This window comes from Chenopodium album, chromosome 2, assembly GCF_948465745.1.
Source record: "Chenopodium album chromosome 2, dcCheAlbu1.1, whole genome shotgun sequence".
Taxonomy (NCBI): Eukaryota; Viridiplantae; Streptophyta; class Magnoliopsida; order Caryophyllales; family Amaranthaceae; genus Chenopodium; species Chenopodium album.
In genome coordinates, this window is record NC_137835.1 from 7602352 (window position 1) to 7741707 (window position 139356).

The 139356-nt window shown below is 35.2% G+C and overlaps 9 protein-coding genes and 1 pseudogene across 21 annotated transcripts; 5 read left to right on the plus strand and 5 right to left on the minus strand.

Moving 5' to 3' along the window:
* Positions 1-10983: 10983 nt before the first annotated feature.
* LOC145581717 (uncharacterized) lies at positions 10984-17145 on the plus strand. Of its 2 annotated transcripts, none has more exons than XM_081638748.1 (14): positions 10984-11328; positions 11406-11466; positions 11546-11597; positions 11712-11762; positions 12043-12137; positions 12266-12337; positions 12417-12556; positions 12893-12986; positions 13160-13221; positions 14451-14555; positions 15093-15168; positions 15645-15757; positions 16533-16592; positions 16694-17145. In XM_081638748.1, exons 1-14 carry the CDS (start codon positions 11069-11071, stop codon positions 16797-16799), a joined length of 1347 nt encoding a protein of 448 aa, XP_081494874.1. In that variant the 5' UTR covers positions 10984-11068; the 3' UTR covers positions 16800-17145. The 2 variants fall into 2 exon arrangements, with proteins under 2 accessions (XP_081494874.1, XP_081494882.1); XM_081638756.1 differs by having other exon boundaries at positions 11546-11591.
* A 4542-nt stretch (positions 17146-21687) lies between these two features.
* On the plus strand, positions 21688-23080 carry LOC145581733 (uncharacterized). Its single transcript, XM_081638767.1, has 2 exons — positions 21688-22449; positions 22679-23080. The coding sequence occupies exons 1-2, from the start codon at positions 21794-21796 to the stop codon at positions 22701-22703; spliced, it is 681 nt and encodes a 226-aa protein (XP_081494893.1). The 5' UTR covers positions 21688-21793; the 3' UTR covers positions 22704-23080.
* A 754-nt stretch (positions 23081-23834) lies between these two features.
* Positions 23835-25786, plus strand: LOC145581743 (uncharacterized). Its single transcript, XM_081638777.1, has 3 exons — positions 23835-24420; positions 25240-25321; positions 25484-25786. Exons 1-3 carry the CDS (start codon positions 24283-24285, stop codon positions 25576-25578), a joined length of 315 nt encoding a protein of 104 aa, XP_081494903.1. The 5' UTR covers positions 23835-24282; the 3' UTR covers positions 25579-25786.
* Positions 25787-33620: 7834 nt separating this feature from the next.
* LOC145581754 (uncharacterized) lies at positions 33621-38268 on the plus strand. Of its 2 annotated transcripts, none has more exons than XM_081638786.1 (6): positions 33621-33779; positions 34835-34903; positions 35096-35193; positions 36231-36330; positions 37281-37463; positions 37808-38268. In XM_081638786.1, the coding sequence occupies exons 2-6, from the start codon at positions 34847-34849 to the stop codon at positions 37928-37930; spliced, it is 561 nt and encodes a 186-aa protein (XP_081494912.1). In that variant the 5' UTR covers positions 33621-33779; positions 34835-34846; the 3' UTR covers positions 37931-38268. The 2 variants fall into 2 exon arrangements, with proteins under 2 accessions (XP_081494912.1, XP_081494916.1); XM_081638790.1 differs by having other exon boundaries at positions 33627-33779; positions 34832-34903.
* Positions 38269-42147: 3879 nt separating this feature from the next.
* Positions 42148-43060, minus strand: LOC145581771 (small heat shock protein, chloroplastic). Of its 2 annotated transcripts, none has more exons than XM_081638809.1 (2): positions 42825-43060; positions 42148-42717 (listed from the first exon to the last, which is right to left on the minus strand). In XM_081638809.1, the coding sequence occupies exons 1-2, from the start codon at positions 43018-43020 to the stop codon at positions 42314-42316; spliced, it is 600 nt and encodes a 199-aa protein (XP_081494935.1). In that variant the 5' UTR covers positions 43021-43060; the 3' UTR covers positions 42148-42313. The 2 variants fall into 2 exon arrangements, with proteins under 2 accessions (XP_081494935.1, XP_081494926.1); XM_081638800.1 differs by having other exon boundaries at positions 42148-42726; positions 42825-43059.
* Positions 43061-44385: 1325 nt separating this feature from the next.
* Positions 44386-48955, minus strand: LOC145581786 (vesicle-associated protein 1-1-like). 2 transcript variants are annotated; one of them, XR_014099683.1, is made up of 9 exons: positions 48701-48955; positions 48554-48624; positions 48388-48469; positions 48174-48289; positions 47916-48080; positions 47786-47827; positions 45688-45765; positions 44541-44769; positions 44386-44459 (listed from the first exon to the last, which is right to left on the minus strand). XR_014099683.1 is itself a non-coding variant. In XM_081638819.1 (8 exons), the coding sequence occupies exons 1-8, from the start codon at positions 48750-48752 to the stop codon at positions 44659-44661; spliced, it is 717 nt and encodes a 238-aa protein (XP_081494945.1). In that variant the 5' UTR covers positions 48753-48955; the 3' UTR covers positions 44386-44658. The 2 variants fall into 2 exon arrangements, 1 of the variants encoding a protein (XP_081494945.1); XM_081638819.1 differs by having other exon boundaries at positions 44386-44769.
* A 3857-nt stretch (positions 48956-52812) lies between these two features.
* Positions 52813-54732, minus strand: LOC145581798 (putative aspartyl protease At4g16563 pseudogene; annotated as a pseudogene).
* A 921-nt stretch (positions 54733-55653) lies between these two features.
* Positions 55654-66793, minus strand: LOC145581809 (bifunctional adenosine 5'-phosphosulfate phosphorylase/adenylylsulfatase HINT4-like). 8 transcript variants are annotated; one of them, XR_014099687.1, is made up of 8 exons: positions 66633-66793; positions 66519-66565; positions 66159-66235; positions 66019-66085; positions 65842-65919; positions 65621-65723; positions 61563-61617; positions 55654-55794 (listed from the first exon to the last, which is right to left on the minus strand). XR_014099687.1 is itself a non-coding variant. In XM_081638872.1 (7 exons), the coding sequence occupies exons 1-6, from the start codon at positions 66699-66701 to the stop codon at positions 65621-65623; spliced, it is 441 nt and encodes a 146-aa protein (XP_081494998.1). In that variant the 5' UTR covers positions 66702-66793; the 3' UTR covers positions 55654-55794. The 8 variants fall into 8 exon arrangements, 5 of the variants coding, with proteins under 5 accessions (XP_081494998.1, XP_081494979.1, XP_081494993.1 ...); XR_014099689.1 differs by having other exon boundaries at positions 55654-55811; XR_014099693.1 differs by having other exon boundaries at positions 61563-61644.
* A 2023-nt stretch (positions 66794-68816) lies between these two features.
* Positions 68817-82861, plus strand: LOC145581851 (protein arginine N-methyltransferase 1.6-like). Of its 2 annotated transcripts, XM_081638882.1 has the most exons (14): positions 68817-69172; positions 69378-69612; positions 72913-73038; positions 75064-75228; positions 75315-75433; positions 75508-75593; positions 75826-76094; positions 76568-76804; positions 76911-76984; positions 77691-77784; positions 77856-78005; positions 78112-78186; positions 82264-82360; positions 82476-82861. In XM_081638882.1, the coding sequence occupies exons 1-14, from the start codon at positions 68949-68951 to the stop codon at positions 82631-82633; spliced, it is 2109 nt and encodes a 702-aa protein (XP_081495008.1). In that variant the 5' UTR covers positions 68817-68948; the 3' UTR covers positions 82634-82861. The 2 variants fall into 2 exon arrangements, with proteins under 2 accessions (XP_081495008.1, XP_081495014.1); XM_081638888.1 differs by lacking the exon at positions 68817-69172 and having other exon boundaries at positions 69397-69616.
* Positions 82862-84662: 1801 nt separating this feature from the next.
* Positions 84663-104086, minus strand: LOC145581865 (chaperone protein dnaJ 13-like). Its single transcript, XM_081638900.1, has 13 exons — positions 103786-104086; positions 101231-101514; positions 100884-101081; positions 100625-100739; positions 99998-100084; positions 99773-99861; positions 99290-99374; positions 93729-93782; positions 93258-93338; positions 86550-86627; positions 85704-85943; positions 85149-85256; positions 84663-85067 (listed from the first exon to the last, which is right to left on the minus strand). Exons 1-13 carry the CDS (start codon positions 103927-103929, stop codon positions 85011-85013), a joined length of 1620 nt encoding a protein of 539 aa, XP_081495026.1. The 5' UTR covers positions 103930-104086; the 3' UTR covers positions 84663-85010.
* Between the last annotated feature and the right edge of the window lie 35270 nt (positions 104087-139356).

Sequence of the window (139356 nt, forward strand, 5' to 3'; positions counted from 1 at the left end):
GGACAAAGCACATTGAGATTGATTGTCACTTTGTTCGTGATGCTATTACTGAGGGGTGGATATCTCCATCTCATGTTTCGACGTCTTCACAGCTTGCAGATATTTTTACAAAGGCACTTGGGAAAGCACAATTTGACTATCTTCTTTCCAAGTTGGGCACTTTCGATCCAAGCGCTCCAACTTGAGGGGGGTATTGAGATATATCATATATTATATTTTAGGAAGATATTTATTTCCTAATATTATCTTGTGTATTCCTTAATATTCTAGGAGATCTTATGATTCTAGGTTAAGGAAAGTTTGTAATGCTTATATATTTGGGGCTATGGTTAATGAGAACGCAAGCAATTCTATTCTAATTATTTTCTATTTCTCTATAATTTGTCAGATGGTAATTTAAAAAAAAAAAAACACTACTTCTATATGGACTCTAATCAACAAAACTTGGCAAACATAGCAATACAAAAGCGACAAGTTTCAATATTGTTTCACTCCTATAAAATCTATTAGGGTTTCACAAGAAAAATGACAATGCTTACTCCATTTTCCCCTAACTATGTCTTTTTCAAATGATCACGTTAATTTTATAACTTCTATAGGAGTTTTCCAACACTATGATGAAATTGTATATGCATATTATGACTCTTAGCAGCTTAAAAAATTACTTAATGATTACTCTTTTAAAATAATAGTGAAGGGTTTGAGAAAAATAATTAATTTAAGCATGTTTGTGTGAAATAAATAATAAAAAAAATTCTCCAATCACAAAAAGGGATTCGGAGTAATATTTAGATTAATACGGAGTAGATTATACTGTTGTCCCTCGATGGAGTAGATTATACTGTTGTCCCTCTCCACTACTTTTATTAGAGATGATTAAGTTGACAGTAGGAAGGAAACATACAAAGGTTTATATAATTTTTTTATACACTAAACCATGTTTTTTTTTTTTTTTTTTTTTTTTTTTTTTTTGTGGGAAGGGAATAGCCGGGACGTAGTGAAGAGATTAGTAGTTAGAAAAAAAAAAAAGTGTATAGACTCGTAGTTAAGTCAACAGGTGCAACGCTAAATAATCCCAACTCCATGTGATGAATCTGATCAAGTTGGTTTAAGGGTTTGTTCTCTTCAACTTAATTTCATTTCAGTTCATTTTAGCTCAACTCAGTTTTTAATTTCGTTCTCTCAAAAACATTTTACTTCAGTTCAATTCACTTTACTTCAGCTCATTTCAGTTCATCTCAGTAAACGAGAACAGACCCTAAGTCCCAGTGACGGAGTAAGTTAAGTCGCGGTTGTGTAATGTGAAAAGTGACTCTAGGGCATGTACTTTTTTCGTTTTAAGTGTAATGGGTATATACTATTGTGGGGAATAGATTTCAAGCTTTAATCCCACTAGCTTGAACCCCACTGTGATCATACATTAAAGTACGGTGGCGTCCAAAAGGGAAGAAGATAGAGCAAAAGAGTCGCCAACAAGTTTTAGGAACTTGTAAACCGTTCATAGGATGAAGGTTACACCCCTTAACGATCCAAGAGATCGTCAACTCCATAAGGTCTAGAACCAAATAAGGGTTCGGGGATGAAGGTACAAATCCAACCTAAAAGAGATTGAACATGCCCTAATAATAGGCCTCTACTTTATTCTGATCGTATTCATGTGCGCTTTCTGATTAATATGCAATCAATAGGATTAACCCTAAACCTGTTTATCTATGTTGGTTGATTATAATGCACAAACAAATCTATTATTGGCGATCACTTGAATTACAATCAAATTAACCCTAACAAGATTATTAAATATCTTATTAAGCGTGATTACAAGTACGAATTCCCTTTAAACATGCAATAAAGGTGTGATCAAGCAATAACAATAAATAATGTATCAAGCAACATAATAATAATCAATATCATGAATAATAATTATAATAATCATAATAATAATATCATCATCATAAATAAAATAATCATCATCAAAATAATAATAATATTCATAATTATCATAAATCAAAACAATTATAATCATAATCATGTTCATGTTAATATTAAAGCATAATAATAATAGCAAGATCCTAGGCACGATACTAACAAGATTAATAACAAACCCTAGCATGTCACTAAGCAATAAAAATCAAATCTTTAACCCTAACATGATACTAACATGAATAAATATTAGAAAGAACATAGGAAGCATCGTAACAATCATATTTAATATTAAAATTACCCTAGACATGATACTAGGAATATCATAATAACAATATAAACATGATGTCTACATCATAAAAATCAATTAAAACCATTAAAGTACTTACTTTGATGCCTCGTATCTCTTTCTAATAACAAAATACACACGTTAGTAACTTCAAGGAAAATAATAAACAAACAATTAAATTAAATAATTGAAATAGAGATTTGGGACCAAACCCTCAGAAATTAAACCTTTCACGTCTAGGGCAAAAGCAACTTCGAATATGGCTAGGTGTTTCTAGATCTTGCGAATGCGGAATTTGTATGAAAAAAACAAGGTTTAGAAAAAGAAAGAAAGATGAAATAATCAAGAAAACTTGATGAAAATTGATGAATGATTAAGAGAGAATTAGAGAATTAATGATTGCCAATGAAAACTGATTGTAGGTGAATTCGTGAGAATTGGTTGTTGGTGAATGAAAACGGAGTTTTTAATACGTTATTTATAGAGAAAATCAGCCAAAAAGATAAAATAAACAAAACAGAGTCCGACGCATAAAAAACAGAGCTGGCGCAAACCCTGGCTAACTGGCGCCAGGCACCAACACTAGCGCCAGGCCTGGTTCCAGGCGCCAATGTCTGGAGTCAGGCACCAAGCCTGTTTTTAACGCGTTTTAGAAAATCAGATAAGTTTGCCGGACTGGAGGATAAAATCATATAATTTCCTCGAAATCACCGGGTTTGGTTTTGGGGAGACACAAATGGGTGTCTACAACTATATAGACATGTACTTTGAAAAAAAAACAACTCTGTACTACTTTCAAAATTTACAAGGGCCAATGAAATAATAATAATCTGTATTACTAGTGATAGTAACGAGAGAAATAATACGACCGTATACGGAGTATTCCGTATAAAGTGCAACCATTAATCTGAAACAGATGGCGTTGTAGAGACTGAGAACATATCATATGAAATTATGAATATATGACTATCATACATTGATACATACACTAAAGTCTAAACCAACTGTTGTAAAAATACCTGTTGATTTCATGAACAATATTAGCAAGTCCCTAGAACAAATTCGATCACCATACTCGAATAAAAAACATGTTCTCCTTCGTTTGTGCCGTGTTTTGGTACCCACTGCCTTAGAAGCGAAATAAATCACTACCGGAGTACCGGTACAGGTTTCCCAGTGACGCACGCCCCCCAAGTTTTACACAACGACCTTTGCAATTCGTGTACCCGAATCAAAGGTTGGAATTGCTCAAGAACTGTTCAGATTTTAAAAGGGTAGGTTTGTGTTTATGTGTTTAGGGTTCAATATTGTATTACTCCCTCCGTTTCATATTACTCGCAACAATTTCCTAAAATGGTCGTTTCACATTACTCGCAACAAAGTGATTTCTTTCCTTTTTTAGTAAGTTTTTTGTATGATTTTACAAAATTACCCTTACTTATTTTCTTAAACACACTAATTAAAAAAACTGATTTTATATTATTAACTTAAACTCTAACATTAATTAACTTAAGAATTTCCACCTAAATCAATCCTCTTCTCTCTCATCAATTATCCCAGCCACCTTCATCATTCAACCACCCTCATCATTCTTTATCTTCTTCAGTTCTTCCTCATCCCCATTATTTTTCTCTCTCTTCCTTCATCATCAAATTTTTTCATCTTCTTCCTTTTTCCCATTAATTTTCTCTCTCCTCCTCTAACCTCATTCTCAAGGTTTTCAAGATCTTAGGGTTTTGTGGGTTCGCGGGATCGGTGGGTGCGCTAGCTTGGTGGTCTCGCGGGATAGTTGGGTTCGCTGGGTAGTGGTGGTGGTGGTCGTGAATAGTTTCGTTGGGTTGATGGGTTCAGGGGTTCCTGGTTTTGTGGGTTCAAGGGTTTGTGGTTTTCTGGGTTCGATTGTGGGTTTGATTGGGATTGTGGCTTGGGTTCGATTGCTGGTTATGGGTTTTGATTATTGAGGGTTCGTGGGTTTTGTTTTGGTTTTGGGGTTTTGATTGTGCTAGGTACGGTGGGATGCTGTAGGGTACGATGGTTTTAGGGTGGTATGGTGGGATGCTTCTGGGTACGATGGGGTGCTCCGGCTAGGTAATGTTGGGTTTGTGGGTGGTGTTGGGTGCGTCGGTGGTGATGGGTTCGTTGGTGGTGGTGGTGGTGGGTGGTTTAGGTGATGCTAGGTGGTGGTGGTGGTGGTGGCGGGTGGTTTCGGTGATGCTGGGTGGTGCTTGTGGTTGGTTTCGGTGATGTTGGGTGGTGGTGGTGGTGTGGTAGGTGTCGCTGCTGCTTAGTGGTGTCGGTGGTGGTGGGTTATTTGATTTAATTAAGATTGAATTTGTTTTTCCTTTTGTCTTTCGGGTTGGATTAGTAGTTAAGCATATATCCTTATGTTTCAGTAATCATACTTTCAATCTTTTGCCTAGGAGTCCGCAACATTGTCCTTTGTTGCGAGTAATCCGACGGAGGGAGTATTAATTTTAGAAAGAAGAAGACAATACTCGTATTTATATGTATCCCAAGAATAGGAGACAAATAAACAATCCCACTCGAGCAAATTAGGTGGGCCCAGTCGGCCAACGGCCCACCCGGCTGGCCGCGAGTATTCCTTGGAAAATCCCCCTCGAGTGCAGATCATCAGGCTTTGCAATTATCTGATTGCATTACCATTTTCAACACCAAATACTTTTCTCTAAACATTTCCTTCTTCTACTGTAATACCGGTTGAGACTTGAGACTTCAAATAAATGATACTACGTATCTTATTCAAGTGGGCTGAAATTTAGTTTATATCAATTGTAATGCACCTTTTCAACTCGCCAGCAATAAGGAGTACGTAATATTGTGTTGTATCTGGGTGTAGAACTGATTCTGGCTGGTATGAATAGTGTCTGGTAAAGAGCAGGAAGATAGATCACTTGAGTAGTTTGGTGTAAGAGTAGGAAGATGAACTACTGCCAGTACGTATAGGTGTATAGTCACTTGTGAAGAAAACATATACGAGTACTTGAGAATGTGAAGCTATAGACCAAAAATAACTACAGAGTACAATGTAACGCATACTTATAGAATTCATAATGTAAAAACAATAAATACTGTATTGATATTATTGATCAAGGATTCTGCAAGACTGCAACATTACAATCTTTGAATGTTCTCATACATGTGCCACAAAGCCACAAAAATAAATATGGAGTAACAGCTCAACAATGATCAAAAAAGTACTTATTCTTTAAAACGAAAGCTTTAAATAGGAGCAAGAATTATGTGGTAACTGTTTCAAGCAGCAGCAGTTCCGGCTGGCCTTTACATGTCCCTGTTTCGGAATGACATTGATAATCAGAGGTCCGGCATCTCGTTTCACTTAGATAATTCACTCTTTACATGTCCCTCAGACTCAAATTAGTGATGTAATTTAATGTGGTGACAAGACAACTACATTCAGAAGGGGAGGTGTTGTGATCAACTCTAGCAGGGTCTACTATCAAGTTTTGAATCAATGATAGCACACTTATTATGCTAGTAGACCCTGCTAGAGTTGATCACAACAATTTTTTTAAAAAAAGGCAACACATCTTGGCTAGTTATCAAACCGATTTTGGACAAGAGTTGGTCTTTTCTGTATAACAGAAGACATTGTTTGCTATGCCACTACCCAATATCTATTTGCTGTAAAGCTCATGGCATCAGTATTACAGTCAGATATATGCAAAAATACTAGGGTACACACAGTGGTCAGTACTCAGTAAGTCAGTAGTATCATGCATCTCCTAACAGACATGAGCACAAGGCCATACCCAAGACATCAACAAATAAACACTCTCCGGCAGTCCAGCAACACACAAAACATTGTCGATTAATGTAACAATGTCAATTCTTTCAAGGACACACCGAAACAATATAAAGTAGAATGGGACATAAGTTCCCAGCTAACAGCGAAACAAGGTTTAAATTTACACAGTACTAAAACCAACACTGACCATTTTCCCTTCAAATCTCTCCAAATTTGAAGGCATGGTGTTTACCGGAAGGGAAAATCCCCTTCCTCCCTTCAACCCCTTGTCCAAACAAGGTCTCCCTTTCGGCCTTTCCCAATTTTCCCTCTACTTCCATGTCCTCTCATCCAAACCAAGTGTGAGGCATTTTGGCACGTACTTCACCCTAGGGCCTCCTGCCTTGACAGGGTAATAAACAATGCATGTAACCTCAGCTTGGAAGGAAGCTATGTATTATGTTTTAGGTAAGCATTGGCGAAGGAGAATGGTAGGCCTGATCCTCTGGAATTAGGATCAGGTCATAGCGCTGGACCGGTAATCTGTAATAAGCACTTTCAGGGAGTTCATTCCAACATCCACCAATACAGTACCCTTGGACTTGAGTCAAATTCAGGTATACAGCTCCCTTCCCACCAATCCACCAACAGCAGTCTATGTGACAGTTGCACTCCACTTTAGTGCTATGCATATCTGATTCATGTACATGTCCTCTCAATTCTAAGTGTATAAAGTAACAATCGAAAGAGGTGTAAGTGTGTAACAGTTAATCTTCCAATCATAAGATTCAGTCTGATTTAATTTTGCTAGCTTTCCATGTATAAAGCTACATCCTCTTTGGATTACCTATATGAGTCGATAGTCCCAACTTTCAGGCCATCGGAAGTGCTTGTAAAATTTAAAACACAGCACATTCGACAGCCATTAGTCCATTAATATTGTAAATGGGGCTATACCCTATAATACATGTAGCATAGGTATACATTGGACTTCGAAGTTTCAATATTCTACTACCTCCGTTACATATTATTTGCAACGATTAGACATTTTTCCTATAATACTTAACCTATAATACTTTATGTCAAATCGTTGCAAATAATATGTAGTATAAATCTATAATCCCTTGAAACCCATCAATTAACCAGTACTGATGGACACAACTATATCCAATTAGAGTGTTGGCAAACTTAATCAATCAGAAATGTGAAGCGATTACACGATTAAGATTTAAAAATGCGCTACATTGAACACATAAAACCAAAACTAATAAATCAAAAGCTGGTAAAAGTTAATCAAAGGGGAAAACCCATAAATGATGTCCAAGTAGTTTACAGTGAAATAATTAAAAAAAAAAAAAGGAAAAAGAGAAGAAAAATTACAGGTAAATTAGTGATCGTCCTCTTCCCCGCGCTTCTTGGGTTTGCGATAAGTTTGCTCAAGGTGGTTGAACATAGCCATACCAGTATCAGCAAGCTTCCTCATGTTGGGGACGTTGTAATTTTGAGCCACATAAACGCCGAATACTGTTCCCACTATGAATGAAAAGCTTGATCTTATGATACCAGCCATCTATATCTAATTTAGGGTTTACAAAATCAGAGGGATTTCAATTTCCGAACCAAAATTAGATTTGAGAAAGATGTGAAATTGGGATGGGGTTTAAGTAATACTCGTAGAAGCAATGACCTCTCACCCAAGCAAGAGGAATTTATTTAGTTTTCCCTCTTCCTGCTGCCGGTGAATGGTGAATGGTGATGATATAACCCCTCCTCCAAGACTCCTTCACGCGCCCCCGCCCCTTCTTACTTGTTTCTTTTTCACTTCTGAAATTGTCAACCCCAACACTAACCTTGACTTTGTAAGTAAATTGTCACTTAAGGTCTTGTTTGGTTTAACTTAGGCCTTGTTTAGTTTACCTTATTTTTCAGATCAGATCAGATCAGAAAAAATAAGTTCAGATCAGATCATATTAGGAAAAATAAGTTCAGATCAGAAAAAATAAGATCAGATAAGTTCAAATTAAATACAAATTATTATTATTATTATTATTATTATTATTATTATTATTCAAACAATAAACGATAATAATTAAATTTTCATTATAAGCTCCAAATCATAAACGTTTACAAATATAATTTCCATCATAAGAAGTTCCAAATTTCCTTCGCTATAATAAGTTATACTTCGTTCATTAGGCCTTACGATTCTCGTTAAACAAATCATAATCTGCTCTTGGTTCGATTTCTATACCACTATCAATGGGTATATCCAACTCATGTAATCGAATAAAATTGTGAAGTGTGAATGCAGCAACCATAATCGCCAATTGATGTTTAGTGTCCATATTTGGCATCATTGTGAGTATTTTCCATTGAGATTTGAATTGTCCAAAACATCTCAAATCATTCCAATGATTTGTTACTAGTTTGATATTGAATTGCTTTCCACATTTTACGATCAAAGTACTCACTATTCTATCCCAATTAAGCTTTAAATATCCAAATTCTTTCATCTCCAAGCATATGTCCAACAATATCTCCGTACATTCTTCAGACCATGCTACCCAACCAGCCATTACACTATGATAAAGAACACTTTGGAATCAATATTTCATGCATAAATTATAGACATTAATGTTGAATTGGCACCAGGATTATAATCAAAAGGATTCTTTTGAAATAAATGAACTGAAGATAAAATATTAATTGTGCTTTACATTTTCATCGATATTACTTGCATTAGGTCAAATGTAAAATTCATGAAATCAAATAAATGTATATTTTCCTACATTATCTAAAAAACAATGGACAAATGATAAAATTAATGACATAGAGTGTTGAAGTATTTACCTATGACGGAGATAAAAGACAAACAACCTATTGAACAAAATTGATTTAGAGTGTGAAAATTATGACACTAAGATGTTGTTTTATATAGGAAAATAGAGGTGTTACCCATAGTTGTTCGGAATATTGAAATATGAAATGATAATTTTCAATTCAATTTAGTCAACCATTTTACATTACCAAAAAATTTGTAAAATTCCCTATAAAGCTATGACAAATTTAATCTGCAATTTAGGTTTTTTAGGATCCCATTTTAATACTTTCTTATAAACAAATTCATTTATGATGTTGGATATTGTAAATAATAAAATTATCAAATATTACAAGTATATTACCTTATACTATCTGATAATATTAATACTTTTAGGTTTCTTTTAAAATATTTGTAAGGGATCTAAAATATTTTATAATAATAATAATAATTTTCCTAATAATAATAATAATAATAATAATAATAATAATAATAATAATAATTTTCCTAATAATAATAATAATAATAATAATAATAATAATAATAATAATAATAATAATAATAATAATAATAATAATAAAAAAAAAAAAAACATTAATATGTTTTAAAAAAAAACATTAATATTGATTAAAATAAAAGTAGAATATTGAAATAATTAAAATAAGTTCAGATCAGATCAGATCAGAAAAGATAAGTTCAGATCAGGTAAGATAAGATAAGATAAGATCAGATCAGATCAGACCAGACCAGACCAGATCAGCTAAAATCAGGTGAACTAAACAGGGCCTTATTTTTACAAGTGAACCCAACATTTCAGCTTATCTATTATCAAAACTTTATCCATTGATTTCTACGCCGCTTTAAGATTTCACTTTTGTTATTTAAAAAGTAATAGAAAAATTATTTATCGTGAGAGGGGATATATTTACAGATTTATCTTTAAGAACAACTTGATTTTTCCCTTATTTTAGAAAAAATAAAGTTCAAATTAGATCATTATTTTATGTGTAGTTCTGTTAACGCTAAATATCTTTAATTTCGTAATGAAACAAATTATGAAAATTACATATTAATAAAATACATGTTAAATTTGACAACTAGATCTGATCTAATCAGTTTAGAATCTTTAGATAGCTCCCCTTTTTTAGTTGACATGTTTTATTTTAAGATAATTTTAAATTGTACTACCTTCATTTTTAGCTGACATGTTTTGACTTTACTATTGTTTACATACTCCTCCTTGATCGTGTTTGCTCCTCTACCACCTTTAGCTTACTTTTCCAACTCAAACCTTATGCGTAGCCATTGAGATTAGTTATACGAATGTATGGATCGGTTTTGGAGAAGAAAATCCAAGTTTTTCTCTGATATAAATCTGTAAATATATCTCCTCCTCTATCCCTTTATTAGAGTAACTCTAATGGTTGTAGCTTGGGACTTGCTTGCAATTTTTAAAAGCTTTAAGCTACAAACTTGACTATTGGAGCTAAAAATTATAATTAGCTTGGCAAGCTAATTTGCTTGACAAAAAAGTTTTTAGTATAAAGATAATTTATCTTTATTCTCATAGTATAAAGATAAGATAAATGTACTTCTAATTTAGGGACGGAGAAAGTAATGTAATATTTAAAGTGCGTGACACAATAATAAATAAATGTAGTTGTGAGAGGTAATAACTGGTTTTGGAACCGGTTAAATATGGTGATTTTGGTTAAAGTCATTTTGATCACTATGGCCCTGTTTGGTAATTGGCGAAAGCTGATTGATAAAAGCTAATTGCATTAGGTGGTTTGACTAGCTGGTTGTAAAAATATGTTTGTCTAAAGTTCTTTGGTAAAATTAGTTGATTTGATATACATAGTAGTTGTTTTGTTAGTTGAACATAATGACAATTTTAAACATTGACATTTTTTTTTAGGGCATTGACATTGTAAATTAGAGTAACTTTGTAGGATAAGATTGTGATTTTGAAACCATATCTCAATCAGCAAAAATGAAAAAGCTCTATTTTTTAGCTTTTTACGGCAAATCAGCTCTTTAAATAAGCTCTTTTACCAAACAAACAAATTACGTTGTGGATGATTTTTGTAATCAAACCTTTAACTTGATCAAATAAGCTCATTTTTGGTCAAAACTCTAATTACCAAACATGGCGGATGAAATCGGTGTATTGTTTGACCTCATTTTCTTTCCTAAGGTTGTTGGAAATTGCCAATTGGAGATGAGGGCATGAGAGTAAAAGAAGGGTAGAGATAGAAGAAGAGTGAAGAGAAAGATGTCGAATCGGTCGAATTTGTACAAGAACCCTTCCTTTGCTTACAAAAAAGCTTACAGCCTCTCCTCCATTCTTCAGAATCTTCATGCTTACAATGCCATCACCGGTGCCGGTAATGCTACGCCGTGTAACGACTCGCCGGCACCTGCTGTCAATCCTAAACGACGTCGTCAGCAATCCACCAATCCCCGCCAATCCCAAATTGAAGTCGACGATATTGACGGCCCTATGTCTCACCAGGATTACATCCACTTACGAAGGTCTACTTTGATTTCAATGAATACGGTGTTGTTCTATGTTTCATCCTCGAATTCAATTTCAATTAATTATTTGACAGGCAAGAAGCTGCTTCTTCTTCTTCTCAGGGGTACCAGGAATTAACCCCAGATGATATTCTGGTAATTCATTCTTCTTCTTCTCAGTGATTAACCCCAGAAATTAATTGTATTTTGATGTTACTTTAATGTACAATTACAGGGTTCATCTGCTTCTGCTTCTGCTTTACAATTGGTGGATTACGCAAGTGACAGTCAGTCTTCTATTTTGTTAATATAAAGATTAGAAGCTATGATTGCTTTATTTATTTTTTTTTTTTTTCTGTTATTCATAACTTGTAATTAATCTATTTTCTCTTTTGCATCAGCTGATGATTGTCCTTCAATATCAAAACAACTATCAGGACACCCAAATTTAGGTGTTTTTTCCTTCACTTTTGCCCCAGAAGCTCCTTTTCTTTTTTACGCATCGAAATAGAGAAGTGAGGAACAACAAGGAAAATGTGGCACACCTTCTTTACAAAACGAGTATAGTTTTCCTACTCTAAAAAGTAACTATCCACCTAAAACAAACGGAGCCTAAGAGTTTAGACTTTAGAGGCATGATTAGAATGCCTTTTCGCTGTTCTGGTATCCTTGTGATGAGGTTTTCTTAACTGCATTTTCTCACCTACTAACATATTCCTAATCGAATTTTAGATCATACAAAAAGTAGAAGTGAGCAGCGATTTCCTCTACCTGGTGAACCTATCTGTGTTATCTGTGGTAGATATGGGGAGTACATTTGTGATGAGGTATGATGTAGTTTGTAGAATTTTGACCACGACTTCATGTTTTTTCTGCATCCTGAATCTTATTTACACCTTTTTCATGGCTTTCCTGCTACTCGTTGGCTTATTTGGGGTGTATTGTTTTTTGGCAGACCGATGATGACATTTGTAGCATGGATTGCAAGGCTGTGCTGTTAAAGCAAAAGCATGATGGCCCTCCTGAGGTAGCAGCCCATCTATTCTTTGAGTTAGGCTCTGACAAATTTGAAGAAATCGTTCTTAACAGAAATCTGATTTATGCAGGGTGTTGTTAACAGTGAAGTGATTTTGTCTACATATGAACCCCAAGGATCATTATTACGAACTGAATTACAAGAAGATACTTGGGACTTTGATCGCAATAGATGGTCTACAAAGAGATCTTGCTTATCGACTTATGAATGGTAAAGTTCTTCAATTATGTAGAATATGTAACTTTTTCACAAAGTCTTTTAGCATGGCCTGTTTAGTGTCAAAAATGGTTTTTTAAAAAAAAGAACCTTTCATTAGAGTACCAATTAATTTTATGCCTTGATAAAGTGACAAGCAATGATGCCGGTAATGGAAAAATCTGATACTAGTCTCCTTGTGAAACTATGACTTTCTTGCTTCGTGCCTTTGAATTTGCTATCATGACTCATGATGCTTCCTCTAGGTCATGAAACTTGTGATCTTGTAGATCATCATGTCTTCTGTTTCCGCTTCTTACATAGAATGTCACTCTCTACTTTTTTTTGTAGCTGGAAGTGTAATAAACCTGGTCATCTTGCTGAAGATTGTTTAGTATCCAAACCTTGCCTCCAACCTTTAAATTTGACTCGAATCTGCAGTCAGGTGCTCTTTATGCTGCCACTCTTTCTTTGTTCCCCCCCCCCCTCTCTCTCTCTCTCTTCCCTTCTTTGGCTTTGTTCAATCTTTGTTTGATAGCATGTGTCTCAGGACTTTTATGCATGTTACATCATTTTACCATTTTATGTGCCTTAAACTCCTCTGCCTACAATATGTAGGGTGCAGTTAAGCCGAAGAGACCTGTGTTCATATCCGCAAAACTTCGTGAATTGTACAGAAGGTTTGTGTTTGCTGTTATAAAAGAATTTTTCTGTGTTATCTCTATAGGGAATTCAACTTGCTTTTTTTTTTTTTTTTTTTTTTTTTTTTTTTTTTTTTGCTTCTATGTTGCTGATATTGTGGTTCATTGTGATTTAATCTAATGTTGATCAAACAATTAGTCAATTAGTGTTTTAGTGAAGCCTGTGAAGGTGCGAGATGACTAATGCCCTTCTTTTTCATGCTTTTTTTCCCCTTTATTTTTTTTGGGATGTTGGGGAGGGGGGGGGGGGGGGATGTTAACATCTAAAACGAAATATATCTGTTTCACCTCCCCTTGTCTTAATCGCATGGGAGGTTTTGATTTTTGACCCTGTTAAATCATAAATGAAAAATTCTTTGCCACCTCTTAACTTCATAAGAGATTATTCTTTGCAAAATAGATGCAACATTTGTCTTTTCATGGTCTTCAATGAACTAGTTTGACCATAAATATCTTTAATAAAATTATGATCAAATTATTATAATTGTTCATCGAAAGAGAAATGGTGCAACTATTTAGTAAAGCAAGTAATAGGTAGTAAACTTTAGTTGTTGGCACATTTATGGTGTATCTAGTGGTTTTATTATAGGTTTGGTGGGCAGCATTGGGATCACTTTGGGCCTTTAGAAAGACGATTTCACTACCTTCCAATCTGCCAATTTTCCATGCCATGTGTGGCGCTCTCACGATTTGATATGTTGCCGCTTGCCAGTCTTCTGAATGTCGCAGTAATTGGTGGAAGCTCTCTATAAAATTTGGGTCTCACAAAGTTACAATCTATTATTTGCTCAAATTCTTGATCGATGGTAAAGATATGCAGTTTTGTAGCTTTGCAAATCTGATAATAGTAAAGGGGAATGGAGGAGAAAGGGAGGAGAGAGATAATTTATAAAATAACAAGAGATATAATTGAAAATAGAAATTGGAATTCTGAGATTTAGGAGTTCGGTGCTGTGGAGCATTGTAATTTAATTACATACCCTATCATTATGTTTATTTGTAGATACCTGATTGATAAAAGGTGGTAGTCTATAACACGACATGTGAGGAGTGCCCAGTCTCCTCCAGCTCTTCATTACTATTACGCTTACGAGAATCTAGAATTAGAGGAGGGTATATAATTGTTTTTTTTTTCTTGTTTATATATACATTTTCTTTTTTCCAATCGTTCCCTTCTACATTAGCTTACTGTCAATATCATGTTTCAGATGCCACCAGATAAACAAGACCTTGGTGAATGCTAAGTGCAATGCATGCTGCAATTCTATCTCCTTGGCGACATGCCTTGATTGCAGTACCATAATTTGTGACAGGTATTCTGGAGCAATGGTTATTTTCATTGAGCTCAGTATTAATGATATTTAAATGATTATGTGAAAATTTTATGTGATATGGTAATATGGTACTATTCCCAAAATTTCTGACCTGCCTGAACCAACTCATCGACTAATGCCTCTTTTGGGTCTGATTCTTGCTGGTCACATCTTCAAGCGATTCCCAAATTTAGAGTGCAATTATTTTTTGTACGCTGTAATTTTTTAGCCTGCCTGTTCTCTATCCCTGTGTTTTATGATATTTTGTGAGTGGTGGATACATCCCTAAGCTAGCAGGGTGCTCATACACCTACTTAACCGTTTATGAATCAGTCTCAAGTTTGAGTCTTCAGGAGCCTATATATGCTCAATAAGCCCCCATTATCATTTAACTTTTCTTTGACATGTTTAAAAAAAAATTTATATATGGTGCATCACTTGTTTATTGTCCTAGATCCTTTAATTCAGGCATTATTCTTGTATAGGAATATAGGATCTCTTACTTGCTCTGTCCTCTGACATTAAGGACTTTTGCAGTGCAGGTCATCTCTCTGGGCATATATCAGCTCATCCTGCACATCAACATATATACTCTCATAAACTTGAGCGCTTGGTATGTATTTTGCTTAGAGGATAAAATCTGCTGCTTGTTTTTTACCGCTAATGTGTAGCACTTGTCATTGTGCTGGTTGTTCGGCTTTCACACTTGTGACAGCAGAATAAAAAATTAGTTTTTTGTAGACTATGTTTATCCCAGACTATGCCGAATTCTGTCATGCATTACTTTTACACGTCTTCTGGCTTCTGCTGGTTGTAGTTTGTCTATTAAGTGAGAGTTACTGTTTCTGCCTCAGTTTATTCATCTTAGTACATGGAGAATTTGTGTACAAAATAGTCTTTATGCTTGTTGCTTGCATTCAACTTTAGGGGAATGACTGGATCCAACTCGCATGGGAGAATAATGTTAAAACATAGTTTTACATGTCCATTCCCAAGTTGTTACAATGCCACTTGCAAGTGACTATTTATATAGAGTATGTGGTTAAGTTCTGCTTTATTGAGATAAGTCAAGCTTTTACTTCCATATAGGTCAAATGCTCCAAGTCAACTTGTGAAGTGATTGATGTCAGGGATCTTTTAGCTTGCCACTACTGTTTTGACAAGGCATTCAACAAGTTCTATGATATGTATACTGCAACATGGTATGTTCTATTTTCCTTACATTGTTCCTCTGAATTTTAATTCCGATTTGACTGTTACTTTGACACCCTCATTTACCTCAAAAATTGAGTGTCGTATCGAATACACGACACTCTACTTGGGCACTTCATTTTTAACTAAAAACTAGATTTTTTTTCAACAAAATGGCCGAGTCCGATACTTGGACACTTGTATCTAAGTAGACACTTAATCCTTGACTGAGTAACATAGCCGGCAATTTCAGTTTATCTTGAAGTTTTGAGCATTTTTTATCATATAACATGATTGAAAAGGGCATGAGTCCTGTGTCCAGCAGCTAGTCTGCTATCTAAATGCTTAGTCAGTCTCCTTGCCAAAAGTCTGGCATCCAAAAATTTGCATGAATCCAAATTACCTAGAGTAAAAATTGAAAAACTTAGGATGGATGTGCTGGATTGATGAAAGAGTTAAAATTTCACTCATCCATATCTAGAAGAATTTCAAGCACTGCCTATGCATGTCACAGCTTTATGGTTAACAGCTAAGAGACTTAGGGCCTGTTCTCATTGACTGAACTCAGTTGAACTGAGTTGAGCTGAGCTGAGCTGAACTGAACTGAACTGAAATGAATATTTTATAAGAGAAAGAAATTAGGAGCTGAACTGAACTGAGCTGAGCTGAACTGAACTGAATTTCAACGTAAGAGAACAGGCCCTTAGTTGAACATCGCATTGAACTTTTTGAGATTGGTTTATCTGTTGGCCCAACATGTAGTGATTAGCTCCTTGTCAAATATAGGAAAGGAGGTGGGCTAGCAATGGTCTGGGGATCCATTTGCTGCGAGGATCATTTTGAATGGTTAGTATTCTGTGCTTTCTGTGTAGCTGCATTCAAATTCTGTCATTTGAATGGATCTCTTCATGAAATATATCCAACTAACTCCTGATTTATCGATTCAGGCATAGGATGAATTGCTTGAATGCAGATGCAGAAGGTGGAGCATACATCTTCCGGCGAGGTGCTGGAAGAGGAAAGAATGAGCAAATTAGCAACTTCATATTTTAGTAGGGTCAATCTCCACCAACATTGAGTCGTGCAGTCACTTTGCAAGGTACAGTGGTTGGTGCACTAACTAAGTTCATGGAGCCTGAGATACCAGGGACAAGATCGATGTCTAGAAGGGAATATTCAGGTTTCCATTTATGAATCATAGAATTGCTACATAATTTCAACTCTAATCATATACTGGGCATTGGTCCAGAGTTTTCCTTTCAAAATCTTTTTGTGGTCTCCAGAGTCGAGACACCCCTGGGTGATCATGGAATATTGGAAAAAGATCTGGTCGACTTCCTGAAATCTGCTTGTTTGCCACTGAGTTGTGCAAATGTATTATGCAGTGTATCAGAAATTATTGGACTGTAGCAGATAATGTTTGTTGTAAATATATTTTACCTCTGTTTCCTCTTATAGCTCTTAATTTGACATCCATGTTTTTGGATCGTCATCTGTGAACATTGTACTCCTACTCCATATATCCTGTGTTCTTGGTTTTATTAATAATATTATTATGTCTGTTTGCATTTATAAAGCAATTTATTGAAATCCAATGTTTTAGAATAGAAACAAAAATTAGTTCTGGCCTCATTAACCGGAGAATTCCTTGAAAAGGGGAAATATAAAAAGTAAAGGTCTATTTAAAGAAGTATGATTGTATATAAATGCAAGGAATTATGTAAAATTAGATTACATATATTGTTGAATGTGATGCAATTATGGCATTAAATTAGTTAATAGTCAATGAATAAGATAAGCTTGGATTGGTCGATATCTAATTAAATAACACAGTCGTTGAACAACAGAAGGTACCAAATGTCCAACAACTGCGAAAGTAATACAGGAAATTTGGAAAACAATGACACAAATAAGTAGAGCCAAAAACTGCAGTGAGTACAAGGTTTATGAATCCAACCCTTTACAGTCAGAACGTCGTCTTCATGGGGTTGTTTCGTGCATGTTAGCTAGTCTACCTTACCTTAATTACCCACTTTTTTTGTAGGTTTATATTAATCCTTTACGCCAAAGATATCCATCAATTACAACTTTTATTTGTTATTCCAATCATCCTTTATATCTCCACAAAATTGGCCTCACCGAAAATTTCTTTAAAAACGTGGGAAAGAAGAAAGGAAAGTCCCAACAATCATGAAATAGATAGGATTATACGAAATATAATCCTTCTAGGAATAGGAGTTTAACCAACAAACTCGTTATTATTCCTCGTACTATATTTGTCATTCGTATCACGGTATCAGATTACTTAGCTTTAGGATCTCAAGTATGGAAACAAAGCAATTATACCTGAAGATAGCTGATGTTGATATGGAAAACCAAGGGAGTAACAATGAGCCTTTGCTTCTATCACCGCCTCGCCATAGGAAAGGAATTCGTATAGGGGTGGTTATTTTCTGTTTGTTGGCTGTTGCATTTTTGATCACCTATTGTTGTCCTCTCTTCCAAATTTACAAAGCTCATCATCACTCGCTTGATTACTCTCAAGCTGATTCTTTCTATGCCTCTAACGACCCTCCATATCCATATTATGATGATGATTATAATTATGACAGCAACAGCGGCAGCAGCAGTAGCAACAACAACAACAACAGCATCGAAAAACAGCAACAGCAGCAGCAGCAACAACAACAACAACAACACATATATGTCGAGGCTCCTACCGCTTCACCAACAGGTCAACAAAAACACATATATTATGCTAGGAACGACGTGAGCCACACCAACAGACGTCTAAGAATAAGGAGACTATGATGATGCAAAATCAAGCTTAAGATTCATGAGATTATTATAACTCGATTTAGAGAAGACTTAGCTTCATGTCATTACGGATTAAAACTTTGGGATAACTCCCTTCTTACTCCATTCATATTGTTTTATAAGTATGTCATTGAAGTGGATGGTATCAGTTATATTGTTATGATCGTAAAATAATAATGCGCAGTATAATGTGATTCCATCCTTTGTTTTTTTGAGGTATTTGACAACAAAGCTAATCCAGGCCACTAGTATAACAGTTCCAATGTCACATGTAATTTACTCGAATAATAAATAATATAAAAAAAAAGTTATCAATTAACGTACTCAAGAAAACTACATTGTTTAAAAAAAAAAAGAAAAAAAAAAAAAAGAAAAAAGAAAACTACATTATATTTCACCAAAAAAAAAGAAAAAAAAGAAAACTACATTATAAAAAATAAGAGTTTGAATAGTGCTTAAATACTTGTGATTTGTGAATAAGAATCCCTTTTATATTGTGTAAAATTGTTCTTTAAGGAGAAATCGTTTTAATCCTTTAGAGTAACTCAATCTAGTACTTCATCCGCTTCTTAGTTTAAGATTTATATTGAGATGAGTGAACTTTATAAAATAAAACTTGTCACATGACTTAAGCTTAATAGCTTATAATTAGGACATGATTATTACAAACAGAAGAGATTTAAAACCAAGTAACTCCAGTAATTAGAACAAGGTTTATGTTGATATTCGAACAAGTATGCAAGAGGTGAAGAAAAGGTGGGATAGGGAGGTGAATAGGCGTGCCTTCTATAAAGGTCGGGATGGACTAGCTAACGTGATCGGATGGGTAATTAACTAATTACTCATTATTACCTTTAAGAGTTTTTTTTTTTTTATTATTATTATTATTTTTTTTTTTTTACAATGAGTACTTCATAAATAAAGGACAAATTACAACCTAGGAGATCTAAAATAAACAACTAAAAACAACCAAACCCATTTAGCTAAACCATTGGAGGGAAAACGAAGTGAATGATTACACCCTTGTACATCATTCCAAATACCTCGGAGCTCGGATAACCAAAAGGTTTTGACCAAAACCTTTTCATGGACCACAAGTTGCCAAACGAACCAACACCTTGGAGAAGGACAGATAATGCAAGCGAACACTAAAGAAGGGAACCGAAACTTGCTATAAGACCTATGCAAAATCCCGGTGGAAGTAGTGTAGAGACAATACACCCGAAAGTCGAAAGCACCCTGTTGCCGAAAAAAAGACCCATGACACGACTCCACTCCTAGGGATTGAAGAGCATAACCACCTCCTAAGAGTCCGGGAGCCAAACCTCGAGAGCCGAATTTTTCCACGACTCTACCAAGTGAAACCTTATACCAAAATGCGGTTTCTTTCTTGCAATTCTACCTTTAAGAGTTAAAGGGAGATGTATGTGTTTGGTGCACCTCTTCAACAAATTCTATTAACTGAACAAGTATTAAAAATAACTCCATAAAGGTCACGATGAATTGCAAATTAGCTCGTTCATGTTCCTTATTTGTTAAATGATCAAGATTTGAACCATTTGTGAATATTGACTAATAACTTAGCTTATGAACATGAATTTAAATTCATATAAGCTGATATATATAACTCAAATAATAATTCTAACTTTCATCAATTTTGGTAGAATAATCCTAATTTTGAATTATACTGGAATAATCCGAAATTTGTGGGGCTTCTTTTATCTTCAATCCCTAACCGGTCAACAAAAGTCAATGACCTATTATAACAGGTCACTTGACACGTGTTAAGTCCTAATTGGTCTAAATTTTAAAAAACAAAATCTGAAAACACCCGGCCAATTTCCCTTTCCCCCACCCAGCCACCATAACCTCCACCACCAAAGTCTAGCCCGCCACCCCTCTAATCCACCCTGACCTCCACCACCACAGCGGCTCAACCCGCCGCATCTCCCCAGGCCCCACCCCCTGAGTCGCTGTTTCCCCCCTCCCCAAAACCCCACGCAACCAGCGAAATCACCGAAACCCCACACAACCACCGTAACCCCAAAATCGCATCCCCAAAACCCCTAAATCGCAGCCACCAGTCAAAAACCCACTAACGAAAACGAAGGTTTCAGGGGTGGGTTAGGTGTCTTTGGGAGTAAAGGAGAGGTTTCAAGGGAGTGTGCGAGCGGCGGCGCACAGGTGGCTGGGTTTAGTGGCAGGGGCAATTGAGAGGAGAGAGAAAATGAAAAGGGGTTTTGTGCGTGGCTGAGGCAAATGGTCGGCGGGAGGAGGGGGGGTAATAGTGGGCGGCAACGTTCAGACGAGGGGAGGGGGAAACCGGCGGAGTTGGGGCATTGAGGGGTTGCCGGAGTTGGGAGTTTGATCGCTGGGTGTTTTTTATTTTTTTTATTTTGTTTGTTTTTAATTTTTATAACCAATTAACATGTAACATGTGTCACTTTAAAAAAGAAAAAGAGGAACCCTTAAAGTTCGAATTATTCTAGAATAACCTTAAAGTTCGAATTATTCTAGAATAATCTAAATTTGGGATTATTCTAGCAAAGTTCATCAAAGTTGGGATTATTATTTCTAATTTTTCTTATTTTAAATTATATTATGCAGAGTTTTTAATGTCAAAAAACACAAAATTGGGTTTTAAGAAACTATGAAAAACATCTAAATATACATGTATTGAAGTGTTTTGTGAAAGGAATTTTCCCTCATAAACTCTACTTTTTTTTTTCTCACTAAAAAAAAATAAATCTGCTTTATTATTATTAAAAAATTTATTTATATTTTTCTCTAGAAACTTCTATTATTTAAAACAGCGTGTTATTAGTGTGATTAGATATACCGTGTGGGCGGCTGACACACATCAAAATATGACCGGATAACCCTTGATCGAACAAGAAACCCCTAATCAAGTAATCCTGATTAAGTAACCCTAATCGATCAAGTGATCCATGACTAATTGAATAGCCTTTGATTTGGGAATTACTTAGTACTCTGTACTTTTATAAACCGGTGATTAAGAGAGTGAGAAATAGCTCAAGTGGTTAACGCTTTCCTCAAAGTCTTAGATCAATTCTCAGAAAACCCGGTGATTCACGAATTCGGAGTAGATTATTTTGTTGTTAAAAAAGCGATGTTGAGTACTGGCGATTGATAACTGAAGAAAATTCCCGTAGTTGAATTCCAAGTGAAACCCTAAGTTCCCGCGAACGATCTTGCGCGGATCTTGAGGTATGGGTGGTCATGGAGGTCTGAACATCCTTCCACAGAAGAAGTGGAATGTCTACAACTTCGACAACCGCGAGAAAGTTCGTAAAGACGAGGAAGCCGCCGCCAAAGATGAACAGCTCAAGCGCGACCAATCTCGTAAGCGCGACTCCGAATTCCGCCTTCTGCAGCTCCGCCGTGCTCGTGGCGTTGATCCTCATCCCGAAGCTGCTGAACCGTTGAAATCAGAATCAAAATCGGAACCACCAATTTGTGCAGATGAACCGAAATCGGAATCGGATTCAAAGCATATAAACTTGTTCGACGGAATAAAGATATTCGATCCAATTGAGGTTGTAAAGAAGGTGAAGAGAGAAGACGAAGAAGGTAGTAAGAGGAAGAAGATGAAGAAGGAGGAGGTGAGGGTGGTGGGGCCTGAGGATGAGGTGTATAGGCTTGGTTATGGTGTTGCTGGGAAAGGGGTGAAGGCTCCTTGGTATACGCTGAAGCCTGATAAGGAGGTGGAGGAAAAAAGGAAAGAGACAAATGATAAGATGATGAAGAAGACCAAGAAGACAGTGGAGGAGCTTAGGGAAGAACGACTCAATAGAGAGAAGGCTGAGAAGGAGAGGGAGCGAGCTTTGCTTTTGAACAAAACACCCAGTAATCATCACTATCCAAGGTATATTTCTTGTTTATTTTACGATTGCTATGTTTGGATTATCTTGTTGGTAGGCTCTTGCAACTACTCTTCTAGAGACTGTATTATGTTTGTCTATTCGACTTTTATGTTTATGGATTTTACTCCAATTGAACCAATTCAGAACATAATTCTAGGTTGCTTTCACCATGTGTTTGTGAATATCAACTCGTTTGTTGTTTCAATTGGTTTTTTTTACATCATCTTACAGGGACCGATTTATGAGGCAACGGTGATATATGTCCTGTGTTTCTTCCTCTCTATGGCTTTCTTTCAAGTGCTTGCTTCAGAGACCGGATATGGAGTCATTTTTCTCTAATGGATATTGTGGGGGATTCCAAATATGTTGTTTCCAGCCCCTGTGTATTTGGTTTCCTGCCAGAGAATTCATCTGGTTCTCTTCTTACTTCGTGCGTAAGCTCACTCTGCTTCACCTGACACCAAACTGCTGATCAGATTAGATAATTGCTTCAACTGCTGAGATCTCCCTTGCTCATCTCATATAAATCGAATGCTTAAACTTGTTCGCAATGTTTTGTTTGGTGATGTATATACTTACAAGTTGTAAAGACAATAGTGCATATTGTAACCGTCTCTTATTTGATTTTTTTTTTTCCTCCTTCCCCTTATGTGGTAGTATAGGTGTTATATGGCTGCCTTATGGGTAGCTCATGGCATATACTGCGGCGATCATTCATTTTATTATTGAATCTGATTGTGATTTGGTGCCTGAAAATTTGTTCATTTATTCCTTGTTTCATTGGGCTCCCTTTCCTCTCACTTCTGGTGTTTCTTATTCACATAGATTCAGAAATGGGTGTCATCCAGTCTTCCCACTTCCCCCTCTCACCCCCTTTTTTGTATTCTGTCCAAACAGATTGCTATATAAAATCCTTTTCTGATGAGGTATACATTTCAACCCTTCTGTTTTTAGAAGACTGTACAGATTAGAACTTAGGAAGTGTTGCTTGCCAAACTCTGCTTGCACTGCAGTGAAACTAATGGTGGCTGTTTGTGCAGTTGATTGTCATGGTCTCAACTTTCCAATTTGTAATTTTGTTATTTGGTTCGGTACTCTGCCTAATGTCTTGTGCTCTCCTAAGTTTTACAAATTGTACTGTTCTCTGCCTTACTTCAAAGTTTAGGAATTGTGTATTGAGTATTGAGTTAGGTCTTATAGGAGCTGTAACCCCTTTTTGTTTCATTTACTGCATTAGTGCATTGTTTTGACCTTAATTTCTAACTTTAAAATTTTCAAAGTACTGGGTCTGATTAATGGTACTCTGAAATCTCTTTGCTTAACAAGCCATGCCAAAAGTCAAAGGAAGGGGTAGAGGTGGGTCTAGCAACAGTGTTTGTCTTGGTCAAACTTTGGTATGTTAATTTATCTGTTGTCTAATAATTGTCATAAACATTAACAATGAAGTTCAATGCTCTAGCTCTTAACATATTTTGGAATTGTTTTATATGATGCTTTTGCGTCTCCATCGAATTCTTATAGTAAAATAATGCTTTTATAGAATTTTTTATGGATTAAAATGAACATGGAGGCCATAGCCGCCCAGGAGTTTTGACATTTTCTTACCTCTCCTATTTCTACCTTATCTAATAACCATCTTGGTGGAATGCATGAAGAAGAAAGCCTGGAATTACACTGGCTAGTGGGATTTTTATATACGAGTATTCAAGTGCTGAAAGATGACAACCCCAAACCTTTTCTACTTTGACATCGTCCCCTGTCCCACCCTTATATAGTATGCTTGGTCCCGACACTTGATTAGTGTTGTAACTCATGCTGTTAGATTGGTTTATAGAATGAAGAAGAGTAGTGCCAATCATTTCATTATCCAGAAAGCTGGAAAGGGTGACAAGAAAAGAGTGCACAACGCCGCTGAAATGGGAGCAGGGAAGAACCTACCTCTAGTTACTGCTGAAGATCTGTCAATCCCTTCTGTAAGTAATCTCATATACCTCTTCCCTGGTTGTTTTATATTTTTTACTGCATTATACTCAAGGTATATTATTGTCTTTGAATGGCAAGAATTTTCAGTGATTGGATCTTTCCATCCTTGAATATGAACAATCTTGGTTGGCATACATAAGTGTTTGTGCGACATTTGAAATGGGTTCATTTTCCTTTGAAGCAGAATGGCAAATGCCATGAATATTTTCCCTTTCTTGCTCTTTTTTCTTCTGAACAAATTATAAGACCTCGTAGCTATTTAAATTTATCATTAATTTTGCTTAATATATTCTTAATGGTTGGTTTGATCATGAAAAACAATTTCTATCACATATGCGTTGATTGGTGTCTTATTAGTTAAAAAAGTTGTCATCTTCTGGTAGTAATTTGCAGCTACTAATTTGCATGAGTACCTTCTTTATTATGTGGAGGGTGGCTTGTTGATATCCATTTTAGCTGTTGTTTCTAATAATGCAGTAAGAGTTATTGTTCATGGTCAGAAACTCAGAATATGCTGATCTAAATATCAAATCCATTAAACAAATCTAGTGAAGTATTCTAATAAATTGACTTGCTCTCATTTTGTACTTGGTCAGAATATGACACACCAGAAAGATACAAAAATATAAACAAAAACTAAAACAATCTCTAGATACCATTGTAGATTAACCAAACATAAGCATAATTATTCCACCTTTTTTTTTTCTCCCTTTTGTGGTGAAAGGAATTATTGTAGATGGTCATACACTGTACATGTAACGCTATATTAGTCGGTGTTTTTTCACTATTATCTCCCCATTTCTATGCAGCATCAGGTCATAGTAATGAGTGCAAACATGGGATGCAGCTCCTGCCGTGACAAAGTGTTGAGAGTTTTGTCAAAAATGACAGGTAATTTAAATCTCTGAAACATTGGAAACTTAATAAAGAAAACCTGATAAAACCTTTTTCCATCCTGTATCAGTTGGGAAACTAATTGATTCTAACGTAGTGAATGATGTTGGACTGCTTTTTATTATTATGAAGTAATCAACTTTTACCTTGAACTGACAGGGTTTAAAGAATACACAGTGGATGTACGCAAGAAGCAGGTGATTATCAAAGGCGATGTAAAATTTTTGTGGAGGGCGAATAAAGAGGTTACTTGACTGGAGTACTTAACTTTGTATCGATTCTTTGATGGCAATGCGCTATCTATAACAGCAGTTTTTGGTGTAATTTACTTTTCATTTTGTGGTTAGATGAGCTAAGCTAACTACGTATGTATGGTGATAGCAGTCCGCGAATTTACAGATATCCTGTCTTCTTTGCTTGTAAATTATTGAAGCTAATTGGCCTGATAGCCTTGATTTGCAACTGGGTTGCGTGTTGTAATGTTTCAATGTTCTATCAACGTATATATGGAAGGAGTTCAAAGTTGTCTAGAATAGATGCCTCCAACATGAACATTAGACTTGTTATTTTATTGAGCTCAAGAGCTAAAGACAAGGATTTAGAAATAAAAGCTGGTGGGAGGTTCAATCAAAGGAATGTCCAATTCTGAAAGTATTTAAATTTAATACTAAAGTTCTGGTTTATTTTAATTTTGACAAAAATCAACCAATATGTTAATCCTCTATGGTCAACTACTAGGGCGACGGACATACCTTATGAACTAAGCTCATTTGGTATATTGGTGGCCACATAGCAATCCCAAAATTGTAGAGAATCTTTGAGCTGCACAAAAATATTTGTCAATGACCTCTGATGATGTGTGAATGAATGTAAACTTGAATGCATGCTGCTAAATCCTATTATGAGCCCCTAATTTAGTGTTTTCGCTACATGGTTAAACCTTATCCAGTTATCCTCTCCATAAATGTCATAAATTCTCACGTGCTCTAATTTGGTAATTTTGATTTATGATTGCAGTGTATAAATTATGTTATTTTCTTCTTACTTCCTATTTATTTATTAAAATTGTTATATACTACTCTGTTTCTTATTATGTGTAACAAAATGGTATTATTTGTGAGACATAAAGTATTCTTTTGTTGCACATAATAAGAAACTTCAACTTTACAGGAAGTCGGAGGCTAAATATGACTCCGACATCCGACTCCGATCCGACTTCAATATCATCCTCCTGACTCCGATCCGACCCGACTTCGAGGTATTTTTTCGGTTATTTAATTTTACTTTGAGAAATTGGGCTATTTGGGCCTTGTAACCCACACCCATTGCCACCATGACCCACACCCAAACCCACAATCCATCGGAGTCGGACATTTGTCGGAGTCGGATTTTTTGTAGGATCCGACTCCGACCCTCTTCTTACTCGGAGTCGCACTTAGATTACTTTTTTCTTGGACTCGGAGCAAATTTTATTTCATTTGATCAGGGTGGAGTAGGGTTGGATCCAGACTGAATTGCCATCAAGCCGTAATAGGTTCAAACACTTCATGGGTTCTAAGACTTCTAACCTGGTCATTTAATTTGTGATTGTATCGTATTCGTATATATATTATGTTATCTTCATCTTTTTTCACAATTTTCTTAGAAGAATCAAACACATTAAGCAAGAAAGATTAAGCTATACCAAATTAGAAACTTTAACGACCATTTCATAGACATTATTTTTTATAACAGTTGCTTTTAGCAGACTTCGAATACTATTTCTTAAATGGATCTGGTTCACACTAATTTATTGTGGACCACCAACATTAGAGACAATATAATTGTTTTATTAATAAAAAAAAAAGGTTATTATTTAAAATAAAGGTTACTATATTAAAAATAAAGGTTAGTGTGACATTAAAAGTTACAAGAGGTTAATTTTTTTAATAAAATTTTTTATATAATGGTCAATATGAATAATAAAGACCACTATGTTAAAATTTGGTCATTATTCAATATAATGTCGTACTTTAAGTTTATAATAACATTAAAGGTCACACAAGTTTTTTAAAAAGGTTAATATTATTGTGGACCAGGTCAATACTAAATATTTTTAATAATACTCTGTACTTGTACCTTACTTGCTTTTTTTTTTTTTTTTTTTTTTTTTGATGATACGGTACCTTTTTTTTTTGACAAAACCGCAGCATAGCATATTATTAAAACATCAAAGTTTCAGAATCATTACATAAAACCCCCTGAATTTCAGGAGGGTACTCTTCAAGCCAAACACGAAAATTACTGAAATTAAAACTTAACTTTGCTAATCTATGTGCGACTGTGTTACCCGATCTTCTAACAAAAGAAAAATCACAACTTTGGCAGCTACGAGCAAGCAATAGGATATCCCGCACCAAGTGACCAAAAGCACGGGGAGAAATATAGCCCTTCTTCATATGGTGGAAAAGCTTCAAGTTATCAGTTTCGAGGATAAACTTCCTGAAGCCCCCATCCATAGCTATTTTAAGGCTAGATCTCATAGCAAACGCTTCCCCAATACCGACACTAAAATTCCCAGCTTCTGTCGAAACATATGCCACAACAACATCCCCTGTTTCATCCCGCAAAATCCCACCAATTCCCACCACACTACCCTGGAAGGCTGCGTCTGTATTCAGCTTGTACAGACCAGCAGCAGGAGCCTTCCAGCGAGAACTAAGTTGCTGCATATGCGTCACATTAGGCTTTGTATTTGCTTTTGCAAACTCTCCCACCAAGCTCACTGATTTGTGAAGTAAATCAGCCTCCCTCTTCTCTTTTTTGTCAAACACCCAAGCATTGCGTTTTATCCACACTCCCCATGCCAAACACCAGAATAAATCCCACCAGGCACTCTCCTTGACTTTCCCATACATCAGGTTGCACCAATCACGAAAACTGTCAGTCTAAAAAATGCTCGTATCCAAACGCAAAGCAGAATGTCTCCAAATGAAGGAAACAGAAAGGCAGAAGAGGAGCATATGGGCAGTAGTTTCCACACCCTCCTCACACATAGGACATATATCATCTACATCCAATCCCCTAACCTTCAATCGACTCATAACTGGCAGCCCCTCTCTAACACTTCTCCACGCAAATAATTTGATTTTTGGTGGAATACAAGCATGCCAAATGCTCTTCCAGTTAAACTCAACATGCCCATATGACGAGGTTGCCCTATCCCTTATCTCTTCTTCAACAAGGAGATTAAATTATAGGCACTCTTTACACTGTACAAACCATCTGTCGAGTAATGCCAAGACCAGACATCAGAATCATCAAAAAGAGGTACAAGGATGCAACAAATATCATCGATTTCCCGCTGTGAGAACAATTCAGAAAGCTTAGGCAAATTCCAGCTCTGATTATCCAAGAGATCCTTCACGAATATCGGCTCAGAGTAACCATCCCTCCTTGGTGTCAGAATACGAAAATTTGGAAGTTTTGGCACCCACGGGTCTTCTCAAATACGGATACTATTTCCCTTACCAACAGTCAAAATAACACCTTTCTCAATCACCTTTCTAGCACCAAGGATCGATCTCCAAGTAAAACTCATATTCGGGACAACTTTAGCTTTAAAAAAAGTTGAGGTCGGAAAGTATTTTCCTTTAAGCACCCGGGACATAAGCGAATCCTTATTACTCAATATTCTCCACGCTTGTTTTGCTAACATAGCCATATTAAAGATCCTCATATTTCTAAAACCCAATCCACCCTGATTTTTTGCACGAAGCATCTTATCCCATTCAACCCAACTCATTTTCCGCTCATCACCTTTTTGCCCCCAAAAGAAACTCCTACACAATTTTTCTATCTCGTTTAGGATGCCAACGGGAATAGAAAAACATTGCATAGCATAAGTGGGAATAGCTTGCGCCACAGATTTGATAAGAATTTCCCGACCCGCTTGAGAAAGATAACTCCCTTTCCAACCTTTGAGTTTTTTCCAGACCCTATCCTGAATACTCTAAAAAAATTTCTTTTTAGAACTTCCAATGTAAGTCGGAAGGCCTAAATATTTGTCATGTCCTTCAACAGCCTTAAATTCTAACTTCATCTAAAGCATATTTTTCTTCTCAAGATCAATGTTTCGGCTAAAAGACACCGATCTTATTTTTCCATATTCAGTTTCTGGACCGATGCTACCTCATAGGTTGACATAATATCAAGCACTTTGTCAGTTTCCTCCTCATTAGCTCGAACAATCAGCAGACTATCATCAGCAAAAAACATATGAGAAATTGGCTAAACATGCCTTCCAATCTTTACTCCATGAATAAGATTTTTCCAATCTGCATCCCGAAGTAAAGCAGATAACCCTTCAGCACACATAATAAACAGGAAAGGAGATAGAGGGTCACCCTGTCTCAACCCCCTACTTGGTTTGAAAACCCGAGACGGTTGGCCATTCACGAGAACATCAAAAGAGGCAGATGAAACACATTTCATAATGTTCTTCACATAAGACTCCGGAAAGCCAAATTTCATCATCATTCGTTCTAGAAAAACCCATTCTACTCTGTCATAGGCTTTGCTCATATACAACTTCAAACCCATATAACTTTTCTTTCCAGTTTTATTTTACCGCAAAAAATGACAAAAAATGAAAGCACTCATAAGCTACCAAAATGTTGTCAGTGATAAGTCTACCAGGAACAAAACCACTCTGAGACTCACTTATAATACATGGTAGGATTTTTTTAAGTCTGTTTGCTAAAACCCCTGACACAATTTTATACAATACATTGCACAGACTAATAGGTCTATAATCAACAGGAGACTCACATTCTTTTTTTTTTTCGGAATTAAAACAATATGCGTCTAATTAATAGACTCTATATCACTACCATTATTCAAAATATTCAGAGTACTTTCAACTACATCATGACCAACAATATTCCAGAATTTTTGGAAAAAGATAGCAAACATACCATCCGGGCCAGGGGCCTTAGTGGGATGCATCTGGAAGAGGGCCTCACGAACCTCTTCTCAAACAAAAGGGACAGAGAGCTCTGCAAACTGTGCTTATGAGATTACAGAATCCACTCTATCAATCACCGGATTTGTGTCACATTGCCCCCTTGATGAAAATAACTCATCAAAATGACGCACAAACACTTCTGAGATCTGCTCTTCTTCTTGAAATAAGTTTTCGGCCGCATCCTTCACTTCTCTGGTATGATTTCTGGATTTTCTTTGGCTAGCTTTTGTGTGAAAAAATGTAGTATTTTTGTCACCATTTTTAAGCCGATCCTGTCTACTACGTTGCTTCCAATATGCCTCCTCCCTCCTCTCCAACTCATCCATTCTGTCATCCATAGCCCGTATTTGGGCTATTGTCTCCTCCGTCTGATTTTCTCCTATAAGACTCTCCATCGCAGATCTGCACTCCTTTATTTCTTTCATAAAATCACCAAATTTATTCCTACTCCAAGCACTCAAATTTATCGAGGTATGAGCAATTTTTGAACATATGTCACCACCACATTCCCACGCATTTTTCACAATATCACCACAATTTTCATCCCGAAGCCACATTTCTTCAAATCTGTATTTTTTAATTTTTTTCTTTTTTATTTTTCCCACACCCTCATTAATGCAAAGAAGAATGGGCAAATGGTCTGACTGGGCAAATGGTCTGACTTTCTTTTCGATAAATGCATCACAAACGATCCAGTATAGATGTCCTTCCATGCCTTATTTGCAAGGAACCGATCGAGACATTCCTGCACATTTCGAGCACCACCTTGGTTGTTGGTCCATGTTTATCCATGACCCACGAAGCCCAAGTCAGCTAGTTCACAAGACTCCACAGCATCTCTAAAAATGTCGGCCTCAACCATACGAAAGTCATTGCCTCCTTGTTTCTCACTAGACATTAACATCAAATTGAAGTCACCGCCACAAACCCATGGGATGCTCGGGTTACTCTTGAGATTCTCAAGCAATATACGAGTCATGTGCTTTTTTTCGGCTTCCGGGTACCCATAAAAACCAGTGAATCTCCATCCTTGCTTGCGAGATAATTTGACCCACGAGTCAATGTGGTTTAAAGAGTACGACTTAATCTCTACCTCCAAAGAGTCCTTCCATACAGAGCTAAACCACCACTTCGTTTCCTACCCTCCCCTTCACAACTTACAGCAAGAATATTATTAAAAAGGAATTTATTTTTTACTCTTTCCATTTCATGAATTTTTAGCCTTGTCTCTGACAAAAACATGATTTGGGGTTTTTCAAGAATAGCCACATTTTTCACCACATTTATCGCCGAAGTACTCCCTAAACCTCTACAATTCCATGAGAGAATGTAATTCATTGGCCACCGAGAGCCCATGGAGTGGGGCCCGCCACATTTTGATTAGTGCTTACTACCTTCTGCTTCTTAATCATAGTCTCATCTTTAGCACCTTCACCTTCCATCTCAACATCCTCATCCAACTCTTCACGCACCCCCTTTTTGCCACCACTCACCAATTTTTCTTCCCCAACCCCCTTATTGGCATTCCTTAAGATATTAACCTTTCTAAGCCCTCTTCCTTTTTCTCCTGCCTTAGTATCACTCTCTTTTTTTCCACTCATTATCCTGCTGTCTTTTTCTTTTACTCCCAATTCACCTACTATCAAGTCTAGCCTTGCATTAAAATCAGAGGTCTCCCTAGTGTCCATCCCCACCACCCCCTCTTGCCTTATAAATTCATCTAATCCATGCCCCTCTTTCCCCTCCTTACTCCCTCTTACACTCTCCCCACTCTTGCCCACACTAACACCTTTTTTTAGCTCCCCTTCACCTCCTGAGCGAACATTTGATGTAACCACCTCATCATCTTCACACATCGCTGTACCAATGGTTCTCAGAACAAGCTTTTTGCCACTACTATCTAACACCGCAAGGAGTTCAGCCTCCTTATTTTTCATCGACACCTTCCTGTCTTTATCATCATGTGAGGACGGGGTGGAGAAAGCAAGTTTCCTTGCAGCCCTAACCGGACCCAACTTCACAACGCCCGGATCATTGTAAGTGGGAACCTTCTTCGAAGTTGCTGATAGTTTAAAACGCTCAACCCAAGTCTTCTCAATTTCACGTCCAGCTATGTCAATTTTGAGTCGCTTTTTCGGAGACGCCCTCAACCACGGCACATACTGATATACCATTTTCTCCGCATCCCCTTTCGATTGCTCCTTAAACTGACACACTCTCTGTGTGTGTTCAAGTCTGCCACAGTAAAAACAAAAATCTGCAAGCCTCTCATACTTAATATCCACCCATCGAGGCTTATCTTTCCCCGTAGCAGAAACAGACCTCTCCTCAAAGGCTTGTTGATATCCACAAGCACTTTAATACGAACACTATCCCCCACCCTAGGGGATCAGTCTCATCTGCCTCTATAAAAGCCTCCCAAGAATTCCCCAACATCATACATTACTTCCAGTGATCGTTTATTTAGAGGCACGTCAAGCAATCGAACCCACATAGAGGTATGTTTGAACACAATTTCAGACGGTTGTTCATCACCAATTACCTCTTACAAAAGGAGTAATTTCTCATCAAAAAACCAAGGTCTGCCTTCTAGAACACGATCTTTATCTTCCGCGCACAAGAATTGAAAAACAAATAAATTTGTTTCAACGACCCTAATTGCAAATTTCTCTTTTAATCTCCAAACATTCACCAAGGTTCTTTTCATTGCTTCAAGGTTGTAAGGTTTAACCGTCCAAAGTTTTCCCACCAAAGTGAGATCAATTTTGGCTTTAGTATCATCACTAACAATTTCTACATAATCGCCCCCTAACACCACTCCTTCTTCATTCGTTAATCGCAATTATTCCCAATCCTTCACCAGATTGTCCCCCATAGTTCTAACCGCAATCAGAATCCAGAGAAATTGATATTTGAAAGACTGAAAATTGTTCAAAATTGTTAAATTATCGAAAGAGCAACGCACAGGAACCCTAACTTGGGACTAACTCACCCTAGAGAGGGACTTAGGTATATTTTAGCACTTCGTATGTTTTTTGATATCTAAAATTTCAATATTTATTTTTACTTTCTTATTTTTTACATGTAATATTTCACTTATTACTCGTAACTGTGGGTATTAGCATACAAAATGCAGTTAAAGCTAATCAAATCCTAATTACAGTCTCTTTCAAAAAAAAAAGAAAAAAAAAAAAAAAAAAAAAAAAAAAAATCCTAATTACAGTCATTGCTTTAAATCGGGAATTTCTTTCCTCTCATAAGTCATAATTCTACTTCTTCCCTTGCCAAACGAATACATCTCCTATCTTTCAAGACTCAGCCTTGACAATCAATCTGCTCATGCTTTTTATGATCGCATATTCTCCATAAACCACTACTTCAATCTTGATTCGCTCATTTTCTCTCCGATTTTGTTCTTCATTAGCTCCCAGCTTTAACTGCATTATCCAGGTATTTCCAATTACTTTTTTTTTTTTTTTTTTTTTTTTTTTTCTCTATCTATCTAATCCATGAGTTATACTACTATTTCGTGTTTGTTTCCGATGATTCGATCAAATGTGAATTATTGTCAAAAACTAAGTTTGAATTTGTTTCGATTTGATATCACATTTCAAATTAGGTGATTCGTTGGTAAAATCGCTGAAATTAGGGTTTAAAAATCATCAATTTAAATTAGTTTCATTAAAATTTCGAGATTTAGACTGCAATCATTGACTTTCCATTATTTTCTAATAACTGTGCCCATAAACTGTTCGACAAAATGTCCAGCAGAATTTTAATGTGTTCGCAGAAATTACTAGTTTTGTAGAATCAGTTAGAATCGAGGATGTGTATCTGATTGGGAGCGAAACTTAAGTTTTATAGTTAGTGTTCATTTGAGGATCAGGGTACTTTAAATGTGACTATGTGTTGACAGATTACTCCATGTTTGAGAAAAAAAAAAAAGTGTCACAGATTACCAAATTCATTTTAAATGTGTTTATCAACAAACCCATACACAATCGACGGGCTTCTACACTATAGACACCTCACTGCTACCTTCAGGGCACTTTAATCAGCTTCATGCCTTCATTTGACGGAAGGTTAATCGTTGCACTATTCAATTACTAGTAGTCTAGTACTACTACTTTGGGATTAATACTAATTATCTGGAAAACAATGCCTACTGTTTTTTTATGGTATAATACAATCAAAATATAGCTAAAATTTCAAAATACTATGCATGGTGTTATGTACGGTGTAAAAGTTTCATGTTGCCCGTAAATAGAAATTTAGGCTCTACTGGCTTAATCTCTGATGTGGCTCGTTGAACAAGTCTAGCGGACTTAAAGTATATTATAGAATGGGGCCTTATTTTTAAAAGCCCATTTGAATTGCACTCTTCAATTCTTACTTGTTTGGTCGACCCTTGATTGATTGAATTCTTACTTGTATGCTATCCTAGCAAAATCACCCTGTATTCTCTTTCTTTTTCTTTCTTTCTCTAAAATCTCTCATTAAAGCAGTGAGATCAGAAGATGCCGGCAGTTGCTCCACGATCTGGGGAGGCCATCTTTGCCAGTGCTGAGCGTGTTGTGAGTTGTTATTATTTTTCTTATAATTGCACTCCCATATTATTGTTCTTGGAACAATTTGATTGAAAATTACAATTGATTGTAATTAGGATTTAGGAACATATTTTAATTATTAATCAAGAGCATAAATTGATTGAAAATAAGATTGATTGATTGATTGATTGCATGAATTGGCTTGGATTGGTGCAATAGAATGCAGAGTTGTTTACATTAACATATGGAGCAATAGTTCGTCAACTAATTACAGATCTGGAAGAAGTTGATGAAGTTAACAAGCAGCTTGATCAAATGTAACCTCTCTCCAAATTCATTCTTAATTTTTTCATTTTCTTTGACTTCTTTATTGTGGGCCTTGTGGCATGCTTGTCAATCAATTATTTGCTCTTCTGTGGATTGGTAGATTGCTGGGTGCTGATGTGGTGGTGAACCACTGTTTAAACCTTTTTTTTTTCCTGATTATTATCTTGCTCTTCTTGTCTTGATTTATTACATTTAGACCTCTTAAAATATGAAGTATTAAGCTAGTCAATATTGCTGATGAATGTTTCTGGCATGAACATTTAAAAGTCAAATGGGTTGTTACTTGTTAGTGTCGTACAAGCAAGTGTCCAGTTTTTAGACCTGTCTACTTCATTAAAAATTTGTATCTTTTTCATCCTAAACAAGTTTTAAGTATTTTCCATGGGTGTTTGAAGTGAAATGAAGAGTCTGATAATATTTGTGAAGTATTGTGCATCTCTTAGTACCCCCTTTTTAGCTGAATTTTGGTTTAATTACCAGTTCATGCAAGGCCTGCATTAAGTAGTACTAAAAGTCCAAAACTTTGTCAAAGCTTTTGGATTCATAGCGATGATTCTTTTGGCAATTATATGTAAAGCCAACATCACTTCTCGCCTAGACTGTAAAAGGTTTTAATTACTGGTAAGATATTCTGCAGTCGTAATGTTATGTGCTAGACATTATGTGATAGGTAAGGATTTTTTTTGACACTTCACTTATTATAACTGAACGTCATAACAACTTGGTGATAGATACTAGACGATTAATTAGGTCTTTTTTTTTTTTTTTAACATGCCGATATCAAGTCTTGCTTTTTCATGTAATTGTAGGAACATTTGTGCATTTTCAAGCGTCCAAACTTAACAGAAGTTCTATTTTAAAAATTCCTTGTAGCTAATAAACTTGCTGTAACTCAAAATTAATAATGGGCTGTGTCTTCCATTTTTCTTGCTTTGGTGTTACATTGCCGAAACACATGTTGTTGCACATTAGTTATCTGTTGTTTCTCAACCTGTAATTGTTTATTTGATGTTCAACTTTCTTGTAGGGGTTATAATATTGGTGTGCGATTGATTGATGAGTTCCTAGCAAAATCCAATGTCTCTAGATGTGTGGACTTCAAGGAAACTGCTGAAGTCATTGCAAAGGTTATATTTCGTGCTGTATTTCTTATTATTGTCTATATGCAAATTTGAAGTGCATTCTTTTCAGTTACCTATCTTAGTTATCTATTGATTACAGCAGTTGATCTGTCTCAGTTAGATGCACTTTAGTTCCAGTATTCCTCAACTGAATCAGCTACTATTCCTTAACTCTTGACATATGACATTGAGTAAAATTTCCCCTCAATTGGTATTTCTTTGAAGTATGACTCTGATTGTAATTTTACATCAATACTTGTAGCAGGTCAAATGAATAAAGCTACAGTTGTATGCATCAGTAATTTTAAGCTTATAAACTAGTAAACCACAAATGTGTGACATGTTTTTGTACAACTAAGGTAATTAAAAACAATTAATTCTATGTTGTTTCTTTTTAGCTAAATTGTAAATTTAGGTCAGTCTCAGTGAACTCCTGTTCTGAATTTTTCCTTCTTGTAACTGTACAAATAATACAGTTGTTCGATTGTTTTTAATTAGACATGAATAATATCTCGCTTTGTATAAGTTATTTGTAAGAGGGAGTGAGAGATTAAAAGAGAATAAAAAACCTACAAGTATATGATTATGTTTAGCCTCCTTAAAGACGGATTAATGTTATTATAATGATGTTTATTATAAAAGAAGCTTCCAAAGTTTTGAAGTTGGATTCTGTTTGTGACTTGAGTAATTGTCATGCTATGATAAGCCCTGTTTAATGTGATGAATGTTTAAAAGCTAGTCTTGTCTAATAGCATATTAGCTGATGGCTTTGTAAGATAGTGTTTTCTATGTTGTTGATTATCATGTGCTGGGAACAAAAATATTGTTATTGAACAGCATGCAGGCACACCATATATTTCTATAATTTTAGAAAGAAAACATCCTTTATTTTGTTTATTGTGGTTTATAGGTGCTTTTTGAAGACTTTCTAACAGAAATGTATGGCTTGCTAACAGGTTGGCTTCAAAATGTTTCTGGGGGTGAGTGCAACAGTCACTAATTGGGATGCAGAGGGAACAACTTGCAGCCTTGTCTTGGAGGACAACCCTTTGGTAGATTTTGTTGAGCTTCCTGACACGTGCCAAGGCCTTCACTATTGCAATGTTTTAAATGGTGTGGTCAGAGGAGCGCTGGAGATGGTGAGTACTTGTTATCTAATGCTAGTTTTATTTTCTTGTCATATTAGTGTAGTACTTGTTTTCATATTGAAGCAGAGTGTGCTACTGAAGTCTAATTTTCAGATTGGCATTATAAGCTGATAGGAGCTATTATTATTATTATCTTGTGGAGCCTGCCTGTGAGTTTGCTGTCATGTTACGGTTAAATTTGTCACCTATGTTTCCAATCGTATATGCAACTTTCATCCTTTGGAAAGGAATGAATGAAAGTTAACCTTTCTACAAAGTCATCGTTGCAATATTTATCTTTTGGGCTACATTCCTACATATAATCAGTACATCTTCCCCTTCGCCTGTATATATAGGTATCAATGAAGACAGAAGTTACATGGATTCGTGATATGCTTCGTGGGGATGATGCGTATGAACTGCAAGTCAAACTTCTCAAGCAGATTCCAGAAGAATACCCATACAAGGATGATGAGTGATGTCTAACTTCTCGAAGTTGTTATGTATATTGTCCCCCAAGGTTTGGATGCCTACTTTTTCTGCACTATCCATTTAGTTCTGGGATACTCAACTGAAGTAGGTTTCCTTTTTTTTCTTTTCTTTTTTTTTTCGTTCTGCACTCAAATGCCTGTGGGGTACATGCTGTAGTTAAATACGCCTATGTGGTAGTAATGCTTTATGTAATGGGATGCTCAAGAACTGTATTGTTGGTGCTGCCTTTTACACATTTGCATTCATCCAACATGTTGCGGGATTATATTGCAAAAATAACCTGTTTTTAGCCCTAGAAAGTACTCAAAGTAGCGTTTTTTTTTTCTTCTCTTGCTCTTTATTTTGCCCAAGGATCTTATAACGTAATTTCCCTGCCCAAGTATATGTTATATGTGAGATAAAATAAGTGGAGTAAGAATGTTTATATATACCAAGTATATTTTTTAAGAAAATTGACCAGTTTGACTGTATGAGTGCAACAATTAGTGTTTTTGTGTGTGTGTGTGTGTGTGTGTGTGAGAGAGAGAGAGAGAGAGAGAGAGAGAGACTGTGAGACTGTGAGTTTGGGAAACAAGTGCAACAATTATGTCAATATAACTCTTAAAATCTGTTTTTCATAAAAATTAAGGCTTATACAAACTTTAGGGTAATTTCTCTATTAATAAGCTTTTTTCATCTTAAATTTGCCTAATTTGTTTGAAACTTATTAACATGGAGCTTTACATTTTGGAAATTTCTTGAACAACATAATTTATTTGAGCTTTTTTTTTTTGTTTCTCTCTCTCTCTGCTTGAGTTTTATAGCTCAAGGTAGTAGAGAAGTAGCCACACTACTGCTGTGCACTAGAGAGTAAGCACAGGTAGAAGCATGCACTCTGTTTTTAAGAGGCCAGCAGAGAGATATCAGATTGAAAAACCAGGGCATCGTTAATACTATTGACAGCCAAGAATCAGATGTTTCCAAATTTGTGCAAATTTTGTTTCATTTCTAAAGCAGGTCCAAAAAGCTTAAAAAAGATTTTCTATAAATGGTTTTACTGATTGGTATTTAGTACTCCGTAATTTCAAAGTGGGCAGTAATCTTTCATTTTTAAATTTTAATACTGACAGCAGATTTTATTGTTTCACTTAAGGGTACCCTATAACACTATTCGTAATTCGGTGCACTGCATAAGGTAAGCAAGCGTACCTAGGCTACAAGCCTACAATTCCCAACATTGACAAAAATTTGGTGAAAGTAATTTAAAATACTCAAAAGTCTCTTATTCTACTACGTACAAATAATCCCAAAATCCCAAATTACCACTAGTCATGAAATTTATCATATCGTTTACTGGTTAATTAATTCATTATTCATTAATCTTGTTTAGAAGTATTGAAATAAATATTTTGAACAACAAATTAATCAACATACAAAGTAGTCAACATCATACGATAACCATCTACTTGCCTATTAAACTTTACTAAATAATCTGAGTTTACAATATTACTCTTATCTAAAATCATAGAACTTCATATGATGATAGAGGCATTATACCCTGGATAAACCACTACTCTGAGCTTGCTTGATATGAAACTCAAACAAGCACATAAAGCACATTAGTACTAGCTAATTCATGTCATAATAATAGATAATCAACCTACGACTAAGACCATAATGCAAGGTTAGGTAAGTATTTATTTTAATCTAGCAACCACAAGGGCAACCAATACTCGCTGCTACTTCCTACACTGGGTGGAACGTCGCGGCAGCTTATCCATGACCACCTCGATGTTACGATACACTACTGGTTTGGGAGCTTCACCGGGCTTAGAAGGAGGTTCATATAAATGAATATTGGAAGGAGGATCCACAGAAGCGCTCTTGGAAGCTATAAACCTAATGACACCATCTCTGATATCGTGCTGAACAATATGGTACTGGCAGCATTCACATTTAGGAATTAAGGAACCAATGTAGCCACGACAACCCTCGTCGAACATGGAGTCTTTTTGAGCAGCATCAACGGCGAAGGTGATGCTTCTGTCCGCGTTCTCAGTAATGCAGAACAATTGGTAGTTCACCATTGGAACATCCAATCGGACATAAATCAGATGCTGATTGTTACCAACACTAACAATTTTGTGCTCATACACCCCTTTCACCCCGCTTAGCAGATGCCAGTTGATGTGCTCGGGCCTACCTCCCCTCAATTTTATCCCTAATAATAACAATAATAATTATAAGTCAATGAATATTAGAAATTACTAATTAATAATATGAGGGAAGAAGTTAATAACCAGAAGGTTCTTCAGGGGCGTGTTCAATGTAGGTAATGAAGCGCTCCCCTAAGAGCTCAATGAATTCAACTGCATAAATTTCAAAAAGATTACAACTTTATTATAATGCAATGCAATTGCAATATTGCATGAAGAAATGAAAAAAAGACAAAAAAGAAATTACCAGTATCATCATCATATTGTTGGGGTTGGAGAGGAAGACAAGAGTTAGTAGGAGGAGGAGAGAGAAAATGAAGGGAGCCATCAGAAGCAGGGAAGAACAAATGGAGTGTGCCATTCTTAAGCTGAGATTGGACGCTAACAAGAGTTGGGTCTCTGTCAAGTATAACATAACCACCATAAACCCTGTCCGATGTGTCAAAGTGGGGCCACACCATCGGTGCTTTTCCGGTGAAGGTAACAGTGCGGCTGTCGGAGTACTTGCATATCTTAACGCCGCCGCTTTCGGGGACACCGGGCATGTCCACCCTAACGTACAACCCACGGCAACTCCGACCGTTGGTCCAGGTGCCGTTGACCTGTTTAGCCTCGTAAGCTCCCTTGGGACCGTGCTTCTGGTAGGGATGAAGCTTCACCTCTTCCTCTGCAAAACAAAACCATCACAATTTCGTTATTTATTTATTTTAAAATTTAAACAAGAAAATAACAAATTTAGAATGGGAATGGAGTAGCAACGAACCAGAAGAGAGAGAGGAGGAGGAAGAAGAAGAAGAAGACGGAGCAGCTGCCATTAATGATTAATTGATATTTGAGAAAAGGGTTGGCGTGGAAGAGTGGAGAATGAAGTGAGGGTAGAGTGAGTGTTTGTGTGTTGCGTGAATGTGTAATGACAAGTAAATAAATGATGAGTTCATCTCTCCTCTCATCTGAGGGAATATAATTTAAATCGGTAAAAACAGGGCAGGGGTAGTGCCAGCTGCCACCTGCACACTGCTAGTATTAGGGGTATAAATGTCATACTATTCCCTATTCATTTTCTGCTACGACTACGTTTTCATTACTCCCACTCCTATACTAGTCTAGTATACGACTCCTATGTAATGAAGTTCAACAAACAATATACGGAGTACAAGCAAACTTGATACTGTAGTTCCAATCACCTAAATCATCAAATGGTTTCCCTACGTCTTGTGAGGCCATACAAATCATTTACACATCTTTATTTTCTAGACCTGAAATATAAATTGTCTAAAGGTTATAATCTACATTTTTAGACCAATCAAAAAATTTCTTCTAGAAAAGTGAATATGTAGTGTATCTTTAATAAGGTCATAAAAACAAAGTTTGAACCATTAAGTTTATATGAGTAACAAATTTCACAACGAATTTGATTTTATTGAAATATGATTGTTTAGTAATATTGTTGCATTATTAATAGTAAACAATTGTAAGAAATGATAATAATTACCTATTTTATATTCTAAAATGTCGTTATAAAATGACAACAAAAACCTAAATGCTTAACTTTGTTAAGTTTTACGATCTCTATAATCTAAATTTTAAAACGATCTCTATAATCTAAATTTAACGGTTATAATTCCCTAGAAACAAAACTACCCCCAACAAATCTCCATAATCTCTTAAATAGAAAAGGTCAAAATTTGTTCCACACTTTTTAGACCATATTTAACATATCCCTCAAGGTCATGACACTATAATGGAACTACCAATAGGTTATAAAGTTCCAACAATAAGTTTTGGTTTAGTTATATGGCTATCTTGAAATTATATTACATTTAGAATTCTACAAGAAATAACATTCTTAGTTCTAATATTACGGAAAGAACATCAATGCATAACTTTATCAATTCCTTAAATATTGGGTGATTATACTTTGTCAAGAAAAAATTTACCATATATCCATAGTAAAATAACTTGAAAAAAAAAAAAAAAAAAAAAAAAAAAAAACCTCATACTTGGAAAACAAAATAAAAAGGATGATTATACATTAACAGTAAAAGTTTGATGGCAACATATTAACATGGATTATTGAATTTATTTGGAACAAACTAGAGGAGGATTGCATAAAGTACCAAAAATCAACCCTTAACAAGACTAATCGATATTAGCGAAATAACACTAGCCAACACATTAATCAACCATAACATTGAAAACATCCTTCTTCTCTTCTTCCTTGAGCTTAGGAACAATAACTTTGAGCACACCATTCTTCATCTCAGCCTTGATACCATCAATCTTGTAGAGGTTTGGAGTCAACTCAATCCTGCTCGAGTACCTCCGACGCTGCTCTTCTTCCTCCGTCTCTTTCTCGGCCTCGCCTTTGATGATGAGAGTGTTATCTTCCACAGAAACCTTGACATCTTCTTTGGCCAAACCAGGCATATCAACCTTCAATTGAAGAGCTTCTTCGTCTTCCCGAACATCCCAACCTCTTCTCACAGCTCCTCCACTTCCAATGCCTCTGAATGGATTCTCCATCAACTGATCCATCAGGTTCATCAGCTGCCCCACACTCCTCGTTGGCGCGAATGGATCTAAAACATCTGTAATTGTAATGTACCACATTCCAATTGATTCTTATTTTTCATTTTCATTTTGATTTTAAAACAAAATCAGAGAGAATAATAATTAAGAAATATACCTGAGAAAAAGGAAGCAGGAAAGTCACGACGGCGTGAGACAGGAGCGCGGTCAGAGCGATCTTCAAGGTCGTGATCGTGATCAACCCTGGCCATCTGAGCATTTGTATTGAAGGACCGACTCACGGAAAGTGGTCGGAGAATACTGCCGGAAACAAAGTTTTTTCCGGCGAGTCGTCGGAGAGCCAAAGATGCCATGAGTAAATTAGAATGGTAGTCGTAAATGATAGAGAGAGGATGATTTGTGAATTGTGAGTAGTACCGTATTACGCAACTTTTGATTTGGAGAGCGACTGTGGAGTGTTGTCTATATAGCCAAAAGAAGGCGGTGGATTAGAACAACCAAGAATTGTATCGAAGCTTCTACACACTTGCCAAGTCCTTCTATGTGTTTCTGGGAGACTTGAAGTAGTCTGGAGAAGCTTCTACACAACCTTTTTATTTTTTTTAACGACGGTCTTTCGGTTTCTTTTTCCCCAAGCTTATATGCAAAAATATCTTCCCCTCCTTTTTTTTTTCAAACAAAAAAATAAAAAATAAATAAATAAAAGTTGAAAGTTAAGGTTTAGAAGATAGTGTTTTCAATTGACGTACGAGTAATGCTATATAAAGCCTTTAAGCATTTAATATACTTTTTTTTTTAGTATTAAGTTGGGAATTTATCGACAATTTACGAGTAAATCGGTGTAATAAATGGTTATTAATTGTCAATTCTTTTCATTTTTAGCTTCTTATATGCAGCTCTTAGGGTTGCATATATTTTTTTCTTTTTTAAAACATTAAAATGGCAATATTAGAAACAATTAGTGTGTGCTTATGGCAAATCTGGAAATTTTAGCATCAAAATAAGTATTATTTTATTTTAAACTCACATTATAATATTTAAGAAAATTAAACAAACAAACCCGTGATGCTCTTTTCAACAGCTTGGATAACTTACAACACGACTAAAAATCACCCTTGATGAATTTAAGAATTAGTGGGAAATTTACCATATGAATTTGAAGTCAATCCTTTAACCCTCTACTCTCAAACGTTGACATATATAGCTAGCTGGCTTGTAGATTGTACTACAGTAGACTAATAGTTACCAAAACAAGGTAAATCACCGGTTGATACTAATGATTGATCACTCCCCTAAACTTTGGTGCACAAAGCCTTGCTTGTTAGTTGAGACTAGTATCGATATCATTGGTCATAAGACAGTACAGATGCATAAGCAGGAGATCATAGCTCAAACTAACAATAGCTGACTTCAGTAAATTCCTCTTGTACGAGTATATCCCATTCTTTGCAAAAATTCATACATTATTCTTTGTTTTGATTTGGTCTAAAGCCATAGCTTGAAATCATGTATTTTGCAGATTAAAATTATGAAAAACAATATAAAAGAAACGAATGTAACCCTAATTATAATAAAGGAAAAATAGCTAAATCTTGACTTCATGAAGATTAAATGAATAACGAGGGGTAAACGTTCCTCTAGATACAGCACGTAACAGGTAACTCTTTTCATACGTACACAAATATGACTGACTAAGCTGTTATGGTGAACCAAAAGGCTAAAAAAGGAATAGTACAGAGTTGTTAAATTAGCAAAGAATGATGTTGCAACAAAAACATCAATGGTCTCAAACCTGGGAACAAAAAAAATCTCAATAAGTTTATCAATACTAGTGAATCAGTTAACTACAAACACATGAACACGCCTAAACAACCTTTTTCCCTTTCTGCATAGATAGCTAGCACCATCACCTGTATCCGTTTCTCTAATTACTGGTGTAAATAATACAGTAACAGTAACGGGATAAAAGGTAACAGGCATTCCTAGCTTCCTCATGCCTTCTTCATGATATAACCCAAAATAACTCCAATCAAACCGATTAATATCACAAGCATAAATGAAACTCCACCTTGGCTTTTGCTAGCTTCTCGCCTCAAAAGCTCCTGCATATTGTTGTATTAGCATAGGAATTTGTATAAGCAGCACATAAGGAAATACTACAAAGTAGTGAAGTACTACATATATAATAGTATTAAAAAATGAAAGGCACCAAGATTTTCCTAAAACTACATCAAAACCAATCAAGAGAGATTAGAGTTACAACTCCAGCAAGTCATCTCTCTTTACTTTTTTCGTTTTATGGTAGGTGAGAAAAATACTGAACATGAGAGTTGAAGTCTAGCAAGCATATGGACAAGAGAACTCTTTAAGACATGCCAAATTCAATATTCTTTTTCAGCCTAGTACAGATCATTGACATTTGGACCTTGCCAGTAGCTATTATATGTAATGAGAGGGTGATTGTCATGTGTCACTAATTTAGCTCACCATCATCCATCCTCTCAGCTCTGAGCCTCTGGTGTTGGTGGGCTCTACCCCCTTGTGAATATGAAAACCAAATATTCTGATTCAACAAATTAATGCAGGCATGGATGCATGATGGGCAGGAACACTGATTCAACCACATCACTACGACACTACATACACTAAATGTAGAGATGCATCAATTATCTATTACAGAATTAAAATTAAAAAATGCTCACAGAATATCACCCATTTTTTCCATAAAAAACATAAATTTCAGAACCATAAAAGCCTCTCAAAAGTTGCCAAATTAAAATTGATGAAGCAATATGTCCACTAAACCAAATAAATTCAGCTAGATGTCTTAAAGCTTTAAAGGCATGGTTTTAACTTTTTATAAGAAGTGTCAGAATTTTTGGTAAGAGATTTCAGCTAGATCACACAGAATGTCTCATTCTCATGCAGAAAAATTGACATGTACAAAGGTTTCGAAATCTGCTTGGCCAACTTTATAAAAGAAAGTTGTAAACAAACTAGACAACCAGTAAAGCTCTCACCAATTCCTGTCGGAGTTTGTTATTATGATGAATTGCGGAATTTTTCTCCTCGGTCAGCTTTGCAATAAGAGCTTTTGCCTGAAATAGTGTTCAAATTTTGAAGAGAATTCAGAATGCATACATTATTATGAAGCTGACAGAATTCAGATAAAACAGGCCAGGAGAAAAGAAACCAGCAATCTAATAACTTCATTTGCACTCATTTACATACACAGCTGGACAACTAACATTACAAAGAATAAAGGGTGGCTATACAGCAAACTATAAAGCGTGTCCTAAGAGAAGGAGAAAAGGTTTACATCGAAACCCCCATAGATCTAATTTCTAATATGTAGCCTTGTGAGTATTATGTCATAAAAATTAAGAACTATTTGGTTGGAAAAATTCATAAAAAAAGGGAAACTGAAACATCTCCCCTGTTTGGCTGTTTACCTATTTCCCTTCAGAAGTGATTAATTTAACATTTTTCAGCTTTCGAAAATCCACAACACCTACTTGCAACCACAACCACACATACTTCCACCATTACGACAAACACAACCTCCCCCAACCTACATATGACACCCTTTAGGTGCTATAGCATATTCACAGCCAACATCAACTTCAACAAAACCCATCATCAAAGATACAATCACAAAGCACAACAACAGCCTAAACAGTAAACATGAATAAACCACCATGGCCATCACCTGCACTTCACCAAATCATCCTTACTGTAGAACATGCTTCCAATACCCACCAAGAGAGATTCAATATTCCACTAACTTCCTTTTGTCTAATGGTGGGATGGAATTGAGAGTCAAGTTCCGGATTTGGAAATTTTAGCCAATTTCAAACACCAAAGAATCAAGTTTAACCCATAATCTTCAAGGCGTTAGTGAAAATTTGGAGATAGTGGTTGAAGGTGCCAAACATAAGGATGAATAAGATAGTAGAAGGGCTGGGTAAAGCGATGAAAGACGTTGAGTAACTTGAGAGTGTTAAGAGAAGATAGATTGTGGCAGAAACCTTTGAGGGTTTAAATACCCGTTATCTAGTACTGAGTAGCAAACATTATTTAAGAGATTTTAATTTCATTCCCTGGTTAAACCGAACACAAAAACTGATTTCCGTTTCTTGCTTCCTTCTCTCGTTACCCTATCCACAAACACCCAAGACATTACTATTTGTTGAAGTGGATTTCTTCCCCAAGCTATTCATGCTAATACCCTATTGAAGCCACAGTCAGATCACCATTCAAATGAATACCCTAAGTCCCTAACCCCATAATTAAATATTTTTGTGGTTGCAACAATGCATTGGCAAACATGAAGTGCGATGTAGGAAGTATCATTTGACAAACCTAAGTGAGAATTGAGTGGGTGAGGAAAAAAGGAGGGTTGCTTAGCAAAGACACAAAGACACAAATTCAATTTAGGGCATGGTTGGATTAAGGGAGATTTATTACTAAGTTAATAAAAGTCAAACTAAGGCAAAATGAAAGTGAATATAGGGAAGGAGAAGATAGTGATGGTGTGATTTTAAGGAAAATTATGTAGTGATGTGTGGCATGAGATGAAGAAAAGGAACTAATACCCTCATTTATGGGGTAATAGTTATACTAGGAGGAGGGTGGGTAACTATTACCCTCATTATGGGGATAATAATTCCTCCACTCTCTCTTTTTCTCTTGGCACAACTATCTTATTTCATTTGTAAGCACCTTGTCTCCTACAATAATACCTCTAATTTCTTATGTTTTTTCAAGTTTGACTTTTATTACCCCCTTAACATATTACCCCCAATCCAAGCATGCATGCCCTTAGAGTGATGCTTCCTAGAAGCAAACTAGTTCAACCTTACAAAAGAGTTGAAAATATCTCAACAATTTTAATATAATGCCTCAAATTATGAAGCAAAGATGCAAAATTATCCAGCATCTAGTCACAAACGCAATAAAGCCAGGCAGCGTGTTTATGTATATGTATATGTACACAGACAGAGTGATAGAGATTGATAAGATTACGATCCTAAAGTATATTATTTCAGTTCACAAAACAATGTCAGGTTGATGAAATAAATCAGTTGACAAAGCCAGGTAAAACGAAAATTATATTACCTCTGTAGGTTTGTCATGAGATTCACCAAATGTCCTTGATGCCTGGAATTTGAGGTAAGAGACCCGTTATCAATAGCAACAAGTGAAGAAACAACGAGAACAAAAAGAGAAAAAGCATGAAATTACTTACAACAGCAGACTCGGAATTACTAAAATGAGCATTGTCAGAAACAGAACCCCTAGGGGAATTGCCTTCCTCAGAGCCTTCAGGAACCGGCGAAGGCGGTTGGCGTGGGGGAACGTAAAGCACTCTCAATTTGCACTCCTCGACAACATGTCCAGCCTCCTTGCTAAACTGAAGGACGAAGAGCACACGAATAAGTAACCCGCCACGAATGCCACATAACATGAATGGAAATGATATCTTATTAATCGAAAATATAGTTACCATTTCTGGAGTGATATCTTTAACAGTTGTGCCATGATTAGCTATAACACTCTGAAGGAGAAATTTGTCCTTGCATTGCATATCAGAAGGGGGCTCCTTCAGTGCTTGCATAGTAACTGTATATATTAACATAAACCCAATTAATTTAATTAATAGAAAAATTGAACAACCCTCAATAATCAATCAAATCAAATAAAAAATGCTGTTTAATTACCTACAACTTGACATGTTGATCGGGGCAAAACTACGCCGGTGTTAGGACGAACGCAATACTTCTTGGGATTGGTGGTTTTAACCTAATTAAATAAACATTATACATAATTGATGAAATGCGAGAATTGAAGAAGAAGAAGAAGAAGAAGAAATGAGAAAAGAAAAACCTTGAAGGCGACATAGCTATCGGTCTTGTTGGTTAAATTAAGAGAAGAGCAGATCTGCTTCTTGAGCTCAACTGCATAATAAGAAATAGATCAGAAGAAGAAACAAATGACAGATCTGTAAAATTAAGAAGGAAGAATGAATTGTACGTTCAAACTTGAGTTCCAAAGGATCGATATTCAGAAGTTCGCCCGTGCTCATCTTCAATCACAACCAGATCCGATGATCAAACCCACGCCACAGAATTACACCTCGTTTCGTAATCGCTAATCTGCAAAGGTGAGACGGAGAATTCGAGATTCTGGGGAATAAAGGAAGCCCTTTTTCTTTTCTTTTATTTATTTATTAAGTTTAGGTGGGAAGACAGTTTGATTTTGGGAAGGAAGGAATGAAATATCAAGGACAAAGGATGGATCGATTTCGATTTCGATTTCGATTTCAGATTTTAATTACTCACACAATTGTACAACGTGCTACACATCTCTCCCTTTCCCACACTTTTTAATCCTACTCCATCCCTATATTTATTTGATGTTATACTTTGACTGATACATAGTTTTTAGATTAATTAATTGATTTTAGCACGTAAAAACAAAAAAAAATGTTATGTAGATTAATATTTTTTTAAAAAAAGTAAGGTAATTGGGAGGGAAAGAAATATTATTCACTATTTTTCGAACATAGTCTACTTACACTTTAAAACTTACTCATAACATTAAACCACGTACCCCAAATTCACAAAAAAGTAGCAGGGTTTTTTCGAGCCAGATTCGAGATTTGAACTAAACTTGCGTTTTTTTACTTGCCCAACCTACTCTATTTTCTGGTCACATCGGACCGGACCATGGTTGATCACCTCTAGTAATACTACAAGGCTTGAGGCAAAACCTTCTAAATTTAAAAGCATTATAAGTGTAAAAAAAGTTGTCACTAAAATAATTGGTTTGTAGCGGCCAAGTGCCGCAATGACAATCCAACCTACTACGAGAGGAAAATACACAATTGGTCATTGCACTTGATTGAAAACAAAACTATCATATGCTAGATTATGACTTAAGGCTTCTAAATCAAAATTCATGCCAAAAGCAAACGCATGCGCCTAGTGCCCGGTTGTCGTCCTATAGCAACCCCCTTAATGGCATCTCGAGATCGCATGAGATTCATAAGAAACACCTCAGCATCTATCTTTTTGAAGTTTGAAATATACCATAAATCTTCAAAATGGAAGGTTGTAAAACACGAATTCAGGTTAATTTTAAAAGTTATTTATCAAACTTGGAGATAAATGTGAATTTCTTTTATGGAAAATCAAGAAATTAATTTTGTAGAAAGTTCAGCGGAGATAAAAATTTTAAAGTGTACAAAAAGATTGTTGATCTAGAACTATAAAAAGGTGTAGAAGAACAAGTCTGTAATCTGAGGCCTCGTTTTTGTAGATGTAGGAAATAATTTCCTTTGAGAGTTTTTAATGCAAGGAAATTCAATTCCTAGGAAGGATTTACAATCATGTGTTTGATTGTCATATGGGAAATTATAAATAATAGAAATTGTGAATGACCAAGGCTGGAAAGCCCTAATGTATACCCAGAGTCATTTACTCATTCAATCAACAAATAAGTAAAAATATTATTTGCTTATTTGTTGATTAAATAAGCAAATGACCCCGGTACACCCGGGTGCATATAACAAATTCTACCAAGGGTGGAATGGGTGAATAACTTTCCTTATTTTGTAATTCCCACAAATTGTAAGTTCCTCCATTTATACTTTAAATAACTTTTGTGTGTGGCTGGCTAATGAATCACATTTATATAGGATTTATAGGCACATTTATGCTAAGTTTATAGTAGCTTTTAGGTCGTAAATACATAAGTTGTTTATTTTGTACTCTATTACACTCCGTTCAATGAAGTTGTTCAATGAAGGATATATATTTGTGAAATATTATTTTGAGATTTATATGCATAAGGAATGAATATAACATCCACAAGGGTTGCTATGCATCTTTCGGAAATGAATTTGAGCTAGAAACGAAGTAAAACGATGTTTTACAAAGTGGCAAAACTGACCTTTGCTCACTCTTTTAATCATAACTTGAGTTATACAAATTGGATTGAAGTGATTCAAGTAACGTTGGAAACTAGACTTGAAGAGCTTTCCAACAGTAGGTCACACGCCTATATACAACGTATAAATCAGAAGTTACAAGCCTGTGAAGTTGACACAATGCCCAGTAGCCCCGAGCGAAAGCTCGCATAGGCCTCGAGCAATAGCAGCCCCGAGCGAGAGCTCACTCGACCAGGGAGCTATAGCTCCAGTTTACCCACGAAAGCAGCAAGCAAGGGGCATCGTAGCACGTCTTTTGCTTGGCCCTCGATTCCATCGAGCATCTTCGTGCCACGTCATCTTCTATCGTCCAATCGTTTAACAACTTGTGTAATTTATATTTTACTTTTCTTTAATTATTTTTAGATTAGTTTTAGGATAATATAAATATCTCAAGGGATTATTATTTTTCCCTCATGCTTTTTCATACTTTTTATTTTACGTTCGTTTTCTTAGCCCTAGTTTTCTCATGGGCAACTCCATGGATTCTCCGTGGATTGTTCTTGAGTTTACTATTTTTATTCATTGAGGTAATTTTATTTCTTTTTTTTAATTATGCTTTCTTTATTAGATTTAGCTTTAATTATTTATTTCATATTTGAGTAGTTAAATTTCCAGGGTTTGGGAATCCATGTTTATACACTGAATCTTGATTGATGTTTTTAATATTTTGATTATTAATTTCTCTAATTGATAGAGTTTTATTGTTAATCTTGCAACCTGGTCAATTGTTTGATTAATTCATGTTAATAAGAGTTTGAATCGAAAGATCTTACTTTTAGAGGCTTCCCTACAATTAGCAATTCTGATTATGTTAGCGACCGTACTGCATATGTTGAATTGAGAGCGTTAAGACCCGCCCGTAGGCTTAGCAATTGCTCTAGATAATTGATTGATTGAATTTTTATTGATATTTGATAGATTTAGAGCTATAAACATGGTGAACCATAACCCTAGGTCTTTTTATTAATTATTTTATCCCTCTTTTAATTTAGACTACTTTTCTATCCAAATTTCGTGACTTGTTTAGTTTCTCCAATTTCTTAGAGGTTAGATTGAATACCATCTCTCTGTGGATTCGACCCTGCTTACCCTGCTACATTGTTAGTTGGATTTGTTAGGAATTTATTTTTGACAGTTGTACGACAACCTATCACTGGCCACACCATGTGGCCAGCTAACACACAAGTAATCTCTAACCGACTGAGTAATCCTTGACAGAGTAACTCTTGATCAACCTAGTAACCTTGACCGACTCAGTAACTCCTGACCGACCTAGCAAAATCATCCTTTTAATCAATCTGAAATCCACAAAAAAATAAATAAAAATAAAAAAGTATCATCATATTATCAATCAGTGTGAATCAAGTGTCAAAAACAATTCCCATCAAACTTATCCTTCGGATCAATCTGAAATAAAATTTATCATGGAAATTCATACGCGAGCAATTGAAAGTCGCCGAGAAAAATCATATTGACTTACTAGAAGGCTGAAGAAAGTTAGGCGTGAATAGGCGGTGCGGTGTGCTAGTTGATAGTCGTCGAGCAGCGTCAAAAAAATTATGACAGCCACATATGAAAGTTTGTGCTATGCTTTTTAATGTCAACCAAATAATACAACCAAAAGGTAATTCATAGAAAATTTGAGTGTCCAACACTTCCTACGTCTCACGTTATAGAATATAGACTATGTTTTCCTATTTTGAAGACTCAAAATATTGTTCCTATTTATTTTAGGGCAAAAGCTAATGAGCGTCTCCGGGGCGTTAGATAAAAGAATTAAAGTGTAAATATTAGAGTAAAATTAACATTAATTACACCGAACGACGCGTGATTTTGTCATAAATTCCTAACTTAATATCATTTCAACCAATATAATTTATCCTTATCTAGCGCCCTGGGACGCTCGTTAGCAAGATCCTTATTTTAGATAGTACAAGTATGTAAAAACCATTTATACCCTCAATTTTTTTTAACTTTATTAATTGAACTTCCTAAATTATCCTTTAATTTTCCATTTGCCTTTACTTTTTTTTTTTCTCCACTTTTTCTCTCTAACTTTTGTCTATAAATATACTTTTCACTTTTTTTAAAAATGTACTTTATCCACTTTCTCCTGTAAATAGCTTAAAAAAACACAAAAAAACCTATAAACTGAGACCAAGGAAGTAACACCTGAAGAATTAAAACTACTTGTAGAAGATAATTACAAAAGTACAATACTTGATTTACAAGGAAAAGAGAAAATCTATACAAACACGTCTTTCCTGTTGATGATGCTATTATTACCCATTGGAAATTGGAACCACTTACCTATCTGCACAAACGAAAATGACTGAGTAGTGAGTAATTACTGCAAAGTGCAAACTCATTAAATCCATCATCATTCATCTCAAGCAAAACGCCTAAACCTTGAGCCTAAGCTTCACGTGCGGCCAATAGTTTATTGGCGTTGACACATCTACAAAAAGTCAACCCCCCCAGGCACACGTTAGTGCTGGTTCAAATTATTCCACATAGTTGCACACTCCCTGCGGGCAAACCCCACCCGGCGCTCCGCCAAGTCGTAAACCACCTCAAAACCTTGCTGTTGATAGTTTCCGAGCGTAGCGCCGGGCCCACTCTCCTCCTCCTCCTCCTCTTCTCCAGCATCCATCATCATCAAGCATCCCACCTTTTTACCCTTGTTATTCTTCTTGTCATCTCCACCATCCATAAATTCATGAAAATAATTTCTCTTGGGGAGCACCACACTCGAATTCCTCCCGAAATGCAACGTCAACGACGGAATCACTACCCCTAATCTCCCTTTCCCACCATGCATATAAAAGCAGGGCTTCAATCCTGTCATGGATTCTGTTTGCATTGCCCGCTTTAACACCTTTCCTGCTCGCCGTTCCAATTCTGCTGCCACCGCCTTGTACAGCTTGCTTGGCAGCATGGTGTACGTCGTCCCACTATCCACCACAACTCCCCCGTTTCCCTGTCTGTCTACTCTCCTCAAAGTCTCTGGTGCTTCAATCCTTCGATTTCCAACAGATATTGCCTCCAACCCAACGGAGTAGAAGTAAGGATGTTTGGGGTTTTCCAACATGGGAGTGTAGACATATTCAGAAACTCGATCAATTTCAGTCTCCTTGTATTTTCCGAGAATGAGGGGACTTGGGTGTCTGAGTTTGGTGGAGTCAAAGGAGTGAGAAACCAAACAATAAGAAAATTGGTTACCCAAGTCAGGCGATAAGTTAGCTAATTGGGCTGGAAGAGACAGAGAGCCTCTACCAAAACCAGCAACTCCGATGGGTTCACCTAGAGTAGAGTGAGCACAACCAAAGGTAAAATTCTTTAAATTCAAGGGCTTATTATTTGAGGTGGAAGGCATAAGTAGATTCTCACTGTGTAACTCAGCAATCAAGCTACCATCTCCATAAGCGTAGTAGAAAGAGGGGCAACTGTACTTCGAACAGTCGGATATTTCGATTTCATCAAGAGGACACTTTGAGATGGCACACAGGTTAGAGGAGGAGAGGGAAGAGTGAGCGGAAGAACAAGCAGGAGACTTGCAGGAGAGGAGAGAGGATTTGGAAACGTTGAGAGGGGAAAGGGAGCCAGGGGGGTACTTGCCTTCACAGAGGATGCATTCAAAGGGAGAACAAGGGAACCAAACCATATCACTTCCAGTGTCCATATAAACAGAGAGGGTTTGGGATTTGAGGGTGAAGGTAAGCGTGTAATCGCTTCCGGGAGTGAGTGGAAGAGATACTTGTTGGTGGTGGTTTCTGTTTTTGTTTGTATGGCGACGGTGTCGAGCAGCTGAGATGGTGGCGGTAGACTTCAGGAGGTGGTGGGCAGATGAGAATTGGGTTTTGGAGAGTGAGTGGGTTAAAGGAAGTAATTGTTGGGATGTTACTGAGACCGTTGAAAGAGATAGAAAGAGAGCAAAGCATGCAAGGAGGAGTTTAGAGGAAGCCATAGACATATAAATGGTGACTCTGTTTTCTTGAGAAAATGAAGAAAGAAAGAAAGAAAGAAGAAGATAGGAGTTTTGAATTTGAGTAAGCGGAGATATAAAGAAAGCAGAGGATGAGGTAAGGTAAGGGGGAAGTTTCTGGTAAAATTGAAGGGTTACAGCTATACACTTTAGTACTAGTCCACACCACTCGACTAGGTAGATATTTCGGGTATCAAGAGAAGGCAAAACTTTAGAACTATGAATTGTGTGAATTGTCTAAAATGTTACAAAGGAAATGTTCCGTATATGCTGATACTAGACAGGAGCCAAAAGATATTAGACAAGAGCAGTGGGGTATTAATGTATTTAGTCTTGTTGCTATTTTAACTTTGATGCTGTTGGTTTTGATTTATTAAGAAGGTGGTAATTGTGTTCAAGATAAGGATGGTTTTAGTTATCTCCATCTAATACGAAGTCGGCTAATACTAATATAAAAAGTCGGCTATTGTAATAGGAAGTGCAGTACTTGTTATTTATCATTTACCTGATATTGATTAGACCTATTATAGTACTTTGTATGTTACACTTACTGTATTATAGAATCGGGACAAATTTTGTTAATCAATTCGTCTCAAAATAAAATAGAAGTTTAATTTTGAGGGAATATATTTAATTTAGCTTTTTTTTTTATAAATTAAAATTAACAACTAAAATGGTGCGGAATGAGCGGCAAGTATAATTGGTAGAGCGAATCTTATAATCTTTCTTCCTTTGCGGTTAAGGATGAAAGGGGGTTAATTGACCGTTTTGCTTTGAAGAAGGGCAAAAACCCAAAAGGATAATTATATAGTCCATATAGTACAAAATGTAAGTTGCTTAAACAAAAACATTGACCAAAGAATGGTTTGGTTTGAGTCAGCGGTACCGCCAGGTTTGAACATAGAAAGTTACGAGTACAAGTTAAGGCTTAAGAGGCGTCAATATCAAGTAAAAGTAGTAGTACAGGAGTAGTAATAGTAGGGCAGAAAACGTTAATATGAAAATTGAAAAAAAACAAATGATGGAATTCATTAATTAATCATAAGTATGGTAGTCTTAACTCTTAGAACTTGGTGTTCCTTTAATAATAAGTTGCCAAGTTGGCGCTTATCATCACTGAGTCTGAAAGACAGCTAGCTACCTAGAGACCTACAAAAACACAGGAACTAGATGATATAAATTAATGACGAAATCAATCTTAATGTGACAATCATAATAATAATAATACTAATAATAACGTTCTTTCTCTCTTCTACTGTCTCCGTCAACTAATGGGAAGGGAATAGTATTCTGTGTTCAAAAGAAAACTTTAATTTTTATGGAGTAGATGAATGCCAGCTTACATACAGCATACCAGTTATGGTTCAATCTATTTCAGCTTCAGGATTTCCCACCAAAAAATCCTTTATGAGTAATTCTCATCCAATAGTAACAAAAAGTTTGTCCTAAGTTTGCATGACAGGTGTCCTAAATAAGGCCAAACCTTGATGGTTGCACCTCAACAAATTCCAAATTTAAAATCAGTTAGGCCTCTTATTAGTAAATTACTAAAACTAATAATCATAAAATTTTTAGTTAGATACATAATCAATAGAGAGGTTGTTATATACACCCGGATGTATCATACATTCATAAGTATCTCTTCTCATTTTGATGAATGTTTTTTATTTTATCATAAAATAAAGAGCGAAACTAACCTTAGGTGAGTTGGGTGTACGGTACACCCAGGTGTATATAACAAATTCTATTATCTACCACTAATACTGCCTCTGTAACAGATTATGTGCAACGATTTGACATTAAGCAGAGAGGGAAAATGTCTAGTCGTTGCACATAACCTTAACGGAGGTAGTAATAATAATAATAAGTGTGGGAGAAAAGGGGGAAGAAAAAACAAAAGACAGCTTTGCATATTGCATATTGCATGTTGCATGGCTCCAAAATCTAAATAAGTAAATACTCAGTAGTTAGGCCACACACAAAGAAAAGGGCGCACGGGCATGTCAGGGTGCAACACATAAGCCGACGTCGAAATTCTTAGTTACAGTCCAAATTACTATAGTCGATGGTCCCATTTTGGTGCTAGCTTTTTTTTATATATATTTTTTTTTTGAAAAATACAAAGATACAATTACAACAGTTGAACTTGCTTTTGGCATGCTATGCATTTTAAATTAAATTTTTAAAAAAAGGAGAAAAAGACAGGTTAGAATGAAGGATGAGGGCCGACGAATATAAAATATACTCGTATTCCGTATAAAATAGAAGGTGTTGTTGGCCTCTGTTGGCACTTCCACGACCACCTACCCACCCAAACAAAAATTTTTTAAAAAAAAAACAAAAAAAAAAAGTCCTACTCCTCCTAACTCAATTATTTGAACCCTTTCTTCTCAATCACCAATCACCTATGATTATTCAAGCCTAACTTGCTTATTTTCTCCGGGCCTCTACAAATATGCTTGGTATTAAATACTCGTGACAAAAAAGGCATCAATGCTGAAATAAATAGCCTAGGTATTGATTTGTTATCATCATCAGGTTAAGGTCTTAGACTCATCATTCGTCTACAACTTACAGTACAAATGGCTTTACGAGGACCAGACCCTACACCCTCTACAATTAACAATAATTTACCTGCAACCATAGTTATCTCTCTCTACTTATTCATTGAACTACTTGTCGCAACCAATCATCACCACTATATTCATATAAATAATCTATTTAATGAACATAATAACAGTAATTCATCTTTGTCCACAATCGTAGTCTGTTCATCCTCCATATTTCAATTTTCAAGGAACTGCCTGTAACTACAACCTTATTACTTGCTACCCAGATATAGCAGCAGATTACAACTTCATACTGCATAACTACCATACCACACTAGTACATCACACACCTATTCAACCACCACCCAACTTTCCCTATTGCCATTTGCCAATTCCACATCTAACGTACAGAACGACAACACTCCGACAGCTAACCTACGAAACTACTTGTTTAGTAGATCAATCAATTATAAAATAATGGTGGTCATAAGTGCAAATACTACTTGTAGCTATTTGCTCTACGGGTCATCCGACTGTATTATGAAAATTGTGACAAAAACTATTACTGCTGTGAACATTACAAGAAAAATCCAGCTGTATTTGATGTTTGACAATTATGCAGCCAGTTTCAATAATTCCACTGAAAGGGAGTGGTTCCAGAATTTTGACGGCCGTAGATAGTACGGTGGGGAATACTCTAAAGCTGCCAAAATCACTATAAATACACATCACCACATATTGACTTTCTATGTCTAAAATTAGTAAAATCAAAAGGCCTTCTCTACTCATCCTGTCACACTAATATTAATTCTATTAAATAATTAGCCTAACTATATACATTCAGCATCTTATCCCTTACACAATCATCTAAGTTCTAAATCCAACCACCTAAATCTGGATGTATTAAAAAATGCTTATGCAAAAAGAGACGCATACTAAAGCAGTAATGCTTCAAGGGCCAAAACAGGGGATGCCTGTGGATTATTCAACAAACACTTTTAAGGCAGGGTAATGATGATTAAAGGGTTCTTATATACAAACTTTAAGACTGAGAGCAACAGGGGTTCTTAGTCTATACATGGGATAGGTGATTGCCTAATAAATGTATAGTGAACAGCTAATTTCACAATAAGAACATCATTTCTATAGAAATCAGCTGTAAATGTGATACGCCAATTATTATGTTGCATCCCATGTCAAAACATGAATTAAAATTTAGATGGATATGGATAAGAATAAGGTAATCTACAAAATATAGTAGAAAAATGCATAAAACCATTTTCTATCCAAGTCAATACTTCTCATCAGGGAGATCAGTCTGTCACTTCCAAAGAGTTTGAAAGGTAAGCAAAACACTACTCATACATCTTTTGTCTTTTTTCCTTTTAATTTTCTTCAAGATAAAAAATGGTATATCTATATAAGCACAAACATTAAACTTGCAATTATCTTAAGTGGGCCACAACCAGTTCTTTAAAGAACAATTTAAGAGATAAGAAGAGGCAAAGAGCCCATCAAAAAAGAATGGGCAAAGAGAGGGTACTACATGTATCGGATTAATGGCCCAGCAAAAAAACAAAAAGAGATGGACCAATGCTCATAAGCTGACTTGACAGTGGATATCATCCAACAAAAATTAAGGAAGCTTAAATGTTACTTGGTGATTTTTTTTTCTCACCCTAGCTTATGATACTGCAGACATAGGTGCAGTATAATGTAAAATGAAATTTATGCAGAATAAAGCGTAAAGATCATACAGCAGTTTTAGATGAACATGTACACTCAGGGTTAAAAAGAAGTAAAGTAAATACCTAATCTTTAAGTAAGTTATTGAAAAGAAGTCAATAGCCATGAGATAAATTGTAGGTTCAAGTCTAACTTCCATTAATTATGGGAATTTTGCTTTGTTAAAAGGAGAAACCTTGGAAATTCCAACCGTTCCTGAAATTTTGGATAACCAGATAATTATTTTGACTCAAACCCGATATTACTAAAAGTTAAAAGGTCAAAATTGAAATAAGCTAAAAAGAAAAAAGGCGGGTAAAACCAGAAACTTTCTATATAATTCTTGTTTATTAAAGGTGAGTCTGCATTTAAGACCACATTAACGGATAAAAGATGATTATTCATGTTAATATTATTACACTAAATTACAAAACCCTTGTTTCAATTAGTTTATCTAGATAAAAGGTGCCAGTACATTAGAGATTATGAAAACCCTGAAGACCCTGATCAAGAAGAGTCCACTACAAAGCTAGTGCATTACTCAATGTCACATTTTTCTACCTCGATTGATTGGCTCAAACATGGCATGAATTAGGTTAGGCTAAGCCAAATATTCAAATTAGATACCTACCCAAATTTAGTCATGTCAGACTGATTTGATCACCTGTAGAGCCTTACAAAGTATTTAGTGAATTTGAAAAAAAAAAAAAAAACAAATAAAATCAATATTCTGCCTACTTTTGCTTAAAAAACTTGAGTATCCATACGAGGACTACCACAAAGTCTTTAAAGTTATTGAATATTTAATCTAAACCCCATTCACCAATCTCTTAATATATTTATATCTATTACTCGTATTAATTTACTACTGCAGCGAGCAAGTGGTGCCTCTATAAACACTGAAAAAGACTTGTCTCACATTTGAGCATGAAAAAGCAAAGGAAGTATCTCATTGGAAATCCCAACCTTGGATACTGAGAATGTTATTATTAAATTAGTCATTCCTGTTACACAGTGATAAGTACCCTGACAACAGCCACCAGATTCAAACTTACTACAGTCACAATTCCTAGAATATTTGGCATTTTAATATCCTCCCTAACTGATAGTCACATCAAGAGGGGATCAATGTTCAAATTCACCAAGACACTATCAGATAAACACAAATATTCAAAAAAAGCGGGTTTACACTATTTTATTGTATGGCAAGAAAGAAGAGGAAGATTGTCCTTCCCTAAATTATTTCACGTGAATTTTTTTTTATCCAAAATTACTTCTCTCTCCTAATTCTCTTTCATCCTCTTTCCTCTATTTGTCCAAGATAGATTACTTTTCTCTCTCCTCATTCTCTTTCATTCTAATTCCTCATTCTCTTTCATTCTAATTCCTTTGTCTCCCTGGTATTTTTCTATCTCCTTGACATTGCTCAAAGCTTTCTCTCTCTTCAATTTGCTTTTATTTCTTCGGCGATTCAAGCTTTCGCTCTTCCATTTGCGATCTACCTTTGTTATCCAAGTTTGTTATCTTAATTTTTTGTGTTTTTCTTTATATTCTGTGGTTTTACTTGTAGAAATTTTAAATCAATTGATTATATCGTTTTTTCAGTAATTTTTGATTCGTGAACACTGCAATGAAGAAGACTAATCTAATTTCTGATGAAGAACACTGCAATGAAGAACACTGCAACTGACAGCAATAATTTCTGATGCATGTACATTTTCTCTTTTCGTATTATTATTTTTTAATTATGTGATGTCAATCTTTATTATTTTAATTTGTTCGAGTGATTGTACAGTTTTTTCATGACTACTGTTAATTTTGTGTTTATTTTTGTTGATTTTGATACTCTATTTTGCATATGTAGCTTAATTACTTATGTGAAAAAGGGTCACTTTTGTAAATAAAAAAAAGGTAACTTTTGTGAATAAAAAGGGTTACTTTTGTAAGAAAAAAGGGTCACTTTTCGCAAAATGTTCGATGTACAATAAATTTATTGTAAATCAAGGGCATGCAAAAGTTATTATCAGATAAATGGGGCCTCTAACCACGTATTTCATATGTGTTAGTAGATGTAGAGTAATGGACATATGCATATATCAGTATCGGTAACTGGATCCAACATTACATCCTGCTTGCTTATAGAACGCATGGCTCAGGTAGCAAACAAAAATCCAATATGTGTTTGCATCCTAAGGGCATTTGGTTAAGAATAATGAAAGGGATTTTCAAAGATCTGTAAAAGATTTTTTCTGCTATCAACTCTAATACTGATTATGGCTATTAACTATTATTAAAAATAAAACCCAATACTCCATAGTAGTGGATTACAAAATTATCATCCCCTAAACCAATGCAACCAGAAAACAAGAACAAAGCCAGAGATGAACCAACCAGCCAATTAACAGGTCAACAGAATTCCCATTAATATAGCATATGTGCAATCAACAAAAGTTTTCCGGAAATCTGTACATCATTGTAATACTGACAATTTTGGATAATATAGACATATTAGGCACACAAAGATACACTTTTTACACAGCAGCAACTGACAGCAAGAGATTAACACAAAAGGTTGCACAAGACAGAGCACCATATAGTACGTACACACACATCTGGAAGTGACAACAAAAAAATCTTTAGTACCTTGGATAAGTTAAATCTTTATTCTTCTTGAAACAATAAAAGCTACTATCGAATCCTGCAAAAGAAAATGCACTATCGAATCCTGCAAAAGAAAATGCACATTATCTTACACATTTGGTAAAGCAATTTGTATTAATACGAGACCAAACGGAGTGAGAAGGAAACTACAAATACCTCTGACCAACATTTCAACCACCCCTCTACAAAATAGAATACAGTGCTGAGCATCAGAGCATTAATCCCAGTGAAAGGCTGACCATATCTAAATAACTTGTATCCCAGATAAAAAAAAAAGTTATAGGGATAGGGCAAGTAGCCCTATGCCCCTATTAGAGGCATAAAATATTATCCTAAGCCATACATAGTAACAAGACAAAATGAACAGTCGCAAATTTAGCTGCTAAACCATATTTTTCCCCTTATGTTCTAAATTTTTTTTCTAGTGATGTTCTAAACTATGTTACATGGATCCGCGAACGGGTGTCGGACACGGACACATGTCCAAGTGTCCGATCCGGCAAGTTCCAAATTTTTAGGACACGGAGACTCTATTCGATATTTGGCCACACATACAGGGACACGTCAATAAACACTTAAATTTTTATAAATAAATTATAGATTACAAAAGCTTTAAATTTTTCATTACGTCCACCCCTATTTTTTTTTTTTTTAATTATTTCCTAGGTAATTTCTCCTAATGAATTGGCAGTCTTCTTCTCTCCATCTTCTCTATATTAATGATGGTCTTCGAACAAGATGTGTTTTTTCTTTCATGTTTCTCCTCTTTTTTCCTCTCCACTCTTAATGGAGTGTCCGAGTGCACAGTGAAGGGTCGAACACATGTCCCGAGTCCGTGTCCGTACCGTATCGACACAGACATTTCGCGATTTTAGCCATGTCCGATTAACATAGGTCCTAATTTTTTTATATAAACCCAATTCCTTTGAACCTCCCCAACCAATTATTCTAAAAAGCCACACCGAATTAGCCCATAACAAGGCCAAACAAGTTACTTGTCCCACAACAAATCCGAAGCCAAAGAAACGCATCAAAAGGCTAGAGAGTTTCAATCCAACCATACACCAAAAAAAATTACCCAGAAAGTATTGCCGATAATACTTCCTCCATTCCCCAAATATTGGGGCATGAGGATGGGACACAAATTTTAAGAAGAGAAGAGATAGAGAGAAATAAAGATGGGAACCATATGATGAGGAGAGAAATAGAGGAATAAAGATAGGGACCCGTGATGAGCAAAGAGAAAGAGAGAAAACATCTACAAATAAGGAAGTGTTGCAATATTTTTGAACCTTCCTAAAATGATAATTGTTGCAATATTTGTGAAACTTCCTAAAATGGTAATTGTTGCAATATTTGTAGAACTTTCTAAAATTGGTAATTATTGCAATATTTGTAGAATGGAGGAAGTAAGAATCTTCTCCTAAAGTGAAAACCTGCAATCTCTCATGCAAACCAAACAACCTCTGCCAAAGGTAACTTTCCACTTCAAAGTGTACTTATCATAGGAACAGAACCCACATTCAGCAGAACAAAGCAAGCAGATATCTGGTGATATAACCTAACCCGGTCGTCGCCTTTAAAAGACACCCTTGCTTTCTAAATGAAGCATGCTACTGGAAAAGCTAGAAACCAAAGGGGTTTATATATATATATATATATATATATATATATATTTGAGAAATTATTTGCAAGAGTGCCTGTTGATAGTGCACCTAAATAGAAATTCAATTCCTCTAGTAGAGAAGTGACTCTGCTAACTCCCTATCATGTTGTAATCTCCAAAACCGTATAATCTCAAGCACTATCACCATAAAAAATTAAAGAGTAAAGACCAGCAACATGCAGGTTATTGAGAGTAGACATTTGGTATAATAGAAAGAATCAGGCACGAAAAGGTTGCTATCATCTCCAAACATCTTTCCAAAGACAAATATGACACCTTCCCATACTTTGAACCTCACTGAATAGGAGAATAAAAAAAGACTAATGAAACAAACCTTCAAGGACAACCAAGTTTCACTCTAAGAGCCCCTTGTGCAACCAACCCAATATAGTGCATATATATGCTTCTAAAAACTAGATGCCAAAGGGACTGAGAATCAGAAGGAAAACGCCACAACCATTTCCACAAGTGCAACATATTTTGACATCACTTTCCAAAGCCAAGACCTCCTGCGGTGAACACAACAAATCCCAACTCATATGACAATCTTTCCTTATATTGGTTACCCCACACTGCAAAAATACTCCTCATCATTCTCTCCATTCACTTGCAACAGAAATCAGAATTTGATCAGGGAGAGATAATAGAGATGGATACTAGAAAAGCATGATTGAGCCAAACTTATCCCCCCCCCCCCCCCCCAACCAAAAAAAAAGGAGACTATCTTCCACCCATCAAGCCGGCTAAATATCCTCAAAATAACTGTTTCCCAAAACATTTTCAAATGTGGGTAATCTCCAAAAGGCAAACCCAAGTTCATTCTCGACTTGGCATCCAATAGTTGCATACTGCCCGAGTACAATATACTTGAGCCTATTATATTACATCTACAGAAATTTAAGCCTGAAATCACCTCATATATCTATATCACAGTAAGAATTCTAATTAGACCGCCATAAAAAAAATAAAAAAAGTGTAGTCCACACATTGCAAATAGGAAACATGCACCTCTTCTCTCCCAACTTTTGACCTTTGATTTTTCCCCATCTATATCACAGTAAGAATTCTAATTAGACCGCCATAAAAAAAATAAAAAAAGTGTAGTCCACACATTGCAAATAGGAAACATGCACCTCTTCTCTCCCAACTTTTGACCTTTGATTTTTCCCCAACCACAACCTTATTTGACATGCTCCCTAGATTGAGTGACTAGCATTCCTTGAAGCTCTTATCAAGAGGTTTGGGGCTCTAAAATACATTAGCCATTCAAAAATTACCAAATCCCCACCAAAACAGACACAGATTGATCTTCATTTTCATCCATAATTGAAAGTGCAAAAACATGCGATTTAGCAAGACTCCCATATACTTATAAGGCCTGCCTTGCAAAGATCAACCAAAGATGAAAGGCTAGTCCTGCAAAGAGGTAGGGAACCATTGATACATGATATATCATATTGAGTCAAAAATGAAGTGTTTTTCCACTGTGAGGCATGTATCGAGGGATTCATACATTCAAGTATTTAACCTATAAATGCCTAAACCAATCTAAAGGAAGACCATAAAATCACTGGGCACTGGCTACTCCTTTCGATGCAAAGGCAGATCATCTTGATTTTTCTAGATCACAATAGCTGAAAATTTTCTCTGGCAACAAGTCCGAAACAAAATTATCTTAGGTTAACATCACTGTCAAGTGCCGTATCTAAAAAATGACACTAATGACCAACAAATACATTATTGCTTTTAACAGAATACAAGTGTTAAGTTCACTCATTGAGTCAGAGTGTCAGACATACAAAAACAAAACTTAATAATAATGCTTGATCACCCTTAATCAAGTGCTCTCAAGGAAAACTGTCCCTTTTTTGCAGGCACAAAGGACTGACTGAGAGGTTTAGAGTGACAGAGCACTATACCATATTTAATCACCACAGCACTGCAGTAGTGACAGAACCAAGCCAATTAACTAAGTTGTTTTACTTTTTTAATGTATTAATAGTAGACCAACTTCACGAAAAATTCCAAAAAACGCGAATTAAAGCTATGGCTTAGATAATCTTCTGTCTAATTGCATTTTCAATGTACCACAGCTTAACATTCCCCATATAAACATGGAGATCTAACCTACACGAGCAAAAATTAGTTAGATGTTTGCAAAACCACATGATGCTACAATCTGCTCAGTTGAATAGCTTAAAAAGTTTCATATCATATTCCCTCAAAAGTCTAAAGAATCCATAAAGCACACGATGTGGACCATGTGCTGCATAATTCATTGAAGTTCAGCAGCTACATACTACACTTTATAAATTAAAATTACCCCGAGGTCTCTAGATTATAATGCAGTGAGGATTGAAAGGTACACGTATACCTATATTTGGGAAAACTGTGAGGGCTTAAGTTTCTCCAAGAGGGTCTCTGCTTGAATGAATCCACCAAGTGGCCCCAATGACGAGTATTTAATAAATTTCCAGCTGCAAAAAAATAAAATAAATAAAAAAACGATACATTACCAATTTACAGTGGAAAGGAACGACAGAAACCAGACACACAACTATAAAAAGTTATAGAAAAATAGAAAGGAAATTCTACCATGGTATAAAAGGAAGCGCCAGGCAATGAAGGTGCAGATGGTCAACACTATTAAACGGGGGTTGGTGAAAGCCAAATCTGCCACATGAAGCAAGGCCCAATATAACAATACTAGTGAGGGGCATGAAAAAAGAAGAGATGCAGCAAAAAGCCAGAGTAGCAGATGGGAAGCAATACCTATGCTCATTAGACTGAGCGGCATCTTGTTGTAACAGAGATTTACCAACATTAAGCATGTGACTCACTGGAGATAACAAGATCCTATATTAAAATTGTGATTGAATTCAAAAATGGGAACTGAAGATCAGTGGCATTACCCAAAGTATAGTGTTGTTGTCCTTTTTGAAGGTTTTTTACTGTTGGGATGTGCTCAATAGGGATGACCAAGTAATGTCTGCGAAATTTTGGTAACAAAACAGTATCATATGAAATGTACATTGTATAACAGATACCAAAACCCTAGCAAACTCTAATTTCAAAAGATAATCCTGCAAAATTTTGGTAACAAACATTATCATATGAAAATATGAAATGTACATTGTATAACAGATGCCAAAACCCTAGCAAACTGTAATCTCAAAAGATAATCTTGCAAACAGTGTAATGTGTTGTAAAATAGTAAAATTCAAATGCAAGTGGCTAATTAGATAGAACGAAAGGAATAATCAAAGACGCACCGGAAGGCGGAGGGGTTGATGTCCTGAAAAGCGACGACAAGTTCATCCTGCAAAATCAAATCCAAATTAAAAGAATCGGCGAATTTTGAAAATAAATAGGGGATAGGAGAAAACCTGGTAAAGCAGGCGTGTAGTGGTAGGAATCCGAGCAATTTGGCAAAAGATGCACGCCGATGCCGACATCCCTCGCCGACGTTGACCTCTTTTCGCACTTCTCTCGCCGCGCTCAACGCTTCATCATTTCAACCAGTTATTAGATTATGCAATTACACCATTGAGAGTTGAGACTCAGTGCTTGTCTCCTTGGCGGTGAGCCGGGTGACAAATGACACCCAACTACCTAACCTTTTTTTTTCTTTTTTTTGAAACAATTACCGAGTATAGAATAAAAAAAATAAAAACAAAAGAAAATTACTCCCTCCATTTTTATTTTTATTTTATTTTTTTTCTGCATCACTTTCTTTTCTAGGTGTTTTGTTTTTTTAAATGTGTCACTTCTATATTTGGTAACTATATACGGATTATTATATTTTATCATTTCTCTCTCTTATTTTAAACCCTACTCAACTTATTTTATCATTTCTCTCTCCTTCCATGGCACTCACTAAAATAATAAAAATATCTATCCTCTCTCACATACTTTCTCTTTCATGGTCCTCATCTTACTTTTACTACGTAGTATAATAATTTATTCACCCATTCACAATATTATATTACTCTTCCAAAACTTTGTGCAAACCAAAGTGATGCAAATAAAAAAACGGAGGGAGTACTTTGTTTCCAAAGGATTTTTAAAATGTATGTGTACTCTCAAAAAGATTTGAATAAACCATTTATTCAAGTTGCTGCAATTGATAACCATGTTCTAATCTTATGGATCATTTGGTTGGAGTTTTTGAAATGGACTAAAATGGATTTAAAGTCCATTTCATCCATTTTGTTGTTTGGTTAGGCAAATTTAGTTATGGAATCCCATACCAAGTGGTTCTAATTACACTCCATTCCCCTATAATCTCATACCCACCTTGCCCCCTAAGATTCACCATCCATTCCTTTGATGAATTGTAAAACACAATCTAAAATATTATTAAAACCCAAGGTATTAACATGTTAAGGACATGTGTCATAATAAAATTTATGACATAGCGCCACATAGATGATAACATGACAAAACATCAATATTTGGATTAGATTTGAACTATTGCATCCTTTGAAATTCCCAACTTTTCATTACCACTATTTTACAATTAATATCACTTTATTACTTAATTAACATTCATATATGAATTGTAACTTTTCATTAAGGGTTCTAAAAGTTTATAAACATTATATACAATTCCCTCTAAATTGTAAGACAAAAACTACTACATCTCTCTTTCTATCCCCAACTAACTTTATCATTTTTATTTTAATATTTTAACTTAAGGCATTGGTTCCAAAATACGAAGTATAATTTAAACTCATGGTAATTTTTTCATTTTGTATTTAAACATAACTCAGGGCATCGCCTGGGCCCCAAACCAATTCCAAATAATAAACCAAACAAGTTTAGACTAATGTGGGGTTTAGAATCCATACCTCCCTAGTATAAGAGTTCATACCAATCCATTCAACATAACAAACCAAACCACCCCTTAGTCATAGCATTAAGTCATTAAGGGTGATGAGGAAAATTGATAAGTGGAAGTTATGTACATCTGTGGAGAAAGAAACAGAAGTGTAGATTGACTAGCTTAGCCAATCAAGGAGTATTTCAAAACAACAAAATGGATTCAATTCTCGACCTTATTCTTAAGTTGTATTTTAACACAATAATAAGATTGGTGTGACTTTCCGACAGATTGTCCCACCATAGTTTATTTATTTATGCTTTTCTTGCATGGGGCCTAGCCCCATGTAAGAGCATAAATAAGGGTAAGGATGCTAAATTCCTTTTCCATTTTCTTTCTACTTTCCTCTACTTGACACATCACACTCTCTTCCCTCCACATCACCTCTCACTATCTCCCTTCTTTTAGTCATCTTATTTCTTAAATATTTCCAACATCAATGAGTATCCTTTTCCATTTTCTCTCTCCTATTTACATATAAGCAAATTTATAAAAAAAAAAAAACCCTTTTAAAAGCACCATTTTACGAGAAAACCTATTCTTTTAATTACCCTCTAATTAACTTAATTAAACTCTAAATTCTTCTAATTAACCTCTAACCCAAAAGGCTGGCATGGGCAATTTGCACTTGCCCGGGACACACACTCTCCCGCAGTCCCGCCATGGCAAAAGCCTTAACAGTTAACACTCAAAGTCTCAGACTCTCAGATGATACATACAAGTAAATTTTTTTTTCTTTTAACAAAGAAACCCTAACCGTAGCCCTTAGGAGGTGTAGTGCAATTTTTGGCCCGAAACACAAATTGGAGTGAGTCTCGGCATGAGTTCCGGGTCAACTCAGCGAATGTTTCAGCTGAAATTGGACGCTCTCACCGGCAAATCGGAGTGGGTGGTTGTGGAAGGAGACGATGAAGATGATGGCTCCTCAGTGGATTTGGCTACAACCTCGTATCTCGATATGCTTAACGACACCACGAGAAACAAAGCTTATCGTCAAGCCATTGACAACACTGTCACTCGACCTTGTAATGTCCTCGATATTGGGTAATCAATCTTAACTGTCACTCTCTTCTCTTCCAATTGCTTTACAATTCACATGTTCTGGTGGAAATTAATTTTGCATTTCTGTTTGGCAGTTATATGCTTTTACAGATATTGTACTTGTAATAGTTTTTGTACTGTATTGGGAAAGGGAGTTGAAACTTTCTGTCTCTATCTTATGTTGTTTTGAATGTGGTGGTATGTCCAGTGCTGGTACTGGACTGCTATCGATGATGGCTGCACGCGCAATGGGTTCAGCTGACTCCACTGTGGCTAGTGATGACAAAGGGAGGGTTGTTGCATGTGAGTCTTACCTTCCAATGGCGAAGTTGATGAGGAAAGTTGTGCATTCCAATGGTATGTCCAGCAAAATACATGTCATCAACAATCGCTCTGATGAACTCAAAGTTGGAGTTGATATCAGTACCCGAGCTGATATACTTGTGGGTATATTAAACCTAATCTCTTTCTAATTCTATACTTGTATTTCCTGTTGTCGAAAGATAATGGTATAAGCTTTAAGCTATGAGATGAAAGCATTGTTTTCTTGGCATGCGCCTTAGTGTCTCGGCACATTATTACTTCCTCCGTTTTCTTTTACTTGCAACACTTTCCTAAAAAGGAAATGTCACAATACTCGCAACACACTATAAAAGGAAAGTTACTTTAGGGAAAAACTATACTATTTTCCTTATTTAAAGCACATGCCCACTAAATTACACTCATAACAACCACTCATCCTATTTTAGGGGGCGTTTGGTTCAAACAATGGTATAGGTTTGGAATGAGGAATGAAACCTGGGTGGTATGGGGTTGGAACTTGATACTTGATTTCATGTGTTTGGTTTTTATCTAGGAATGATAGTTTTCCTTTTAATTTTAAACTAAAGGTATGAGTATGAGCCATACCCACCTCCCCCCTTGGGTTTCAAAAACCCATAATTTGGGGGTTTGAGGTATGGGTTTGAAAAATGAAATTTCTAGAAACAAACACAAGGTATGGGTTTTGGTCATTCCAAACCCATAACTTATACCTAATATGCTTGAACCAAACACCCCTTAAAGTTTATTATATCATGTAAACCCCACCTTTCTTAATTACCACGCTAAAGGGTGTAACACCCCCGATTTACTAGCTAATAATAAACAATAAATAAAGGAAAAATAGACAACCTTTAAATAAAATTGCGGAAGCATACACCTAAATCGGAGGTATCACCGCCACACTCGACAACCTGTCAAGTGTTAAGGCTTACACAATCCCAATAATTACAACCCGATAATCTAAGTGAGCTATTTATACAACTTTATAAATTAAACTTGTTAACACTTGAGCTCCTTTAGCTACGATCATCTCTTGATCAACCTGTTACAATCTTGACTGTTCTCCATTAAGGACAAATTCCAAAATAGATCGTCGCAGGGCCACCATAGGAAAAAAAACATGGCCGCAAACACAAGTAGCAAAACAAAACAACACACACGTCAGCAAAAGCTGAGTAATCACCACATATCAAAATACAAAGAATAGTATAATAATTAATATTATTAGCTCACTTAAACAATGTAGTTTAGAACTACATTACACATTGTACTCTTGGAAAAAAAACCTTTATCAACTCAACCTCGAATAATTATACAAACCTTTGCTCAATTAACTCATTTGTCCCATAAATGTGCCATGCTCGTTGTTCTATACCTAGCCTTGGATATGGGTAATTCGAATAAAATCAACAAGTATAAAAACTTGAATACTCCCAGGAAAACACCTTGAACCAGACCACATACGAGCCAATTCCCACTGTAGGGGACCATAAAAAAAAACAAATAATAAAGATTGTACCTCATTCTTAACTCATGATCATTATCTCATTACCAACAAGCCAAGGACTAAGGTCTATAACGCCGAGCCTCAAACCAAGAACAAAACAATAATTCTCAACCATTTGATCTCATACATCGATCAAATAACCATTCACATGGTAATAAATAATATCTGGCACAGGTTCCCAATTCATATATGACGACATATTCTGCTCATCAAATATCTCAACTCTTATAGAACTAATACTAGTACCCAAAATTAATCAAATCTCCACCCAAAAACAATACTCTGCATTAATAACCCTAAACCTCGATAAAACAATACTTCCTATAGAAACAACATTAAAAACCCCTAGAAATAACACAATCAATCAATGCGACAATCAAATCATATAATACCACACACTAATCATATACATATAAATCATGATCATATATAATTCACAAATTATTAAATTTAGACATAATAATACGGAGTACAATTAATGCTAACAATTTATAATCAAACAAATCAAAAATTTAATTAAGGTAGTGTGATTACATAAAATAAATAATACAATCAAATTATAAACAAACGATCTAATTAAGGGTTGATAGTGTGATTACCTTTCGACGAATTAAAATCGCATTGAACAAACCGAGCTACATACATTGTGTAAATTGCAGCCTTCATTATACAAATATATTGTGGAGCTTTAATTTCCTATTAGACCCACAATATAATCATCAATCTAAAGCATCGGCAAAAGGAAAACGGCTGCAGCCACTTTTTTTTTTTTTGATAAAATATCTTTTAAGAGTTAGAATATTTTTAGGGTTTAAAATACTTTATATACGTTTTGAATTGTACAGAGCTATTTAAACAAGATAGGGTTTTAAAACTTTACGAACTCTAAATAAAATTATTAGATTAGAAAAGTTATATCAATCAATCAATCAAAGCCTTAACTCCGCCAGTGGGTTTCCCGCTGCCAGTCCCAAGCCTGGATAAAGGAGGAGGGTTACGGTAGGCCAGTGACAGCCAGTATAAAACTTCGTCACATCCCATGACATGAGCCAAACAGAAAAGTTATATAATAAATAAAAATAAACCTTTTTTTTTTTTTATAAAATATATTATATAAAATCATAAAATATTCGGGTATTACAATCTACCCTCCTTAAAACAAGTTTCGTCCTCGAAACTTAAAATATAAAAATTTAGGGTATTACAATCTACCCTCTTTAAAAACAAGTTTCGACCTCGAAACTTAAAGTAGAAAAATTACTTACTTGTAAATTTAAGAGAGAGTAAAAACTAAACCAAAATTTTCTTTATTAATATATAGATAGAGTATTGAAATATTAGAGTGTTACAAAGGGTGTGTTGCATCTAAAAGAAAACGGAGGAAGTATATAGTAACAGTACTTTTGAGACCTCTATAGTCTATACTCTATAGTCAGCTAGCTTAGGCATCTAATAGAAATTAGGCTCTTATACTTTTCCTACCTTTTTCTTACACTGCACTCTGACTGTATGCCATGTACTGCACCATGTTTCAGACTTCTTTCATAGGGGCTCTGTTTTTACAGCCTTCTGCAGGCTAGGTTATTTCTGGAAAACATGTAGTTCCATTCCATTTTGTATTGAATCCTTTTAACTGTCTAAGGAGTCTTTGCCACACTTCCTTACTCAAGTACAGTCAAATAAAATATTTTCTATTCCTGCAATGTCACATCCTCATAAAACACATCTTACAACTCACCTGAACTTCACTAACCTATCCTTTCAATCTAAAATACGCAACCTCAAATTTCTTGAAAGATCTTGTGATTGCTGTCATTCTTCTCCTGCTTTCTTGAAATAAAATCTTTGCAACTAGACTGCATAACAAATGAAATTTATTATCTCTAACTGTTTGTGGAACACCAAATTGTAGGTTAGTGAGATCCTAGATTCAGAATTATTGGGAGAAGGATTAATACCTACTTTGCAAAATGCGCATGATGAGCTACTGGTGGAGAATCCTGATACTGTCCCATACCGAGCAGTTACTTATGGCCAGGTAAGATATTTAAAAAAACCTTCTTCTTGCTTGTCCAAGCCTGTTAAATCTGATTCCCTTTGACATTCCCCTAATTTTGTGTCTAATATGGTACGGAGTAGTTTATACTAGAAGCTTGTTATTTTATTGTTTGTGACTTTGCAGACTTTGAAAATTTAGGTCTGAGATTTTCTCCAGAGTAAAAAAAAAAAAAGTCACATGGTTTGAGATACCAAGTCAACTAATAATCAACTTGCCAAATGATTAGTACTTAAACACCGTGGAGGTACAAAGGGATATTAGCTGGTGACGACCCTAAAAAACTCGGAAATTTATGTAAGATGGAGTAGGGCATTATTGACAATGGATCAGGATTGCCAGAATTTGCTTGTTGGCGATTTGAGATATATCCTCTGAACTGAATAGAAGTGCGTCAAGCTAGATAAGATTATAAGAATTTAGCTCAATTATTAAAATTTATGCCCCAATCAACATTCCTAAGAGAGCTTTTTAGCAACTTAAAGGTAAACACTTAATTTGAAAATTATACGGGCTATGTTTTCCTTAACAATTATAGTACTGAAGGCTATGTTGCTTGGACTTGGGCACCCATGTCCGACACGGGTACGTGTCCAAGCGTACGACTCGGCTATTTTGTGAAAAAATTCCATGATTTTGAACTAAAAGTGAAGTGTCAGGGTGTCATACTTATGTCCGAGTGTCGAGGGTTTGTCAGGGTATGTGAGGTGAAATGAAGAGTCCGAGTAACATAGACTGAAGCTGTAATTTCCTTTCCATGATAATACCCATCCTATTCCATTATTAGCATTAGCGACTGACTTGTTAGGAGCAAAGGTTAATTTTGTGCTTCACAGTTCAATGCTCTCTTTAAAACTTATTTACGCTTTGATATGTAGGGTAAAGGCTTGCATCCCATGACTTTGAGGTCAGGGATCAAGTCTCATTAGGCACTCTTTGGGGATGGGATTCCTTTCATCCTCAAGGTTCTATATGCTATGATGAGTGGGTTATCTCTTGAGGTAAAAGGCCACACCAAGGCCCATCCTTATGTCTGATCCAAAAAAATAAAAAAAAATGGTGTGGTTTTATCTTACTAATTTACCGTTCCCTTTATCCAAAATTAGCTACCAATTACTATTAACCGCAAATCATTTTGGGATAAAGGCTTTGTTGTTGTTGTTGTTGCCCACTTACTTTTGCCCTTTTTTCTTCATTACCATGTTATTTCCTTATATGTACTCCCTGTGTAATTTATTTTATTATATTTTATTTTATTTTTTGTAATGCAACACTTTGACCCATGCACAATTATAAGTGGTTGAGTTGAATTTGTTAAAAATTGTTATGCGGGGTTTGTTGGGGAATTAAAGATAATTAAAAAGAGGTATTGGCCTATTGGGTGAATAGTTCATTCAAATGTAAGCTTGTGAGAGGATATAAATAATAAATAAGTATGAGTGGGTGAAAGTGGGGATCATTAGAGGAATAATAAAAAAGTATGAGTGGGTAGAAGTGTTGCATATAAAAAAATGGCCATATAGTCCCGAAACAAGCAAAATAACAAAATCTCTTTTGTCATGATTGAATCAAAATCAACTTCAAAGTAAACAACATTATTTCATTGTTATTATCAGATTTTAAGCTCAAATTTAGGCTTAAGAAATACAATCCCTAAACTTTGTTTTCATGGGTTTTGTGATCTCCTTAAAGAGGAGAGAGTTGGTTGCATAATATCAGCTCTTAATGCGTAATAGACTTATTGGTCTTGAGATACATCATATACTTGGAACTTTTTCATGGTTTCTTGCAATACCCCTCATATTATATATAGCTACCCCTTTTTATACTAACAGTAGCCCTTATTATTGAATTTTATATTGTGTTTTTAGTTTTCACTGTATGACTTGTTTTTCAGAGGACCCCTCCCGTAAAATATATATATGGGAACTCTTTATAACCTTTCAAACCATTTTAGGTCATAGCTTATTTATATTGTTGTCTAACAAAGTGCGCCTTTGTCCTCAGCTAGTTGAAAGCAGTTTTCTATGGAGGCTGCATGATCTCTATAGCAATGAGATTTGTGCATCGGATGGCATTCGTCTTGTTCCAACTGAACGCAGTTCCATTTTGAGTATCAAACCACAGCAGTACCCCATGCACTGTGACCCATTGCAAGAAGAATTAAAGCTGGTATAACTTTTTTTTTTTCAATTCTGCCTGAAATATCTCTCATAGTCTCATACCTGAAATAAGTATTTGTTATAACATCCGTCCAGCTTTCAGAACCCTTCAAAATTTTTGAGTTTGACTTTTGGAAACGGCCAAGCAGTCATGGGGAGGCTGAGATACTTGTAGAGGCAGCTACTGGTGGAAGTGTGAATGCTGTTCTCTCCTGGTAAATCATCTCAGAAGCTGAATCAATTGTCTTATATTTTTGCTCACACATAATAGGATCTTATACTTCTTTAGGTGGGTACTTCAGCTTGATAAAGAAGGAACAGTCTTTTACTCTACTGCACCAAAGTGGATCAAACTTTTACAGACAGAATTTCCAGGTACTTTAATCATCATTGACTATGCTAGTATATTGGTGAGAAAGGTTTTCATGCACATGTTTGAGATTTTCGAATGTCTTGCTTCTGCAATTTTCACAACTGTCACTAATATATGACCTTACATGCTTCCTGTTTTTATACCAATACTAAGATTATAATCCTGCTTCCAGTTGCTATTTGTAAAAGCTCCATTTATTTTTTTACATGCTGACTAAATTTGTCAATATGCCAGGTATTGAGAATTGGTGTGACCATTGGAAACAATGTGTTTGGTTTGTCCCAGGAAAAGGCTTATCTGTATCCAAGGGTGAAAATATTCAGTTGCTTGCTGTCCACTCAGATATAAGTATTTCCTATAGCCTCCGGGCTGAAAGCCAAAGAACTAAGAAAGAGCATGTTATTCGCAAAGATGATTTCCAGCTTACTTTGTCACCTGAAAAAATTGCAACTTACTCTGATGATAAATGGAGGCATTATGTGTCACTAGCTTTACAAAATGCTGTAAGGGCTTGATTGCATTATTCGTCTCCTCAATGTTCTATGGGTTCATCATTTGTTGTAAAACTCTTCATTGCTAATGCCATTTTTCTGTATAAACCATATGATGAAGTATCACAATGGTGTGAATAACTTATTCATTTCCATTTGTAGGATGGACTTTAGACTATGTATTGACTTGATAAAATTGGTAAAGTATATAGATTTGGTCTTTACTATGGTTGTATACTTGTATGATCATTGTGTGGTTAAAGGGGAAAAACTGTCAGTGTATCTACACCATGTTGTATTCATGTGATTTGTCTTTGCTGGAGTTACTTTTTGGTACGAAACAACAACTATCACTGCTGGAGTTACTGAGATGTTTTGGTTGTATATTAATGGCGTATGTCCATTTTTTTGAGTTCCCCCCCCCCCCCCCCCAACCCCCTCCTTCCTTGTTTCCTGAACTAATATAAATTTTCCCCCATTTGCAGTTGCGTAGAAAAGATTCCCCGTTGTGTTTTGTTCTGGATGATAGTATTTTCTTAGCCACAGCCATTGCTCATCTTTGCAAAACTTCCCGCGTAATGTTGTTGTTTCCTGGGTTGCGAGAGAGAGGTTTGCAGTATCTGCGAGCTACTGCTGAAACAAATCAGTTTTCTGCTGACCGTCTGAAGCTTCTTGACCACCGATTAGAGTACATCTCAATATATGAAACAGATGGGAAGAAGGTAGCCATGGCAAAGTTTTTCATCGTACAACAATGGTTTTTCTCGAATTCAAGCCATAGCTGACTGAAACTGTCAGTTAATGTTGCTTATTTTCCTTTCTGTGTAGATTGACCTGTTGGTTGGAGAGCCATTCTACTATGGATCTGAGACATGGCTTCCATGGAAAAATCTGCGATTTTGGTGACTATATTACTACCTTGTCTGATTTTTATAAACTGCTTGTAGCTATTTGATAGGATATGGATAATGATTTTCTACCACCCTGGTTTTTCTGTTCAATTACTTTCTTTGTAGTTCTAAAATTTATAATCTTCAAGAAAGATCAAACTACTTTTTGTAGTTCAAGTCTGCAATTTCTTTGAATATACCAAAACATGGAGAAAGAAAGAGAAATAGTATGCATCACAGGATTTGGACCCAAGCTAAGGGGAGTGAAGAGGGAAAATATATCCGAAGGTTCCACTTTCCTCCTCTGTTATATGCTTAGCTTTGACTGAGCATGTGTTTATGACAGAGTTACTCTTAACACCTCAAATAAGAGAATGTTATCAATGTATCAGTGCTTGATTTCCTAATATGATATTCCATTTTAATTGTTCTTACTTTGATACTTCCTCCGTCACTAAATTTGCAACACATCCTTTTATACAATTATATAGAAACTGCATCTAAGTGAAGTTCAAATCTTGTTGCTGGTGTACAATTCCATATACTTTCTATCCCTATCTATTGTGAGCTTCTATTAGTATAGGGTCTAAGGGTCGGTACAATACTAGACTTTCAGCCTTTCTTATTTATGAAATACATGCTAGTCACCTTCATCTCATGATTCTTATTTAAATATTGACTTTTTCCTGCATTGATTATATTTGTGATATGAATTTAGGAAAGAAAGGACAAGGCTTGAAGGAATATTGTCCAAAGATGCTATTGTCATTCCCTGCAAAGGAATTTTACGTGTTTGTGCCATGTCTCTCCCGGTAAGAGCCCTGATATATGCTGATTGCTGGTGTGTTGGGGCGGAAATGTGACCTTATGATCTGCTTGTTAGGATCTCTGGAAAAGTCGTTGCAGTCTTACATATATTGAAGGATTTAATCATTCTGTTGCCAATACCATCCTGGGGGCATGTGGCAACTTGCCATCTCCTCAGGAGGGTCCTATACTGCCGTTCTTTGTCTGGCAAAGTGGGGAATCTAAGGTATAGATACCACTTCCTCAACGGCTCAATCCCCTTCCCCCCTCAAACCTTTCATTTTGTATTAATATCTTTTTTTTTTTTTTTTTTTTACTTATGTTATCTGCAGGAACTGAGTGAGAGGTTGACACTGATGGAATTTGACTTCTCAAAACCTATGAGTTCTTGCTCTGGTAAAGCGAAGGTACACACTCTATGCATCTTCTGCTCAGATAATGACCCATTGTTAAGTTTCTAGCTTCTAATACTATATAATTTGAATTGCTTGTATGTAAAATTCATGGTTGTTGAGTAACATTACTGGTAAAAGATATTTCTGACATTTTGTATACCTTTTAAATTGTGTCAATTGTTCTTGTGCATGGGTGTTACACATGAGTAGACCTGGTTATTGGTCGGTTGCGGGTCAGGGTCAAAGAGGGTCACATTTTATAGGGTCAATATAGGGTCGGGACAATGCGGGCCGCGGGTCGATAATGGGCGGGCCTACAAAATATCAATTAAAATAAATATTGGACAAAGCCATTATTAAATACATATGAATACAAATTAATTTATATAATTATTTTTACATTATGTATTTTCTTTATCAACTAAATTGGAAAAACATGTTGGCCCTATATTGACCCTACCCAATAAGGACCCTGTCCATTAAAAGCCCTATAAGTTTGGCCCTGACACTATTATCATTGGGCTACCCTGTCCAATAACCACCTCTACACATGAGTACATGTTTTACTCATTGAGAAAAAATATTTTAAGAATTAGGAATTGCATAGGTAATTTGGACATGGGCATCTGGACATGACACATACCAATGCAATGTTCTTAGACTCCAATATGCCTTTGTGCACAAACAAACATATAGAGAAGGAGTGAGGCAGTGAAAAGGATGGAATTGTGGTGAGAGAAAACAAATGTTATTAGTTTGAATAATTGATGATCAATGTGTATTTTGAGATAACTGGAGTTACTCAAACTTTCTCAATCATTGGTATTTGGGAACCTCATTCACGAATTGATAATCCTCCCCTTTCGATATCCATTTTGTTTTCTCAAGTCCAATATTTAAGAGCGCATTCCGCAATTGACATCTATTTTTATATATACTATACTGTAAGACAAGCAAATCAACGTGAGGATGACAAATGTCACTCTCTCATTCGCTTGTCTTATATATATGGGCATATATTTTGAACTAAATGTGCAGAAATCTTAAAAAATAAAAAACCAATGCCTTAAAAATAAATTTCTCTTCCATTTTCAAGATTTTATCTACCTCTTCTCAAGCCATTGTTAATGCTATCCTCCAAGCTCCAAAAAATGGTGGCCAATCTACCGTAACTCACATGTACTTTCTCTCTCCAACACTTTCTTATTTGCCGTAACAACTGCTCGATGCCCACTATAACCGTCAATCTCACTCCAATTCGGTCTCCTCTTCTTCATAATCCTTCCCTCCATGGTCACCAGAATCATAATATTATTGCAGCAAAGGTTGTTGAGATAAATTTTTCGGCATCAAATTTGAATTAAATATTATTTTTGAGTTCTTATTTAATAAGACCCCTTGCTCTAGGAGTATTAAGGTCGCTTCTGGACTTCTAGGAAGGGGTTGTAGTTAAGAGACACCTAGCCGTTCCACTAACAACGATGATGTAGGGTCGTAATAGGAGATTGGTGGTACTTTTGTTGCTAATGAATCTACAGGAGGTTGATTATTGAAATTGTGAAAAATGAATTTGCATAATTTTTAAATTAAATATGCATAATATTTGTACTAAATGTGCATTACTTTTGTTGAATAATGAATTTAACACTAGGTTGATTTTTCAAAGAGTGAAAAATTAATGTGCATAATTTTTGAATTAAATGTGCATAATATTTGTACTAAATGTGCATTTTGCAATGGTGAAATGTGAATTGTAGGATTCATTTGAGGTTTGAGTGTTTAAGATTTCTTCTTATGCTTCTCATTATAAGATCCTTCTCATTGGATCACAAACCTATATATATATATATATATATATATATATATATATATATATCACAACCCTATTTAACTGTAATGATTTTTGTTTAGTTTAGCCGGGATCTCTAATAAGATCTTCATGATTTTCTACTACATGTATAAAAAAAATATACTATTTATATTGTAAATCTTGCATATTAATTTTTATAGTATAACCATACTTAGATACTACAAATAACTCATAAATTCCTTACAATATTTACTCTAATAATTTACAAATGACATCAAGTTTAAGTATAAATAATTTGAATAAATAGAGTAAAGTAACATAAGGCAACTATATACCCCATACATAAAAAGCCTAATATTGCTATTTTGCTAAAAATTAAACAAAATCACGTGTAAAATTTTGCTTGAGACCTAAATTATTAACATAATTAATAAAATAATTTGGAGAATCATTACCAAAATAATCAATAATATATCTTACTCCTATTTACCCAAGTTCTACCCTTTTCAACTTATCTTACGCCTCTTACCCCTCACTATATACACCATTTTTACACACTCTTTCTTATTTATCCACCTTTTTATACACGCACCCACCTATTAACCAAATCTCTTTTACGTTATTCATATTTTTCTTACATTCACTTTGTTTTTTTTTTTTTTTTTATTAACATCTCCTAGAAACAAGAATCTACACTATATGAGTTGAACTTTTTTTAAAAAAAATTCTAGGAACAAATGGAGTAATATATATTATTAAAGTATTATTTCCTCTATTTTTAAAATTATTTTTTTGATTCACAACTAAAATTTCCACAAAATGTCAAAGTATTTCCACTCAAAAATTTATACTTACTGTGATAAACTAAATGTTGCTGCTATTTGCTCTTAAACCTGTAGAATCATTTTAATTCTTGAATAATAATAGGCAAAGTTTACATCACAAACACATGGGAATGAATTGCATATGTATCATGTCAGTTGTGGCATATACCTGTGTGCGTGGTACCATGTTCAAGCTTATGAATCTTCTTTCATCAATTTAAATGCCCATGATTTTTTTTTTTGACAACTACTAAACAAACAAAAGGAAGAAACAATGGATCAAAACTAAAACCCAGTCTAATGCCTTGTCGAGCCCTGTCATGTGCGGCTGCCACCATAACTCTATCGACCTTGCGGATAAAACAAACCTTGAACTGTGTCCTTCTGTCCTGATTTCCTGGAGAGTCAGGTGAGGTGAGCAGGTGAGTGACCAAATTAAAGGAGTCAGTATAAATTTCCACATAGCAAAGATGCATTGATAACACCCAAGTCAAACATCGAAAATAGGCCAGAGACTTTGTGTGTATAGCCGAGTAGCTGACCCAGTTGAGGTGTAACATTAATACAACATTCAATGATAGTCACGCACAAGTCAGTGTAATTAATGTTACATTTTCATTTGTTTTTTCCATTTTTAGCTTTTTATATGTAGCCCTAAGGGCTATATATAAAATTTTCCATTAAACTAATGTATGTTTAATTTAATAATTAGTACTACCTCCGTTTTTTTAGTTGACATGTTTTGACTTTAGCACTATTCACACGCTTCCCTTTGACCGTGTTTTGTGATTTATACGTAATGAAAAATATAGTCTTGTGGGGTCTTGTTAGATTCGTCACGGTATATATTTTCAAAATATCAACTTTTTATAATTTTTGCTTATCGGTAATTAAAGATATTAATGATTAAATTTGTGCATTGACAAACGTGACTAAAAAAACGTGTCAACTGAAAAGAAACGGAGGAAGTATAAGCTTTAAGTCTAGATGGCCAGAGCTTGAAAAAGTGAAAACTATCTTGTTTATTAGAGAAGAAATGTGAGGATTAAGACAATTCTAAAATGCAAGGATAGTTTGAGAATTTTGTTAAACCTCAGTGTAGCCATTTCCCTATCTATTTTTTTTTAGGTAGAAAAACTTCTCATATATTTGTAGAGGTCTTCCTATTGCGATGTACAATTTAGCTTGCCTGAACGATACATATGTTTCCTATACGTCATAGCCTGAGCTTTGGGGTGGTTCTCATCAGAAAGTAGCAGATCAGATGGCTAAATGGAATTCTTTACTTCCTTCTCAAATCTCAACCTACAATGCCATTCCTTTTTTTTTTTTTTTTTTTTTTTTTTTTTTTTTTTTCTCTCTCTGGAAGCATTTTTAGAACATAAGAAATTTGCTTTATGACAGCACTCTTATGCATGAAAGTTGACTTCATATGAACATTCTTCTATACTACAGGTTAAGTTTACCGGGACTGGTATATGCCATGGCTTTGTTCTTTGGATTGATTGGGTATTAAGTGCAGAAAACGATACTGTTGTATCAACTGGCCCAGGTATTAAGCAATAGTAGATAAACTTCCTTGTGAAATTTTACATCCTTTTATACATCATTACATTTATGTTATTAAAGCAATAGGACATATTGACTGATTTGCTTGTAAACCCCAGATCATAGACAATGGAAGCAAGGGGTAAAGCTGTTAAAAACCCCTGTGGCTGTCATTAGTCAGGATCATATGTCTTCTGATGCTTTTCATTCAGTGGAAATGGAGGCAAATTTTGATTCGGCGAATGGTGATCTCATGATTCAATATGTCTTTGTATAATGAGAAGAATTGTTAGCATAAAAGTATATGCATTTGATCTGTCTTTTCTTGCAAAAATCTTACACTCGGGTAAGATGGATGCTTTCTATTTTCTTGCGTTATGTAGTCGTCGCAGCCCTCAGTAGAAATGTATGTGCGCTTTCAGTGGTCTTTCCCTGCAAATTTGCCAACAGCAGTCTTTCTTGGTTGACTTTTATAATTACTATTTTTATATGAGCAAGAAGCCAAGTGAAGAATCTAACAAGGGACTGAGGGAGTGAAAATTTTAAGTTCACGCCTCTAAAGGTTGGAAAAAACTTGTGTGGACTTGTTCACAATAATTTTATTGCAGACTTGAGGTCCACACGTGCTTTTCGGCGTTATATTGAACATAATAACCTTAATTTCAACATAGTTACTTTTATTAAAACCTGTGTGGACTTCAGGTGTACAATAATGTGCCAACTAACGTTATATGGAATATAATGACTCTAATTTTGATATTAATACAGTGACCTTTATCATTCCAGCACATTTCTGATGCGGCTGGCTGCACGGTGCGGCAAGGTGCCACATCAGTAACCCCTCAAGTAACCCCTCTAGTAATCCCACTTAAGTAACCCCTCTAGTAACTCATCTGGCAACCCCACTTAAGTAACCCTTTAACTCATCTGGTAACCCCTTAAGTAACTCCACTTAAGTAACCCTTTAAGTAACCCTCGACCTAGTAACCCTTGACCTGATCTAGTAACCCCTAACCCACCACTAACGGAAAACTACCACCCACCCAGAACACCACCATCATCATCTAACTCCCAAAAAATTGATATTATATTAAACTTAATAATCCAGTTTTATCTATTTCCAGGTTTCTATCTGTTCTTTAATTTGACAAATTATGGTGGACGACAAAACTTCTAAAAGCGCATCATCACGACATCATGTTCACAAATGTTCCTCAAATATTCACAAAAATTAAGCCTCTAAAATCGAAAAGTAAGAAGAAGAATACAGTAACATCTTATTGCAGTACTAGATGCCTTCCTTTTGAGCTTGAATATAACATTCTCGAAAGGCTTCCGGCTAAATCTCTTCTCCGTTTCCGGCGACGGAGTAACCAAACCACCACTACCCTCCCAGCGAAGCCACCACTTCCGAGGAACGAACCACCGAACCACGAAGACGACTATTGACGACGGTTGCGAACTTTGTGTTCTATGAGAAAATGAGATGAAGGTTCTAGCTTGAAGAAGAAAAAAAGAGGAGAGAGAATGAGGAGAGAGAAAACAATTTTTAAAAATAAAATAAAATTGTGGCTGGCCGCACGGTGTGACTAGCCACATATGGAACTTTGTGCTATCATTTATATTTACTTTTATATTATAAAAATTCATTATAAAATATAATAATCTCTTATGAACTTTGTTATATCCCAATGCCTATTATTTTAACGTAATAACCTTTATGTATTTTTGGGTTAATTATTTTCTTATGTCATAACTCATAGGTTTTTTTTTTTTTTTTTTTTTTTTTTTTTTTTTTTTTTTTTTAATCATGTTCTTTGGCGTTATGCTAGCTATTTTGCCGATGTACTAAACAATAAAAATTCAAATTTGCAATATACGTATGAGAGGGAAGAAAATTATGGAAACATTAATTTCATTTATGAGATACGAGTTACTTTTTTTGTAAATCTCTTGAATCCTCTCCTCTAAGGGCTAGGGTTTTACTATGTTTATGGAACATACAATATCGGCTTAATCCATATTATGGTACTATAACGGTTGGTAACAGAGAGGAGATGAAAGTCTTTGTGACTTGTTCCATCTAAAGCTTTATGAGACTCTAAAAACAAAAATTGTAATATTAAATCGCAGATTAGAGAATATGATAATTATTACATAATTCACGAATCTCTAAAGATAATATCTTATATTTATGATGTATAGTGAGCATTATACATATGCAACTACTACCATAATTCCCCCCACCCCCAACACACACAAGTAATTTACGCCGTTAAGTTCCTGGAAAAAAAAAAGGCACCATATAACAAAAGAAGACGCCTTGTTAATTTGTTATACAATAATCAGTCTGATTAGTTTGCACTCTCAGTTCTGAGAAAGAATCAATTAAAACAAAAATGTTCCAGCCATTTAATGCCCTCAAACAAAAATGATACATATGGCATAATTATTGCATTATTGACTAGATAATCACAATACGAATATATAACTATAAATATTGTACTGTACTACTGTGTCTTTATTTTTACGTTTGTGATAATTGAACATAAGACTACAGTATGACCTTTGTGATGCTTTACGGGCCTCAAACTATAGATGCTTCATAGGTGATTTAAGGGAGGTGATGATGCTCTTGTTACTGAAGAAAAAGTCTAGAGCTTGTGAGCTTCCTGGGGTATCCGCAGCTCCTCACAGTCTTCAACCACCACCTATTTGTAATCACGTGAACAAATTAAAACTTACTCCTATTAACAAAGCTTACAATTATCTAACGAAACAAATAAAATTACCTGGTAGTTTTGACCGTTGCATGTGTACCTGACCAGCAGTTTCTTATGTTCTCCTGGACATGGGTCACAAAACCCCATTATGCCTGATTTCTTCACACCTTCATGAAGCTGTGCCGAAAGGAAAATTAACCAAGTACTTCGATAGCAATATTCACACACAAGTACAAAACCACAATGCATGTCATTGGGTTAAGGCAAGAAAATTATAATAAGACATTGAAGACAAGGCAGGCAATGCTTGGCCTCGATTACAATTAACCTGGCAGGCATTCAAATCTATCCCACCTAAACATTTCTCATATCATAGTTGAAACTTAGAAACCTGAACATAGTCAAAACAGATATTTTGAACTGCCATTACAATTTACAAATAATTTGAGTGCCCAAACATCTGTTTTGTGTTTGTTGCTTTCCCTTATCATTATAATTGACAAATCAATCTTTGCAGCTCAAAAAATTAAAGGAAAAAATAGATGGAAAAGCCAAGGAATATCAAGATTCAAATTGAAATACAAGAAATTGCATGCTTTCATAAGAAACTAACAGGGATCATACCTGTAGTTGCCCCAAATCATTAACCAAGAAATTCAGAGGTATAGTAACATCAATAACTTGTGAAGACAATTCATCACTTGATTTTTCCACATCATCCAGCTTTTTCAGAGCTTTTGCACTTCCATAAACTGCTTTTGTGATGATCAATCCACCAATTTCAATTTGTTTATTCATCTTTCTATTGGCCACATTTTCTAACAGCTGCTGAGCCTTTGCTGCTGCTACTCTAGCTTCACGAACCTAGATCAAAGTGTTGGGGATAAAGTGATTGCCAGACATATGTCATAATCTCATAGATGGCAGAGATTTCAAGTCCCAACTCCAAACACATAAACACTTCCCTGTTCAAAACGTTAAAAAAGAAATTTGGAAAGGGAAAAGAAATGGCAGAAAAACATGATCATATTCCCCGAGCAAACATTAGTCACTTAATGTATGTACGGAATTAGAGGGGAAGAAGTTGTACATACTTCAGATTGATCAGGAAAAAAAAAAATTAAAGTGGACTGTTTCAGAGAATATTCCTAAGATTTATTTTCTAATCCAACAAGGTTTTAAATTAATGGGACACTTCTCTACATTAATTTTAATAAGTAAAATACGGAATTTTAAGAAGTAAAATACGGAGTACAATATTATCATAGGAGAGACTATAAAAAATCCAGTAACTACATCAACAGTTTTCTATAACAGGCTAGTAAATCATCAGTGTCTACTTGTAGCTACAACGGCAACCCTTTGGCCTATTGAAATGTCAATGTCAGCCTCCATTTTTTTTATAGTAAGCATGAATTGTATGCATTCATAAGTAACACAGTTCAAGTAGCATATATAATTATGTTATACCTGCCCTGAGGTTTTCTCCATGATTTCTACTGCCTTGTGCTTCTCTCGTTCAAGGTAATAAGGTTTGGCAACAAATTTCTGCAAAACAAAGTATAAATAATAACATGTCGCTTAGCATCACTAGTCTTCTTCTGCAAGACAGGCGTAAAAGTACTGCTGGCTGTCTGCCTAATTGATCAAAAGTTTTTCCCTCTTTTAGGTAGAGCCATAAAGAATGGTGATGCAAATATAAATTAACCTCAAGCCACCTTACAAGTAAATAAGTTACCACTAAGCTAGTTGTCATTCACTATATAAATTTCCATTATAAATTAATGTAATAAGGTGACACCCCAAAATTAATGTAATAAGGTGACACCCCCCAAAAAAAGACCATAATCCCATACAATTCTTGAGGAGTCCAAAACCTATGTACCATTTCCCTGCATCAAAATGTGTGAAAAGTACTTCCATAGTCCACAACAGGTCGTGAGTTACTCCCTCCGTCCCCAATTAGATTTCTCATTTGGGTTGGGCACGAATATTGAGGGGAGACATTGTAGTGAGGTTATGGTAATGCAAATATGTTGTTTAGAAGTAAATAAAAAAAAAAAAAAAGATTGAATAAATTAAAGGGTTAAAGATGTGATGTTTAAAAGTTTGAAATGATTATTAACAAGGAAAATTTGTCAGAACAACCTTTGGCAGTAGAACCCTAAACAATTTTTATTGTAAGATGCAACCTTACTCCATTTTTCCACAAAGCCTTTTTTGACATTGACTCTCACATGACCGCCATGTGCCTCCATTTTCTTCAATTTGCACTCCTCCTTTTCCCATCTCCATTTTCTTCTTCTTTCCCATCTCCATCTTCTTCTTTCCCATCTCCATCTTCTTCTTCTTCTTCTTCTTCTTCTTCTTCTTCTTCTTCTTCTTCATTGCACTCCAAATCTTCATCTTTAGTTCATCATTGTTAATACATTGGCAGTAGCCATTCCTCAAATTAGTTGCTCTCTCCTCCTTGCACCATCTTTACAATAATATAGAATCATATAATTCATCACGGTTGTCAAGCAATTAGGGACATGTAGGTGGGTTTCTCAGGTAAGTTTGTTGCATGATAGAAATCCATCATGTGCTTGTTATAATCATCTTCCCACCATTGGTAATATCTCTCTTGAAAGTTAAGGTTTGGGAGGGATGATACCTTGAGATTGAGGGCCCTTCTCAATTATGGGGTAAATTTAATGTGAGAAAATGAAGCCTTACATGTTACAAAAGCTAATGTCAAAAGTGAATTGTAAAAATATTGGCATTCAAAGCAACAATTTTGGGGTTTGTGTGAATTTTTTGTGGTTAAAGGGTTGTAATTAGGGCAAAATAGAGTTGGATTGAAAAGAAAAGAACGTTGAAAAGGGACTGTAGAGAGTAGATACATCCTTTAATGGCTAAAGCTTTCGGCATTCAAAGCAATAAATTTGGGGTTTGTGTGAATTTCTTGTGGTTAAAGGGTTGTAATTGGGGTAAAATAGAGTTGGATTGAAAAGAAAAGAAAAGAACGTTGAAAAGGGATTGTAGAGAGTAGATACATCCTTTAATGGCTAAAGCTTTGGGCATTCAAAGCAACAATTTTGGGGTTTGTGTGAGTTTTTTTGTGGTTAAATGGTTGGAGAAACTTGAAACGGTCACCACTAATTGGAAAACTCATGAAACGCAGTTCGAGATAGCCGGTACTCCGGAACTTTTAAAGGGTGATCCAACTTTAGAGAAAACCCAAAATTCTCTAAAAGCCATGATCCATGCTATATGCAAGCAAGGGAGTGGGGTTTTGATTGAAGTCAACCAAATGGAGATGGGAAGTATCGAGAAGGAGAAAGGGGACACACCGGATTTAGTGAGAAGGGTCTTGAAGGAGTATGGGACGATTTTTGAGATGCCGTAAGGTTTGCCATCGGTGAGGGGGCATGAACAAGCCATCACATTAAAGGGAGGGAGTGACCCAGTTAGTGTGAGGCCATACCGGTACCCCCAAGTCCAAAAAGACGAGATCGAGAAGCTCATAAGGGAGATGCTAGAAGCCGGAATAAAAAGATCTTCCACTTGTCCTTTTTCAAGCCCGGTGCTACTAGTCAAGAAGAAAGATGGGTCATGGCGTTTTTGCATCGACTATAGGGCTCCAAACAAAGCAACAGTACCGGATAAATATCCCATACCGGTGATTGATGAGCTCCTTGATGAGTTACATGGAGCAAGGGTGTTTTCGAAACTCGATTTAAAATTGGGGTACCATCAAATTAGCGTGCGACCGGAAGATGTCCATATAACGGTTTCATACACATGAAGGACATTACGAGTTTCTAGTAATGCCCTTCGGGTTAACAAATGCACCGTCTACTTCTCAATCTCTCATGAATGAGATCTTTAGGTTCTTTCTACGCAAGTTCATTTTGGTCTTCTTTGATGATATACTAGTATATAGCAAAGATGAAATGGAGCATGCAAGTCACTTTGAAGCAAGTAATGGAGACACTGACTACTCACAAGTTGTATGACAAGAAATGTGAGTTTGGAAGAAAACAAGTAGCATATTTGGGTCACATAATTTCAAGCCAAGGTGTTGCAACGGATGATGAAAAGATTAAAGCCATAGTGGATTAGGCCAACCAATGAATTTAAGGAAGTTATACTGAAGTTAGGCCAACCCATAGAGGCTAACAGGCTATTATAGAAAATTTGTGGCCCAATATGCACAAATAGCTAGCCTACTTACTTCACACTTAAAGAAAGATGCTTATGGGTGGACGGAAGAGGCTAATCTTGCACTTCAGAAATTAAAGGTGGCAATGACGACGGCTCCCGTGCTAGTTATACTGAATTTTCACAAAGAATTCGTGGTGGAGACTGACATCTGGGTTTGGGTTAGGAGCCATACTTATGCAAGAGGGTCGCCCCATGGCATACTTTAGCAACTTGTTGGGAAGTCGAGCTTAAGCAAAATCCATTTACAAGAAAGAGTTGATGGCTACTATATATGTTTAGCCATCGAGAAAAGAAAGCATTATTTACCGAGGTGACAATTCATCATAAGAACCTACCAACAAAGCTTACGATACATCACTCAACAACGTGAGGTGGAAAGTGAACACCAACGATGGATGAGGAAATTGGTCGGGTTTGATTTTGAGGTGCAATACCGACCCGATGCTTCCAATCGGGTTACGAATGCTCTGTCTCGGAAGGGTGGTGAGGTGGCACAACTTGGGTCCATGGTCCACACTAAGTAATTAACCCGCATGAATTAGAAGAAGAACTAGAGAAAGATATGTGGATCAAGAGTATGAAGGCTGCTATAGAGCCCAATTCAAATGTGCCCAATGAGTTTTCAATTGAGGGAAATAAGCTTTATTCAAAGGGAGGATTGTTTATCTAAGCAGTCCAAGATCAGATCATTCATTCTGCTACATCAATACCACGATACACCGGTGGGCGGCCAAAAAGGGAGGTCAAAACTTACCTCTGAGCGGCGGCCGATTTGTATTGGCCGGGAATGAGGAAGGCGATTGGAGAGTATGTTCGCCATTGTGAAGTGTGTCAGCAGAGTAAGGTGGCACAACGCCACCCCCTTGGGTTGCTCCACTACCGGTGCGGTGCTGACGGTGGGTGGGAAGACATCTCCATGGATTTTGTGGAGGATCTTCCTCTATCCAAGGGAATTGACACCGTTCTCGTGGTTGTGGACTGTTTCTCCAAAACGGCCACTTCTTAGGGCTTAAACACCCCTTTAACGCTCTCAAGGTGGCTGATCTTTTTGTTAAGGAAATCGTGAGGCTTCATGGTTTTCCCTCGAGTATCGTTTCGGATTGCGGTCGAGTGTTCATGAGTCACTTTTGGAAAGAGCGTTTTCGATTACAGGGAACCCAACTAAAGCGCAACACAACTTATCAATCGCAATCTGACTGTCAAACAAAAATCGTCTAACAAAGGAATGGAAAAGTATCTGAGGTTTTTTGTAGGAAGTCAACCAACCAAAGGGGCGGGCTTAGTGGTTAAGTTGGCAGACTAAAACACCTCCCCACATTCGGCAACCAAGGTGTCACCGGTCAAGGTAGTACGGGAGAGATCTGCCAATCTGTGGCGGGTTAGTAATGGGAAAACCCCGATTGATTCGTTGGAAGAATGGCTCCAAGAGAGGAATTTTATGCTGGATGAGATAAGGCTATATTTGAGATCAACACATAATGAAGAAGTATGCGGATCTGAAAAGAGTAGATGAGCAATTCAAGGTAGGGGACAAGGTATTCTTAAAGTTGTAACCATACCGACAACGTTCCCTCAATAAGGCGGTCGTACGAGAAGCTGGCCACACGTTACTACGGGCCCTTCAAAGTGGTTCAGAGAATTGGAAAGGTGGCGTATAAATTGTTGTTGCCACTATCCTGAAAGACATACCCAGTCTTTCATGTTTCACAATTTAAGAGGGCTCCAGGTGACATTCCTGTCAATCCGAAAATTCCAAAATAATTATCACTAGAATTGGAGCTTGTGGCTGAACCCGAAGAGCTGCTAGATGCTAAACGCAAGGGAAGTCAAGGATCACCATGCTTGGAGGTGCTGATTAAATGGAGAGGCCTCCAAGAATTCGAAGCAACTTGGGAAGAGTTCGAAGCGATTGATCAACAATTTCCATCCTTCCACCTCGAGGACAAGGTGAAACTTAAAGGGGGGAGAGATGTGATGGACTGTTTTCGAGGCTCGAGTCAGGAGGGTCAAACACCGATGTTTGTGTATTCGAGGCGCGGGAAGAAGGGAAACAGGGAACAACAACATGAGCAAGGTCAAAGTAGTCAAGGGCTCAAGGCTAGGGTCAACAACAATTCAATTAGGAGGGAAGCATTAGTAAGCAACAAGACAAAATCAATTAAAGAACAATTAGAGATAAGTGTATGCTTCGGTGGAGATACATGTCAAATAAGTGGTTTTGTTGACTCAGATTATGCTGGAGATTTAGATAGAAGACGATCTACTGGTTATGTGTTTAAAATACATGGTGCTCCATTTAGTTGGCGATCAACGTTACGAGCTACAGTGGCTCTATCTACGATAGAAGCTATGGCAGAAGAAGTTAAGGAAGCATTGTGGTTATAGGGCTTTCTAGAAGATTTGGGGTTGAAGTAGGATAGTGTGAATCTATACTGTGACAGTGAACTTAGCCAACTAGGTTCATCATGCTCGTACCAAACATATATATGTAAGGTATCATTTTGTACGGAATGTTATAGAGAAAGGAAATATTTCTCTTGTGAAAGTGCATACAATTGAGAACACTGCAGACATGTTAACAAAAGACAAAAGTTGTGTCAGGAAGCAAGTTTCAATATTGTTTGAAGTTGCTTAACATTGTCCCATGTTAGGGTACATGGAGAAATAAATGGAACTACGATTGGTTTGATCCCGATCAAGGGTAAGTAGGCAGTTATTGTAAAAATGCTGCAACCGGATACAGATAACTAAAATTCGTTCGTCTAAAATTTGAATGTTTTCTAATTTTGAACGAGGTGGAGTACTGTGAGAAATTTAAGGAAAGAATAGGATGAGAGCATTATAAGGAGGATAATAGGGATGTTTACCTTTGTTTAGTTATTGCTAATTACAGGAAACAATATCCGTGATTGTTAGAGAAACAATGTAAACCATTGTATAATTAGCTTTGTATTCATTATAAATGTGTAGTATCATAATGCAGAAATTAATTCAATCATTTTACTTCACGTCAAAAGTTTATTATTTATCTTTGTGAAGTATCGGTTTCATATTATCTAGTAGAGGCTACATTTCCGCTGCTAGTCTATCCACAATGTTAATGGGAAAAAAATGTTATTTCAAAACGTTCCTTAGGCCCTTAGGGGAGTGATGATCAATGAATGAGATCATACCCTATTTATTTTTGCTTTAATATTATTTGTGTTGCATTGTTAGGACATTATGAGTATTGTGTCGCTACTCATTGTAAAGCACCCAAAACTAAAAGTCCTGTTTGTGCCCCAATCGACCCTTACCTTCGCTCTTGTCACCAATTGACAAGAGTGTCACTTCTAAAATAAAGTGTTTTCCTGTGTTGCTAAGTGCACACAAGCCCATTTCCATACAAGGCTTGCACCCTTGCAACAGATAGGTAAGAGTGCACCAAACAATCCAGTGCTATCCTTTCCCACATTTACCGACCCTTCAAATGATATCAAGATAGAATATGTATGGTTGAGAAAAGTGATGAATCTATCAATAGCCATGTCTTTAAAGGGCCCTTATAACCCCCATACATTTTGCAGCCCCCCCCCCCCCCCCTCCCCCTCTTACACACACACACAACAATGGATCTCTGAAACTATGTCTGGGTCAAGAAATAAAAACCATAATGGGACAAAAATTAGTGTAACAGCCAAAGTCAACTCTGCATATACATTTGAGCTGTTTTCTGACATTAATAGGGTAAATAAGAAGCAGATGGTGCTTATCATAGGCAAGACTTTGCACAAAATGCAGTGAACAATGAAGTCTGAACAGAAGACCAAAGCTTTTAATATTTTTGTCGTACCTCACCATCAACCCCTCCCAGCATGGATTGTTGTTTGCTTTATCTCAGACTTTCAGAGCAATATTTATAAAACTTACTATACTAATTCAAATATGGATATCTCACAAATTTATCCCAAAAAAGGACGTCTAACTTACCTTAAGTACGAAATAAAGGGATGTCGGAATAGCAAATGCCCCTGCTGCAAAAAAAGGATTTATATACCTGGAAAGCAAAACCTGCAAGCAAAATTCATCCCATAACAGAGATCCATAAGCTAAAATGAAAAGTAGAAACTGAAGATGGAAAAAAAAAAAAAAAATTAATGAAAGAAAAATATGCCGAGTATGAAACTTGCATATTCTGACAGAAAATATAGAACCACTTCTACTGGTTTCTTAACATACACATAATTTATGAAAGAAAATTAATGATAAAATTGCTTAATCCTTGTAATCATGTGCACCACAAGAACAAGGAGGTATTGAACCTCTAGACTTTGTTCAAGGGGGCACGAATAAGTAAAATGCAATACATTCTACATTGGATTATGTGTGATGCAACAAAAAAATAACATCCATGCAAACAAGGAATCTAAAAATATAAATTAAGTTGAGAACTGCACTAACAGGAACTATTAACTTTTGACCACCGCGATGCAACTCAAACTTCCAAACGACACCCTACGAATAAGAAAAGAAAAGATCATCAATAGCAAAAATTGATGCATTTTAATGAGAAGCTAGTGATTATAATATATATATTAATGATAAATAAAAACTTCCTCTGTTTCTTTTTATTTGCATCACTTTCCTAAAACGAAAGTTTTAAATTAGTTGTATCACTTTTCTTTTTCGTTAATAAACTCTCTCTATCTCTCTCCTATCACATGGGTCTATTTTTTATTTTCCCTATTATCTCTATCTCTCTCATGTCCAAAAATTGCCTAGGAATCTGCAATTTGCAAAGTGATGCAACTAAAAAAACGGAGGAAGTAACAATAATGATAACAATAATCCAATGTATCAATTTAACAATAATATAATTATAACAATGCAAAAAAAAGGCACCAAGGCAGAGACTGTTTGATAGATAAACAGGGAAGGCAATGTATAAAAAAGCTCTAAGGCGCTCTGACGCAAGAGGGGTTCTGTTGTGCTAAGGTGGACCTCCTCTATTTGAACTATTAAAGTTAAATTAACTGAATAGGTGCGCCTCGTGCCCTCGCATGCGCCTAACCACCAATGCCTCGCCAAACCAAGTTAAGAGCTTAGCCCTTAGCGCCTTGTGCCTTACCTTAGGCGTGCCTTTTCAAACACTGGGGGAAGGTGTAAATGACCATTTTGTCCAATCAATCAACTAGGATAGCAGGAATCGAGTGTTGTCAATCGCAAACAACAAGATGCACAATAGTGCGGTTTTGTGTTTGGTTTTACTCCCTAAACCCATGATAAATAGTTATAACCTAACGTCTTATATAGGTTTAGATGAAATGATTAATTCCCTAAATAATAAAACCAAGATAACAAAACTAATTATTCTATCTTACTCGTTTAACAAAAATCACAATAATATCTAAAATATCATAACCTATGTTACTCGGACACGGCAATTTTGCCGTCATACCCCGGTCAATACGACCCGACACGGATCCGGGTATGAAATCCGTTCCGGACACATGCTTTTGCTCTCGGGGTACGGCCGTTAATTCAAACTATACATTTTATGCTTTGCGAGTTCATGGCTTCAAGCTCTTTGGAGCTTCAAAAATGGGGAAGAAGAGGACTCAAGAATATAGAGGAAAGAGAAAAAGGAGAGAAATAAAAAAATAAATAGCCGGAGAGAGAAATATAGACTGACAACTTGATAAGTACTACTTTTTTATTAAGAATGACCGACACAAGTACTAACCCACACTCTTTTTTCTCTTTTTACAAAATATTACTCCTCCGTCCCCGATTGAACGACCCATTTGGGTTGAATTCGCGGGTATTAAGAAACTTAATTTGCAAGTACAAATGTATGGGAAAACACAAGTTATCAATAATTTGCAAGTACAAATGTATGGGAAAACACAAGAAAAATTAATGGTGGCAGGAGAGAGAAAAAAAGTTTAGAAATTTAGAGAGGAGATGGCAAAAAGATCAGAAAAATACAAGGGCAAAATAGGGAGAAAGAGCTATATGACAAAAATATTTGAGGATATATTAGTAATTTATGATTCTAATAGATGTTCAAATGGGTCATTCTTTTTGGGACTAAAATAAGGCCAAATAGAAAGTTCTTTTGAGGACGGAGGGAGTACTTTAATCTATGCCTTTTAAAGGTTGTACTACTTTATATTTTTTTAATACTGGTATTACATTTGACAATTTAGTGGTAAATAGTACTACATTATAATATTATATAGTCAGTGGCGGAGCTAGGATTATTTCAATGGTAGGACACCACACCATCTAAATATCTTCTTATTAAAAAAAATGTAAAAATGTCTCCATAAACTTTTCAATTAAAAAAATCAAGATAAATTAATTATCGCATAGCATTAATAGTGAAAGGATGTTCTTAATGTTAAAATTTAAATTTATTTTAACAATCACATTTGTTAACCCTTAATCAAGGAGTATTTTAAAATCCATCAAATGTTACCCCACGGTCTAGTTAAGGCATTCAACAATAACCCATTTTAAAAATATATATTCATCCTATGTATGGGTTCGGAATCACTAAACACATTCTTTGTGTCAAATAGCGTGATTTAAAATAGCAACTACAACTAATGATTCGAGTGTTCATATGTTAAAAGAAATATTTTTTTTAAAAAATATATACGAGAACAATTTAACTAGACCAATCTTCAAGTTTTGAAATGGTATTACATCATCAATTCCATCATCTTAATGGAAAAGTAATCTTGTTCAATGTGATATAACTAACTTTCATGGTAAGAATTTTTGTATTATATAAATACAAAATTAAGCACAAATTAACCAAAAAAAAAAATTATAAAATAAGAGAATATGTTGGGAAAGATACTTGAACCCATGTCCTTTTGAAAGAAAAACTAATGCTCTAACTACTAGGCTGTTGGTAAGGTATGATGTAATTATGCACTTTAAATTCTATTTAACTAAAAAACGTCTTTTTTTTTTCCTGGTAGGGCACGTGCCCTATCAGGACCATAGCTAGCTCCGCCTTGTCTAGCAAGGGAGGTAAGAGAGGACAACGGCGAGCAGGGGAGGGTGGTTGATTCCGGCGTACCACCGCTTGGCGGGGGAAGGGGGGCTTCGGCAGAGGAGGAAAGGGTAAAGGTTCTATATTTTTGTTCTTTATCCCTTTAAAATTTAATAAATTATATTTATAATACCAATTAAAATCATTTTTAAAACTATTTAATTTAAAAAAAAAAAAAAAAACAAACAAACAAACTTACCATGGTCAAAAAATTATCAAATCGAGTAACAAATGTCATCATTGGATTAATAACAATAATTCATGATTACCAAAGATAATTAAAAATTTTGTTGTTCACCAAAGAGAAAATTAAAAATCTTGTAAGTACCAAAGAGAATTTAACAAAATTATAACTTAAAATGAATAACTAACCGATAAATCCTATACAATCTAAAACTCTAAATAACCTTAATCAAAGTCTTGATAATTATCAATTGCACGAAACTTAAATACTCACGCTTAGATCTAAAATGTATTGAACGAGCCCGTATAAAAACTCTTTTTTTATCTTAATCTGTAAAATTGAATATGTAGGACATTATTTGGTCGGCAAATGAGCTGAAGAGAGAGAAGAAGCAGTGAAGGAACTGAGGAAGTGTAGCTATTCTCTAGATTTGGCAAGCAAGTGATATTTTATGAAGATTTTTGGCTACCCTAAAAATTTATCCTACTTGTTTGTATTATAAGAGTCCAAATCATCAATGATAACGTTGCAAACCACTATGTTACTTATTAAATAAGAATTTATTTTCATTAAATAAGGAGAATAATTAATGGAGGGGGACAAAAAGTTCACCATAAATAACAAAGTAAAAAGGTCAAAAAAGCCACTTCTATCAGCATCCTAAATTATCAACTTGTTCAATGGTGGGGCTTTATGTTGTAGCGCAAGGACTATTGATGGCTACAAAATATCTCCTCGGGTTTTCTTTTTTTAGATGTATCATTTTTTTTTTTTTTTTTTTGAACGGGAGATGTATCATTTTTTATATTATGGACTTGTAGGCAATTTTTGGAGTGGAGAGAGATGGAGAGAAAAAATAAAGAAGGCTCATGTGATATGAGAGGGATAGAGAAAATTTATTAGTTAAAAAGGAAAGTGATGCATCTAAATTGAAAGTTCCATTTGTGGAAAGTGATGCATTTAATAAAAAAAAACAGACGGAGTAAGAAAAATTAGGAGCAGCTAGGGTAGATTGATGATGGCTCATAGAACTGACTACTACTATGTAGAGCTTGCCATTCAAGCAATTGAGGACGTAACAAAGATCAACAATTACAAGCTTGGATGCATTCCTATAGATCTATTGTAGGAAGATCTTACTTGGTTTCATTCCACTTTTACTTCGTTCTCCGTGTCTCATGTAGATAGTATAGGTAATACCACAATACAGTTGCTTATTTCATAGCAAGAGTTGTTCCTAGTAATGGAGAAAAGTGTCTTTGTTGAGAACTTTCCCCAAGGTCTTTAACATTATCTTATTGTATTGACTGGTTTGTCAATCAGTTGTTGGCTCATTCGACTAACTAGCTTAGTTTTAAAAAGCGCGCCTAGGCGCTGTTGAGGCTCAAGGCGACAAGAGGTCAGGCAAAACGCCTCAGTTTTCCTAGGCGTAGCGAATTCCAAAAGGCGCACACCTCATGCCGCCTCCACCAAGGCGTAAGGCGCTGCGCCTGAGACGCCTTATGTTTAAACTTTAAACACGTGAGATAAGGAGATTTGGAATAATTTTTATAAAAAAAAAAAAAAACAATTGTTTTTCAAATTGAAGCTTACCTAGTCTTTAAAGTGACGATTCGAGCAAAAGCCCCCTGTTAATTGAAGAAAATCGCTTCAATTTGACCCCAAATTTGAAAACCCTAATTTACAGTTTGCTTTGCAATTGAAGAATCGATAGGTTCTGCTACGGTAGACATTGCCGGATATCAATTCTCAGCGGTTTCCCGCACCAGACTGGCAGCCGGCGCCGGTAAAGCAACCCAGGTAAGTGTGTTAACTTTCCCCCTTCTATTATCTCTCTTCGTCCTCTGCTCTTTTCAATTCATTCATTTTCTGCTTTTCTTAATAACGTAAAGATTATATTTTCTTTATTTTTTTTAGATTAATAAAATAACAAAAGCCTGCTCTCCTTCTGACAGTCACAACGACCAGTCTCTCTGACCAGCTATCCTCTTTTTTTTTTTTTACAAAAAAAATAGTTTTAATTATTTAATATGCTTAAATTTGAGTATTTTTAGAAAAATACTTACAAAAAACTAAAAAAGCACCAAATAAAACAAAATAAGTATCACTTTAATTTGATTTTCAAATAAATTTTCAATGGCAAAAAATAAGTAAATTAAAAATAAATAATAAATTAAAAAGTTTGCGCCTCGTATCCAAGAGGCGCGCGCCTCCGCTTCGCGCCTCGTGCCTAAGCTCCGGGGACCCTTTGCGCCTCGGTGCGCCTCGCGCTTTTTAAAACTAAGATAACACAACTCTTTTATTGACTCCCTGAGTCGTTAAACTTCAAATTAAAAATAAATTGGCTACTAGACATTGATAAGATCAGCTAATAAACTGATCTAAGTCATCCAACTCTTTGAGTTCTGACTATAAAAGCTGGAGAATAAGGTGAATTAATCAGCATATTCATTTTGGCTTAGAAAACTGGCTAAATAAGGCTGTTTAAACAAATTATAGCTAAATGCCAAAGGCTGGTCAAATTCTAGACAAACACCATTTATTAAACAAGACTAAAATGAAATAAAAAGAATTCTATCAGCCATTTCAACCACACCCTAGTATAGACCTCAATGTAAAACTGTCAATCAATAAAGTTAACTTATATTGTCAGGAGAAACCAAAAGGTAGCATAACAAATGAGACAAAAGTCAAAGCCAATAATTATTTCAGTTTCTCATAATGCTACAAATGAACAGAACAGTCTAAGCCCATACAGAAGACCGTAGTTACCTGAATTCCTATAGAATACAACATCCGCACTGTGCTGAAATCAGATATTCTACGTCCCCCACCAATTTCGAACTCAAGAGCATTGCTACAGAGAAGAAATTCAATTCAAAAGCCAAACACAGCACACCAAATGCACAAGTACAAAGTATTTACTTGCAAATTTGAAAGAAATGGTTCGACAAAGGGCTTATCACAAACAGGATGTATGTAACAAAATATTTCCTCTGTTTTCTAATAATTGCTGCACATCCTTGGCATGCTGTTTGAGGAATTAATTAGAAAAAGTAAACAGAGATATTAATTGAATAAAATTAAACCAAAATAACCTAACACTTTCCTCTTATCGGTGGTAAAATTATTATTAGTAATTCCCATTTACCTTCTCTAATTTCTTCATTAACATGCCATGTAGCAATGGAGAAAGTATATATATTAACAATTAATCTGTCAAAAGTGTGAATTATTATAATTTCACGGACAAACCTTCCTAATCTGCCTGTTATACGCCCATGAGACTTAGATGAAAAGCGGTGAGTATAATGAGCTGATGCCCCAAAAGAGCTGGTGCCAAACTGCATCAGTGAAAACATCATAGAATAATATATCCACAACTAATCAGTAAATATAAGATAAATTAAGGAAACAAATTTCATTACTACCAAACAATAATTTCTTTAATAATAACTTTCCTCAATAGAATTTTGGTACCTTTATCTCTCCAGCAACAGACATTTTCTCTTCTTTCTTCTGCCATCCAACAGCAATAGATGATTCTGTACCCAGAAGAAGTTGTATCTGAAATGACAGTTAAGCAAATTCAAATATTATATTAGCAGCTGCAAAGAGAAACAGGAGATTTCAGTGTACTATAGAGCTCATTTTTTAGCCATGTTCTCTACAAATAAATAAGTAGAAATAATATTCAGTAAATTTTAAAAGTACTAGTAAAAATCAGTTTTGATTAATTGTCAGTAACCTTGTACAACAAAAATAGTTTCAATCAATTAACACCACACTCAATAAGTAAAAAAAAAAAAGTTTTTGCCAACAAAAGCAGTTTAATCAGTTATAATAAATTAAGTCCAGTAATATTTCCTGTCAAAAAAAGTCCAGTGATATTTCGGTAAAAAGAAAAGGGCCTTTTGTCAAGATGATACGTAAACAACATGTAAACAACAATATGTGAACAACATGATATGAAAGTTGTCAAGATTGCATATGACCATTGATGACTACAAGCATATGGATCAATAACAAAGAAAAAAATGTATCTCCCCTTCACATTTTCCTTTTTATTCTTTTTTTGAACGTGCTATTGTGATGACAGAGATATACATTGCCATTTGAAGTCTGAGACAGTTGGCGAGTCCATAAATTAGAAAGATTGATTGATCCATCCTTTAGTGACATTGCAAGTCCCGCAGTGGCAGAGGAGTGAGGTGATAAATGGCTGTAGAAAAACATAACCAGTTTTAACTCTTGGATAAGTAGAAACTTGACAATCAAGATTCAAGAAGTGTAAAGAAAAGGGGTGTCACACTAGCAAAATCAGCATGATAAAATAACATTACAAAAAAAGATACAAGTTAAATACCGTGTCGTTTCAATACCAATAATTGAACGCAAACCAGCAGATGCCATGAATTCAATGGAAGCAACTGATGATATCTGGTGTTTAAGTACAGCAGTGGCAGCCCCACCACCTGAGTTGCCTGTAACAGCTAAGTTCCCACCAATAGCAACTGCAATGCGTTTGGACATTTGAGATTGGACCTCACTGGCCATGGCCATTCTGGCATTTACAAGTGCAGGTACCATTATAAGATCAATGAGTGGCATTTTAACAGTATTAAATATTAGTTTTTTCTGCAAAAGCAGTGATACAGTCACACATGGAAAATTACATGTGATAAGGGGGAAAATAGAAATCAAATGGCATACCCTTTCATAATGCCATCACCCTCACAAAAGTCTGGCAATGATAAATTGGCCATAATAGAACCAGTAGGTCGGATATGGGCCAGCTTTTCCTGTTCCTTTCTGCGACGTAACTTTTCAAGTTCTTCTTTTATTTCTTCAGCTTTATTTAGCTTTGGTCCAAGTTCTAGACCAGAGTTTAAACCTTCCATACCATAGATATCATATATCATTCTTTTGTTCTCATCTGAGAGTATTTCATATGCCTCACATATCCGCTGAAAATTCTCTGTAGCAATTTCTTTCATCTGAAAGGAGCAGGGGAAGGAAATTAAGTGTCGAGAAAACTTCAAGCATTTGCACCTCAAAAAACAATTATCAAATAGACACACATGTAGGGAAAAACACCTTTCGCGGGTTAATTATACTAACTGGATATAGAAGTTCAAACATCATATCCAAAAAATGCAATCTTAAAATGCAAAGACTTACATAATTATAAAACTCCTAACTATCAGAGAAGAATTAGCTTTTTTTTCTAGGACTTATGATAAGCTGTTTTACATACTAATACATATGACTCACTGATCTTCAACTACGACATCTTGCACAAGTATCTCTTAATCCAAAGGGCATGAACTTCGTGGAGATTAGCACATTGATCTTGGACCTTCAATAGCCATTCAGAAAATTTGAAGGTCAAAGATTAATAGGTCACAGACTGCTTAAAGAAAATTTCCATTAAAGCACTTTAAAAAGCAAGGATGCTCAAGGTGATCATCTTTTCTTATAGAGTCCGTGCAAAGGAATAGGACCATAAGGACTATGGAGTTGAAATAATGTACCTATCTAAGGTCGAGTGTAAGCAAAAAGGCCAAAAAGTCCATCGAATATTTAAGATTACCATGTGCTACTTCCCAGATGCAACGGAAATATCTAACTCCAACAAGAATATGTTGCACTTAATCAATATGAAGTCTATTTCCTCTTGAAAAAAAAAAAATCAAAACAAAAAAAAATCAAAACAAAAAAATTCCTAGTATTGTTAAATTTTGAAAAAACCATATGTACAAGATCTAATTACTCTGTAGAATGTACAGACTTCACAATAAGAATTATGTATGTCAAGGTACGGGGTTGTGGTATCCGCTATGAAAAGTAAAATACCTCATCCTTCAAATATAGAATTGAGGAAATTAAAAAAGTCAAATCGATTCGCAAAAAAAGGGCGCGGGGGGGGGGGGGGGGATTAAACAATCAGCAAAGAATAAAAAAAAAAAAGTTTAACAATCAATTACTTAAATTATGTTCACAAATAAATATTATTACATTATTTTATTTATGTCAATGAGTACAATTAATCAATAAATAAAAATATAAATTTCCAATCACTCAATAAATTTATACAATAAAAATCATCTCCAATTGAGTTCAATAACTAATAGAAATGTCATTTTTCCATAATTCATTAGCCTAAATTATGATAAACCATTTGATACTCGTTAATATTAGTATCAATGTTTATACATTAACGTGGAAATACGGTTATACTACCTTTATTTGAAATTTAGTCACAAAAGAAGACGATATTAAACACCGTAATCACTCGTTGTTGTTAGTCGGGGTGCCAAGCCCAACTATCAATCTCACCATTTCATATTTGCGAATTATTATATTTATTTTCACACGTAATATTTTGTACTTAATATCTAAATCCTTATTGTATACATATGATAAAATCGTATTAGGTGGTTAATATTAGCAATAGTATTATTTAAACAAAGACATTCAACAAAACGTTGGAAAAAGTAGTATTTAGCTATATTTCTTTAGCAAATGGTTATATAAAGAAGGATTTTAGGGTGTTGTTTATTCACCTTACAGCTTATTAGACTTTATCATGACTTAATTTAGAAATAATTTGAACTTGAGTAACCCTGCACTCTTCCAAAGCTTAAATCTATTTCATGAGCTATAAGTAACAGCATGAAGCTTGGAGAGATTAAACAGAAAATGCTCAATCAAGCAGGAATTTCGGTACATTCCCCAAGCTTGGAGGGTGTTTTGTGCGGAGCCCTACACAGTCAATGGCCACATTCTGTACCCAATAACCTATCTTACTCGCGCTGACTCCATATCAATGGCTACATTCTGTATTAGTAAATAGTAACCGCCATCATTATTTTGAATTAGGGGATAATTGATCACCAACTGCAACTCCTCATTAATTTTAACAATATCTACACTAAAAAAAAAAATCAATTCAAATTGCAAATTAATTAAATGTGGCCCAATCAAAGACACAACACCAATCACTTCCCTTCAAATTTCAGAAGAAATTAGGGGAACAACAATAAGAATATGACCAAATTAATTATTCATCGGAATATGAACTGCTTAAACAAAACAATCCGCACTTAGAAGATATTGATAAATTTCTAAGATTCAATAAACAAGTATTATGAAATAGTAACTCGTCCATCAAAATCAATAAATCATATAGTTTGTGGATCAATTGAACTTCAAAATTAAATTCAAATTCAAATAAATAAAAAAGAAAGGAGAGAAAAGATGAGTACATGAGAAGCTTGGTATTTGTCAGGATGATAGACCTGAGCCCACTGGCGATAAGCTTTGCGGATTTGTTCGGTAGAAGCATCTGGGGAGATGTTAAGCAAAGCATAGAGCTCTCTGTTCGGAATACCTTCGTCTTTTTCCTCCATTGATGTGTGTTTCGATAGATTCTAAACCAAACCCAGGGTTCTACCAGGGTTTTTATTTTTATGTTGACCCTTTTCCAAGGAAGGTCCTGTTGCTTCTTGAATTGAATTTGTTTAGCATAGCGCTAAAACAGACCTAACTAGGTCATACAATTATACAAATGGTACTCCGTAAGTACGTATATCATAATGATACCCCCTCCGTTTTTTGTTTTTAATTTTTTCATCAAATATGCAGATAATGCAACAAATATTACTCGTATAGTCATACGTTATTTATTTAATTATAATCAACTAGTATAGTAGTTCTGGAAGCACATTTATTCACCTAATTTGTGAAGACATTAGGAAGGATAGCCTGAATTTTGTTTTCATTGTATAAAAAGGGATTGTAATACGGTATCTCATCTTGTAGCAAAATGGGATACCTGTAACAACTAGGAATTTGTTTGTATTTGTTTCTTTCCTCAAAGCCTCCACACTTTAGTGTAAATGGATTTGACTTGATCTAATAAAAAGCCCTTGCTACCTTTCAAAAAAAAAAATTAACAAATATAGTATCAGTGCAATTGCATGATTCTAAAAGTTCAAATAAAATCTCACAAGATCAAGTAAGAGCATCCACAATGTGAAGAGGTCCTTGCTTGCAAATTTTAAATAGTAGAGTTAGTAGCTCACCATTGTAGAGGTATAAGGGTTGTAACTTTGGTGAAATTACATAACTCTACAAAACTATGTAAAACTTTTTTTTTTTTTTTTTTTTAAGATACAAAGCTATGTAATTTCACTACACCTAAACACATGTGTTGTCCATTTTGAATGATTAAATTATTTATGATTTTTTCATTTATTTCCTTTATATTTAATCTACTTTTTAATCATCATTAACCTATACTAAAAGTGAATCTAAAATGACATTTGTCACAATCTCATTAACAATTTTCCCGCCCATTTTACTTTTCATTTTTACGCAGATTCTTTAAGGAAAACATTTTATAATAATTTAAAATATATTTCTTCCAATTAAAATTCTTAACAATAATAATTCTCCATATAAACCCAACTAATATATTTTTAACATATAAGTAGTCAATTATTTGGTATCATTTTTGTAAAAAAAATGAAATAAATATTATTAAGCAATATTGCTACATATTAGTTTAGTCTTTCCCGTAAAAAAAAATATTAGTTTAGTTTTTCCCGTCAAAAAAAAATATTAGTTTAATCTTCGATAATACTATTAACTTTTTTTTTCTTCCAATTTTGTTACTTTTGCAATAATGTTTAATTCAATTAAAATCAAATAATTTTGTTAAGATATATATATATACACTTTATTTTCTACTCTTAAAAGTCATATCAATACTAACGCAACATGTGCAGGTACTATCATTAGAATTTTTTTACAAAAAAATAAAAACTTCAAAGACATCTTTTTTTTTTAATCAAGTCTAAGTGTCACTAATCTTGACATTGATAGAAATACATATAAAATTAAAGTTATATTTAAATTTAGTATTATGAGTTTAATTTTTTTATAAAATTCAATGCAATAACTTTTTATAAAAATTTAATAATAACCGAACGGGACTTAAACTAGTTTTTTTAGAAAAGTTAAATAATAACACGTGGAACCTATTAAATTACAAGAGGTGGTATCAAGCCATTATGGAGGTTGTAGCTTATATTGATGTAATTTGAGAATGATAATGTGGCAACCCAAAGCTACAAGGTATGTAGCTATCCATTGTGAATGCTCTAAGGTTATACTACCTCCGTTTTTTTTTTTTGTAAGTTGATATGTATTTCTTTGTAGAAAGTTTTTTGTTAGTTGACACGTTTCCTTTTGAGAAAAAAATTTTACCTTGCATTTTCAAGCTACCCCACTTGATTTATGATTCTCTCTCTCTCTCTCTCTCCTCTCCTTAATATATGTGCCTAAATCAAACGTGTCAACTAAATAGAAACGGGGGAAGTATTAGCTTAATGCATAATAGTGAAATACTTTACATTAGTACTTTAATCATTACAATAAAGTGTACCCATCTTATCACAGTACCGTACCCCATGTCATAAATATAATTCAATGTTGAATAAAAAAAGTTTAGAAATAGATACTTACTTTATTCTTTTTTACTTGACCTGTTTCATTTATCACACTTGTCAATGCATAATTTTAATTATCATTAACTTTAAGGAAAAATACACTTTAATAATCCCAACTATGGACGATTTACCTACAATAATCCCAACTAACGTTTATTTTCTAATAATCCCAACTATGCCATGAGTTTTCCTACAACAGTCCCAAAAACCGGTTACCTGTTGAAAGGGTAATTTTTTTTTTGTTTTAAAAAGTGCCACATGTCAGCACATGATTGGCCTAATTTTAAAAAAATTATAAAAAAGAAAATAAAAAAAAAGGAAAGGAAAGAATTAAACAACATTCGTCCCAGCCGCCCCCAACCCACCGAAAACTGCCAACCCAAAAGACAAAACCACCCAGCCACCTTCCACCACCACGGAAATGGCCGGAAGGTCTTTTACGACCCCACTAACCACCACAACCCCACGCAGACGAACACCCACGAAACTCCCTTATCTCTCCTTCTCGTGCCCTTTCTCTTTCCTCCTCCGCGCTGACGAACTACCACCAGCGCCACTAACCTAAATCGCCACCGCTGCCTGCCACTACTGCTCCCCCTCCTTCTGAACTTCTTCCTCCTCCAACCCTAAGAACCAACAGTCACCCCTAAAGCACCAATCGACCATTCACCTAAACCCCAGAACAACCAGCCACCAACACAATTATTGCTCCTTTTGCAGACCCGCACCGCACCGTAGCGACGACCCTCCCAAAACCACCAACCACGATAGGCGAGCAATTCGACCTCCAATAATCACCCCTCCTTTCCCTCCTTCGCCGGAAAATTGAAAAACCTTATTAGTTGGGGAGTTTCGCTAGCGGATCTAGGCGAAAAAAGAGGATAAGGAGGGAGGTTAGGGTGGTTTCGCGATCGAGGTGGTTGTTTTCGGTGGAGTGGAAGGGGGTAATGGAGGTTCCGGCGAGGTGGGGTGGTGGAATCTGGTTGGGCTAGGGGGATGGGGGGTGGCTGGAAGCCTGGAATGGAGGAGAGGGTTTTTTTAATAATTTTTTCAGTTTTTTATTTTTTATTTTTTTGAACCACTTACGTGATGCCACGTGTCAAAGCAACCTGCTATATCAGGTTGATGACCGGATGGGTCTGCTCTAGGAAAACTGGGTGCATAGTTGGGATTATTAGAAAATAAACGTTAGTTGGGATTATTGTAGGTAAATCGCCCATAGTTGGGATTATTAAAGTGTATTTTTCCTAACTTTAATTTTCCATAAGTAAACATTATAAAAGTTATATTATGATAGTACTTATTGAAAGGATTTTAACACCACCTCACATGAAAAAGTTTTTCCTTAAAAATAATTCATAAGATACGGTCAAATGATGAGTAGTAAATAGTGTAAAAGTCAAAGTGGGACAAGTAAAAAAAATGGAGGAAGTATATAAAAAGGCTTGACCCTTACAAATTTTACCTATTAGATCATAATGACCCATGCTCATTCATATATCTCATAAATGTTACCCTTCACGTACTTTTGGTTTAATTAACACAATAAAACATACTAAGTACTATTTTCAATTCTCCATCCCATAATGTGGTCACAATCTTTTCAATAAATTGGGTATACAATAAATATTTCACATTAAGGGTCTGTTCTGATTTACTGAAATGCGCTGAACTGAATTGAATTGAGCTGACCTGAATTATTTATGAGAAAAGGAAATTAGGAACTGAATTGAACTAAACTAATTGAAGCTAAACTGAACTGAACTGAAATTAAGAAGAAAAGAACAAGCCCTAAGTTCGTTGCCATAAAATGATCAAAATTTACACCAAAGATAAAATATATAAAAAAAAAAAAAAAAAAAAAAAAAAAAAAAAAAAAACTACCACCATGATGAAAATAAATTCATCCATTAATGGAAACCATACAATTTACATTAAAAAAATACTATAAAACATTATTTTTTAAAAAAGGGTCATATTGTAATACCCGCATATTTTATGATGTTATATAATATATTTTATGAAAAATAGTTTATTTTTATTCTAATATCATATTTTTATTTTAGAGTTCGAAAAGTTAAAACCCTATTTTGTTTAAATTAGACTCTACAATTATAAAAAAGATACATAAACTATTTTAAACCCTATAAATATTCTTAACCCTCAAAAGATATTTTATTTTTAAAAAAACAAAAAAAGTAGTTGTTTTCCTTTTTGTCGATGCGTGATATTTGTAAAACAAAGTCAAATTTGTTTCTTCTAGTAAGTTCTTATTTCATACTCCAATATCCATCATATGTCTATTGATTTGTATGATGATTGTATCGTAGATTAATAGGAAAGATGTACGCAATTTCAGGGGCGAAGCCAAGAAATAAAATTTAGGGGGGGCAGGACTTATACTACATATTAAGTAAAATAGTAATGTAATTGTATGTACTGCTTTTCTTATTGTAAAAATTTTTTTTTTATGTAGTGGTATTAATTAAATTTGACTAGTCCTAAAACAAAATGACGGTAATTATTTCTAGTTAATAAAAAAAAAATGTAACTACTTAAGTTATGTAAAAATAAAGGGCAAATGAGGCTTATAAGATTTGATCTTGGGTCTAGTGCTGGTAAGTATAGGGGTATAACCAATTGAGCTAATAACTTAACATCACTATAACTATGCAGAAATTAACATTTTATACTATTTATTTAGGGGGGGCAAGTTTAAAAATAAAGGGGTTGGCGATTGGGCCAGGGGGGTCGGGCCTCCACCTGCCCCCCTTTGGCTCCGCCCTTGCGCAATTTGCAACGTAGTTGGGTCGTTTGTTGCATTTAATTAAATGTCATAATGTGATTGTAAATTGTCGAAAGGTAATCACACATTCACACGAACCTTAGATTAGAGTTGTTTGTATGTATTATATTTCGTATAATTACATGTGAATTTTATGATTTATTACTTGCAAAATACTTATATGTGTGTGTATATACTTATATATAAATGATCTAATTGGATTTGAATATTGTATGATATTTTATGTTTATAATTGATTATGCTAGGGTTTTAATGTTGTTGTTTTAGGGAATAGGGAATGTTGTTTTGAGGTTTAGGCCGGGTTACTAATGCGGAGTATTATTTTTGGGCTGAGATTTGATTATGTTTGGGTTATTGGTATTATTTTTTTAAGAGTTGAGATATTTATGAATCAAATTGTTATGTTATTTGGGAACCTGTGTCATTATTGAGATATAATAAATTAGTTTGCGAATGATTATTTGATCGAAGTATGAGATCAAAAGGTTGAGCACATTATTTTGTTCATGGTTTGAGGCTCGACATTTTAGACCTTACTCCTTAGCATGTTGGTAAGGAGATGATAATCATGAGTTACGAATGAGGTACAATATTTATTTATAATTTTCTATGGTTCCCTACAGTGGGATTTGGCCTGTATGTGGTCTAGTTCAAGGTATTTTCTGGTTATTGAGAGTATTCAAGTTTTTGTACTTGTTGGTTTGTTAGTTATTCGAATTACCCATGTCCAAGGATATGTATAAAACAAAAGGCGTGACACATTTATGGGACAAATGAGTTGAATAAGGGTTATTATTGCTATTCAAGGTTGAGCTTAAGAAAGGCAATTTTCAGAATACAATGTGTAATGTAGTTTTGATGTATCCATTTTATATAGTATTTTACCCCCGTCCCTTGGTCATAATTAGTAGTGTTTTTGGCTCTTTAGAGCCACTTTTATTACTAATTGGTGTTTTCTAGTGTTTTCGTAGATTTGGTTGACTTTTGCAGGGATTTATGCTTTTGGAGTATTTTCCCGGGATATTTAGGAGCAATCACGAGCACTGGAGAAGCACGACCAGATTTTATAGCCCAGGGCCGGTTGGAGCCATCGAACCGGTGATTAAGGGCTCGGTAGAGGTGATACCGGGGCGTTTGGACCGAGTATTCAAGACCCTATGAGGAAACCCAGATTGGCCCGAAGAATTGGAGCCCAATCGAAGTCCAAATATTGGCCCAAATGATCCGCCCGGCCAAAAAGGCTGGCGCCCGGAGGCGCGCCCGGCCGGGCGGGAGGAGCGCCCGGTGACGCGCCCGGCGGGGCGCGAGATTGTTATTAGAGGTGAAAAAGGCGCGCCCGATCGGGCGGTGCCTCGCCCGATCGGGCGCGTGTTTATTTAGGAGACAATTAGAGTCGTTTTAATTTGTTTTAGTTTAGGATTTTTGTACGGAGTATAAATACTCCTCCGTAATACGATTTTAGGACCTCTTCTTCCTCTCTTAATCCTTTCTCTTAGACTTTATCTCTCTACTTAGTTTTCTCTTTCTAAACTCTCTCTCTAAACCTTTGTTATTATTTCTTTAATTAACTTCAGAATTATTTTGGTAACGATTTCTCTTCCCTTAATCTTAGTTGTTTATTTTATTCCTTTGATCATGATTTATTTTATTGCTTTGCTTAGTTATTATTTAATTATGTGTGAGTAGTTTTATTTCTAGGGTTTATGGGGATCTAATAAATGATATGAAGGGGTAAATTATTGTTGTTGATTATCAATGCTAGATTAATTTCCTATTGATTGATTTAATGCTCTGTGACTAGATTAGGCCTATCTTTTATGCATGAGTTTGACAATATTGATTCAAGAATCGAGAGATGAGAATTAATGTTTAGGTCTAGTTTCAATAGGCAAGTTAATTTATAAATGGTTAAGTCAAGATTCGAGAGATGAGATTTAATACCGATAAATTAATTGTGTGATTGTAATAAGTAGCGAGAGCCCTGTACAATCTGGTTAATTGATGCATTGATGATTGACTATTATTGATTGTTGGTATTGCATGATGATTTCTTATTAGATTGTTTTAATGTTTTACAATTGCGGCTTGTAAAAGTATAGCAATATTAAATTGATGAATCGAGCAGATGTTAATTTGATATTAAAGGCTATTTTCGATAAGGACTTAGATCTAGTAAATTGCGAGAGCCTGTTAGATCTATGTTGGTTAATAAATTGCGAGAGCCTGTTAATCATGTTATTTATGCAATGTCAATGATTGATTACCCTATTTTACCCCGGAATATTATTTATTGGTGAACCTATGCCCTAGATCCTTTTATATATTATTTTCTCCCTTTTCTTACTCTTTTTAGTTAGTTTCATATTCAACTTTTAATATTAGTTACTTAAATAATTTAGATTATAATATTTAATTAGGAGTAAAAAGACTTGTTTCCCTGTGGAGATCGACCCTACTTCCCTATCTACTTTAGTTAGTGAATTAGGTAATTATTTTTGATTAGGGGATACGACTTTACCCTGTCAAGTTTCAAACTACATTGATTAAATGATGAGCTAGTAATATTAATAATTCTAATTTTCTTTGTATTCCGTTAATGTAGTGATTACTTAGCTTTTTGTTAACGTGTGTGTTTGTTTGTTGTTGTGCTACTTGTGTTTGCGGTCATGTCTTTTTCTTATGGTGGCCCTGCGACAATCTATTTTGGAATTTGTCAATGTTGTAACAGGTTAATCAAGTGATCGTAGCTAAAGGAGCTCAAGTGTTTCGATTAGCATTTTATAACGAGTTTGTAAAGTTGTATAAATAGTTCACCTAGTTTATTAAGTTGTAATTATTGAGATTTTGTAAGCCTTACGACTTGATAGATTATTGAATGTGGCGGTAATACCTCTGATTTAGGTGTATGATTCCGCAATTTTATTCAAAGTTTTTTATTTTCCCTTTAATTCTTGTTTACTATTAGTTAGTAAATCGGGGTTGTTACATATTTAAGTTATTTTTGGCATCACTTTTTCCCTTCAAAAAATAAATTAAATTATAGTACTTAATAAAAATTGTTATCCAAATTGGTGTCTTTTTCAAAAGACATGGATTTCACTAGATATATAAATATAAGCTAATGTTGTTGTTATGTATAGTAAACTTATGTCCTACTGAGTAGGTTTAAAGATTTGTCAATAGATACTCTATGGATACTTCAATAAGATTTGTCAAGAACGACTACACATGTTGATTATTCTTAATGTGATTTTTTCTTGTCATTTTTGTTGTTATTTAACATTCAATTGATATGGATATGACATACAAAAGTCAAAAAATTTAATTTAGTGTTAATTTTATAAACAGTTATTAAAATTAGTAACCTAGTTTTACAAATTTCAAAGTACATTATAACAATCATTTTAGAATGTGAACTTTTTTTTAATCAATTAAAATACATCATAAATAAATCTCAATTTAAATTACTTTATGAAATGAATTTTATGATTTAAAAATAACATAATTATAAGAAAATTATTGAGAATTATAAAATGTTATATTTATTTACAAAAAAAAAAATAATAAAAAAAATAAATAAATTGACATTTGCTACTACGAAAAACACCTCGATTCACATTTGCTACCGGTTTATATTTTTTTATTATTTACTTGCTACCACTCAAATCCAATATTGTTAAATTTCACTACCACTGAACGGAATTCGTTAAGATCTGTTAAGTTTATTAAATAATAATAATAAATAAATACTTACTCCGTTTCTTATTTCTTGCAACAAAGGGGGGTTGCACATTTCCCAAGTCAAAACTTTTAAGGGAATAAAGCAAGAGTTAATAGCATGTGATTAAGTTTTAAAAGGGAGGAAAGTAAAAGGGACCACCCTTTTTTTTTTTTACTTTCACATGGGCTGATTTTGGGAGGGTGTACTTTTCCCTCCCAAATTTTCACCAAATTTTAAAAAATCCCACAGTATAAGGCAATAGAATACCATACCAATTACAATCAGTAGGTAGTCAAAATAGCATCAGTCATAAAGGGGGGTTGCTGACCATTACAACAAAATAAAGTAAAGGTAACAATGCAAAACCATTGCCTAATATAAAAAAAGTGTTGCCTTGTAGCTAAGACAACACACATGAGGCGTAATTTATGCCCTCGTTGTCTATTCATAAGGCAACACATTTTTATTCAAAGGCAACAATTTTGAAAGCTTAGGTAAAATGATACATAAGGCAACACTTTAACAAAGACAACAAATGAAAAATGTTGCCATCTAAGAGCATCCCCATCAATGAGCATTTTTTTGCTCATGAGCAAAAATGGTGAGCAAAAATGGTAGAAGATGTTCCCCATCAATGAGCATATTGAAAAATGAAAATGCTCATAGGATGAACATTTTGTGGGGTCCACAATACAAGTAAAAAAAAGAATTAAAAATAATATAGTAGAGAGAAATATAAAAGGGTATTAGTAAAAGTAAGAGAGAAGAGTACTAGAAAGAGAATGGGGAATTTTTTTTTTTTTTTTTTATCATTGGTGGGATAAAAATATGATCACAAAAATGCTCATGGGTTGAAAGAGAGAGAAAGTGGGGAGAGAGAGAATGAGGAAACCAATTTTTGCTCATTGGTGGGAATGCTCTAAGAAGATAATTAAAAAATGTTGTCACTCCCAAGCATTTAGTAGTTGGTAGGGCTCGAACTTGTGACCTCAGAGTCACAAGGTGAGTTCCCCACCAACTCTACCAAACTTGCTCATATATATATATATATATATATATATATATATATATATATATGTATATATATATATGTATATATATATATATATATGTATATATATATATATATATATATATGTATATATGTATATATGTATATATATGTATATATGTATATATATATATATATGTATATATATATATATATATATATATATATATATATATATATATATATATACATACATATATATATATATATATATATATATATATATATCATTTTAATATAAATGTTGCTATAGATGGCAACATAGATATTAATGTTACATTTTTCAAACAATAGTTTTATCTTTTCATGCAACAAATATTATATTTGTTGTCTTAGACAAGAAAAAGGTAACACTTTAAGCAACTGTTGTCTTATATAGTCTAGAGCAACACTTTTTTTCTGTTACTTTAGTTCAAGATAACATATAAGTATTGTTGCGTTAGATTATTAAGAGTAACATTTCTGTAAGTGTTGCAATCTTAAGTGTTGCCTATTTTCATTTTTTTTTTTTTTGTAGTGGACTTTCACAGGAACAGAGATTGATCACCCATAAGGCAGTCATTGTGCATAAGAGTGGGACTCTTAATTGCATAAAGTCACAAACAAAACACTTTCACCAACATAATAACAAAATACCTCATCATTCATCAACATAACAATCCCCTGGCCATTATCAAAGCAACATTCAAGGCATCAAAGAACAACTAAGACAGAGAATACCAACAAACCGAATACCAAAACAGAGAATAAAAACATCATGAAAATGATAAACCAACCAACACAGAGATTACCACAAGCCAAATTAACACAACAATGATACAGGGACTCATAAGGCAAGTAAAGCAGCGACAAAAAAAGAAATGCAGAACAAAATAAACATGAATTGAGGAGAAGAAAGGTTATACACTGTAGGGTTAATTGTCAGAGAACCACTCAGGGTGCATATCCCTCAGAAAATTCATGTAATCCTCATCACAGAGAAGCTCCGGATCAATAGGTAACCCAGACCTCACCCTTTTCATCCCTGAGAGGGACCCTTTCTTCTGCTGTTTTGCAGTGACGGACTCACCGTCTTCGACCACCGCCTTAGAACGGGACTCTTTCAGCAACCCTTTGGAAGACCCAGCAGCTTCCCCCTTCCCAGATCCCTCGCCTTCAGTCTCCCCTTCCTGTGACCTCAATAGGGTTCTTTGGGGTTTTTCCAGCCAATTCAGACTGGACCTCACTCTCATCATCAGAAGGGACATCAAGTTTCGCACCACGACGAACCCTACAGGAGAGCGGCCTCATCCTAACGCAGCGCAAGGTTTTGATCTTCCCAGATCCCCTCTCACAGATGTATCGAGTCGCACTTGGAGGGAGGTCATCCTTGGGTGTTTCAGGGGGAAGATTCTCATAGCAAAACAAGGAAGCATCGTTTTTTTTTCAGAGGTACTCATATTGTGATGTAGGAATACGATAAATCTAGAAAGGGAGTAAGGTGGAAAGTTTGGAAGAGGGAGGAAGCGACGATTCACAATAGATGAGCTAAGGTTCCAAAAAAACAGGAGAGAGAAACCTTTGCTTTTAAAGGGAGAGGAGAGAGACGAGGAAGCCATGGAGTAAATGCAGGTTGGTGAAGAAACTGGAGAATGAATTGAATGAAGTGGTTGGGAAGATGAACAAATTTGTTCATGCATCAGTTGGATAAAAATAGAGGGGAGATAAAAGGGTGATGATTTTTTTGGTGGGAATGATTATCAGTTGATGATAATGTAACATTGTCATTACAATTAGGTTAGGGTGATTTACCAAATTAATGATACAAAAGCAAGGGTAATATGGTAAATTTACCTTTAAAAATTTACTAAAAAAGGAAAAAAAAACTTGTTGCAAGAAATGTGAACCATCCAAAAATGGCAAATTTTGCTGACAGGCTCAAGTCGTATTCACCTAATAAAAAATAAACCTAAATCCACTAACTATGTAGATAGGGAAGAAAGGTCGAACCACAGGGAAACAAGTCAATTTACTCCTAATTAATTAAATGCAATCTAAATTATCAAGTAACAGTTTGTTGTAAAAAGATAATTAAATACTAAAAGTAAGAGTAGGAAAGGAATAAAAAGGGTATAAATCAATGAAGGGAAACCTAGGGCATAGGTTCACTAATAAACAACATTCCAGGGCAAATCATAATAAGCAATCATCAAACATCAATTAATCAGATTATAAAGGGCTTTCGCTACGTATTATAATCACATAGTTAATTTACCGGTATTAAATCTCATCTGTCGAATCTCGACTTAACCATTTATAAATTAGTCCGCCTATTGAAACTAAGCCTAAACATCAATTCTCATCTGTCGAATCTCGAATTAATATTGCTAAACTCATACAATTAAATCTGGTCAAACCTAATTGCATAACATTAAATCAATCAATAGGAAATAAATCAAGCATTGATAATCAACAATCACAAATTACCCCTTCATATTATTTATTAGATCCCCATAAACCCTAGAAATAAAACTACTCAAGCATAATTAAATCTAAACTAATCAAAATAATAAAGCAAGACATGATGAAATAATTAAATAAAATAACTAAAATTAAAAGAGAAGAAATTGTTACCAAAAGAAATCTGGATTAAGGAATGGAATTAAGAACAATGTTGAGAGAGTTTAAGAGAGAGAAAATATTCTAAGTAGAGAGAGAAAATATAAAAGAGAAGGTAATCAAAATTACGTACAAAAAATCGTACTTATAACATCCCTAAAACAAATTCTAAACGAAAACTAATCAGGTCTCTAAAAAACACGCGCCCGATCGGGCCCGCCTTTTTTCCTACGCCCTTGCTGGTGCGCCGCGCCCGATCGAGCCTACGCTCACCCGATCGGGCGCGCCTTTCTTCATGATGCTGCTTTGCGCGCGCCCGCCCGATCGGGCGTATGCTTGCCCGATCGGGCCCGGCTTCTTCTTCGAGGCTTGGATTTAGATTGGGCTCGATTCCTCGGCCCAATCCGGATTTTCTGTTCGGGTCTTGAATATTCGATCCATATGCCCCGGTATCACATACCGAGCCCTTAATCACTGGCTCACACCGGTCCTGGGCTTCAAAGACGGTCGTGTCCTCCTAATGCTCGTAGTTGCTTCGTGAAAAAACCCGGAAAACGCTCCAAATGTGCAATTTCCTACAAAACTCAAGCAAAGCTACAAAAACACTAGAAAACACAAATTAGTAATAAAAGTGGCTCTAAAGAGCCAAAAACACTACTAATTATGACCATGGGACGGGGGTAAAACACTATATGAATTGGACATATCAGTTGCAAGAAATAAGAAACAGAGGGAGTAATAATAAAAAACATCCACCCTCAAGCCTCAATTGCTAGCCCCCCTCCCGTTTTCCATCCCTCCCCTCCCCCTTGCCGACGGCAGGCGCCGACGACCCTACCCCTTCCCCTTTCCTACTCCGCTTGGCCGTCCTTCCAAATTCTTACCCTTCGAAATTGGGGGTTTTCAATGTGCTAGGTTTTCGATTAGATGCGAAATTGTTGACGATGGTGGTGTTGTGGGCTGTAATTGGTTGTGTGTGGCGAGCAGATTTATTAATGGTGGCTGTGGACTTGTGGTTGCTGCGTGCGGTGGCTTAAGGTGGGATGTGACGGTTGATGCTCGTTGCTATTGGAAATGGGGTCGTAGCGGCTGATTTGTTGTAGGGGTCTAGATTGGTGACTGATGTTAGGTGCGGCTGGTGAATGCGTGCCCTGAGGGGTGAAGGTGGAGTGAGTGTTTTTGTGGTTGGAAGTGAGGGTGGCTGCAAAGAGGGTGGCTGGTAAGGAAGGTGGTTGGAAGGAGGTAGGGGAAAAGGGAGGGGGTTGGCTGGTGGGGGAAAGGGAAGGGGTGGGGTCGCCGGCAGCAGGAGGGGGAGGGGCAACATTGATGGGGTTAGGAAGGTGGTAGTGAGGTGGCTGAGGATGGAGGAGTGGTTGGAAGGTGGCTGAACGGTAGTTGAGCCCCACTAACGGAAATAGTAACAAAATAAGGCATCAGGTAGTGAAATTTAACAATGTGGGATTTAGGTGGTAAAAAAAAAAATAAATAATAATAATAATAATAATAATTTTAAACCGGCAACAAATGTAAATTGAAGTGTTTATCCTGATAACAAATGTCAAAATTTCCCAAAAAAAATGTTAGATTGCATTAAATGTTATATATATATATATGAAAAAAAGGAGAAATAAAGCAATAACATAGTTAAACATTTGATCAGGTTATTGTAACATGGTTATTGAATAAAATATTTACCCATTTTTGTAAGATTTTCTACTCATTGAATAAAATTTATGGACAAACATTGATTATAAAATAATTGTCAAAGTGGTTACAAATAAGGTAGAAAATCGATAAATGAATAAAATAGATGATAACCACAATAATTGTGATTAACCAATGATTATGCTCTTACTCCGCTTTCTCTTGCTCAAAGAAATAGGGCCAAACACGCCTTTAGTAAAAGAAGCAGACAAGAGAAAATAAAAAATTGTAAAAAGCAAAAGTGGTGGAAAAATAGAAAGAGAGAGAGTATTATGTTGGGTCCACTAAGTGTGAGAAATGAATTAAATATTATAAAAGCTTTCCAAAAAAGGAAATGGAGCAAGTATTTAAAAATGGACGAAAATGGAAAGTGGAGCAAGTATTTAAAAACGGAGGGAGTAGTACATAATACTACCTCCGGTCCACTTTACTTGCAACTATTTCCTTTTTGAGGTGGTCCAAATTACTTGCAACTTTCCCATTTATTTCCTTATTTAGTAAAGCTTTTTATGGAATTTTACCATTTTACCCTTATCTTTATAATAATTCAACTTTGTTAAACTACTAACCTTATCAGATTAAAAAAGAAAACTGATTAATTAAATTAATCATTCCCACCAAAATTATACCTCAACCCTTCAAATTCAACAACTCCCCAACTACCTCAATTGAATGCTCCTCATTCAATTCATCTGATGAATTGGTTGGAGTTCATTTATTCTGGAGAATTCTCCAGAATAAATCTCTCCCACATAAACCCTAGTTGTTATTTTCTCTCTCCTCACTCGCCGAATCCCATCCTCTCTCTCTCTGTCTCTCTTCCTTGGTTTGTTTTCTTTGAATTCCTCTGTTCATCCTTTCTCTGTATCCAATTTTGAGGTCCGTCAATGGCTTCTCCAACTGACAAAAACCTAGATCTAACTTGCCATGAAACCCTTGAATCAAGTGCTTCCAGCCGCCGATCTGGTAGCGTTACCTACAAACCCCAGCATGGAACGAGTGTCATGAAACCCCTTCGCCGTGCTTCTGTGATTGCGAGGAGGCGGATCCGGGGGCGAAACTCGCTGACTATGACAACGATGAGGAGACGTCGAAGGTGGTGGTCTCTAAGGCTGTGGCCCATGATGAACCACCGTCTGAGGTGGTTCCTGCTGGTGAGGGTTCCGTGGTTGTTGCGGTTGTTTCTGCTGGGGGTTCTATGTCTCCAGTGACTGAGGTGGAGGTTTCAGCCACCGGATTTGCTACGAGGGAGTCTACCCCAGTAGATATGGAGGTTTCTGAGGTGGTTAAGCCACCGGAGTCCCAAGACCGTGACGAGGGGCCTTCCTCCAGCGCAAAACGCATTAAATCTGGTCCTCCAGACGGCATGACGAGGGAGGAAGTCATTGAGGCTTACCTGCAAATCTACTACCCTCAGCTCAACCCCCCTCATAATTAAATGCGCAGCGTATACTCTATAAACCCTAATTTTTTTATAAGCTTATCTGTTTGTGCTTGTACTGTGCAATTTGTTGTTTTGAAGTTGTGTGCTGGGTTGTTGTTGCAGTTTGTGTGAGTAGTTCATTTTGTTGCATGACTGTGATTTTAGTTACATGAGAAGTTCATGCATGACTGTTGGAGTAACTGTGGGTAGTTAATTTTGTTAGCCTCTCTGTTTTGGGATGGTGGTGTTTGCTAGAAGTTGAATTATGTTTGTGATAAAACTGGTATTTTTTGGACATGTAGGTTGTTTGATAGAAGTTGATTTCTGTTTTGGGATGGTGGTGTTTGCTTGAAGTTGATTTATGTTTGTGATAAAACTGGTACTTTTTGGACATGTAGGTTGTTTGATAGAAGTTGATTTCTGTTTTGGGATGGTGGTGTTTGCGTTTGTTGGAGTAGTTCATTTGCCTATATGTATGTTGCATTGGTGGAATTCACAGTTGATTGGTCTATTCTGGTTGTTGAGATTGAGTCCCCTGCTGCTTTTGTCAACCTTCACCTACTTGGCATGGAAGTGTTCAATTTTGACCCTTGTATTCTGCCTCTCGTGCATTGAGTCCCTTTTTTGTTAATGCATATCCCTTTTGGTTTTCCATATGATGATGGGATTCATCTGATAGCTACTTGGGTGGTCTGGATGCTCCATAAACCTTGTCAAACTGGTTTTTGCTGAGGTACCAACACTCACTAAAGCTTTGACTGAAAACACACCCAGTCTGATGGAAATAATAGGTTCTAAAAAATAAACACAGACAGAATTAAACTTGTAAATGTTTGTTTAATCAAAATATATGAGCTTGACTAATTACATGACTGCCAAAAAAATAAACCATTTGTATCTAGCAAAAGTACACATAACCTACACATAATCTAACTCAAAAAGTTGTTTGAATAGGAAAAGGTTATGTGTGGCAGTCAATATTGAGTCCCCTAATACTACCCTTCCAAAAGTTATGCACAGTTATCAGTCTGCATCTACTTCCATGTGCCCTTCATCATCTCCTGTAATTGTAACTCTGTCTAAAAAATGGACAACCTGAGCAATGAGATCCCTGTCTACTTCAAGTAGTTGTGGTAGTAGACCTTGGCTGTCCAAACTTCTCTTCTTCATGTGTGGGAGAGAGAAGTTATTACCACATTGCTTCTCCAGTATCTTAATCATGCAGGATTGAAGTGTGATCCATGTGTACTTGTTTAGTATAGGATCAAATTCTTGAAAAGCTCTAGCCACTTCCTTGATTAAGTCATCTAGATTCCTTGAAAATGATTGATATTGTAATGATTGAATCACACTAAACAAGCCTAAATCTAAAACATTTGTTTCTGGTGACTGAGCTGGTTGGAATATGAATTGAATGTTGAACCCATGTGCATGACAAGCTGCTTGAAATTCTTCATCCTTTGGTACCTGATGAGGCCTAGCATTATCCCATTGTATGATTATGTCCTTTGGTAACTGTTGTGGGCATTTTTCATAGATTGTTGGGATGACATGTGTTAGCAGCATCTCCCTTATGCACTATTTTGTGACACTTTGAATTGTCTTTGTCTCTAGAGTCCCTGCATCTCTGTTCTTGCTTTTCTTTTTTGCTCTTTCATACTTTACAAAAGGAAAAAAGCCATATTTTCCATCATGTATCATGTTGTTTTCAGCATCAAACAATGGTTTCCCTATCATTCCCATAAACATTGCTTTGATCTTGAACCTCCTTGATTGTTGAGCCCTGTATGGATCATCTTCTGTTGGCAGTAGGTAGAAGGTTCTTGTTTCTGGATTAATGTAGAACCATTTCTCATCTAAATGTATCCATTGTTTCATATCAGTGAATGTTGGGTCCCCTACTGCTGGTACAGGATTTATTAGACTTAAAACTCATTTAAGTCTTGACACTTTGTGCTTCTCTGTCAATGCTGGATGATTTGTGCTTGTGTGTGTTCTCAGCTTGCCTTGCTACCTTAGCCTATGCAATGCTGTTTTGGGTATTTTCAGTGCAGCAGCATATCCCCTTTCAGTTGTTCTTTTGTACAATGGTACAGATGTCAGGAACTCATCTGTGTATTCTTTTGCTTTGCGTCCCGTCCTGCCTAATTTTTTTGTATTCACATCAACAACAATACCTTGTGCTAGAGAATGTTTTATTACCTGAAACCATCTTGTTGTTGCAGATTTGTGCACTGAATATTTTCTTGCCAAATTGGCTAAAAAGCCTCTTGGTAGTGAGTCCCCCTCCATGTGCAATATAATCTCCTCAACAATTGCTCTTTTCTGTTCTACTGTCATATCTCTTGTTGGTCTGCAATTGTGTTGTAGCTCTTCTTGGTTTGCATCATCATCTGCATCATTATCTTCATGATGTTGGTCTTGTTCCTGATCTGAATCTGACGACCATTGGTACTCTTTTTCGATGAATTGTTCTTCGTTCAAATCATCTTCCATGAGCTGGTCCTCTTGAATTAACTCATCCATAAGTTCGTGTATGAACTCTGCCATGAGTCCCTTCTCTTTTTAAAATTTTTCAGGATTGCTTTTTGGTGATGAAGTGGCGGCTGGTGGTTTTTGGACAGTCTTCAACAGAGCCTGTTAATGTAATTCTTGAAGCTGCATCTACTAACACAATTTTAGGAATTAGGATTTAACTAATCAACTTTTAGACAGTTGTAATTTGTTAGGGCTGCCTGTATTTTGGATTTAGTAAACTAATTTCTGATGTGATTGTACTTGAATTAATTCTCCCCCTCCCCCCTCCCCAATTCCCCTAAAACTGATCTTTTGAAAATGGGGAATTGGAAGGGAAGTCCTGGTTTTATATAGGGCATTTTGTTTGAATTGAATGCAAAAATTTAAATTTTGGGGGAAATTGGTTAAAAATTTGAAATTTGGGGAAATTTTGGGAGGTAAACAAGGTGGGCAAAAATATTTCCCATTACTTGCTTTTGGGGTGGGAATTTCCCACTACTTTCACAAAAGTACACGGGCTTACAAAAGTCAAAAGGGGGACCACAACTATTCCCTCCAATTTTATCTCCTAATTACATACCCTTACTTTTTTTAATTTACCCCTTAAAAGTTTTACCTCGGCCTCCGCAAACACCCTCAAAGTTGCTAGTAAAGTGGACCGAAGGTAATACAACAAAATCGTGCATCTCGTACGTTGAGGGTAAAACATATACGGAGTAATGAATCTCTCTGTTATTTTTGGTTTAAATGAGGGTGGGGGAGGAAAATCAAGTGGATAACAACGGCAAATAAGTGTGGACGTTTTAATGACAATCAGCTAATGGGAAATATTTATTCACATCACCAAACAGAAATACTGTCACTTCAAAATTTGTTTGCTCTGGGCCAGTTGGGACTTTGGGGAGGTTTTACCTAGTTCTGTATTCACTCTATTTTAAATGAAAGAAGAAACTAAAATAAAAATATCTTCTGAAAAAAAATAAACAGCAAAGGAAAACACGAATGAAGAGCATTATTATCCATTAAATATTAAATATTAAATATCTAAAGATTAGGGGTTAGAAATTGAGCAACAAAAACAGAGAAAGAATGGGAATGCACTTGGTGGTAGTAGCGGCATTTCATCTATCAAGGGGTGCGGGTGCGGGTGCGGGTGCTGGTGCGAGCTTGACTACCCCTCGAATTGCGGCTAACTTGATATGGCCTTTTTTATTCAAGCTCTGCTTAAGCGTCAAAGTTTCTCCACAAGATTTAGTTTGTTCAACCAGGTTCTTGCTTTTTCAAATTGCTCAGATTTTCTCTGGTGTCGATAATACTAATAACACCAGTAATAGCCGATGGGATCGAACCCTTCGATTGGTGCGCGAGAGAGTCGCCGTTGCCAGAGATTCGCCACGGTCTTTGCCTCATGATGATGAAGAAAGTCTCCGTATACTCTCAATGTTTGCTCTTTGAATTTTCATTTCCTATTTTTATTTTCTTCAACAGCTACATCACTGTATATTATCGTATCATTTCATTAGGTACTTCTTTGTAGTAGTATTAAATATTAATTAATTTGTTTATGGACCACCTTTTTCTATAAATCATTCAACTAATGAACTTGTTAATAGGAATTATTTAGTACATGCCAAATAATTGTATCCGTATGTTGGGAAAGGATCATTTTCTGTAACTTTTTAACGACCCTGTTTCGTAATGTTATAGCTCAATGAACTGAACTGGTAGAAGTAGAAGTAACAACGGAATTTTTTTTGTACCAAGTAATTGTTTATCGTTGTGTTATTCTATAGAATATTTCGAATGTTGGAAAAGGATCATTCGGACATTTTCTGCAACATTATCCTTTGTTCTCAAAGACCCAATCTCCTTATCATGTTGTACGATTAACTGAATTAATAAAGGTAAGGTAGGTGAGCAATTGATGAAATAAAGAAAATATCTGACTTGTTAGACCAAACGACACGCAAAGAAACATTATGGTAGAAGAACCGATTAATATATTATCAATTAGAGTAAAATACACTGTATCTATTATTTCCAACATTATCCTCTGTATCTATACTATCTATATATTAATATTAGTTTTGTGCCCGTGCGATGCCCGGATTGTTTATTAAATTTAAAGATATATTTTAATCTATATGTCAAATTTTAAAACATATCATTGATACAAAATTAGTTAGGAATTGACGTGTTTTTGTGACGATTTAAACTTGTAGACATGTAATGACAAATAATAATAATATTGGTGAAAAATATTTTTTGACCCTGTCTGAAATGACTCGTGACCCGACCTGATTGACAGGTCTACACACAGTAATAAAATTATATTAGATTGTGAAGTATATTATTTTAATTGATTAGAATATATTATAAACCATGGATGTGGTACATTTTGAACTAATTCCTTCGCTCCAAAAAAATATTATGATACAAAAAATAAATTTATATGATAATTTATGAGAGTTGTAATCTATTTTTTTTTTGAATAAAATTATAATTCAATTTGTACATATGAAATATTGGTACTTTATAAAAAATAAAACTCTAAATTAACAATTTTATCCTAAAATTCTATCCAAATTTGATTGAAAATATAATTCTAAACTACCTTTTTTATCCTACAAATTGAATTCTATATAACTCTATCCTACTTGGCACGACACTTGGCGAAAAGTTGGAACGCCAAGTGTCGCTGTCTCATCGTCTGGCTAAAAGTTTAGCTTTATATATTAGTTATATGATATGATATTATAAATTAGAGTAAAATACACTCCCTAAACTTCAATATTTATAGCTAGGGGTGAGCATGGGACGGGTACCCGTATCGATAACCAAAATCACTAAAAGTGATACCCATAACTGGAACCGATAAGTTCGGTACCCGGATTTTCAAATTGGTTATCGGGTACCCAATAAATTATCCAATAATGATAATTAAACTTAATTATGTAGTTATTATGATATAATTTACAACTAATTAAAAATAATATCATATGATCTTGACCAAATTATTAATAATATTACTAATAATTGATATTATAAAGTGATTATGAACTAAAGTAAAAGTTTAGATTTATATTAATAGATTTAAGTAGGGGAAAAAAAAATTCTACAATATGTTTTTCTTTTTTCGTACTCATTTTTTTTTTACAATATATCCCTTATATATTTGACAAACCAAAAAAAAAATTAAATAAAAATAAATAAACTAAAAGATATAATGTGTTTTCAAAGTGAGTAAGATTAAACCCAAACTTTGTAATATAAACTTTTTTTTTTTTTTGAAACAAATTAATTTATTAATAAAAAGTCATCCGGCATCTACAAATGAAATCTAAATCAACAAATACATAAAATTTAATCAAATTAGGTTTTCCTTCATCAGAGCTACGATCGTTGAAAAGATATTGCACTGCAGTACATCTTTTGCACACATCGCTGGAATATACAGCCTTTTCGGAGAGACGGTCTAACGATTTGTTGTAGCTGTAAGGATGATTCTCATCTGATTCGCCTGAACGCATTTGAAAATTTGACAACCGTTGCGATCCCGAACAAATCTTTACCAAAGAACTGACAATAGGGCAAAAGATGATTACTTTTTTTTATGAACCCTAACACACAAACAAACCCTAAACAAAAACAAACAACTAAACTAACGACTCCACCATAGGGAGACACTCTACCATAGGGAGACGGACGAATATCTACACTACTTGTGTAGATTTATTGAAATTCAAATTGCAAAACTAAATAAAATTAAGGAAAAATTGACAGGAATATTATGACCTTTGTCCGGTCCGCCATAAATAAAACCACCTTTCGATAACCCCCCAATAAAACGACCTTTGCACATCATCTTCTATAAATGGGGTGAAACCGGTTGGTAACCTGTTTAATGGGTTAAAGTGACACGTGTCACTTTGTAATTGGTTATTTTTTATTTTTATTTTTTTACATTTATCTTTTTAGAAAAAATATATTTAAATTAAAAAAATTGATTTTAATTTACAAAAAGAAAAAGAAAAAAAAAACAAAAAAACAAAAAATATAATCCCCCATTTGTGAACCCCCCATTTCCGTGAATCCCCACACCGTCACCGTCGGATTTTGGAGGGGTCTGAGGTTTTGGCAGCGAAGGAAAGAGAGGTGGCCGGATTTTGGAGGGGAAGGGGATGGGATGGTAAGAGGTGGCCGGAAAGGAGGGGATTTTGGAGGGAGAGGTAGCGGGTTTGGGCTCCGATTTACTCTGTTTTTGCGGTCTAAGTTGCTGTGAGATGCTTTGTTAGTGCGCTTTGGTGGTGGTCGGAGTTTTCGATGCTTTCTATTGTGAATGGGGAAAGATGATGTTGTGCGATTGTTGTTGATGAAGGTCGAATGGGTTGCGGGTTGATTGTGATGCTGCTAAGCGGTTTTGTGCGGCTGTTCGGTTGCGGCATGGTGGTGGAAATGTGGAGTTTGGAGTTGTGTGGTTGAGAGAAGGTGGGGTTGTGAGTCTTTGAGGTAGATGGTGGCTCGGCAGTGGTGTGGTTGCTGCCGGATTTTGGAGGGGGTGGGTAGGTTGTTAGAGGGGAAGTATTTTTTTAATTAATTTTTTTTATAAATTAATTCTTTTTAAAAAAGAAATATGTTAAAATTGAAATAAATAAATCTTCCCAATTAGAATGTGACACGTGTTCCTCCTTAACTTATTAAACAAGTTACCGGTTTTGTAATCCCCCATATTTTTAACTTAATTATAATTTATTTATATATATATTATTTTTACAAATATTTTTACGTCAGTTTCATTAAATAAATTATTTTTTTATGAAAAGATTTAAGTAAACTAATATGTTTTTAACTAATTTACAACAATTTTAACACTTTAGCCCAAAACCCAAATATTACTCCTAATCTAATTAGGAAACACAAAGCCAAATAAAGCCCAAATAAAAACCCTTACCCTTCTTTCCTCTTTCAAGTAAAAAAAAACAAGAAGCTTTCACTCTCTTCTTCCCCTTCATTCACGAGCCTCAAACAGAGAAGAAAAAAAAAAGCCGAAGCTTTCCCCTGCTGCCGCCCCTGCTACCGCCGCACCACCTGACTGCCGCCGCGCCACCTGACCGCCGCCGCGCCCCCCTGCCGCCGCACCTGCAGTTCGCTCTCCCCTCTTCTCCTTCCTCTTATTTCTCTTCCTTTATTTCTTATTAATTTGATTAAAGATTCAATTTTTTTTTATTTCAATTATAAAATTATTGTTATTAGGCTTTAATAGTATGTATAAATTACAAAAGATTATAAATTTATGGATTTTGTAGGTCTAACTTATTAAATAAAATTTCAGATTATGTATTTTGCATATTTTAGGGTTTAAAACATTGATTTTTCATGTTTTAGGGCTTGATTTCGTGTTAAACAAACTATCTAATCATACTATGTTTAAATTACATTAAAATATAATTATCTTAATCATAAATAAATTTTCAGATTTATTAAAGTTTCAATTTTTATGAACAAGTAGTGTTAATTTCGTGTTTTTATGCTTCTAAACCTACAAAATAATCATTGTGAGTATTTTGTGATTGAAAAAGCTTTGAACTTTATATTCTAACTTTAAAAATAATTTTCAGATTTCATACCTTTTATTTTGAAGCCTCTAATTGCATTGAATTGATATATTCTTGGGTTTTTAACACACTAACTTGCTATATAATGACTAATTCAAGTAATTATGCTTATGGGGTTATTTTATATATTTAAAACAAAATTCCAGATTTATTTACCCACTTTACAGTTGCTGTAATTTGATATAAAACACTATATTTTCATAATTCTATCATGTAAACTTAAAGTTGGGATGTTATATTACTAACTTTGATTTTTGGGGACAATCTAAAGACTTTATTTTGGTGATTTAAGAGATTTTAAAGTAATTTAGTATTGCTGTAATTTTAATTGCTTTGGTATTGATTTATTTCTAATTAATTGTTTGGTTTAGGAGAGGACTTTGTAGAAGGCGACTTCTAGTTTTAAAGTGGCCAACCGGATTATTGTTTACACAAGGTACGTACAAGATACGAAACCTTGCTTGTAGGTGCATGTTTAAGGACGGATCGAGAACTTAGTATCATGTATAGGATTGACTGGGTTAAATTGTCTGGTTATACATTGTGAATTTCAAATGATGTGCACTAGTTTATAATGTAAGTATTATTTGTGCTTTAATTATGCAAGGTGCGCTTAAAGGCAAATGTATGTGATTGGTGTAAAGATAAAATTATTACTCGTTCATGATTATGTAAACAGGATGAGTAAAGGAGAAATTCAAGTCTTGTAAGACGAGGTTAAGGTTTTGGGGTGCCTTATGCACTCAAGGTGTTTATACACCGAGGTAGTAATGGAATAATTAATAAATGTTGTTTGTCACTAATAAATTAAGAATCTAAATTGAGAATTTGCCATGTTTGATTGAATTGCTTTTGGGATGTTGTATTGATATGTATATGAGTCATCACTAAGTCTAAACCTGTAAATCACGTAAAGTGCAAGATGGATGAGCAATAAAACTCTGGAATGGTGCACATCTGGAGTAATGACAATCAGGGGTTGGGGTACATGGGGTATTAGCCGTGTACTTTTCTCGAGGCCGTCTAATCTACGAGTTTCTTATTTCAAATATATTTTAAAAAAAAACTAGGAGTTAGGTGAGATCTCATACTAACTACGGCCACGGAGTCGCGCCCGTGGTCGTTGGATGTTTATTGATGTTTCCGAAAGGAGGCATGGGGTTTTTCTTTATTGATGTTCCAAATGGGACATGGGTTGGACAACCTTGTCTATTGCTAAATCCAATGAAATAAATAAATGAGTCAGTTAATATTAATTAGTGAGGTCTTAGTAAATTTGATAATCGAGTCGTGAATTGAGTCTGTATTTAATGATGCTTGTGCTTGAATATTAGTAGCATGTTAGGTATTTTCTCAATTTGTTTTCGCAGCTTGTATGTACTCAGCTTTGCTGACTGCGTGCTTTTGTGTGTGTCTTTCTTTGGTCATGACCTTCGCCTTTCAATGACCCTGTGGCGATCCAATTTTTACACTTGTAATATTGAGGAGCAGAATAACCACATGTTCTTACACATGCAGCATTCATCAGGGTTGTGGGATCTTGAGTAGAGAGTTGGTTGTTTCCATATTATTTATTTTGCAAAGTTTGAATTTATTTTAATTCGATTTTAGTTGACACTAATTCTTTTGGGTTTGAATTTATTGGAACTCTGAATTTAATCACTTACTACTTTTATTGGGTTTTGAATAAGGGCCTTAATGGTTCCAACTTGTAATACTTATTTTGATTTAATTCCTTTGTTTTGAGGTTTATTTAAAACTGTTTTGGTTTTCCGCTGCAAATTTCTGAGATAGCCTTAACGTTTGAACACGTGGCGGTAGCACACCAGTAATTCTCTTGAAATTGTTCAGGTTATATACAGGTTTCTCACAGGTTTTAAGAGAGAATTATTGGGGTGTTATAGGTTTTTTTATCTTATTTTTGGAAGATGGTGTGCAAAGATCGTTTTATTGGGGGATTATCAAAAGGTGGTTTAATTATGTCGTAGGTCATAATATTCATGTCAATTTTTCCTAAAATTAAAGAAAAAGGGTCGGAAATAGTCTAATTTATGAAGAAATTAGACTATTTCCGGCCTAAACGACCAAGATTTTGGAGAAACCCTAAAAGAGAGGAGGAGAGGAGAGGCAACTTATAGATAGTTGTAATTAATATGTAATATAAACTAAATAAACTTATGAAACTAGAATAAAAAATAATACCACCCCATTTTTCTCACAAACTGACAATTTTTTTTCTTCTTGCGTTTATGTTCTGAAAGGGTATCAATTTTTTAGTGTTTTGTATGTCAATTTTCAATGTTTTTTTTCCCTATGTGTGTATGTTCTAAATAATTTTTAATTATTTTGGATTTTTGGTGTGAAAATTTTTGGGTTTTTTTTTTTCTTCTTCTTTTTTCTTGTTTTAACTTCTAGGAGAAAATAATAATTGTCATGGATTGTTAACTAAATGTGTTTAGCTAAATGAGTAAGAACTAAGAAGGATTTACTCTTTTACAAACAAATTTTGTATTATATATAGCAAGATTTTAGCGAGACTTCTTAACAAATTTTAGTGAGAGAAAGTAAATGATGACTGTGAATTTCACACTTAAAATATCTTTCACTTATATATTTTTATAAAGTAACTATTTTTTTACTAAAATTAAATTGGTTTTGTTAAAATTAAATTAATTTCTGTAGACACCCATTTGTGTCTCCCCAAAACCAAACCCAGTGATGAGTACCTTTCACGTCGAATCATAATCGAATGAAGCGAAAGTGTGGAAAGTCTAGTGTTGCGAATAGTTTTAATTCTTTTCTCTTCTCTCTGTTTTTGAAAACTTATTTTAAGAAAATAATCAATCCAGTTTGGTTGATCCATGATAAGGATCCAATAATGGTGTAGTTGGATGAGATTTGAAAATACCTTTCCAACGATATATTATAAGCCCAATTCCCATGAATATCGAGGAAGTTATGGCCAAAATACTAAACTGGGCCTGATTTGGTTTTTATATGCGGCCCAATGATCTAGAGAAGGGCCTATTATTAATTATCATTCCTAAAGCTATTAGGATTGATTATAGTCTTTTAGAATACTCTAGAAGGTTCTTTTAAATCCTAATGGAGTTAGGATTGATAATTATGTTTTAAAGAGTTTGAAATTGAATAAAACTACTCATTTTAAGAATCCTTGTTTTGTACGAAGTGGAATATATTCAGATTTTATTTTCGTGCCTCTTAATATTTATCCAAATTTTATATGGTTGGATAGATCTTGAAATTATCTTTCCAATGATATATTATAATATTAAATCCGAGTTATAACGAAAAAGATATGAATGAGACATGAAACTTTATCCAAAACTGACACCCTTCCACTATTTTGGCCATATCTTTTTATCTACAAAATATTTTAATCTGATTATAATTGGGTTGGAAAGTAGACTTTAAGAGCTTTCCAACGACATATTATATGCCTTATTTGGACTTCCGGATCAAAAGATATGATAAAAACAAAAACGCGTGAATTTCTGAAATCAACGCCTGGAACCAGGCCTGGCGCCAGCTCTGTTTTGCGTGCGCCAATATCGTTTTGCGTGCGCCAAGTGCTCTGTTTTGATATTTTATCTTTTTGGCTGATTTCTCTATAAATAACGTATTAAAAACTCCGTTTTCAATCATCAATTCTCCTCATTCATCTACATTCACCAATTCTCACCAATTTTGATCAACAATCAGTTTTCATTCGCAATCATTAATTCTCTAATTCTCTAATTCTCTCTTAATTCACTCATCTCTCCTTTCTTTTTCTAAACTTTGTTTTTACATACAAAATTCCGCATTCGCAAGATTTAGAAACACCTAGCCATATTCGAAGTTGCTTTCGCCCTAGACGTGAAAGGTTTTAATTTCTGAGGGTTTGGTCCCAAATCTCTCTTTCCATTATTTAATTTAATTGTTTTGTTTATTATTTTCATTGAAGTTACTAACGTGTGTATTTTGTTATTAGAAAGAGGTACGAAGCATCAAAGTAAGTACTTTAATGATTTTTTGATGTTATGATGTAGAAATCATGTTTAAATTGTTATTATGATATTCCTAGTATCATGTCTAGGATAATTTTAATATTAAATATGATTGTTACGATGCAACATATGTTCTTCCTAATATTTATTCATGTTAGTATCATGTTAGGGTTAAAGATTTGATTTTTATTGCTTAGTGACATGCTAGGGTTTGTTATTAATCTTGTTAGTATCATGCCTAAGATCTTGCTATTATTATGCTTTAACAATAACATGAACATGATTATGATTATGATTGTTATAATTTATGATGATTATGGATGTTATTATTATTATTATTTTGATGAATATATTTTTATTATCATAATTATTTATTGTTATTATGTTGCTTGATATTTATTGTTATTGCTTGATCACGCCTTTATTGCATGTTTAAAGGGAATTTTGGTACTTGTAATCACGCTTAGTAAGTTATTTAATAATCTTGTTTAGGGTTAATTGTGATTATAATTTCAAGTGATCGCCAATAATAGATTTATTTGTGCATTAAATTAAACTAACATAGATAAACAGGTTTAGGGTTAATCCTATTGATTGCATGTTAATTAAAAAGCGCACATGAATACGATCAGAATAAAGTAGAGGCCTATTATTAGGGCAGTTTCAATCTCTTTTAGGTTGGATTTGTACCATCATCCCCGAACCCTTATTTGGTTCTAGACCTTATGGAGTTGACGATCTCTTGGATCGTTAAGGGGTGTAACCTTCACCTCGTGAACGGTTTACAAGTTCCTAAAACTTGTTGGCGACTCTTTTGCTCTATCTTCTTCCCTTTTGGACGCCACCGTACTTTAGTGTATGATCACAGTAGGGTTCAAGCTAGGGGTTTAACGCTTGAAATTTATTCCCTACAATTTCATTGAACCAAATTACACTTATGGGTTAAATTTATAATCACTCTTGTATGGGAGCGCCATGTGTCGCTAAACTTTGGCCTATAATAATTACATTAGCCACTGCACGGTCCGCACCTCACCCTATATATCCGTAAACTTACATTTCTAACTTAGTTAAAGCTTACTCATCAACTAAATGTCTTTAAACTTTGCTTTTAAAATCATTTAAATTTTGCTTTATAAATCATTAAAATTATTGTCACATGTGCCCTAAGGTCCCTAAACTATGCTTAGTGAGCTAATTTGTATATGAAAAGTGAGTCATTGGTGGTTGAGGGACCATTTTGCCTCATTTGAAAGTTTAGGGACTAAAATGCTATAAATACCAAAGTTCAAGGACTGTATTTTACCTTTACTCCATATACTATATACTAAAAGGTGTTTCTAAACAAGTTTACATGCCACGTGGAGCTCCGCTCATTTAATCGAGTTTTTAATTCTATATGTTAAAGCCACGTGGCACTCTCTCATTTATTCCATTTTTCACTCCATATATGTATAATATACGGATCTTACAAGATTTGAACACACAACTTTAAGTTTAAATTCTAACGTGTTAGCCACTAATCTATTACCATATTACTCCCTCTATCCTAGAATAATTAACACATTCAAACTTTGGACACATGTCGATGTACTAGTTTTACCTTATTTTTAATAAGTAAATATTAATAACAAATTATTTTGACAAAAAACTATATTATAAAACTTTATATCAATATGTATCTAATAGCATATTTTATGATAAAAAAAATATGTTGTGTTAGGCTAATATAAAAACTATAGTCAAAGTTCATGCATGAATAGTGAAAAAAGTCCAACTTGTCAATTATTCTGGGACAGATGGAGTACATGTCATTCAATCAAAATTAGATGTTAATAAGGATGTTTATCATGGAAATAATGCAGTAACTTGGGACATCGTTGGGGACTAAAAACTAGTTTACAATAATAAAAAATAAAAGGAGTATTATGTGCAACGCCGCCAATGTGATATGGCATGTGAAGGTGCTTCGACTTTACAACGTCCCTAGAGCTGGCAGATTCTGAACTGTACCATTAAACACGACTGTTTTGAGCCGATCCGAAACGAAACTAAACCGTTAAAAACCCATTTTTGTGGAAACCAAAAACCAACCCGCCGACCCATTGTTTTCTAACCTAAAACTAAACTGAATCGAATTTGTGTGAACCGTTACTAATCCGACCCATTATCAAGCCAAACCGTTACAACCCAAATCTAAAAACAACCACGAATTGATTACGTCTGAACCCGATAGTAACCGACTCATTTTAAACCGAAAACCGTTTAAACCCGGCGAAAATCCAATAAACTTGAATCGTTCCAACCTGTAACCCGTTGTGACCGAACCATTGATAACCCGTAACCTGTTGTGACCGAACCGTTTTCAACCCGTACCCCGTTGAGACCGAACTGTTTATGACTCGTAACCCGTTGAGACCGTACCGTTTATGACTGGTAAACCCATTATAATTGAGTCATTTAATTTACAACCCGTAACCCAATTTGTTTATGATCTGATCCATTTCAACCCACTACTCCATAAACCTAACTTATTTATGACTTAACTTGATTATAACATGACCATTTCCTACCCATTATCTTACTAAGTCGACTCGATAATGATCCGACTCGATTTCAACCCAATATGATTTGGACTGAAACCCGCTTTAAATTGGGTGAACCTATTTTGAAACCAACCAAGTTCAATCCAAACAAATTATGACCTGACTGATAATGACCGGACTCGATTTTCACACGATCTGTTTTGAACCGAAATCCATTTTCAAACCGACCTAATTTAACCCAAACTGATTATGATCCGACCCGATTACTACCCGAAACCATAAGGACCTGAACTGTTTTGAACCAAAACCCCCTTTAAATTGGCTAAAACCGCTTTTAAACCGACCTGGTTTAACCCAAACTAATTATGACCCAAACCAACAATAATCCAACCCAAATAGAAACCACAATAAAAAAAACCAAACCAAACTGACCCGATTGTTTTCAAAACTGACCCAAATCGACCCACTAATCATTTCAACCTGTTATAACCCGAAACTGATAAACCTAACCCAAACCCGAATTGTTTACCTAATTGACACCCCTAAACATCCATCATCACATCCCTCAACTTGACTCGAATTCAACTTAGACAAGTAGACAACTTTAATCTCGTATATTTACATGTGTGCTCCCTTATAAATTCTTTCTATTTAGAATATGACATGTGTTGAACAAATGAGAGAATTATATGTTTTTTTTTTTTTTTTTTTGAAAGAAAACTATATGAATTTAATGTTATATATGTTGTGTGCTTATGTGATTGTGTCAGACTGCGAATGTGTAACACCCTAGAAATTCCTTTCCTTTAAAATACCCATTCTATTCTTTAAAATACGATTTAGGAATAACTAAGACATTACCGTCACCGTGAAAACGGCTAAGGCAATTATCAAAGATACACAACGGAAGACTCAAAATTAAAAACCGTTTAAACAAGTCAACTCAAAAGTCAACCAAACAAAAATAAAGTTTAAAACCAAACGAACAGAGTCAAATAAAATCAAACTACAACTTGGAACCATTAAAGACCCTTATTCAAAAACCGTTCCAAAACCAAACCTTTGTGTTAGTCCACATAAAATATGTCATAAATAAATAAAGCATAAAACACCTTGTAACCTAATGAAAACTAGTAAGATTCACTCTTCTCTCATGCCCCATCATGATCATGCTTCAATACCTGAAAAGTTTATCTCTACTTGTTTCCACTACTCTCCATTAGAAATGGGTCATCATAGGGCCAAGGTAAAGACATGGCCAAATATACGAACACACACAATCAGCAAAGCTGAGTACATAAGCGTAAATTAACCACACTAACATGCTTTCACCTATCAACACACACTTACCTCATTGCACATGTTCACAAGCACACACATCAATCAACAAGACACAATGACTAGACACTAATTAATTCATTTAGCGTTGATTACGCATTGAACGGGTTTCCTCCTCCTAACCTCCCCAAATAAATTGAGGTTAACTGACACGGGAGCTAACCGTGCCAGCGACAAAACCACTCAAAGGTGGCGGAATTCCTGCGCATAATAATAAATAAAAAGGAATGTACAGCGTCCTGTACTCCATTAGAAGTTATGGTTAAATATAAAACCCCATAACTCCCCCCATTGTTCATACTCAAGGTATATACGTTCCAAGAGTTTTGGTGCGTAATCTCTTTCACTTTACGTTATTTACATGTTATTGGACTTGGTGATGACTCTCAAGCATAATAAATCCATCAACAATAATTATTCAACCAACCAAACATATAAATTTAATTCTTGAATAATTAGTGACCACATATTATTTAATGTTGAACCCTTTTTACCTCAGTGCCAAAGACACCTTAAACGCATAAAGCGCCAAAAATCCTATCCCTCGGTGTTAAAAACACCTTAAGTGCACAAAGGCCCCAACATACAATTTATTCCTTGTGTACATAGACACTTATATAGCTCATTTCTCATGCTTAAAGCATCAATAAAATTTATTTGAACCATAATAAAATTCCTTTTCAATATTCCAAACATAATTAAACATGTAGTTTAATTAATCATGCCTTCTAACATGACATAAATAAAAATGTGGTTCAAACACAACATGCCCAAAATATAATCTTCCAATCCATAACCATCACAAATAATTCATGCTTCACAATTCAATCACAAACACCATAAATTCACAATTCCATACATAAACCTTAGCATGATACTACTTGTAATTGATTGAAATCAAACCTAGCATGATTCTACATCATCAAAATATGCTAAGTACGTGTACGTACCTTGAGTACGTTATTAAAATTGCCACGACTAGTAGAAATTGCTTACTTCAAAGTCTCCTACACATTAAATCCATAATAGAGTATTAATATCCACTCTAAACAAATTTCCAGCAATATATACTATTTTAAAACCCCTCATAATTTAATTAAAATAAGCTGAAATTATATTTAAAACACCATAATTAAGTCCCAATTAATGGGTAATTAAAATTTCTTCAAGAAACATAATATCAAGTGTTCTACATAAAATTCCAGCACTTTATTATAATTAAAACTTGCTGTAATTAAGTTTTAAAACACTTAAAACAAAGGCCTACCCTATTATACATCATAATCCTTCAATAACTCATGAATCAAGAACCTAGGGTTTCAAAAATTGAGGCTTTTTAATTAAAAACCAAATCTGAAAATTAATTAACACAATTACAATAACCAAACATCAAAATTAAATCTCCAAACTCATAATTTACAATTAGATTAAAGCCTAGATTAGTTTTGGGTAATAAAGATTTGATTTTTAAAAAAAGAAAAACCTTTTTTTTTTTCGAAAATAGCAGCTGCCGACAGCAGGCCGGCGCCACTGCCTATGGTCGCCGCTGCTGCCGGCTGGTGCTGGTGGTCGGCGGCCCACCGGTGGTGGTGGTGGCTGCCGGTGGTGGTGGTGCGCGACAAGAAGGGGAAGGGAAGGAGAGAGAAAAAGAAAAAGAAAGAAGAAAATAAGAGAAAAGGGAGAGAAGTTTACCTTGGGTTTTCTCCACTCTGAGCAAAGTTGAATTGCCTCATAAGAGGGATATTTATACCCCTTCTCTATCACCCCTTTTACCCTAAACTTTCCTCCTTTAGTTTTTCCTAATCCCTTCCCTACTAAAACTTGTTAAAAATCACAATTTCTTAAAATAAAACCCCCAACTTCTACTAATTAATTAATTAAACAAACTTTCCTTTAGTAAAATATTCCCAATTTACATGGGATAAATAATTAAAACATCATAATTAAAATGCTAGAATTATTTAAATACCCTTATAAAATATATATATTTTAGATAAAATACGTATAAAAATACGGGGTATTACAGAATGAGTCAAACAAAAAAGTGAAACAAGAAAGACAAGTTTCTTCATAAACCCGAACATGATATAACTTGATCATGACTAGACCCAAACTTTGACAATGACTAGATAATAATCCAACCAGAAAAATTTGTCCAAATCCAATCATGATCTCACCTGTTTTAATCTAAGATAAATGGTGACCCATGCCTGATATGACTGGCCTTAAACAACCCGAGACTTAAGCGTTCCAAGGATTCAAAATCTAAACCCAAGCATGACCCGACCAAGACCACAATTTATTGACCTAAATCGAAGAGATCCAAACTCTAATCCAACCCCCTTGAAACTCAAATTCAATCTACCTGTGATAGGCCGTTGTCAAATTAAACCTATTTAAGATAAAAATCAAACTTAGTCTCTCTAGTGAATAATAAGGAAAAAGAAGGATCGATATGGTCCCACTAAGGAGAGCACGCATCGACAAACATAGACCCACAATGGTTTGGGGGTGTTTTAGGGGATGCATCAACGCTATCAATTTAGGTCAACGGTGGAAATCTGACTAGAGTTAGTATTTTACATTTTTACAACATATTTACTTTTAATTATTATGTATTTTATTACAACAATTTTTTATTAAGTAGTTTATTCATAAAATCTGAGTCTTATTAGGTAATTTTTTTACCAAAAATTCTAATAAAAATATTTTGGAAAAGGGTATCCACCAATCAAGTCATTTACGAACAACAAATAAACATGGAGTACATAACATTTTAGGGGATAAATTAGGGGAAATAATCAAGACACTCAAACTACTCTTTCGAGCTAAAAGGGATAAATTGAATCATAAGCTATAACAAATTCTCATGGTTACAAACATAACCTCTAGTGTTAAACCATGATCGCAATGACACAAATTAATTTTTTTTTTTTTTACTACAACTATAATTTCTCAATCTCACTCTCATGGCCTTTTAGTTAATTGAAAAATAAGCATAAGAGAGCCTACAACCCAATTTCATTATCTATTGAACCTTGGTTATGGAGATTTTTTTCCTTCCTTTTTATACAAGTATTAAAGAGACTAAGGGTCTTTCTGATAAACTGAACTAAATTGATTGGAGCTGAACTGAACTGATTGGAGCTAAATTGAACTGAATTAAGGGTCTGTTCTGATTGACTAAACTAAGCTAAACTGAACATATTGGAGTTAAACTGAAGTGAACTGAACTGAACTGGACTGAATTGAATATTTTATGAGAGAAGAAAATTAAGAACTGAACTGAACTGAACTTATTGGAGCTGAAGTGAAGTGAGCTGAACTGAAAATAATATGTACACAACACACCCTAAATTGAAGCGAACTGAAATTAAGCTGAAGAGAACGGGCCATAATTTTAGCCCATCTAAAATGCTCCTAAATTTTAAATGTTTTGGACCTAAATAACGGGGTTGAACACAAATTTTGGCTCAAATTTTGGCTCAAATTTGTCTTGATCTGCTTATATGTCCCTAAACAAGCCAGTGCCAAAGACTGACCCGTGATCACTTCTAATTTTTTGCAGAATTTCTCTCAAATGTGACTAACAAAAAGAAGTGAGGGAGAATAATGTTTAAACATTTAAACCTAGGTCGGCCAATAACTGGCTGGTTGCTAAATTTGGAAACGAGTAGAAAACAAATTCGTAGTCGCTGAAAAAAACCAACCATACGGGTCAAACTTCTTTTTTCCCGATTCCCATTTTAACTAACACGTTGACTCAGCTCAAGATATTTGCTGAATTAGCTTGTGTTGACGTTCAACCTGCCCTGCTATCTTGCCGCAACTTGTGGTAAGATGATTTGACTAAGTCAAAGTGATTTAGCATATTCCTGTGTTACTACTTCTTTCTAGCTTTGAAGAAAATGAGATTACGAGTCAACTCAAAGGGGATTGGACAAAAACTTCGACAATATTTAAACAAATTAACGGTGCCAAACTGCCAATATTAC

Bases quoted from the DNA above. Each gene is read 5' to 3' on its own strand.
- LOC145581786 (XM_081638819.1), bottom strand. From the start codon at position 48,752: ATGAGCACGGGCGAACTTCTGAATATCGATCCTTTGGAACTCAAGTTT. The intron at 48,625-48,700 runs GTACAATTCATT...CTTATTATGCAG, and splicing joins TTTGGAACTCAAGTTTGAAC to TTGAGCTCAAGAAGCAGATC. The intron at 47,828-47,915 runs GTAAGTAATTTC...CTCAAATTCCAG, and splicing joins GTAATTCCGAGTCTGCTGTT to GCATCAAGGACATTTGGTGA.
- LOC145581851 (XM_081638882.1), top strand. From the start codon at position 68,949: ATGAGTTCCGGGTCAACTCAGCGAATGTTTCAGCTGAAATTGGACGCT. The intron at 73,039-75,063 runs GTAAGATATTTA...CTTTGTCCTCAG, and splicing joins GAGCAGTTACTTATGGCCAG to CTAGTTGAAAGCAGTTTTCT. The intron at 78,006-78,111 runs GTATAGATACCA...TGTTATCTGCAG, and splicing joins GGCAAAGTGGGGAATCTAAG to GAACTGAGTGAGAGGTTGAC.
- LOC145581733 (XM_081638767.1), top strand. From the start codon at position 21,794: ATGGGTGGTCATGGAGGTCTGAACATCCTTCCACAGAAGAAGTGGAAT. The intron at 22,450-22,678 runs GTATATTTCTTG...ATCATCTTACAG, and splicing joins AGTAATCATCACTATCCAAG to GGACCGATTTATGAGGCAAC.
- LOC145581717 (XM_081638748.1), top strand. From the start codon at position 11,069: ATGTCGAATCGGTCGAATTTGTACAAGAACCCTTCCTTTGCTTACAAA. The intron at 11,467-11,545 runs GTAATTCATTCT...GTACAATTACAG, and splicing joins TAACCCCAGATGATATTCTG to GGTTCATCTGCTTCTGCTTC. The intron at 11,598-11,711 runs GTCAGTCTTCTA...CTTTTGCATCAG, and splicing joins GGTGGATTACGCAAGTGACA to CTGATGATTGTCCTTCAATA.
- LOC145581809 (XM_081638872.1), bottom strand. From the start codon at position 66,701: ATGTCGGCATCGGCGTGCATCTTTTGCCAAATTGCTCGGATTCCTACC. The intron at 66,566-66,632 runs GTTTTCTCCTAT...TTGATTTTGCAG, and splicing joins CTACACGCCTGCTTTACCAG to GATGAACTTGTCGTCGCTTT. The intron at 65,920-66,018 runs GTATTGCTTCCC...TTCATGTGGCAG, and splicing joins GCTCAGTCTAATGAGCATAG to ATTTGGCTTTCACCAACCCC.
- LOC145581771 (XM_081638800.1), bottom strand. From the start codon at position 43,020: ATGGCATCTTTGGCTCTCCGACGACTCGCCGGAAAAAACTTTGTTTCC. The intron at 42,727-42,824 runs GTATATTTCTTA...TTACAATTACAG, and splicing joins TCCTGCTTCCTTTTTCTCAG to ATGTTTTAGATCCATTCGCG.
- LOC145581743 (XM_081638777.1), top strand. From the start codon at position 24,283: ATGAAGAAGAGTAGTGCCAATCATTTCATTATCCAGAAAGCTGGAAAG. The intron at 24,421-25,239 runs GTAAGTAATCTC...ATTTCTATGCAG, and splicing joins AAGATCTGTCAATCCCTTCT to CATCAGGTCATAGTAATGAG. The intron at 25,322-25,483 runs GTAATTTAAATC...TTGAACTGACAG, and splicing joins AGTTTTGTCAAAAATGACAG to GGTTTAAAGAATACACAGTG.
- LOC145581865 (XM_081638900.1), bottom strand. From the start codon at position 103,929: ATGGAGGAAAAAGACGAAGGTATTCCGAACAGAGAGCTCTATGCTTTG. The intron at 93,783-99,289 runs GTAACTACGGTC...TCTTATTCGTAG, and splicing joins TGTATTCTATAGGAATTCAG to GGTGTCGTTTGGAAGTTTGA. The intron at 85,944-86,549 runs GTATAACATAAT...ACTTTGATCTAG, and splicing joins TGGAGAAAACCTCAGGGCAG to GTTCGTGAAGCTAGAGTAGC.
- LOC145581754 (XM_081638786.1), top strand. From the start codon at position 34,847: ATGCCGGCAGTTGCTCCACGATCTGGGGAGGCCATCTTTGCCAGTGCT. The intron at 36,331-37,280 runs GTTATATTTCGT...GCTTGCTAACAG, and splicing joins CTGCTGAAGTCATTGCAAAG to GTTGGCTTCAAAATGTTTCT. The intron at 37,464-37,807 runs GTGAGTACTTGT...CTGTATATATAG, and splicing joins TCAGAGGAGCGCTGGAGATG to GTATCAATGAAGACAGAAGT.